The 121,896-nt window shown below is 33.8% G+C and overlaps 5 protein-coding genes, 1 long non-coding RNA gene, 5 other non-coding genes and 2 pseudogenes across 12 annotated transcripts; 5 read left to right on the forward strand and 8 right to left on the reverse strand.

The window, feature by feature from the left end:
- Nucleotides 1-57,325: 57,325 nt before the first annotated feature.
- On the forward strand, nucleotides 57,326-61,591 carry LOC120118554 (cytochrome P450 CYP82D47-like). Its single transcript, XM_039138585.1, has 2 exons — nucleotides 57,326-58,407; nucleotides 60,748-61,591. Exons 1-2 carry the CDS (start codon nucleotides 57,451-57,453, stop codon nucleotides 61,369-61,371), a joined length of 1,581 nt encoding a protein of 526 aa, XP_038994516.1. The 5' UTR covers nucleotides 57,326-57,450; the 3' UTR covers nucleotides 61,372-61,591.
- A 1,364-nt stretch (nucleotides 61,592-62,955) lies between these two features.
- On the forward strand, nucleotides 62,956-66,059 carry LOC120118326 (annotated as a pseudogene).
- Nucleotides 66,060-78,209: 12,150 nt separating this feature from the next.
- Nucleotides 78,210-78,918, forward strand: LOC120118557. The gene is made up of 2 exons (XM_039138588.1): nucleotides 78,210-78,328; nucleotides 78,443-78,918. Exons 1-2 carry the CDS (start codon nucleotides 78,253-78,255, stop codon nucleotides 78,598-78,600), a joined length of 234 nt encoding a protein of 77 aa, XP_038994519.1. The 5' UTR covers nucleotides 78,210-78,252; the 3' UTR covers nucleotides 78,601-78,918.
- Nucleotides 78,919-88,083: 9,165 nt separating this feature from the next.
- LOC120118556 lies at nucleotides 88,084-88,893 on the reverse strand. Its single transcript, XM_039138587.1, has 2 exons — nucleotides 88,599-88,893; nucleotides 88,084-88,431 (listed from the first exon to the last, which is right to left on the reverse strand). Exons 1-2 carry the CDS (start codon nucleotides 88,781-88,783, stop codon nucleotides 88,128-88,130), a joined length of 489 nt encoding a protein of 162 aa, XP_038994518.1. The 5' UTR covers nucleotides 88,784-88,893; the 3' UTR covers nucleotides 88,084-88,127.
- A 1,974-nt stretch (nucleotides 88,894-90,867) lies between these two features.
- LOC120118558 lies at nucleotides 90,868-92,905 on the reverse strand. The gene is made up of 2 exons (XR_005515763.1): nucleotides 92,501-92,905; nucleotides 90,868-92,220 (listed from the first exon to the last, which is right to left on the reverse strand). It is a non-coding gene; the product is annotated as an uncharacterized LOC120118558 (long non-coding RNA).
- On the reverse strand, nucleotides 90,973-91,097 carry LOC120118876. The gene has a single exon (XR_005515786.1). It is a non-coding gene; the product is annotated as a small nucleolar RNA SNORD14 (small nucleolar RNA).
- Nucleotides 91,241-91,365, reverse strand: LOC120118886. The gene has a single exon (XR_005515795.1). It is a non-coding gene; the product is annotated as a small nucleolar RNA SNORD14 (small nucleolar RNA).
- LOC120118887 lies at nucleotides 91,509-91,633 on the reverse strand. The gene has a single exon (XR_005515796.1). It is a non-coding gene; the product is annotated as a small nucleolar RNA SNORD14 (small nucleolar RNA).
- Nucleotides 91,777-91,901, reverse strand: LOC120118888. Its single transcript, XR_005515797.1, has one exon. It is a non-coding gene; the product is annotated as a small nucleolar RNA SNORD14 (small nucleolar RNA).
- Nucleotides 92,077-92,212, reverse strand: LOC120118875 (annotated as a pseudogene).
- Nucleotides 92,691-92,817, reverse strand: LOC120118889. The gene has a single exon (XR_005515798.1). It is a non-coding gene; the product is annotated as a small nucleolar RNA SNORD14 (small nucleolar RNA).
- Nucleotides 92,906-94,260: 1,355 nt separating the features above from the next.
- LOC120118555 (protein LIKE COV 2-like) lies at nucleotides 94,261-99,321 on the forward strand. The gene is made up of 7 exons (XM_039138586.1): nucleotides 94,261-94,454; nucleotides 95,314-95,366; nucleotides 95,471-95,580; nucleotides 96,128-96,295; nucleotides 96,476-96,573; nucleotides 98,415-98,541; nucleotides 99,215-99,321. Exons 1-7 carry the CDS (start codon nucleotides 94,338-94,340, stop codon nucleotides 99,313-99,315), a joined length of 774 nt encoding a protein of 257 aa, XP_038994517.1. The 5' UTR covers nucleotides 94,261-94,337; the 3' UTR covers nucleotides 99,316-99,321.
- A 1,776-nt stretch (nucleotides 99,322-101,097) lies between these two features.
- Nucleotides 101,098-104,490, forward strand: LOC120118691 (H/ACA ribonucleoprotein complex subunit GAR1-like). 2 transcript variants are annotated; one of them, XM_039138700.1, is made up of 9 exons: nucleotides 101,098-101,406; nucleotides 101,469-101,628; nucleotides 102,326-102,406; nucleotides 102,519-102,607; nucleotides 102,707-102,781; nucleotides 103,117-103,178; nucleotides 103,259-103,324; nucleotides 103,510-103,653; nucleotides 104,124-104,490. In XM_039138700.1, exons 2-9 carry the CDS (start codon nucleotides 101,506-101,508, stop codon nucleotides 104,207-104,209), a joined length of 726 nt encoding a protein of 241 aa, XP_038994631.1. In that variant the 5' UTR covers nucleotides 101,098-101,406; nucleotides 101,469-101,505; the 3' UTR covers nucleotides 104,210-104,490. The 2 variants fall into 2 exon arrangements, with proteins under 2 accessions (XP_038994631.1, XP_038994630.1); XM_039138699.1 differs by having other exon boundaries at nucleotides 101,106-101,406; nucleotides 103,510-103,686.
- Nucleotides 104,491-121,896: the final 17,406 nt, after the last annotated feature.

The raw sequence follows: 121,896 nt of genomic DNA on the forward strand, positions 1-121,896 counted from the left end.
TTTCTATCACTTCTGTTGTTAAAGAGACATATTATAGGTTGACATCATTTTTTACAACCATGGGAATACAAGCAGTTGACTTGAAGACAGTAGCCACATAGTCCACCCAGACCTTCTCACAAAATTTTTAAACATTCATACAACATTCAAATGCAATGAATACGACATGCATCTGTCACGAACAAAATAAATTCTATGTTTCAAAATATTTGAGGCCATTAGAAGGCATACAACACAACGTATATGTGGTTAATCTATGACAAAGAACCTACGAGTGTGGAGTCTTTCAAACATTCAAATATTCATGTGCGCATGTCATTGTTGCTTCTTCTTTTGTATGGATTCACTAAATGACATTCGTTGATCCGATATATTTACTTGAATATGTATTCAAGGTTTATCAATACGAGTTTCCTCCTATTAGAAATGAATAAGATCCTGATGAAGTTGATGATGGACCTACAATACGGCCAGATTATGCACTACAACGTGAAAAATGGTTATCTACGATCAACACAGATTTACTGTTATGGGGATTTGGTTGAACATCGAGAAAGAACCGGACAACTGAAACTATGCACTATATGTAAGAATCCCAGACACATGAAGAAAAAAAGTCCTAATCGATCATGCCCTTGTATCGATTAATTATATTTTTTTCATTGTGCTACTACTTTGCTAATTCACAAAATAAATTCATTAGTTTTCAATTTCTTTTGGTTTTAAACGATTTTTAATGCGATTTTTAAATCACTTATAATGTCTAGTGTGTACCGATATTAGCCTTAACTTAAAGATAAGTTCCAATACTATGCCTCTAATCTTTTAAATTACAAAAATTTTCCTATTAACTTCCTGGAAATACCCCTTGAACATGCATATGAAGCTATTTTACATTGTTCTTTATGCACAAAACAAAGCTTTGGAATCATTTTCAACGCAATTTTTAACCCGCTTATAATGTCTCATATATATTGATATTAACTTCAACTTAGAGATAAGTTCCAATACTACGCCTTTAATATTTTAAATTATGATAATTTTCTTATTAACTTCCTGGGAATACCCCTTGAACATGCCTATCAAGTCATTATAGCTTGTTCTTCATGCACAAAACCAAGCTCTGGAACCATTTTCAATGTGATTTTTAACATGTTTATAATACTCGTATGTACCGATATTAGCCTCAACTTAAAGATAGGTTACAATACTACGCCTTTAACCTTTCTAATTAAGAAAATTTTCCAATTAACTTCCCGAAAATACTCCTCGAACATACCTAACACTTGCAATATGTGTTAAAAATGAAGGGAACTCACGTTATGCAGGACATGAGATGCATAATATATATTATGTGATAAATTCAATTTATCTTGGTCATTTTTCCATATAACTCTTGATGGGGTCATTTTTGTAATAAATGAACAAATGTGGGTTTAGTTTAGAAAGGCCGACAAAGTCGTTCACAGATAAGAATAATATTATTTTCATATATAAAAAATATTATTATTTTATGAAATAAAAAAAGTATTGTTTTAATATATATTCTTAATTTTATTTGTTTGAATAAATTGAGTTAATTTAAGATTGTATCTTATTTCAACCATTTAACATTGAACACTTATATTTTTACATATGCAATGTTTGAACCTAAGACCTTAAAAGATAATAACAAATTTCTTAATAATTGAAGTTACTCAATTTGTGCTTAATTTTAAATTTAAATTGTAAAAAAAAGTGTAAGGTAAAAACTAGAAATTTCCGGTAACAACCCTTTTAAATTAAATGGTGAGACTGAAAACTAAAATTTGGTATTTTAATTATAAGTATAGTGTAATATTAAAAAAAAATTAAAGGATTGTAATTTGGTGTTTGGATGTTCGATTGAGATATTTTTTAAAAAATCAGGTAACTTTTCAAAATCTATGTGCTGACAATCCGCCAATTGACACCTTGTTATTGTTCTCATCTAAAAAAATAACGTTATTTTTTTTGTCCTCTTAGTTTTAAAGTTGTATTTTGATTAATTCAGATCGATTTGTATTATACATCGGATTTTGGTGGGTGAATCTTTCGAAATGGATTTTTGCATACATAAAAACTTTAACTCGCATTGTTTAATCGATATCAAACTATTTATTACTTGAATCAACTCATATTAATTTGAAAAATAACGTTTTGATCTTTGATTTTAAATCTTTAGTTTTTTTATCCATAGTTTAAATCTGAATTCATTCTTTTTTTTTAACTAATAAGACTTAAAATTTTGATTCTTTTATATTAAAAATATATTGTTATTTATAAAATTTTAATATTATTTATTTGAAAATTTATGTTTAGTCATTGTAATTTTTTAAAAAAGTTCAATTTAGTTTATGTGGTGCAAACTAAATTTGCAACTAAATTTGTCGGTAAATGTCATCCATTCGATCCCGACAACAACGACGATAAGATGAAAACGAATATACATTAGTTTAAAGACAATTTTCACTTTAAGATTATCTTAAAGTGAACTTGTTTTTTTTAGTGGAAAATCATATAAGTGTTTCCTGCTTTTTCTACTAAAAAAACAATTTCACTTTAAGTTTTAAAAAAATTATATTTGAGTCTCTTATATTTTAATTTCTTGTAATTTAATCCAAACAACAATATGCTTAATTTTCCCTAAACTCAGTTCTTCACTTGAAGTGTCAATTTATAAACAAATTGTTTTTAGATCCCATCTTTTCATTTTCTTACAATTTAATCTCAGAAATTAGAAAAAGAAAAAGGATAAAAATATTTCACAATTTTAACTGAACAAACTTGTTCCCGTTATGAGAACAAGTGACCATAACTCACTACAACAATTAAAACAAGAACAACTCAATTCAGCAAAACTCGGCCTATTTCTTTCAACAAATGAACTCAAGTCTCAGCGCCGCCAAGTTGATCTATAATAAATAAATAAACTATTAAAATTTTAATTTCTTTAATTTGAATGTCAAATTTTGATTCTTATTTCAATTACATCATTGAACTTTAAAATTTATATTATTCATACTAACAAAATTAATTTTTAATATTAAATTTTGATTCATATTTCAATTATATCACTAAATTATTAAATTGTTAATAGCAATAATATGTCATACCAAAATAACGTCATTTTAATGTAACTATTTTTTTTGAAAAATAGTTGGAATAGATTAAAATGATGAAAAACCAAGATGTATCAGCAGAAAACCCAGGCTTGTACAAAAAGAGAACCCACACACAACCCTCTTGGGGGGAAGAACTAGCTGACAAACTAACAGAATACTTGCAATGCACTAAAATGCAAAAAGAAAATAAAATTTGAGACACAAAGAAACAACCAGAAAGAACCATTCAAGCCAATAAACCACCATCTGAACCTCCAACGTCAACTAACGGAGTTTCAGACGATCCAACTCTATAGCCCTTATCATCTCTAGGGGAGCTTCTTCAATCCAGCATTGTAACTGGCGATGTTCCTTTCTCCGCTAGCAAGAATATGAGCGACGTGGTTCGCTTCTAGGCCCACAAAAGTGAAGACAATTTCTTCAAAGCACTTGGATAACTCCTTTATATCATGGATAACAGGGCTAATCCGCGATTTGTCTAACCTAGGCCGACAAAGCTTCTTTATAACGGTGAGAGAATCACCCTTCATGACTATTCTTCGAAAACCCAAATCCTTAGCAAACCTGACTACTTGAAGGCAGGAAAGAGCTTCGGCAACAAAAGCATCCGCCACATCCCTATGAGGGGAGGTAGAGGCTGCCATTATCAAGCCAGAACTATCTCGACAGAGAACTCCCGAGACTACTTCCATAGATTGAGCCACATCCCTATGAGGGGACGTATATGACTCTTCCTAGGAGCTGAGTTGATGACAGCACCAAGCTCTACATGTTGGTTGAAAAATGCTTGAATAAAAGACAATGTTGCAGGAATTGACAACACAACGTTATCATGAACAACCCTATTACGTGTGCTGCAAACAGCCTAAAGAGTTACCACCAGTAAACACTTATGCTTAGAAACTAAGGAGTTAAGAAAGCTACTCAACCACTCACCCCATTGAGCATCATAATCTGCAGAAACTAGTCGAATGCCTTGAGCATCACAAAGTCGCTTCATAAACCAACAATCCCTCATGATATGGCTGATAGTTTCAGTTGAAGAATGACAGAAAGGGTAAACGTTATGGACAATATTCCTCTACACTGAAGACTAGAAAAAGTCGGTAAGAAACTGTTAGCAATTCGCCACATAGAGATTTTAACTTTCTCCGGCAACTTTTGATTCCACATATCCTTATAAAATTGTGCTCGAACTATCGAAAAAGCCTGTCGGCTACCAAGTAACAATCAATAGCCACTCTTCATAGAATAAGCACCAGAGCTATCCGACTTCCACACAATCGCATCCTGCAGACCTGATTAAGAAAGAGGGATTGAGCAAATTAAATCCACTTGATCTGCATCAAATAACCTCGTCAGCACATCTCTTTTCCATGTACTGGTGTGGTGGTCAATGAGATCAGACACAGTGGTATAATTTGTGTAAATCGTTCTTCTCCTGTTTCGTCGATCACCAAGCCCCGACAACCATGGATCATTCCAAATATTCATCCGTTCGCCATTACCAATACGCCATCTGAACCATTGCTCGATCAAGCCATGAGCACTCCATAAACTATGCCAAATATAGGACGGATTAGAACCTAATCGAGAATTGAGGAAACCTCCACCTGAATAATATCGCGCCTGAAGCACCTGAGTTATAAAACAGTTTGGTAGAACAATGAGAAGCAATGAATAGAATAAACAGGGATCGCCTTTAATACGCTTTGAATTGAAACCTCTTTACCCCCATGGACAATAATCGAACCCCCTAGTTTCTGATTTTCTTATTGATTTGATCAATATAATAAGTAAAGGTTTCTTTTTTACGTCTTCCTACCATCATCGGAAAACCCAAGTAAAGCTCAAGACACACAACCACCTGCACGCCCAAAACCGAACCAATCTACTCCTTTAAAGCAATCGACACATTTCCTCTAAAGAAAATGAAGGACTAATAATAGTTAACCCGTTGCCCAAAAGCAGCACCATAAATATTAAGAACACGCAGAACATTTGTAGCGCTGTGACATCCAAAGTGAAAGATTTTAAAACTTCGTGTCTAATTTTAGAAAAATTGAAAAGTATAGGGAGTTAATTTGAAATCATTGGAGTAGGTTGATTTGCAAAGTTTGAAAGAGGAAGGGGCATAATAGTTATTTAGCAAGGAAATGAATTTAAAATTCATTTGTGGTATATTATATATACACGTGGGAATAAGGACAAAAAGAGTAAAAGAAGATCCAAAAAATTCTTCATCTCTCTCCTTCCTTTCTACCGTGACTCCATAGCTAAGGTAAGATGATCTTAAGTTAATGTTTCCTTTCATTTTTAAGTTGGTTTTGATTATTGAGATGATAGGAACGCTTAAGAAAGTTTAAAGAGAAGTAAAAACTCAGAGATTTACAAGTTATGAGAGATTGAAAATAAGTGATTTTTAAGTAAATTGTTGAGAGAGAGTTTGTAAATGGATTTAGAAGTCATATTTGACTTGTCATTAGTTAGAATAAGAGGTTAAAGAGGTTAAAGAGGACTAATAACAAAGTTGAATATTTGATAAGATTTTTAGTTTCAAGTGTTCTAATGAAATATTGGATGTTTAGATGTGTTAAAGTGATATAAGTTGATTTGGATAAGTGTAGTTGAGTTTAAAGGTTTGAAAAGAGAGTAAAATGAGGAATTTAGCAAAGTTTTGGAAAATTTTCAGGTAAAATGAGTAAATTCTGGGCAAGGGGTATTGGTACTGGAAAAACAATACCAATACTTCAAGGCAAAAATAGGTGATGTCTTGCTCTGGGTATCGATAATGGATGAACAGTATCGATACCATAAGGGAAAAGGGGATGAAATCTTTAAGGAGTATCAATACCGAAGGAGTAGTATCGATACTAGGGGTATCGATACCAATGTTTAAGTATCAATACCATTTTAAATCAGAATTCTAGAATATTAAGAGGATATCGATACATAGGTGTAGTATCGATACCACAATAAGGAAGTATCGGTACTGTACCTTGGGTACCGATACTACTCATATAAAAGTTGTGAATTAAGTACTTTGTATAGCTTATGTTATATACAATTGATTAGAGCGACTCGAATTAAGATATTCATATCGATTATAAGTATTGTGTAGATATCGAACGAAAGAAAGTATAGGACGAGTCAACGGGATAAGATTGATCAAGAGAGAGATAAGTGTATTGCTTTGACTAGTGAGACTAAAGTGAGTGCATAATGTATTATAGATGGTGTTTTATGGAAATAAGACTTGTGATAAGTCTATTTTCCATGTTGATTGTACAATTGCATAAATACATTTATGTGATTGATATGATTATTATGATTGCATGAATACATGCATAAATTATATGTGTTGATATGTGATTAGATATGTTACATCCTATATGTGAACATAAGATATCAAGATATAAGTTATATGGTAATGATCTAAATGACTATATGGTAAGAGATCGAAAGATTGGCATGCCAAGAGTCGAGGGTTCTACGCGGTCCTTTGGGACATATATGTGGTCCTTTAGGACAATTCTACGTGGTCATTCGGGACATATATGTGGTCCTTTAGGACATCTATGTGGTCCTCCGGGACATCCAATATGGCACTCAGTGCAAATTATACGAGTTGTGGTGATAGCATTTGTGCACAATCTCAATGCACTCACATATCTTTAGTTCTCAGAAGTGTACCATGGGCTATTAAAAGAGATAACATAAATAAACTGAATGTGGTGTTATGTGATTTTCTTTCTGAAATGTATCATATGATGATTACTTATGTTAAGTACTAGATTATATGAGAAAAAAGAATTAATGATAATAATATTGATAATGATAAGAATGGTAATGATAATATATATATACATATGTATGCATTTTATTATATATTATTGTTGGTAAATTGCATGATCGTATATGTTCTGATCGATTAAATATATGATGATTCTGTATGTTATGAAAGTAGGTAATTACATGTTTCAATATATCATTTATGAATTTTTATGCCTTACTAAGTCCTTAACATAGCATGTGAGTGTTTCACGCGTAGGCTCGAGAAGCCAGAGGAGCAAAGTTAGACAAGTAAGGTCAGCTTCTCCTTCCCAAAGATCAGATCAGAAACAAATTGAATCGTATTTATTTCGTTACACTGAATGTAGTTGGCATGTAATTAGAGGTTGAATCGTATATGCTCTGATCAGTTTTATGAACAACTTTATTCTATTTATATAAATTATTGAGTTTATTATTTTAAATTGAGTTTGAACTTTCTTTATTTACTTTTGATTAAGGGTTTCACCAGTTTTATACAGATAAAAGTTTACATATTCAATTATTTTAAAAAGTAAGTGGTTTGAAAAGTCAATGTGACACCTCGGATTCGTATTTGGGTTGGGGTGTTACATTTAATGGTATCAGAGCTAAGGTTTAGTAGATTCTAGGAGTGTGTTGTCTTGTTAATAGAGTTGAATTGTTATGTTATACTATATGTCTGACCATGAGAGTTTTCTAAGTGAAGCGGAAGGCGATAGACCTGAAGGTAGTAGCAATTTACATGTCTTGGCCAGTGGGGTGAAGAGCGAACACCTTAGGGAGTGCCTGTATTAGATTATGGGGTGTTTTTCAGGACGTTGAATGTTGTTCTGACGCATTTTCAACATCCTGCTCCCTCAACTCCTAGAATAAATGTAGTGAAAGAGTTAAAAGTTTTTGGAACATCCTAGTTCAAGAGTGAAGCTGAGAAAGGTCTTGTTGTTACGAACCTTTGGTTAAATGATATGACAATAATGTTAGAAGGTTTTCACTGCTTTGAAGTGGAAAAGTTAGATGGAGTAGTATAGTTACTACGTAGGCAAGCTAGAGTATGGTGGACAAATGTCACCATGAGAATGTTAAAAGATCAAGAGAAGTGGTCAATTTTTTTAGAGCAGTTCAAGAATAAGTAACATGGGTAATCAGTTTATAAGACAAATGAAACTAGAATTTTTGACCGTGTATGAGTTTGAGTGTGAGTATTATTAAGTTAAATAGATTTGCTGCTAAGCTATTTCCGACTGAAAAAGGATATATGCGATTAGTTGTGGAAGGCTTGCGCCCTAGAAAAAAATTGTTAGCTTTGAATCTATCCTCATTTCAAGAAGTGGTTAATCATGCTAAAGCTCTAGAGAGAGCTCAGAATTAGAGGTATAGAGAACAAAAATCTTACATGATTAAGAGAACTAGTGTTTCATCGAGTTAAGCATCATCAAAGAGAGGCAGAGATTCTGGTTTTCAACCTTAGACTAGGTCTGAATCAACTGCATCCTCTGCTAGAGAATCAAATCCAATGAGAGCCAGAAAGACTCAAGTAGTAGGGTATGATGCTAGAAGATCATATAAGGAGCTAAGAATGATTAATTGATAAGAAGTTAAGTTTAAATATAAACATTGTGAATTGGATTATAATCTCTGTTAGAAATTATGTAAATTAAATTAGAAGAAGTATTTTAAATGGATGAGGTGAGTATTTAAATTTGGTACTTGATGAATCAAGTGTAGAAAATACAAGTATAAGAAATGATAAAGAATAAGGTTCTATTTAAGTAGTGTTGATTATCAAGATTATGAAGATGTGATAAAGATTGGTAATTAGAGATGAGTATAAGTGATATGAAAAGAATATATAAGCATAAAGAAAAAATAAATAAATATGATTATGTTGCAAGGATATTTTGATTTGAGGAGGAATAAATAGATAAGGAAATTAAATAATGGTTTTTAAAGGATCATGTATGACAAGAGTTATATTGAGGTGTAGGTTATAAGTTGATATAGAAGTAAGGAAATTTTCAATTCTCAGTGGTAACGAGAAAGAGTTGTTATGAATTTTGTATCAGAATTTCTATGGAGACTAAATTTGGACGTTTATGAAGAATAGATTAAGTTAGCACCCTTTATTTTAATGAGGTGAATATTCCTTGGAAAAGTACGTAAGTTTATATGAAAAGATTGTTTGATTTTGTAAAGTATATGTTTTGACTATATGTGATGAAGGTTTAAAGTTATCTTAAAGTTGTGGAAATCTTTGAATAAGGTCTCAAGAATTCGAATTCACTTTAACATTTATATCCATGCATAGACAGATAGTTAGTTTAAGTAGATTATTAAGGTTTTATAAAGGTTATGTAAAAGTGAGTTTAATAGAGTTTAAAAGACCGGAAGAAAAATGTCAGAATAAGCTAACCAAGTGTGATATAGATTTGTTTAAGGTTATGTTTCTTGGCCATGTAAATGTAATCGAAGAAATAAGGATTATATTTCTCTATAATCAAGTTGTTAAAGATAAACATGTTATTTTTGAGATGATAAAAAGAATATATGTATTGTAATGCAGATCAAGATGGTACAAGAATAAAGGTTTGGTTGATGTTGCAAAGCAGTTAGAGAATGATGAAATAAAGCAATTAACTCATGATTTGGAGTTGGCAATGATTGGGGTTTTTGTATGGATAGAATATTATTATCTATATTATGAGTGACATTATACTGATGCGGATGTAACATCCCAAACTATTGGTTAGTGACTTAATTGTAAAGTTTCAGAATTTGGTGATTAAAGTAGAAGAATGAATTAGTTCAATGATTTATCTAGAAATAAATCCTAAAAGTTGTTAGTAATAATTAAATGAATTAAAGGGCAAAATGGTCATTTTATCTAAAAGATAATTATCTTATCTCTTTATTAGGAGATAAGCATGTAGGGAGATATTTCTCCAGAACTTCTTCTCCTTCTTCTTCATCTCCTCCCGTATCTCCAAGCTCAAAGGTGAGTCTTCTACTTAGTTAATTATTTGTTAAGTTTAAGATTGGGTTTTGATCATTAGATGATAACTAAGCTTAAAGAAAACTTAAGTTATCTTAAGATCAAAAGATAAAGGAGATAGAGAAGATTAAAGATTAGAGGTTCTTGAATGAAATATTGGAATAGAGTTCATAACAAGAATTGAAAGTTGGATTTGACTTGTTATCAATCTACGTAAGAGATATGAAGTAATAGAATTGGATTTGAAACATGTTGCAAAATTGATGTAATTATTAAATTACATATGGAAGATAAGATTTTGAGGTTTAAGATGAAATAAATGAATATAGATTGGTTTAAGTATGTGTACTAGAGTTAAGAATGAAAAAGGGGATGAAACATGAAGGATTTAATCCAAAATGAATGATTTTCGGGTTCAAAAAGAGGATTCTGGGCAGAGTGCATCAATGCATATTCATTGTGCATCGATGCATCAAGATTAAAACCCAGAAATTGTTTGAATGTGCACTGATGCATTGGTAATGCATCGATGCACTCTTTTAAAATAAAGACATCGAATGCAATTCATGCATCGATGCATAAGTAGTGCATCGATGCATCCCATTAATAGTGAAACATCGAATGCAATCGGTGCATCGATGCATAAGGAGTGCATCGATGCATCTCAGCAATAATACAACATCGAATACATTTTATGCACCGATGCATCAGTAGTGCATCGATGCATACCTTCATTAAAAGATGAAGTTGACTTTTCTCTTGGTCTAAAGAGTGAACCATTAGAGTATATTAGTTATGATACTGATATAGATCTATGTATGATTATGTAGATATAGAATGTGATCTCGTTCTGAATCAACTGAAGGATTAGAATCGAATCAAAGCAAAACTAATGTGAGTGCAAATTAATTTGTACTTATATTATTGAGTAAACATTTGGCTTGCGATGAGCCAGTGATGGAGTTACTATGGTAAGAAGCAACTCCTAAAATGTTATTTGATTGGTGATCAATGTTATGATTTGTGTGATTATGAGATATATAAGTTATATGGAAAGTATATATGAAATAAGATATGAGCTTATATTAATATGTGATATGAATAAAGCTATAAGAAATGATTTATGTGAATACATGCATTTGTGATGCGTGTTATATGATATTAGATATATGTTTACACATACATATGGTATGTGACTGAAGAGAATGAACATGTGATTATAAGATCAATGATTACACATACATTTGGTACGTGACTGAAAAAAAAGATATATGTTCATAACAGAAAGGATATGAATAAGTAAATTGAACTGTTATGAATGTTAATGCCCATGTTATGTAATAAGAGAGCTAGTGGTATAGTTGGCATGCCAAGGGTCGAGGGTTTACCTATGTTCTTCGGGACATATGGACTGTTTACCTATGTTCTTCGGGACATATGGACTGTTTACCTATGTTCTTCGGGACATATGGACTGTTTACCTAGGTTCTTCGGAATCTATGGACTGGTCCTTCGAGACGAATACTGAACTAAGGTTCGGTGCCCCATGAGGGAATTGATACGAGCTGTGGTGACAACATTGGTGCACAACCTCAATGTACTAACATACCTTAAGTTCTCAATAGTGTACATGGGCTAATAAAGAGATCAAACAAACATATTGAATGTGATATGTATACGATGGGTTTATAAATGGTTATCAAAGGTAAGTAGTTTGAAAGGTGTTACATGAACCATATGATGTTATGTGTGTTTCTTAATGATAATGATGATATATGTTTATGTATGATTTATGTTATATGAAATATTATATGTTTTATATGCCTCACTAAGTCTATGACTTAGCGTGTAAGTGATTTACACATAGGTACCAAGAAACGAGAAGAGCAAGAATAGAAGTGGTAAAGATAGTATCATTACTAGAAGATCAGATCAGAAGTAATTGACAAAGTATGTACTTGGTTATGTATAGAATGTTGGCATGTAATAAGTATTAATTATGAATACTCTGATCGATTTTGTATTTTATGGTCTTATGTAAATTAATGTATTTCGTTTTAATAAAAGTTTAAAAAAAATTCCTGGGATTTTCTATAAGTGTCAAAGTTTGAAAAGTCAATGTGACACCTCAGACTTGTATTCGGGTTGGATATGAGTTAAGGGTGTTACATTTAATGGTATCAGAGCTACGGTTTAGTCGATTCTCGGCATAAACCGAAGACTAGAGTGTCTTATAAGGTATACATGCCAACAAAATAGTGGAAACTTCTGATATAATGGAATAGTAAGTATACTGTTTTGCTAATAGAACTATATGGTTATATTTTTATAGATGTCTGGACAAGGTAGTTTTAGAAATGAAGCGGGAGATGATCGACCCACTGAAAGTAGTAATTCACCTGCCCTGGCCAGGCAAGGTGAAGAACAGTCACCTACTGGAGTGCCTGTACAAGATCAAGAGGTTTTCTTCAGGACGTTGGACACTATTCTGACGCGTTTTCAACCTCCTACTTCCTCTACTCAGAGGATGAATGTAGAAAAGGAATTAAAGAGATTAGGAGCTCCTGAATTCAAAAGTGAAGTTGAGGAAGGTCCTGTTGTTGCGGATCTTTGGCTCAATGATGTGAAAATAATGTTAGATGGACTCCATTGTTCTGATTGGAAAAGTTAGATGGAGTGGTCTCCTTGCTTCGTGGGCAAGAAAGAATCTGGTGGACAAATGTCACTCTGAGAATGACAAATGACCAAGTGATATGGTCCTTGTTCTTAGAAGAATTTAAGCACAAGTATACAAGAGACCAATTTATCAGAAAAATGAAGCAAGAATTCTTAAATCTGAAGCAGTTAGATTTCACTGTATATGAATATGAGTGTGAATTTAACAAGTTGAGTCGTTTTGCGGCCGAGTTAATTCCAACAGAGAAGGATGCGTGTGAATGGTTTGTAGAGGGCTTGCGCCCGAGATTGAAAGAAATGTTAATAATGTTGAACTTGTCCTCATTTCAAGAAATCGTAAATCGTGCTAAAACTCTAGAGAGAGCTCAGAATGAAAGGTTTAAGGATCAAAGAACCCAACCATCTAAAAGAATTAGAGCTTTATCGAGTTCTGCACCACTCAATAGAGGTAGAGATTTTGGTTTTCAGTATCAGGCAAGATCTGGATCGGTAGTATCCTCCGTTAGAGAATCAAATCAAATGAAAGTGAGACAGACTCAGTCAGTAGGATCTGATGAGGACAGAACACAACAGAGACGTTGTCAGACTTGTGGAAAATACCATGGTGGAATATGTAAAATGGTTTCTGGAGCTTGTTTTGATGTGGTGAAACGGAACATTTCGTAAGAGATTGTCCATTAGGAACAAAAGAGTCAGTACAATCGGAGTGATATGCTTCGATGTCTCAGAGAGGAAGAGGTAAAGGCAGAAGCCAACTTGAATCCTCTACTCAACAGGAAATAAGCTCCACTGATCGAGTGTATAATATTAATACTAATGAAGATTTTAATGATCCAGAGATAATAGCAGGTACTTTTCTACGAAATAATAGATACATTATACTATTGTTTTAAATGGGTTTGCATATTCATCGATTAGAAGTAATTTTGTGAAAGATTTATTGAAGAAGTAATAGGTGAAAATGAATAGTAGAAGTATAGAAAGTATTTTAGCTCCTTGTGCAATGAAAATTCGAGGACGAATTTTCTTATAAGGAGGGGAGAGTTGTAACATCCCAAACTATGGGTTAGTGACTTAATTGTAAAGTTTTAGAATTTGGTGATTAAAGTAGAAGAATGAATTAGTTCAATGATTTATCTAGAAATAAATCCTAAAAGTTGTTAGTAATAATTAAAGGAATTAAAGGGAAAAATGGTCTTTTTATCTAAAAGATAATTATCTTATCTCTTTATTAAGAGATAAGCATGTAGGGAGATATTTCTCCAGAACTTCTTCTCATTCTTCTTCCTCTCCTCCCGTATCTCCAAGCTCAAAGGTGAGTCTTCTACTTAGTTAATTATTTGTTAAGTTTAAGATTGGGTTTTGATCATTAGATGATAACTAAGCTTAAAGAAAGCTTAAGTTATCTTAAGATCAAAAGATAAAGGAGATAGAGAAGATTAAAGATTAGAGGTTCTTAAATAAAATATTAGAATAGAGTTCATAACAAGAATTGAAAGTTGGATTTGACTTGTTATCAATCTACGTCAGAGATATGAAGTAATAGAATTGGATTTGAAACATGTTGCAAAATTGATGTAATTATTAAATTATATATGGAAGATAAGATTTTGAGGTTTAAGATGAAATAAATGAATATAGATTGGTTTAAGTATGTGTACTAGAGTTAAGAATGAAAAAGGGGATGAAACATGAAGGATTTAATCCAAAATGAATGATTTTCGGGTTCAAAAAGAGGATTCTGGGCAGAGTGCATCAATGCATATTCATTGTGCATCGATGCATCAAGGTTAAAACCCAGAAATTGTTTGAATGTGCACTGATGCATTGGTAATACATCGATGCACTCTTTTAAAATAAAGACATCGAATGCAATTCATGCATCGATGCATAAGTAGTGCATCGATGCATCCCATTAATAGTGAAACATCGAATGCAATCGGTGCATCGATGCATAAGGAGTGCATCGATACATCTCAGCAATAATACAACATCGAATACATTTTATGCACCGATGCATCAGTAGTGGATTGATGCATACCTTCATTAAAAGATGAAGTTGACTTTTCTCTTGGTCTAAAGAGTGAACCATTAGAGTATATTAGTTATGATACTGATATAGATCTATGTATGATTATGTAGATATAGAATGTGATCCCGTTCTGAATCAACTGAAGGATTAGAATCGAATCAAAGCAAAACTAAGGTGAGTGCAATTTAATTTGTACTTATATTATTGAATAAACATTTGGCTTGCGATGAGCCAGTGATAGAGTTACTATGGTAAGAAGCAACTCCTAAAATGTTATTTGATTGGTGATCAATGTTATGATTTGTGTGATTATGAGATATATAAGTTATATGGAAAGTATATGTGAAATAAGATATGAGCTTATATGAATATGTGATATGAATAAAGCTATAAGAAATGATTTATGTGAATACATGCATTTGTGATGTGTGTTATATGATATTAGATATATGTTTACACATACATATGGTATGTGACTGAAGAGAATGAACATGTGATTATAAGATCAATGATTACACGTACATTTGGTACGTGACTGAAAAGAAAATATATATGTTCATAAGAGAAAGGATATGAATAAGTAAATTGAACTGTTATGAATGTTAATGCCCATGTTATGTAATAAGAGATCTAGTGGTATAGTTGGCATGCCAAGGGTCGAGGGTTTACCTATGTTCTTCGGGACATATTGACTGTTTACCTATATTCTTCGAGACATATGGACTGTTTACCTATGTTCTTCGGTACATATGGACTGTTTACCTAGGTTCTTCAGAATCTATGGACTGGTCCTTCGAGACGAATACTGAACTAAGGTTCGGTGCCCCTTGAGGGAATTGATATGAGCTGTGGTGATAGCATTGGTGCACAACCTCAATGTACTCACATACCTTAAGTTCTCAATAGTGTACATGGGCTAATAAAGAGATCAAACAAACATATTGAATGTGATATGTATACGATGGGTTTATAAATGGTTATCAAAGGTAAGTGGTTTGAAAGGTGTTACATGAACCATATGATGTTATGTGTGTTTCTTAATGATAATGATGGTATATGTTTATGTATGATTTATGTTATATGAAATATTATATGTTTTATATGCCTCACTAAGTCTATGACTTAGCGTGTAAGTGATTTACACGTAGGTACCAAGAAACGAGAAGAGCAAGAATAGAAGTGGTAAAGATAGTATCATTACTAGAAGATCAGATCAGAAGTAATTGACAAAGTATGTAATTGGTTATGTATAGAATGTTGGCATGTAATAAGTGTTAATTACGAATACTCTGATCGATTTTGTATTTTATGGTCTTATGTAAATTAATGTATTTCGTTTTAATGAAAGTTTAAAAAAAATTCCCGGGATTTTCTATAAGAGTCAAAGTTTGAAAAGTCAATGTGACACCTCAGACTTGTATTCGAGTTGGATATGAGTTAAGGGTGTTACAGCGGATTTCTAAAGGTTAAAAGTAGGTATAGAATTGAAAGAGTGAAAAGATAGGAAATGGATGGAATTCCTTGGAAATTGAAGACAAGTTATTAATTGCAACCACCAGAGGTTAAAGTAATCACTGATGTTCCAAAAGTGAAGATGAAAAGTTCTTATGGGGAGAGTTAAGAACTTAAAGTTTGATAAATGTTAATATGCCACTGAAAGAGTATCATTGAGTTTATTCTATTGAGTGGTATGTCAACAAGTTAGGGAAGGTATCAAGATAATTTTTAAGTGAAGTTTGGGTAAAAGTAATGTGGGACACCATTAGGTTGATTCAAATTGAAAGAATAAAGATTAATTAAGTTAGTTGTTGATTAATAATAAGTTATACACTGATTGAAGATAAAGTGTATTTTAAAGTTTCTTTTCGAAAGAAGATTTTCTGTTTTGTATGTAAAGTATAGCTTAGTCATAGATTCTTTAGACCTTTTGAGAACTTAATGAGAGATTAATTAGTAATTTATTAGGAAATGTTGATGTCAGAATGGAAAAGATGAGCAATACGTTTTTCGATACTTAAGAGATATTGAATAAATCCTTTTTCACATCATAGTATCGAAAAAAATAGAAATTTGATATGACTTGTAACACCCCAACACGTACCCGACCCGAATATGAGTCCGAGGTGTCACATTGACCATTCAAAACTTTTTCTTTGACAAAATCTAATGAAATTCAGTTAGACATTTCCAATAAAATCCAAATAATTTCTATTATATAAAACATATGATTTTACAAATTGGTCAGAGCGTATCCAGTACAAATCTTTTATCTTACATGCCAACTACATTTCATATGACAAAATACATATAATTTAACATATTTCTGATCTGAATTGTGGAAAGGAGAATCTGACCTGTCTTGCTCCTCTAAACTTCTCTTCTTGCTTTCCGGAACCTACGTGTGAAACACTCACACGCTAAGTCTATGACTTAGTGAGACAATAAACATATAATGTAACTTTAACTAGTAATCATACATAAACAATTACTACCATCATTTCACACAACTCAAATACTTTTACATGTAACAAGCACATACATACATATATATCATTATCATTCATATCTCTTATATCATGTTCCTATGATCTTTTATATCCATATCATGTATCTTATAGATTTGTTATTATATCATTATGTCAATCAATTATACTCATTCACATATACCTTAACATGTACTCACGTATACCATATAACACATATATATCATGTAATGTAAAACATATATCCTATCGTAAATCACATACACATAAGCAACTATATCATCATCTTCATTCTTATCACTATCATTGATTCCTTTTATCATATAATCTTATAATTACCATTTGTACCATCATATATCACACATAAATTTCACAAGGAACAAACATATCATCATATCCAGTTTATTAATGTTATCTCTTTAGTAGCCCATGGTACACATGTGAGAATTGTAGATACGTGAGTCTATTAAGGTTGTGCACCACTATGTTGTCACCACAACTCGTATAAATATCCCGAAGGACCTATCCAGAGGTCACAAAGACCCCGACAACTATCCAGAGGTCATAAAGAACCTCGACAACTGTCCATAGGTCCCGAAGAACCTAGGTAAATTGTCCATATGTCTCGAAAGACATAGGTACCCTCGACTCTTGGCATGCCAACTATACCCCTAGCTCTTATATCATATAACATGGGCATTATCATTTATAACATTTCATATCACTTGTTATTTCTCTTCTTTCACATACCACATGTATGTGTAACCATATATCTCATATCATATCACATGAATCACAAGTGTATGTATTCACGTAGATTGTTTCATATGACTTATATCATTTCTTATTTGTTCATGTAACTCGCATGTCATATCATGTAACATATAACACATAATCATATAAGCTCACGGTTTTATCACCTATCATGTTATTTCACATATACACTTTTATATCACATAAACTCATATCTTCTTATCACATAGCTTCTTATTATATCATTCACCTCATATAACTTATTGTCACATAATCTCATATCTATCATGTCACATATAATAACATATGACACATATACCCATAACTTCATATCACATAACTTATATCAATTCCTATATATTCTCATCTTATAACTTATATTACCTATGCATATAACCTTATGACTTATTATCAAGTACTCAATTAATGTTCCTATATGGTTCCATCTTTATCATATAACCTATGAGTTATTCTTATATTAGCCTATATCAACCATACTTTGTTTATCTCACTTTTCATATCATTCATTTATCACATATAACATGGCTTAATATATGTTTGTATTCTTTTTCACCTAATCACATCTACCTCTTCTCATATATCTCATACATAATCTCTATCATATATACATTCCTTCACTTATCTTATAGTTATGTATCATATTACATAATTTAACTTATATCATGTTATCATGTGTATATATACCATGGACATTGAACATGTATCATATAAACATGTATTCACACATATTATTAACACATGCAACCATCAATAACACACGTGTAACATATCAAACATATGCCCGTATTAGTGAATTCATGCATTTTACTATAGGAAATAGACCTGTCACAAGTCTTATTTCCATTAAATATAATACACTATCTAATATGCACTCACCTTGGCCTCACTAAGTTCCAATCCCATTTTATAATTCCTTTCTTTTCATCGAATCTTAATTTGATGATTGTTCCGGAACTTGTTCGAGTTCGGTATCTACATAATCATAAATTGATACATATTAGTATCCAATTGATATATTCTAATCTATCATTTCTTAGACCAAAAGAAATGTTTATTTCAATTTCCCCATGAAGTGCATCGATGCATTCTACAGTGCATCGATGCATTCTTTAACATATGCATCGATGCACTACTCATGCATCGATACATAATTTACCTTTGATGTTTTTATTTTAAGGGGATGCATCGATGCACTCCTTATGCATCGATGCACCAATTGCAATCGATGTTCATTTATTTGAGAGTGCATCGATGCACATTGAATATGCATCGATGCACACAACCTAGAAATTCCATTTGAGCCCGAAAATTCTTACTTTAACCTCAAATTTTACTTATTAACCCCTCCTTATGCCTTAAAACTCATCTATACATATATAAACCTTCTTATAACACTATAACACTTAATTATCCCTCATAATTCACCACAATTCTTAAATCAAAGAATTTCATCAAATTTTCCATGTGTTCTTAATTCAATTCTATCACCTCTAACTTCTTCATTAACCCTTTGACAAGTCAAATTTAAGTTCAAATTCTGTTAACTCCTTCTATTTCAATAATTCACTTAAAAACTCATTTTTCTAAATCTCTTATAACTTGTTCATTTTGGAGTTTTAGGTCGCCATAACTCTTCCCTTACTCTTTCTTATCACTCAAGAATCAAAAGAAACCATAAGATTGAAGAAACAAGCAAATTAAATCCAACTCACCTTATACTTGAAGACACGGGAAGAAGAAACTGAACCCATCTCTCTAGAATTTTCTTTCCCATTTACACGTGGTTATCTCTTTTATAAAGAGATAATAAAAATATTTCTTTGCAAAGACCAATTTGCCCTTACTTCCTTACATATTTACCAAATAATCTTTAAAATATTCCTAATTAAGTCTCTAAACTTTCAGATCTTTCGAAATTAGACTTCAAATTTTCAAAACTTCTATTTTAGTCACTTGTTCTAGTTTTCGGATGTTACATGACTTGACCTACAAGGAAGAACATGTGAAAATTTTGGTATAGGAAGTTAAACAGCTCAGGAATATGACAATTCCATTGGTCAAAGTTTTGTGGAGAAATCATAAACTACTGGAAGCAACATGGGAATGTGAATAAGATAGGTGTATACAATTTACCCATCTCCATGTGCAGTGAAAATTCGAGGATGAATTTTCTTAAGGGCGAGATTTGTGACATCCCAAAAACCGGGCTACTGACCAAAGTGAAAGATTTTAAAACTTTGTGTCTAATTTTGGAAAAAATGAAAAGCATAGGGAGTTAATTTGAAATCATTGGGGTAAGTTAATTTTAAAGTTTGAAAGAGGAAGGGGCATAATAGTTATTTAGCAAGGAAATGAATTTAAAATTCATTTGTTGTATATTACATATACATGTGGGAATAAAGAAAGAAAGAGTAAAAGAATATCCATAAAATTCTTCATCTCTCTCATTCATCTCTACCGTGACTCCATAGCTAAGGTAAGATGATATTAAGTTAATGTTTTCTTTCATTTTCAATTTGGTTTTGATTCTTGAGATGATAGGAAAGCTTAAGGAAGTTTAAAGAGAAGTAAAAACTTAGAGATTTATATGTTATGGGGATTGAAAATAAAGGATTTTTAAGTAAATTATTGAGAGAGAGTTTGTAAATGGATTTAGAAGTCATATTTGACTTGTCATCAGTTAGAATAAGAGATTAAAGATGTTAAAGATGATTAATAACAATGTTGAATATTTGATCATATTTTTAGTTTCAAGAGTTCTAATGAAATATTAGATGTGTTAAAGTGATATAAGTTTATTTGGATAAGTGTAGTTGAGTTTAAAGCTTTGAAAAGAGAGTAAAATGAGGAATTTAGCAAAGTTTTGGAAAATTTTCAGGTAAAATGAGTAAATTATGGGCAAGGGGTATCGGTACTAGAAGAACAGTACAAATACTTCAAGGCAAAAATATGTGATGTCTTTATCTGGGTATCGATACTAGATGAACAATATCAATACCATAAGGAAAAAGGGGATGAAATCTTTAAGGAGTATCGATACCGAAGGAATAGTATCTATAATAGGGGTATCGATACCAATGTTTAAGTATCGATACCATTTTAAATCAGAATTCTAGAATGTTAAGAGGGTATCGATACTGAGGTGTAGTATAGATACCATAGTAAGGAAGTATCGGTACTGTACCTTGGGTATCGATACTACTCATATGAAAATTGTGAATTAAGTACTTTGTATAACTTATGTTTTATACGATTGATTATAGTGATTCGAATTAAGATATTTATATCGATTATATGTATTGTATAGATATCAAACGAAAGCAAGTATAGGACGAGTCAACGTGATAAGATTGATCAAGAGAGAGATAAGTGTATTGCTTTGACTAGTGAGGCTAAGGTGAGTGCATAATGTATTATAGATGGTGTTTTAATGAAATAAGACTTGTGATAAGTCTATTTTCCATGTTGATTGTACAATTGCATAAATATATTCATGTGATGGATATGATTATTATGATTACATGAGTACATGCATAAATTATATGTGTTGATATGTGATTAGATATGTTACATGCTATATGTGAACATAAGAGATCAAGATATAAGTTATAGGGTAATGATATAAGTGACTATATGAAAGATTGACATGAAATATGTGATAATAAGCTACGTGATTATATGTTTAAGTGATATAAGTTATGTGAATTGTTATAAATGATAAAGTAGAGTTAAGGGTATAATTGGCATGCCAAGAGTCGAGGGTTTTACGCGGTTCTTCGGGACATATACGTGGTCCTTTGGGATAATTCTACGTGGTCTTTTGGGACATATATGTGGTCCTTTAGGACATCCTATATTGCACTCAGTGTAAATTATACGAGCTGTGGTGATAGCATTTGTACACAACCTCAATGCACTCATATATCTTTAGTTCTCAGAAGTGTACCATAGCTTATTTAAAGTGATAACATAAATAAATTGAATGTGATGTTATGTGATTTTATATATGAAATGTATCATATGTTGATTACTTATGTTAAGTACTAGATTATATGAGAAAAAGGATTAATGATAATAATATTGGCAATAATAAGAATGTTGATAATGATAATGATAGTATATATACATATGTATGCATTTTGTTATATATTATTGTTGGTAAATTGCATGATCGTATATGTTATGATCGATTAAATATATGATGATTCTGTAAGTTATGAAAGTAGGTAATTACATGTTTCAATATGTCATTTATGAATTTTTATGTCTTACTAAGTCATCGACTTAGCGTATGAGTGTTTCACACGTAGGTTCCGAGAAGCTAGAGGAGCAAAGTTAGACAAGTAAGGTCAGATTCTCCTTCCCGAAGATGATATCAGAAACAAATTGAATCATATTTATTTCGTTACACTGAATGTAGTTGGCATGTAATTAAAGGTTGAATCGTATATGCTCTGATCAATTTTGTGAACAATTTTATTGTATTTATATAAATTATTGAGTTTATTATTTTAAATTGAGTTTGAACTTCCTCTATTTACTTTTGATTAAGGGTATCACCAGTTTAATACAAATAAAAGTTGTTCAACTATTTTAAAAAGTAAGTGGTTTGAAAAGTTTATGTGACACCTCAGATTCGTATCTGAGTCGGATACGGGTTTGAGGTGTTACAGGCGCCCTCAATGGAAGCCTCGCCAAATAAAATATTATCATCTGCAAAAAGTAAATGACCAACTACCATCTGTTCCCGACCATTGAAACAACTTTTATCATCATTGCCCCTCTAACCATTCCAGTCTGATTAACAACTTTAAGAATAGAAGACAAACCTTTGGCACAAACTAAGAAAAGATACAGACTTAACGGATCTTCTTATCGTAGGCTACGATAAAGGTGAAACTGAAAACCTATTATACCATTGAAACCGACCGAGTAAGACACAATGGGCACAAAGGTCATAATGATAGCAACCCAACACTCAGAAAAACCTAAACTCAGCAACATATTCTCTAAAAACGCCCTCTCAACTCTATCATAAGCTTTACTCATATATGCTTTAAGAGCAAAAGTACCACGGCTACCAATTCACCTTCTTTGTATAGTATTCAAGACTTCATAAGCAATAATGATATTGTCTTGTATCTGTCGATTAGGAATAAAAGCACCCTATGCCCTATCAATACAAGCATCAAGAATAGAAGAAAGACGACGAGCCAAAACTATAGCAACAATCTTATACAACATATTACATAAACTAATCGGTCGAAATTGTGACATGTTCTCTAGTTGAGGGACCTTAGGAATAAGAACAATATTGGTTGTGTTGATAACCTCTACTTAAGCTTTAATACAGACAGATAGAAGGAGGTGATATCATCGCCTATCACCTGCCAATATTTTTGGTAAAACAAAGCCAAGAACCCATTCATACCAGACACCTTAAAATGAGGCATACTCTTAATGGCTTGCCATATTTTCTCAACCCGGAACGGAGCAGTCAACATGATAGAAAACTCAATTAACATAGAAAACTGATCATTATTATTGATGATGATGTACAAGAACATTGTATATCTTTATATACAAGCAATGATACATGTATAACAACTATAACAGAAAGGCTGTTATACTTCAACTAACTAACTAACTGAGCAAGATAATACACGATGCATGCTTGAGCATGCTTATGATGTACACCATCCAATATGCTCCCTGCTCCTTCCATCTTCAACTTCTTTTAACGATACAACACCCAACCTTTGTCTAAACACATGGAAGTAATCTTTTGACAATGCCTTAGTGAAGCCATCTGCTACCTGATGTGAAGATGGTAAATAGTTCACCTTCAATCTGTTTGTTGTCACCTTCTCTCTCACGAAATGCACATCCAACTCCACATGCTTAGTTTTAGCATGGTAAATTAGATTAGCACTCATAGATATGGCACTTGAATTATCACACCAGATAACAGGTGTGCCTTGTAGCTCAATCTCATACTATCAAGCAATGCAGCTACTCATGTAGCATCAGAAGATACATCAGCCAAACTCCTATACTCAGCTTCAGTTATGGACATGGATACAATCTTTTGCTTTTTGGAATTCCACATAGAGCTGGGTATATGGGTTAAGGCCCGCGGGCTACCCGTTTAACCCGCGACCCGTGCGGGCTTCGGGCCTCAAAAATTGAAGATCGTTTAAAGTGCGGGCTTTTTAGCCTGGACCGTTAAACCCGCGGGTTTAATGGGTATAACCACGGGCTACCCGTTAAACCCGCTAAAGCCCGCTTAATTTAAAATTTATAAAAGTTTAGAGAAAATAAACTTAAAGAATTTTATAGAAAAAGAAAATAAATTACCTATAAATATGATGTTACTTATAACTATTGTAGTTCTTAAATTTATTATGGCGTTTGTCATAATTTTACCGTTGCTTGATATTTTTTTCATTTAAATATACATCATTATCATTTTGGTATTTAAAGATTTTTTATTTAATTTTGATCTTTATTTTTTTCGTAAAGTATGTTATCCATTTTGTTCTTTAATTATAAAAAGTCACGTGATATTCTAATAATATATCACATGACACGTAATATTTGGATTAAAAATAAGAAAGAAAAGTAAAAGAAAAAATTAAAAACATACTTTTTAACTTTTAAAGACTTTTACAAAATAAATATATTTTAACAAATTAATTACTTATATTTTATCAATTTTAGTATAATTGTATCTTTCAAATTTACTCTTATACTGTAAGTATTTTATTTTATATTTTCATATTACGTTTTAGTATTTCTCTAAAGTATCCATAAAATGCAATTATTAGGAACACTTGACAACTTTCTTGTTAGATTTGTATAATGTTTGACTTTGTTGAATTTTTATGTTTAAATTTTTGCTTTCAGACACTTCTGTGTCTTCATATTATAGCCTTGAATAATCATGTTTTATAAAAGTATAATGTGGTTATTATTTTATTTGTTTTTCAATTTGGTGATATAAGTGAATATTGTTTTTTAATTTAAGTTTAAGTAATTATATCATTATATATATATATATATTAATGATTAAAATATTAAAAAAATATTATTTTATAATCATTTCCGGGTTCAACACGATTAGATTGCCAGCAAGATACAAGATATTACCTGAGATTGACCTCCTGTCATCCATGCTTCATGCCCAATCAGCATCTGCAAATGCAGTAAGTTGAAATGGTGATTCATTTCGAGACAAAACAAGTCCATGATCCAAGGTGCCATTCAAGTATCTGAGAACTCGTTTCACAGCAGACAAGTGTTGCTCACACGATGCATGCATGAACTGAGCCAACTTGTTGACACTATGTGCTATGTCTGGCCTTGTGTGACACGCATACAATAATGAGCCTACAAGACTTCTGTACTCCTTTGGATCAACAAGAGGACTACCAGCTTCTTTGGTCAACTTGAGAGATGAGACCATTGGTGTGGGCATCAATGTGGATTTTCTCATCTGCACTTTATCTTGCAATTCCATGATGTACTTATTTTGGCTCAGAAAAATGCTATCACCCACATATTTGACCTCGATTCCAAGAAAGAAGTTGAGTTATCGCAAGTCCATGAGAGAATATTTCTCACCAAGAAAGCTGACCACTTCTTCAACTTTACACACCAAATTTCCAGTAACAATTATGTCATCCACATATACCAAGACATAAACTACAAATTTTTCTCTTCTCATTACAAATAATGAGCAATCTGCAAGTGATACTTCAAAACCAATATGTACCAAGTGTTCTTTCTGCTTAACATACCAATTTCGAGGAGCTTGCCTCAATCCATACAAGGCACGATTTAGCTTACACACTAAGGGAGTTCCATCTGATTCAACTTCCTCAAACCCTTGGGGCTATTGCATATAAACTTCTTCCTACAAATCCCCATTTAAAAACGCATTATTTATGTCTATCTGCCTCAAGCACCACTTCTTTTGAACAACTACAACAAGTATCACATTGATTGTGGATGACTTTGCTACTGGACTAAAGGTATTTTGAAAATATTGTCCAGGAATTTGGGAAAAACCCCTAGCCACCAATCTGGCTTTGTATCTGTGCAACGTGCCATCAGCATTTCATTTTATCCTAAACAGCCATTTACATCCAACTGGAATTCTGCCTTCAGGTAATCTCACCAGTATCCATGTGTTATTCCTGACCAAGGCATCATACTCTTCTTGAACAATTGCCTTCCACTTATCAGATTGAAATGTAGCTTGAACCGAATATGGCTCTTCTTCCTCACCATCCTGCATGCTCAGGTACATTTTAGGTTTGAAAATACCTCTCTTGCTTCTAGTTATCATGTGATGACTAGGTGTAGTCTTAGAGCTCATAACATCTTCTAAGTCTGGTTGTGTCAACCCTTGTTGCTCATCTACTGCATCATTTTCATCATGTACATGTTGCTTAATTCCAGCTCCTTCAATATCATTGTCAGCTGTATCACGACAAGCGGAGTCCACATCTCCATCTTCAGTAGACTGGTCAATTAAACTCGAGTCAGAATCTTGAACAAATTGCCTCCAGGTGACGAAACATCAAGCTGACTTTCACCTATGTTCATGTAATCATCAGCTCGAGCACACACTCTATGAGCACCGTTGATAATTGTCAGCTTTCGAGGGGGTATTTGACCTGTCTTAGTTGTTTTGTCATTGCTTCCTGCAAAAGGAAAACAAGATTCATCAAAGACTACATGCCTCGAGATGTAAATTTTCCCACTCGGTGCCAGACATTGATAGCCCTTATGATGGGCGCTATAACCAAGGAACGTGCATGGTTGAGACCTAAAGTCCAGCTTATGTTGCTGAAACATTCGAAGATGTGGGAAACACTTGTACCCAAAAACACGCACACCATTGTAATCTGGTAGCTTGTTGTAAAGAGCTTCAAACGATGACTTACATCATATGACCAGAACCTTAAAGGAAAAAAAGCTTGTGCCATCAAGACCAGTGCTGATTCAATAACATGTCGGTGCTTTCATTTAACAACACTGTTTTGTTATGAGGTGTGAGGACAGGTTAATCGATGGTGAACTCCCATATTTGCCAATATTGATGTTAATGGCCTGTATTATCCACCCCAGTCAATTTGTAGTTCCTTTATTTTTGTCTCAAACTGAGTCTTAACAAGTGCATGAAATAATTGGAAAGCATGCATTGTTTGATTCTTGTTCTTAAGTAGATATACCCAACATTGCCTTGTACATACATCTACAAAGGACACATAATAGTTGAAACCATTTGAAGTTATGTACGAGGGTCTTCATAAGTCAGAGAACACTAACTGAAAAGGTTTGTCATACACTGTTTTAGACTCATGAAACGGTATTTTATGGCTCTTCCCCATTCTACAAGCTACACAAGCATTGGTACTCTCTTTATTAATCGAGGGAGCAACATTGACCCCAATTTGTTTACAAATTTGCATCAATGATGCATGAGCAGGATGCCCAAGCCTTTAATGCCACAAGTCACACAAGTTTATGCTAGTAGCTACATTTACTATCATTGAATTTGATTTCTTATCACAATGCACATTATCAGAAGCAAAATGATACAAACCAACAGTCTCTCATCCTTGCAACAACACCACTCTAGTCTTCTCATCTTTCATCAAGCAATGATTTGCATGAAACTCAAAAAATACCCCGTTCTCTCTAGCAAACTTAGAGACATATAAAAGATTTTTAGTGACATCAGGCACATGCAGTAGATTATTAATGTAAAGAGCTCGAGATCAAGTTTGAATGATAGATGATTCAGTCTTGTATATATCAAGATTTTGTCCATTCCCCATAGCTAACTTACCTAGTCCTGAATAGTCAGATGCATTGTTAAGTTTGGAACTATCTGGAGTTACATGGTGAGTAGCTCCTGAGTCTATAACCCATTTGTTCGAGTTGGAAGATGTTGAAGAAAAGGTCTGTATTGAAGCACATCCATTGTTTGTACAGGTATAACCTTCATTATCAAAACAAGTTACCTATGTATTGAATGACTCATGCTTATTAGCAAGAATTCTAGAAAACGACTGATCAAACCGATGCCAGCATCGATCCACAGTGTGCCCCATCTTTCCACACAATTGACATTGCACCCTTGCTCTTCCTCGACCTCGATTACCCATTCGACCACGCGAGTACTGTTATGTCATTCGTTCATTTCCAGTGTTCTGCTGATCAGTAGATTGACCATAATATATTCTTTGATTGCTATTCTGAACGTGTGCAACATTGGCACTGAGAAGTGGTTGAGATTGAACTTGAAAACTTTTAAGTTAGGCTCCTGCATCAATTAACGTAGAATGAACTGCATCTATTGTAAAGGCATCTTTACTCGCTGTAATAACAGCAACAAAGGGTTGATATTCAAATGAGAGTCCATTCAGAATTGTGGCAATCTGATCAATGTTAGAAATGGCACTGCCACACACAACTAATGCATCACACACCTCTTTGATCGAAGTGAGGTATAATCGCATGCTTTTATCTCCTTTCTTGATGGACCTCAACTTACAATGCAAACTCATTATGCTGGTAGTCGATCGATTAGAGAAGAACTTAAGAACTGTAGCCCATACCTCAAAGGCAGTTTCATCACCAACAAATTGTGGTAGAAGATGATCACTGATGGTGGACAAAAGCCAAGAAGCCAGGGCACTATCTTGTGCAACGAACACATCATACTCCTCATTGATGACAAGATTGCCATCTGCATCAAGTATTCTTTCAGGTGGGGATCTAAGATCTCCGGTGAGCAGCCTCTCAAGCCGATGACTTTGAACCGTTAAGAGAACATGTTGTTTCCATTGAAGGAAATTCATCTCATCAAGCATGATGTTGATGTGTTTGTTTGTGAACATCTTGTCAGGTCTCAATGATTCTGAACTACCAAGAATGTTTCCAGAACCACCGAATGCCATGACTCTAGCTTCTGCAGGATGGATTCGAAAATCTTGCCAAGAATTACCATGCAGCAGTAGAAATGTAGCTTATCCCAGAACCAGCTGAGCGATTGATACCATGATAGAAAACTCAATTAACATGGAAAATTGATCATTATTATTGATGATGACGTACAAGAACACTGCATATATTTATATACAAGCAACGATACATGTATAACAACTATACCAGCTATAATAGAAAGGTTGTTATACTTCAACTAACTAACTAACTGAGCAAGACAATACACGTTGCATACTTGAGCATGCTTATGATGTACACCATCCAATACAACAAATCATTCGTAGCCTCAGTTACGTGAGGTCGGATCTCAACAAAAATAGGGGATGCTACATCAGGAGAAGATGACTAAAACAACTCTTCAAAGTAAGAGGTATCGAAACTCAATAAACCTGGATTGTTAGATATCCAAGTCCATGCGAGTTGTATAGCCCCGTAACACTATTTTTCCTCTTCCTATAGTTTGCATAGTTGTGAAAGAACAGGGTAGTTTTGTCCTTATGTTGCAGCCAATTAATTTGTGCCTATTGCTCCCAATATAGCTATTCTCTATCGGCCTCCATGTTAAGACCCAATTTAACTTCTAAAAGCTCCTACAGAATGTCTTTCTTAGGATCATCATTTGTTAATTCATGGAGTATAACTTGAAAAAGGTTTTCTGATGCCTCACACAACGCTTCTGACTAATATTCCACTCATCCAAAGAATGACCTAAACGATTAAGACGGTCAGGAATCGCATCCAAAGAGCTCTCCCAAAAAGACCTTATAATATGTTCAACTTTGTCTTCAATAATCCAGTTCGCATCAACCTGAAATTAACAAGTTGGAGACGAACATTGGAGGAGTGATACTGCTCCGTCTCAATTAGAAGAAGACAATGGTCGGAGATTGTATGTCCAAGATGGTTAATCGCATACCTGGGGAATAAAGACCACCGGCTATAGTTCACCATCGCCCTATCAAGATGCTATAGGATATTGTTCTCTGGCAATATCCCTCTCTCCAACGTATACCAAGTTCCTTTAAAACCCAAGTCAACAAGATCACAATCAGCCAAGGCATCACAAAAACTGGTCATTTTTTGCTCTGATCGCAAACGACCACCTTGCTTATCAAAAGAGTAAATAATTTCATTAAAATCCCCAACCACTAACCACGATAAAGATGATCAATACCTCTTTATCTTAACAAATCCGATGATTTTTATCACTAACTTTCAACCGGATTCCCATAGAAGCCTGTAAATCGACAAACAACATCGTCATTCTCCTTAATGACAACGTCAATATGCGACTGAAAAAAACTCCTAAGCACGGTATCCCAGTCTGGTTTTCATCCTATCGATAAACCACCTCCAGACCCTATCCCAACAACATCTATACCGATCAAATAACCATACTTCCTCCGCACTCTCTCCATTTGATACGCATTTTGTTTTGTTTCCATGAGAAAAAAAGTTGCAGATGATTGTCTCGAAGAGTATTTCGGAGATGGTTCATCGTCCGTGAAACCCCTAAGCCACAGAGGTTCCAACATTTGAGCTTCATGGCTTTCGACTATCCTGGACCACAGGGCCAGCCAATATCGCATTTGAAATATGAGGCACATCAGAATCATATATGTGAGAAATCGATTGTACCTCTATAAGAATTCGATGTTGTTTTTTCCCATCATCTACATGAATCGGGTTATCTTCAACATCAGACCCTAATTCCATCTGGGCAGTTGGTAATAAACCACTCATAAAATAAGTGGGCCCCACTGTAATACCCATAACCCATATAATTATACCTATATAGATTATAGATGTCACCTGAATTTCTAAAAGCATTTTCTAATTCAAAAGTGATTGAAAATTTATTTTCCTAAAATAATACTGATAATATAAAAATATCATATCACATAAAACTTTCACATAATATTTAAAACATATATTAAAATGGATTTATGCTATCCATATTAAAACATAATAAAGAAATTTAGTTTAGTTTAGTTTAGTTGAGTTATTACAAACCATTTCCAAAATAGTTCAACAGAACAATTAGAACATTGTAAGTACATGCCACTAACAAATTCAAAATTTTCATCATATGATGTCTTACTGATACTGTAGTATATTCCTTGACGTCTGGAGTGCTTTGTACTCTTTACTCTACTCTTGACTTTTTACCTACGCGTAAAAATCATCATACGCTAAGTATATACTTAGTGAGGCAAATAAAAATAATAAACAATGCGATACAACTCATGCATGAAATTTAATGTCATAAACAAATGCCATAAGATCATGTTACCTACATATCCAATATTTTACCATGATCAAAATAATATAACTGAATATAAAATTCCTTACCAATATACTTGCCATTTATCCCATAAGCTCCTAAGCTTATTTGTATGTTTATCATTCATTAACCAATAAACCATAGCCCAAAGTATAACTGTATGAGAACCCCGATATAGGAGTCAAATATTGCACAAAAGTGTTGAGGTCGAGCATTGCTTACCTAATAATGCACCGTAGTGCTGAGGTCGGGTTTTACCCACCTTGTACACCGTAGTGTTTTGTTTCGTGTTTTCGCTAGACACTTTGAGGCCTGCACTATGTGTCTTTTCTAGACACTCTAGTGTTACCTAATATGCAGCTGCTAGACTCTATGGCATGCCATTAATACCACCGATCCTCAATAACATACTTGGGCATATAGTCTATTTTATTTGATCAATCCATGGCAAAGTATATTATCATAATTTAACAATGGGGCAGTTCATACCCAAAATAGCATTCATGGTAAAATAACATATTATCCATGATCAATGCACTATAATTTCACACTGTGACATATCAATGTCATATCGAAGTTATAAAAATGTCATAATATCATGCTGATATAAACAAGGTCGACTTATCGCAAGTCTTCCTGATGATGTATAAAACATCTATGTACAATGTCATGCATCTATTGCACTCACCTTGACACTTTCTATATTACAAAATATGTGCCTCGCTATGATCCACAATAAACCCTTTTATATTTGACTTGCTTCGATCACAAATCAATCACGATCTGTATAAATCAAAAATTCATAACGATACATATGTTAGTATTGTACTAACATAAACACATCGCATAATAACTCCGTAATATACTTGAAACTCATTTTCTACCAAAAAACTTAACACTTAATAACCATTTTTAACATTGGCACTAACTTTTTCAATTTACTAAAAATGGTCCTTCACCATTTTATCACTTATATTCTTAATACCAAAATTCCAGCATTGAAATTATTACCATTCAAATGCTTTTACAAAGGCATAATTACATTTAAGTACTACAACTATGCGAATGTTGTAATTAAATCACAAATCTTTTCAAACTTCCAAAATAGTCATATTTCACATCTAAACACTCATTTCAATTCCAAAACAGTAATTTTCAGCATAGTACATCAACTATTAAATAATTATACAACAATTCACAACTTTTCCAAAATTGTTAAATTGGTCCCTAACTTTTCAAAATTTACAAAATGGTCCCCAAATTTTCTAAGCCTTGTAAAATACTTCCTATATCATTTCTAGACCTTATATAATTTTTCCATAATTTTTCTCACTCAAATACATCATGGACGAATTATTTATCCTTTAAAACTATGTTTTCATGATTTTGCTCGATTTTGATTCGATTGAAGCATGAAATCAACTTTCAATCAACCTTATAACATCTCTACAATCAAATCCCTAATCACTCTCATCGGAACACAAATTTTCTCCAACTTATAATTTGGCTGAATTTTAAAGAATAATTTCTAGGAATATTGAACATGTTTAAACCATAAATCAAGCTTGAAAATGAATCTACAACCTCAAAAACATCAAGATTCATCATTAATTTCATGAACCCTATCATGAACATAAACCCTTAGATTTGGGATCTTTGAATTCCAACAAGATTAGCAAGCAATATTGGTACCAAATGATAATGTTTTTCGCATAGATCAATTTTCTATTTTACGACTTAACCCGAAATCCAAAGAAAATTACTCAAAAATGGAAAAGAAATTTTTTTTCTTAACTTTGAGATAGCTCACGGTATATGCTGATGAAGATGAAGAATTGCCTTTGACAATTCTTCATATGTCTTTATAAAATAATGAATTAAAAATTCATTAAATGTTAAATTACCAATTTACCCTTAAAATTAAAATATCTTTCCTAATTTACCCTTAATGAACTTGATATTTACCTCAATACCAAGCCACATAAACCTTACCATCTTCCACAGTCAAAGATGAACAAAATATTTTCCCACTTTATCGTTTTTCCCTTGTAATTTCTAAAAATTACAATTCAGTCACTTTAATCAAACGGTTCAAATTAAACATGAAATTAAATCCTAAAATCCAAAGATTTATATTATTTTCCAACATTTAAAAATATGAAAATAATATATATTTTTCTTTAGGTCTAATTTATCATCCTTCAGATTTTCCTGAATTTTTTATTCGATCTGATTTACCGAATTTTTCCTCAACTTCATTGCTTTATAACTTTTAATACAAAACATATATTAAAATTTTGATTCCCATAGAACATTATTCTTGAGATAAACTATTTATTTAAAGGGCCAATTGTAACTTTCTAAAATTACCATTTTGGTCTCTAAACTTTTTCAAAGTTTATACTTTGGTCACTTAACTTTTCCAAAGTTTATACTTTGGTCACTTAACTTTAAAAACTTGTATTTTGGTCCCTAACCAAATCCATTTATGAAATAAAATTCTTTTTGGGAAAATTACCACTTAATTCCTTAAGCTTTTTCCCAATTTTCTACTTTAACCATCAAACTTTTAAAATTTGCATTTTGATCATTATCTAAATTTTGGGGTATTACAACTCTCCCCCTCTTAAATAAAATTCGTCCTCGAATTTTAAGACTTCATACTTTTTCCAAAGTACTTTGACTAGAGGAATCGTCTTGCTAAGCAGTTCTTTAATTTCTCGAGCTAAGATCCGAACTAGTTCTTCTTCATAAGTCAAATCTAGTCAGATCTCAATTTCCTCTAATGCAATTAAATGTGAAGGATTTAATCGATGCTTTCTAAGAATCGACACATGAAAAACATTATGAACTTTGACTAACTCCGGATCTCAATTACCTCCGGAGTTAATATTAACTAATAAGCCATCAGTCCAACTCTTTTTAACATCTCATAAGGTCCAATGAATCTTAGACTTGGTTTTCCTTTGCGCCCAAAACACAAATTTTTTTCCAAAGTGATACTTTAAGAAAAACTTTATTACCTTCTTGAAATTAAATCTCTTTTCGCTTCAAGTCTAAATAAAACTTATATCTATCAGATGCTATCTTGAGATTATCTTTACTTTATCCTCAACCACTTTCAATAAATCTGGGCCAACAAGATTTCAATCTTTTAACTTGAACCAATTTAATTGTGTTCGGCATTTTCTCCCATATAAAGCTTCATACGGAGCCATCTTGATGCTCAATTGATAACTGTTATTGTAGATAAATTCTTATAGAGACAACTAATTTTCTTTTCCCATGATTTCTTGAACTCAATCACACATGCTCTCAGCATATCTTCTAATATCTGAATAGTACTTTCTGACTCACTATCCGTCTATGGATGAAAGGTTGTACTGAAATTCAATCTAGTACCCAAAGCTTTATGCAAAGAATTCCAAAATCTTAAAATGAACCTTGGATCCCTGTAGGATATAATGGATACTAGCACTCCATGTAGTCAAATTATCTCCTTAATATATAACTCTTCATATTTATCTAATGTATAGTTCATTCACACCGGAATTAAATGTGTCGATTCTGTTAACAGGTCACTATCACCCAAATGGAATCCTTTTTATTTGATGTCAAAGGTAGTCCAGTAACAAAATCTATAGTGACTCTTTACCACTTCCACTTTGGAATAGAAATCAGTCGCAACAATATCGAAAGCACTTGATGCTCAACTTTTACTGTTGACGTGTCAAAAATATAGCAACAAACTCAATAATGTTTCTTTTCATACCCGGCCAACAAAATGACTCTTTACATCCTGATACATTTTGTTCCCACCTGGATGCATAGTCAGTGAACTATAATGTGCCTCAGAATGAATATCTTTCTTTATCTCATCATCATGAGGAATACAAATTCTTCCTCGATAAAATAGACACCTATCAGACTTGACTTCAAAGTATTTAGTCTCACCTTTTTCAACAAGTGAAATATTTTTTTAAGCATCTCTCATCTTTTTTTCTCTTTTTTTCTTTTCTTTTCTTCCTTTTCTTTTCTTTTCTTTTTTTTTTCTTTTTTGTTTTTTGTTTTTTTAGCTCTTATGCCTTCTACCGAGACAACATGATCAAGAAAAACAACTTCTGAAAGCCAAAACTCACACTTTGACAGTTTTACATATAACTTTTTACCCTTAAGTATCTTGAGCACAGTACGAATATAAACATCATGCTCTATCGTGTCTTCGAGTATACCAGAATGTCGTTAATATAGACCACCTCAAATTAATCCAAGTAAAATTGAAATACTCGATTCATCAAATCCATGAATGTTGTCGAGCATTTATCAAACCAAACAGCATTACTACGAACTCGTAGTGTCTATATCATTTTCTGAAAACTATCTTTGGAATATCTTCTTCTTTAATCTATAACTGGTAATATCCCATTCAAATATCAATTTTTTTAGAGAAAATTATTGATCCCTTTAAGTTGATCTAACAAGTTATCAATCCTTAAAATAGGATTTTTTTTCTTGATAGTTACTTTGTTTAATTATCGATAATTTATGCATAATCACATAGATCCATATTTCTTTTTCACATACAACACTAGTGCGCCCCAAGGTAAAATACTCGGTCTAAAGAATCCTCGATCTAGTAGTTCTTGCAATTGATTCTTTATTCTCTTAACTCAATCGCAACCATTCGATGTGAAACCATAGAAACAAGATTAATGCCTTGATAACCATAAATATTGAATTCCACCTCTCAATCTAGAGGTAACCCAAATAATAAATCTAAAAAGACATATGGAAATTCTCGAGTTATGAAAATATCATATGAACTTACTTCAGATACTTGAGTATCTATCACCTTAGCTAGAAAAGTTATGCAGCCTTTTTACATCATCTTAATCATAACCATTGTTGATATCACGTTTGTGATGATTTCACTTTTTCATCAATCATTAAAATTTTTAATTTCTCTGCATTTTTCTAAATTAATCGCTTCTTGTGACCATTAACCCAACCTTAATGCAGAGACAACCAACTCCCTTAATGCAGAGACAACCAACTCATGATCAAAATGATCTAAAACTTGTTAATGATAATCCCATAAGATTCACCTGTAACATAAGCTCCTGAATCTTTATCGGACATATATTATTTGTCCGTCTAACACTTGTATCATGACCCATAGGTCTTCCGCTATAATATCACTCGATATCAAGTAGAATTGAATATTTCTACTTTGTAATTCCTTAATTCATTCTTAAGAAAATCTGTAAAACTTTTCCATATCCACAGAATTTATTCTCGAGCAATTGAAACATTTTCCATCTCAAATGAAAGTCTAAATGTCAACATCGTTCAATAAGAAAAGTTGATAAATTTGTAGCAATAACTTCATAGCAGTTAATGCTAAAATTATAATATCAAACAAATTTACTATTTTTCCTCTCACTATGAATTGGAAACTTTTCAAGTTCTTGAGAATCAATCTCAATCTAAACAATAATTCATTGTAGCATGGAATGGTTAGACAATCCATTTCACAAATTTACCTTCGTAAGGCATCTCTATCAAGTTTTATGGACTTGATATATATTCTCAATCCAACTCATAATCATTTGACTCACTAATAATTCAACTTTCTATAAACTTTTAACGGAAATCATATTTACCGCTTACTCAATTCCTCCTCAAATCAACAATGCTTTAAACCATTTAATGCTTAACTTAAATATTTTTCACTTATTTAAGATTACCTGGACGAATCTTAGAATCATCACTAGATTCAGAAATCTCCTTTAAATCCTCATCCGATTCAACTTCTCTTGTAAGTCGTTCAAACTTTTTAATGGATTTTTCCAATTCAGAAACTTCGTTAAATGTTGGGGCATTTCTTCCACAGAATGGAGGAAAATCCCTAACAGCACTCACCATTCTAGGGCATTTTACAGAGTCATGTTGGTTCCTTTGATTCGATCTCAAATGAAAGTCTAAATGTCCATATCGTTCAATAAGAAAACTTGATAAATTTGTAGCAATAACTTCATAGCAGTTAATGCTAAAATCACACTATCAAGCAAATTTACTATTTTTCCTCTCACTATGAATTGGAAACTTTTGAAGTTCTTGAGAATCAATCTCAATCTAAACAATAATTGATTGTAGCATGGAATGGTTAGACAATCCATTTCACAAATTTACCTTCGTAAGGCAGCTCTATCAAGTTTTATGGACTTGATATATATTCTCAATCCAACTCATAATCATTTGACTCACTAATAACTCAGCTTTCTGTAAACTTTTAGCGGAAATCATATTTACCGCTTACTCAATTCCTCTTACTCAAATCAACAATTCTTTAAACCATTTAATGCTTATCTTAAATATTTCTCACTTATTTAAGCTTACCTGGAGGAACCTCAGAATCATCACTAGATTCAGAAATCTCGTCTGGATCCTCATTCGATTCGACTTCTCTTGTAAGCCGTTCAAACTTTTTAATGGGTTCTTCCAATTCAGAAACTTCGTTAAATGTTGGGGCATTTCTTCCTAGTGGCATGTACACATTCTTGACTTAAATTAAAACTCATTTCATGTCCAGAAACGGCTAAACCTGTAGCTCTGATGCCAATAAATGTAACACCCATAACCCGTATAATTATACTTATACAGATTATAGATGTCACCTGAATTTCTAAAAATATTTTCCAATTCAAAAGTGACTGAAAATTTATTTTCTTAAAATAATACTAATAATATAAAAATATCGTATAACATAAAACTTTCACATAATATTTAAAACATATATTAATATGGATTTATGCTATCCATATTGAAACATAATAAAACAATTTAGTTTAGTTATTACAAATCATTTCCAAAATAGTTCAACAGAACAATTAGGACATTGATAAGTACATGCCGCTAACAAATTCAAAATTTTCATCATAGAATGTCGTACTGATACTGTAGTATATTCCTTGATGTCTGGAGTGCTTTGTACTCTTTACTCTCTCTTGGCTTTTCACCTACGCGTGAAAATCATCACATGCTAAGTATATACTTAGTGAGGCAATTAAAAATAATAAACAGTGCGATACAACTCATGCATGAAATTTAATGTCATAAACAAATGCCATAAGATCATGTTATCTGCATATCCAATATTTTACCATGATCAAAATAATATAATTGAATATAAAATTTATTACCAATATACTTGCCATTTATCTCATAAGCTCGTAAGCTTATTTGTATGTTTATCATTCATTAACCAATAAACCATAACCCAAAGTATAACTGTATGAGAACCCCGGTATAGGAGTTAAATATTGCACAAAAGTGCTGAGGTCGAGCATTGCTCACCTAATAATGCACCGTAGTGCTGAGGTCGGGTTTTACCCACCTTGTACACTGTAGTATTTTGTATCGTGTCTTCGCTAGACACTTTGAGGCCTGCACTATGTGCCTTCTCTAGACACTCCTATGCTACCTAATATGCATCTGCTAGACTCTATGGCATGTCATTAATACCATTGATCTCAATAACATACTTGGGCATATAGTTTATTTTATTTGATCCATCCATGGAAAAGTATATTATCATAATTTAACAATGGGAAAGTTCATACCCAAAATAACATTCACGGTAAAACATCACATTATCAATGATCAATGCACTATAATTTCACACTGTGACATATCAATGTCATATCGAAGTTATAGAAATGACATAATATCATGTTGATATAAACAAGGTCGACTTATCGCAAGTCTTCCTGATGATGTATAAAACATCTATGTACAATGTCATGCATGTATTGCACTCACCTTAACACTTTATATATTCTAAAATATGTGCTTCACTATGATCCACAATAAACTCTTTTATACTTGACTTACTTCGATCACAAATCAATCACGATCTGTATAAATCACAAATTCATAACGATACATATGTTAATATTGTACTAACATAAACACATCGCATAACAACTCCATAATATACTTGAAACTCATTTTCTACCAAAGCACTTAACATTTAATAACCCCTTTTAACATTGGCACTAACTTTTCCAATTTACTCAAAATGGTCCTTCGCCATTTTATCACTTATATTCTTAATACCAAAATTCTGGTATTGAAATTATTATCATTCAAATGCTTTTACAAAGGCATAATTACATTTAAGTACCCCAACTATGTGAATATTGTAATTAAATCACAAATCTTTTCAAACTTCCAAAATAGTCATATTTCACATCTAAACACTCATTTCAATTCCAAAACAGTAATTTCCAGCATAGTACATCAACTATTAAACAATTATACAACCATTCACAACTTTTCTAAAATTATCAAATTGGTCCCCCAACTTTTCAAAATTTATAAAATGGTCCCCAAATTTTCTAAGCCTTGTAACATACTTCCTACAGCATTTCCAGACCTTATATAATTTTTCTCACTCAAATACATCATGGACGAATTATTTATCCTTTAAAACTATGTTTCCATGATTTTGCTCGATTTTGATTCGATTCAAGCATGAAATCAACTTTCAACCAACCTCATAACATCTCTACAATCAAATCCCTAATCAACTCTAATCAAAACACAAAGTTTCTCCAACTTGTAATTTGGCTGAATTTTAAAGAATAATTTCTAGGAAGATTAAACATGTTTTAACCATAAATCAAGCTTGAAAATAAATCTACAACCTCAAAAACATCAAGATTCATCATCAATTTCATGAACCCTATCATGAATATAAACCCTTAGATTTGGGATCTTTGAATTCCAGCAATATTAGTACCAAATGATAGAGTTTTTCGCGTAGAACAATTTTCTATTTTACGGCATAACCCGAAATCCAAAGAAAATTGCTCAAAAATAAAAAAGAAATTTTTTTTCTTACATTTGAGATAGCTCACGGTAGGTGCTAATGAAGATGAAGAATTTCCTTTGACAATTCTTCATATGTCTTTATAAAATAATGAATTAAAAATTCATTAAATGTTAAATTACTAATTTACCCTTAAAATTAAAATATATTTCTTAATTTACCCTTAATGAACTTGATATTTACCTCGATATCAAGCCACATAAACCTTATCATCTTCCACAATCAAAGATGAACAAAATATTTTCCCGCTTTACCATTTTGCCCTTGCAATTTCCAAAAACTATAATTTAGTCACTTTAATCAAACGGTCCAAATTAAACATGAAATTAAATCCTAAAATCTAAAGATTTATATTATTTTCCAACATTTAAAAATGTGAAAATAATATATATTTTTATTTAGGTCTAATTTATCATCCTTCAGGTTTTCCTGAATTTTTTATTTGATCCGATTTATCGAATTTTTCCTCAACTTTATTGTTTTATAACTTTTAATACAAAACATGTATTAAAATTCTGATTCTCATAGATCATTATTCTTGAGATAAACTATTTATTTAAGGGGCCAATTGTAACTTTCTAAAATTATTATTTTAGTCCCTAAACTTTTCTAATGTTTATACTTTGGTCACTTAACTTTTCTATTGTTTATACTTTGGTCACTTAACTTTTCCAAAGTTTATACTTTGGTCACTTAACTTATAAAGATTTGTATTTTGGTCTCTAACCAAATCCATTTATGAAATAAAATTCTTTTTGGGAAAATTACCACTTAATTCCTTAAACTTTTCCCAATTTTCTACTTTGACCATCAAACTTTTAAAATTTGCATTTTGGTCATTATCTAAATTTTGGGGTATTACACCCACTACTAGGGTTAAGCCTCAACGTGGGCTGCATAAAGCAAGAATGATGCCCAACATTCGTCACGACCTTTAGAGGACCATGCATGGTAACTACCCCCACGTTGCAACCAATTATTTCCTGGCCAGGAATTTCCTCTCGTAGCCACTTGCTCTGTGTCGGCGACCTTCTTCTACCTGGAGGACGAAAAGACAAATCCCATACGAAAGCCACCTCCCTCGGATCCATTGACAGTCGAAGAAGGCAATAGCTATCTCCATGCCCAAGCTTTCCACAAATGAAGCAAAAAAAAGAAAGTTTCTCATAAAGAAAACAAACATAAACGTACCTGCTAGGCCCCAACGCTATCTTATTCTTCCTCTTCAAGGGATAATTAACATTCAACACCCTTATATGCATAAATTACTTTTGCCCATAAACAGCAAGCTTCGAATCATACTCCATGAACTATCCGACAAAATTACCAAACTGGCGCTCCATCGCCCCAGACATTAAACCTTGTGGCAAGTCATGAACTTACACCAAAACATAGAAAAATCCAACGGAGCAGTCAGGGGGTCCTCCCCCTTCTCCAACCTATGTAACAGGAGAAATGGTTATTAAAAAACCAGGGAGATCCATTAATCACTCGAGCAAGTCCACTTCTTGGTAGAACCGAAAGCAGAATCTGTTCTCCGTATGATTTTGATCGAAATACCCTCTAACGGATGCCATACATCCGCTAACGTATTTCTCTTTGATTGAAAGTACACAACACTAGAAGTTAAAATCGACCCACAAGACAGAGGTCAAAACCGCCAGTAGCCTCCTCAGCCTCTAGAGGAAAGACCAAAGCCTACTCTCCACCATCAACAATTGACAAGTTAGCTAAATAAGAATCCATTATGAGGACAACCGAAATCGCCACACATGAGCCAGGAAACCCAGAGAAAAGAAAGTAGACAACAAGCGTGCAAAACTCCAGACAAAAGTATGCAAAACTGCAGAATCTATTTTTCTATAAAACTTCCTAAACTTTTTTTTTTTTTTTGAAGTGAAAAACTTCCTAAACTTAAATGAAGGAAAAAATACCTTCTTCTCGAAATACAAAAAGGACTCAAACTATTTTAATACTCACATCAACATCTATTAATCACATCACTATATCATTAATAATTTGATGATATAATTGAAATAAAAATAAAATTCTAACACTATCATTAAATAAATCAATAATTTAATAATAATAAATTGACCATTTTTTTTAAAATAAAAAATTGATATATTTATTAGTAATCTTGTAATTAAAAACAATAAATGATTTGTAAAACAAATTATATAATTATATTTTTAATATCATGTCATTAATGTAATGAAAATTTCAATAAATAATTATTTTATTATAATACAAAACTTTTTAAATTTAAGTAATGGACAAAAAACTTGATGTGAATCGATTCAGCATCATATTTATCCTTGCAACTCCAGCCTTTCATAAGATTCAAGGGGGAACTTTCTCTAACTTATTATTTTCCAACACTACGATATATACATCTATAGCTATGATGATGATAATTCACTTATTATTATGTGATGCATAAGTTATCATTATAACCTATAGTCCACATCTTTATAATATGCACATCATTATTACTTTATAATAATTCATATACTTAATTTCTATGTTTTTTAAAATAGGTACATTCAGCCACCCCTAAGGGAGCTGATTTGAGCTAAATGGTGAAAGCTACAGCAAGGAAACTCATACAAGGACACTCAGGAGAGCATTGTAACACCCCCAACATGTACCCGACCCGGATACGAGTCTGAGGTGTCACATTGACTTTTCAAACTTTGACTCTTGACAAAATTCAAAGAAAATTTAAAACTTTCATTAAAGTAAAAGCGGTTTAGTTACATAAATTGACCAGAATAACCAAAATCAATCAGAGCATATTTAACTCAACCAATTAGTACAAGCCAACTATATTCAAAAACCAAAGTCATTTAAATCATCTATTTTCTGATCTGAAATTTTTGTAAGGGAGATGTTGACCTGTCTTGCTCCTCTTAACCTTTCTTCTAGCTTTCCGGAACCTACGTGTGAAACATTCACACGCTAAGTCAATGACTTAGAGAGGCATAAATAAACTGATTATAGTATATCATAACTAATTCCTATTATACACATTTCATGTAATCATGATAAACTATAAAATGCTTCCAACATAAACGCATATATATATATATATATATATACATATTGTTTCACAAGAAACACACACATATCATCATGTAATTCTAATAATATATTTCCTAACTCAAAGCATATAAAGCGTATGTAATACATTTATCATTATCTCTTTAATAGTCTTATTTTTGTTCTTTATCTTTTAGTCAGATGTTCTTGTACCTATTCTTCTTAACCAAGCTATATACACATCAAAATCATATCACATATATCATTTCTCATCATAAAAATTACAAACAAAGCACATAATATCATACAAGGTTCTTTTATATCATCTTCTTTATTAGCCCATGTACACATGTGAGAACTATAGATATGTGAGTCTATAGAGGTTATGCACTAATGCTGTCACCACAGCTCGTATAAATGCACTGAAGTGCCACGTATAATTGCACCTAAGTGTCGCGTAGAAATGCACCGAAGTGCATATAAGATGTCCCTAAGGACCACGTAGAAAATTCCTTAAGAATCATATACATATACAAAGGATCAAGTATGTGTCTCAAAAGACATCACACCTGTTCCAAGGAATAAATATATGTCCCGAAGGACCGCGTAGACCCTCGACTCTTGGCATGCCAACTATACCCCTAGCTCTCATGACACATATCATGGGCATTATCTTTTATATCCTTTTTCATATTCATGTAAACATATCACATATTCTTATAAACTCGTAGCTTCATTCACATATACATTTAATCACGTAGTTCATATAAATTCTCATATCATTTCGTATTCATGTATCACATGGCATATAACACTTCTCCTGTGTTCCTATAAACATGTCATATCCTATGACTTATATATTTTCATATAATTTATGCTTTAATCTCTTATATCCACCTGATTCAATATCATTTAACTTGTTTCACTTTCTCTTTTCATATATCTAATGTCCGATATCATATCTTATAATCGTGTAAACATGTCTCTTTAATGTAATTTACATAGTAATGCCCTATATTTATATCATATAATGATTTAACCTAAGTCCTCCTTTATAAAGTTTATAATACATGTTCAAATAGTTTCATTCTATCCTATAAATAATTTCAACTTATTTAATCTCATTTCCCTTTCACTTACATAATTCATCTATATATACTAATTTAATCTATTTAATTAGTTTAATTTCCCCTTACTTCATGCATATACTCTTTCATAAAGCTTTGTAGCTCTTTACTTTATAATTCATAAACCATAGTTTCCTTTAACTATATAAATCTTCCCTATATAACTTATGTATCCTTATTTATGCATATACCATCGAATTTATACTATCCTCATTGAGTCTTCTAACCTTTCTTGTGTAATCACCTATACCATATAATATGACTTATACTCGATTATCTTATGCTCACTCGTTCATTTCATTCCTTATATCTCTATCATATAATTTATTTCATGTTCTTCCATTATTACATTTTAGTTTTTACACAATCCTAGCATATACAAAGCATATCAATATCTTTAGTTATGCATACATACAATTAATGTAAAATATATAATCACATATAACACATATAATAATAATAACCACATAATCTCATTCATGACTTCATGCATATTATTATAGGAAATAGACTCATCGCAAGTCCTATTTCCATTAAACAATACATGTCACTATTATGCACTCACCTTGGCCTCACTAAGTTTCGATCCCCTTTTATGATTTCCTCTCTTTCGATCGAATCTTAACTTGATACTCGTCCCAGAACTTGTTCATGTTCGACATCTACATAATCATACATTAATAGATATCATTATCTCATTGATATACTCTAATCTATAATTTCTTAGACCAAAAGAAATGTCTATTTCAATTTCCCCTTGAAGTGCATCGATGCATTCTTTAACATGTGCATCGATGCACTACCCATGCATCGATACACAAATCACCTTCGATGTTTTATTTTAAGGGGGTGCATCGATGCACTCCTTATGCATCAATGCACTAACTACATTCGATGTTCCCATTTTTAATGGGTTCATAGATGCACTGACTGTGCATCGATACACTCTGAACAATTTTTGAAAATTTACCCTTGATGCATCGGTGCACATTGAATGTGCATCGATGCACATAGCCCATAATTCATTTTTAAGCCCGAAAATCATCAACTCTACACTCAATTCTTCTATTTTAAACCCCCTATCATGTCATTAAACTCAACTACCACTTTATAAACCAACTTATATCCATATAAGCTATCTTTAACTTCAAAATTGTACTCCTCATATGTAACTCAAGAATTAAACCAACTTTGCAATATGTTTGGATTCCGATTCTATGGCTTCTAACTTCTTAATTAGACCCTTGACAAGTCAAATTTAACTTCCAACTCTAGTTATGAACTCTATTTCAATATTTCACTCAAGAACTCCAAATCTTTAATCTTCCCTAACTCCTTTATCTTTTGATTTTAAGATAACTTAAGCTTTCCTTAAGCTTATTTATCGTCTTATAATCAAAACACAACCTTAAAATCAACAATTAATCCATAAACAAAGAAACTCACCTTTGAGCTTGGAGATACGGGAGGAGGAAGAAGAAGAAAGAAAACTCTGGATAATTATCTCTTTTCCCACGTGGTTCCTTATCTTATAGAAGGAATATAAAAATCTTACTTGTCAATTGACCATTGTACCCTTTAATTCATTCAATAATTACTAAATAACCTTCATCATATTTCCAATAAATCATTGAACTATTCAATTATCCTACTTTAATCACCAATTTCTGAAACTTTACAATTTGGTCACTGGCACGTTATTGAGGATGTTATAAATCTCCCCTCCTTTAAAGAAAATTCGTCCTCGAATTTTCACTGAACATATTAATAAGAACATATCTTCTAATGTTCTCATATTACCTCCTTTACTTAATCTTTCCTTCTTTTATTTCTTCAACTACCTTTTTCCTTTATATATTCATTTACTATCACTTATCATTTAAATAAAAACCAGTAACTTCAATCCATTTCTGTCTTTTCTCTCCTTCTATTATGCATTTTCCTTTGATCATTTCTAAAATTTCATATAATGTCACTAATCACGTAGACAGTAACATCAATTTTCATCACTTAACCTCATAAATACATCTCTAATTACCTTATAACAATAACCAACCTAGTTCCCATCATCATTTGAATAATAACACAACCTTAAATCTTCTTGAAATATGATTAAATATACACTTTAAAGAATCTTTTCACATCACCTTGCACATTTTTCTCACTTCTATATCAAAATTCTCATCTACACTTCCATATAACCTTTATCGTATCTGATCCTTTAACTTAATCCCTTTCATTTCTTTATTTCATTATTTCTTTATTCATTCCCAATTGAAATCTCTGTATACATAAATCATATCTTTCCTTTCATATTCATATACTCTTGTCCTATCACCTATATTCATCTCTGTGTACCAATCTTCATTGCATCCTCATAACTTTGAAAATCTAATTTACTTATATAGGACTTCATTCTTTACCATTTCTTATACTTGTATTTTCTTTCCTTAAAGCTCCATACAATTACTTTTCTCCTTATCTACATCATAATTATCCGATCAGAATACACAACTATATTCAGATTCACATCATAATTGATTAACTCAACTTATCATTTCCTCCAATCTCATAACTCTATCACTTTTACTCTGATAGTTAGTCAATAACACATGTTCAATCTAGGGCACAAGCCCTATTCTACCAATCATATACATCATTTCCAATCGAAATTATCTCCAAATTAGTTTATTTAACTTATCAATTTCACCTCTATTCTCATACATCCTGTAAATTCCGGTGTTCAAACTCAACATTATGACTTCCTTTGTTTTATAAACTGATCATCGATATATACATTCTCAAACTCTTCTTATCAATCCTCAGCTTTACTCAAATATATAAATCCTTATTTCCTTTACTATGCCACATTACCATGATTCAAATATACAACTGTATCCAGATCCATTTCATATTTGGTTATCATATCCTGACAATATCTTATAATCTTATACTTCCAGTATATTCTCATCACATAATCTAGTTAGTCAACGCTAACTCTTTCCATCTAAAATGCAACCCTTATTCTATCCACATTCTTGTTTATATATGGTACTATTCCTTTATTTCTAACTCATAAACTCTGGATGTATATATCTTATATACTTGTCACTGATGCACTTATTCTCGAACTCTCTACAAATTCTAACCATATCCTTAGATCTTTTAACTTTCTTATGGTGACACTTGTTCACCATATTCTATCTTATCCATGAAATAATAAGAATACTTCATATCACTTTTCCGATTCAAACCTGTGAAAACTTTCTATCACTATTCTAATATGATTTCAACTTTCTGAAATCAGTCTTTGATCTTATGAGGCACTTCCTGAGGTGTCCGCTCTTCCTCCTGCCTGGCCAAGGCAGGTGAATTGCTACTACCATTAGGTTCACCCCTTGTTTTCCTTGAAATTCTCATCATCAGATTTGTACTATATTAAACTAATCTTATTCTATTAGCAAGACAACATACTCCTTACACTATCAGATCAAAAAAAATTTCACTCTGTGTTGGCATGTACACATTTTATGACACTTGGACTTCGGTTTACGCCGAGAATCGGCTAAACCTTAGCTATGATACCATTAAATGTAACACCCCAACCCGTACCCGACACGGATAATAGTCTGAGGTGTCACATTGACTTTTCAAACTTTGACTCTTGACAAAATTCAAAGAAAATTTAAAACTTTCATTAAAGTAAAAGCGGTTTAGTTACATAAATTGACTACAATAACCAAAATCAATCAGAGCATATTTAACTCAACTAATTAGTACATGCCAACTATATTCAAAAACCAAAGTCATTTAAATCCTCTATTTTCTGATCTGAAATTTTTGTAAGGGAGATGCTGACCTGTCTTGCTCCTCTTAACCTTTCTTCTAGCTTTCCGGAACCTACGTGTGAAACATTCACACGCTAAGTCGATGACTTAGAGAGGCATAAATAAACTGATTATAGTATATCATAAATAATTCCTATTATAAACATTTCATGTAATCATGATAAACTATAAAATGCTTCCAACATAAACGCATATATATATACATATTATTTCACAAGAAACACACACATATCATCATGTAATTCTAATAATATATGTCCTAATACAAAGCATATAAAGTGTATGTAATACATTTATCATTATCTCTTTAATAGTCTTATTTTCGTTCTTTATCTTTTAGTCAGATGTTCTTGTACCTATTCTTCTTAACCAAGCTATATACACATCAACATCATATCACATAAATCATTTCTCATCATAAAAATTACAAACAAAGCACATAATATCATACAAGGTTCTTTTATATCATCTTCTTTATTAGCCCATGTACACATGTGAGAACTATAGATATGTGAGTCTATAGAGGTTGTGCACTAATGCTGTCACCACAGCTCGTATAAATGCACCGAAGTGCCACGTAGAATTGCACCTAAGTGCTGCGTAGAAATGCACCGAAGTGCCATATAAGATGTCCCTAAGGACCACGTAGAAAATTCCTTAAGAATCATATACATATACAAAGGATCAAGTATGTGTCTCAAAAGACATCACACATGTTCCAAGGAATACATATATGTCCCGAAGGACCGCGTAGACCCTCGACTCTTTGCATGCCAACTATACCCCTAGCTCTCATGACACATATCATGGGCATTATCTTTTATATCCTTTTTCATATTCATGTAAACATATCACATATTCTTATAAACTCATAGCTTCATTCACATATACATTTAATCACGTAGTTCATGTAAATTCTCATATCATTTCGTATTCATGTATCACATGGCATATAATACTTCTCCTGTGTTCCTATAAACATGTCATATCCTATGACTTATATCTTTTCATATAATTTATGCTTTAATCTCTTATATCCACCTGATTCAATATCATTTAACTTGTTTCACTTTCTCTTTCATATATCTAATGTCCGGTATCATATCTTGTAATCGTGTAAACATGTCTCTTTAATGTAATTTACATAGTAATGCCTATATTTATATCATATAATGATTTAACCTAAGTCCTCCTTTATAAAGTTTATAATACATGTTCAATTAGTCTCATTCTATCCTATAAATAATTTCAACTTATTTAATCTCATTTCCCTTTCACTTACATAATTCATCTATATATACTAATTTAATCTATTTAATTAGTTCAATTTCCCCTTACTTCATGCATATACTCTTTTATAAAGCTTTGTAGCTCTTCACTTTATAATTCACAAACCATAGTTTCCTCTAACTATATAAATCTTCCCTATATAACTTATGTATCCTTATTTATGCATATACCCTCGAATTTATACTATCCTCATTGAGTCTTCTAACCTTTCTCGTGTAATCACATATACCATATAATATGACTTATACTCGATTATCTTATGCTCACTCGTTCATTTCATTCCTTATGTCTCTATCATATAATTTATTTCATGTTCTTCCATTATTAAATTTTAGTGTTTTACACAAATCCTATAGCATATACAAAGCATATCAATATCTTTAGTTATGCATACATACAATTAATGTAAAATATATAATCACATATAACACATATAATAATAACAAGCACATAATCTCATTCATGACTTCATGCATATTATTATAGGAAATAGACTCATCGCAAGTCCTATTTCCATTAAACAATACATGTCACTATTATGCACTCACCTTGGCCTCACTAAGTTTCGATCCACTTTTATGATTTTCTCTCTTTCGATCCAATCTTAACTTGATACTCGTTCTGGAACTTGTTCATGTTCGATATCTACACAATCATACCTTAATACATATCAGTATCCCATTGATATACTCTAATCTATCATTTTTTAGACCAAAAGAAATGTTTATTTCAATTTCCCCTTGAAGTGCATCGATGCATTCTTTAACATATAAATCGATGCACTACCCATGCATTGATACACAAATCACCTTCGATGTTTCATTTTAAGGGGGTGCATCGATGCACTCTTTATGCATCGATGCACTAACTGCATTCGATGTTCCCATTTTTAATAGGTGCATCGATGCATTTCTTGTGCATCGATACACTCTGAACAATTTCTGGAAATTTACCCTTGATGCATCGGTGCACATTGAATGTGCATCGATGCACATAGCCCATAATTCATTTTTAAGCCCGAAAATCATCAACTCTACACTCAATTCTTCTATTTTAAACACCTATCATGTCATTAAACTCAACTACCACTTTATAAACCAACTTATATCCATATAAGCTATCTTTAACTTCAAAATTGTACTTCTCATATGTAACTCAAGAATTAAACCAACTTTGCAATATGTTTTGATTCCAATTCTATGGCTTCTAACTTCTTAATTAGACCCTTGACAAGTCAAATTTTATCTTTTGATTTTAAGATAACTTAAGCTTTCCTTAAGCTTAGTTATCATCTCATAATCAAAACTCAACCTGAAAATCAACAATTAATCCATAAACAAAGAAACTCACCTTTGAGCTTGGAGACACGGGAGGAGGAAGAAGAAGAAAGAAAACTCTGGATAATTCTCTCCTTTCCCACGTGGTTCCTTATCTTATAAAAGGAATATAAAAATCTTACTTGTCAATTGACCATTTTACCCTTTAATTCATTCAATAATTATTAAATAACTTTCATCATATTTCTAATAAATCATTGAACTATTCAATTATCCTACTTTAATCATCAATTTCTGAAACTTTACAATTTGGTCACTGACCCGGTATTGAGGATGTTACAGGCATAAAGAACATTTGGTGAAAAGTTGTCCGGGAACAAGTGAGCTCATAGCTGGGTTGATCTGAAGATTAGAGCTAGAAGATGACTTCAATTCAGTTGGGGAGCTGCACCATCATCACCACCACTCATAATATTTCAAATATGGATCAAGTCAAATTTTTAGAAATCGTACCTTTTCGCGAAGATGTGTCTTTCCAGGAGGTGACTTTTCACAAGGAGGTGCCATTACACTCACTATGTTGCAACTCATCTATGGCCAGCTCACCTCCAACTCATTCACCTTAGAACTAGCTCAAACATGAAAGGTTTCCTTCCAAAAATTATGACCTTTCATGAATGTTGTTGTCCATGAAGATGCCCTTTCATCAAGGTGCACGTTGGTGAAGAGATCTCATCAAATGGAGGGCTAAATCACAAAGAGATATGAGGAAAGCATCATGATCATTCAGTCAGCCCCCACATGCCATGCACATGAAGATTTTGGCGCCAACTTGAACCAACATGTCACCATTCAGCCAAGGGAGATGTATCTTCATTCTAGCCGAATCATCATGTCTCCTTTGAATAGTTAGCCGAGCCATCACCATGCCAAGAGACTTATTCTTTTAATTGAAGCATTATGTACAATCATGTACTTAGCCGAATCATTAGGTGCCTATTCATCCAAGCCCTCTCATTTCCTATAAATTGAGAGGCTGCAATCATTTGTACTCATCTCATTCATATTATAAAACAACTTCTTTGTGAGTTAATCTCTCTTCCAAGTTCTTTAAAAACTTTATTGATTAAGCAAGTATATTTCTATACTTGTGGTTTCATCATTTCCATCTTGATTCTTATAATTCCTAAATTTTATATCTAGTGGGATTAAGACACCATTATCATCCCTCAAGCAAGTTTGTGAAGATCGGGGTTGTGCTCTTTAGCATAGCTTCTTCTTTGGCATGTTTGAGATACAACGTCATCACCATCATCCATTCAACTTTAACACCATCATCCATCTTCCATTGAAGACCACCAACAACATCATCTTCAACATAATTCTGCAGCCAACTCTTTCTTTCATTTTCTTCATTTTATATCATTTATTTACCTATCCATTCCTTTATAACCTTACTAATCATTTTTCTTATCTTTCCTTATTGTGACCATACTTAAAATTGAAGGGCATTACTTTTTTCATTCCTAGACCGGGACAACAATAAGGTTATCTATTCACTTCCTTTGAAGGGTGTAGATTCGTCTTATATCAAGCGGTATTCAGAGTATACCTGGGTTGACACAAAAAGTACCATTGGTGTGCAGCAAACAAAAACAAAAGAAAAAGAAGTTCAAAGGAAATCAAAGCTCCTACATCAAACAAAGGAGTGCAAAAAAAAGATCAAAAGGAAGAAAGAAAAATTTCCAGCATAAAGAAAGTCAAAGCCAAGGAAAATGCATTACCATTTCAAGACAACTAAGGAGGCATATCTACACCGAGGAAGATAACCTTATTGTGTCTTGTGAAAAGGTGCAGTAAGTGTTGTTCTTGGGTTGTAAGTCACCTATTCTTTCTTTTCTTTCCTTCCTTTTCTTAAACCATTCATTTCTTTTCAGTTTCTTTTCCTTCAACCATTTCTTTATCTTTCCATTTATTCTTTTCCTTTCTATACTAACCTACATTGCAGCCGACGCATACAAGAGATAAAGTACTTGTTCTAATCTTGAGTTAGTTCTTAAGAGGACCTAACAAGAGAGATAAAGTAGAAAAGGTATTCTGAGTGAGTGAGATCAGAAGAGGAATCGTTAAAAGCCAAAATATATTCTCGAGCGTAAACACTAATGTTGAGTTGAGTGATCTCTTATCTTTTCTTTGGAGTGAAGATTGTGAGGCTTTGTGAGTGTGCTGGTAAGGTTTACTTTATTTTACTACTAAACATGTCTCAAAGTCCTTCTAGAGAAAATGCAGGTCAACCAAACATGCAAATGCAAGCATTAATTGGTGAAATGATGTGAATGTTTCATGAAGAGTTTGATGTACTTCATGAAAATATGGATCAACGTCGAGATCTACCACAAGTTCGAAACAATGATACCCCCTAGGTGAAAACAACCTCTCCAAGAATATGACATTTTAGATAACTATGATGGAGTAGAACAAGCAATGTTACAGGACCCAGGCGTAGCAATGTTGATGACAACATGAGTAACATCAAGATCAAAATTCCTCAATTCCAAGGGAAAACTGATCCCGAAGCCTATCTTGAATGTGAAAGTAATGTGGAACATGTTTTTATTTGCCAACACTATTTCGAACTAAAGAAAGTAAAATTGGCAGCCATGGAGTTCATAGATTATTCTTTGATATGGTGAGATCAGCTTACTCTTAACAGAATGAGGAATGGAGAAAGATATATTTCAACTTAGCATGAAATAAAAGATATAATGCGAAAATGTTTCATTCATGTTCATTATCACCGAGATTTGTATCAGAAACTGTAAAATATTAAACAATGCCAACGAAGTGTGGAAGATTACTATAAGGAGATGGAAGTGGCAATGATTCGGGTCAACATTGAGGAGGATCGTGAAGCAACCATGGCTAGATTTTTTACCGGACTTAATCCAGAAATTGTCAACACTTTGGAGTTATACCACTACATTGAAATAGATGAAATGGAGCAAATGATGATGAAGATAGAAAGTAAACTACAGAGAAGACCTACATCTCGTAATGTTATGCCTACACCTTCAAAATAGAGTCAAAACAACTTGAAGAAATCTACTCCTACTCCTAGCAAAGAACAGGCCAAATCTTCCAAGGCTCAGCAAGTGAACAAAGACAACTGAGGAAAGAAAACAACTGAACATTCAAGGGATATTCGGTGCTTTAAATATCTTGGTAGAGGGCATGCCTATACAAAATGTCCCAACAGTAACACAATGCTTTTACTTGGAAATGGCGATATTGAGTCCGAGCCTGAAGAAGAAGAAGAAGAAACACAAGCAGATGCCAATGAAGAAGCAGAAATTGAGGCTCCCGTTAAAGGAGAAATTCTGGTGGTTAAAATAAGTTTGAGTACACAAGTGACGGAGGACAATGCAATATGAGAAAATATCTTTTATACCCGATGACATGTGAATGACAAGGTATGTTTCATGATCATAAATGGCGGAAGTTGTACCAACATAAAAAGCACAATCATGGTGGAAAAGCTTGGATTAAAAACAATTAAGCATCTGAGTCCATATAAGCTACAATAGCTCAACGAACGAGGAGAACTCAACGTTAACAAACAAGTGATAGTTTATTTTTCAATTGAAAAATACAAGGAAGAGGTTATTTGTGATGTCATTCGTATGCATGCTAGCCATTTACTTCTTGGGAGGCCATGGCAATATGACAAAAGGACTATCCATGATTGTTTCACCAACCAATACTCGTTCAACCATGAAGGAAATAAAATTTTCCATACACCTTTGACGCCGAGACAAGTTCAGAGTGATCAACTCAAAATGAAACAAAGCGTTGAGGCCATGAGAAAAGGGAAATCGTCATCAAGAATGGAGGAAAATATTCAAAAAAAACAAGTGCTTATTCATCTAAGTGCTTGATACGAGAGTGCTTATTGTCTAGACGCAATATTGAAGATGATTATTCTAACTTTGAAAATGCAAAATATTCTTTGATTTGTAGGATGTTAAAAGAGACACAACATGTCTTCAACAGACAATGATCTTTGGCCATCCATTAAATACAAACAGGAAATACATTTTCATTTATTTATGTTTAATCATGTTTTTACTTATGAAAGTTTTCTTCTTTTTTAGGTCATGGACATTCAAAGTACTTATTCAAAGGAGATGTCTTATGAAAAGAATATTTCACAAAGGTATTTGTTGGTATGTTACTATCCAAAGAACGGCCTTTAAAGAGATATCTTTTCAAAATGAAATGTCTTGAACAAGTTACCATTGGGAAAATAACTTTTGGAAGCAAAACATCATCTATTGGATGGAAGGACACTAAGAAGAAGCAACCTTTCGATTTGAGGACAAATCGCTTAAAAGAAGGGGGATGATGTGAAGGGGATGATGTGAATCGATTCAACATCATATTTATCCTTGGATCTCCAGTATTTCATAAGATTCAAGGGCGAACTTTCTCTAACTTATTATTTTCCTACACTATGATTATGATACATGATTCATATTTCATTTGTTATAACATAGATATATTCATCTATATATATTACATCTATAGCTATGATGATAATAATTCACTCATTATTATGTGATGCATAAGTTATCATTATAACCTATAGTCCACATCTTTATAATATGCACATCATTATTACTTTATAATAATTCATATACTTAACTTAATTTCTATGTTTTTGAATATAGGTATATTCGGCCACACCTAAGGGAGCTGATTTGAGCTAAATGGTGAAAGCTATAGCAAGGAAACTCATTTAGGGAGACTCAAGAGAGCATAAAGAACATTTGGTGAAAAGTTGTCCGGGAACAAGTGAGCTCATAGCTGGGTTGAGCTGAAGATTCGAGCTAGAAGATTACTTCAATTCAGTTAGGGAGTTGTACCATCATCACCACCACTCAGAATACTTCAAATATGGGTTAAGTCAAATTTTTAGAAATTGTACATTTTCTCGAAGAGGTGTATTTCTAAGAGGTGTATTTCCAAGAGGTGACTTTTCACAAGGAGCTGCCATTACACTCACCATGTTGCAACTCATCTATGGCCAGCTCACCTCCACCTTAGAACTAGCTTAAACATGAAAGGTTGACTTCCAACAGTTATGACCTTTCATGAATGTTGTTGTCCATGAAGATGCCATTTCATCAAGGTGCACGTTGGTGAAGAGATTTCATCAAATGGTGTCCTAAATCATGAAGAGATATGAGGCAAGCATCGTGATCATTCGGCCAGCCCCCACATGCCATGCACATGAAGATTTTGGTGCCAACTTGAACCAACATGTCACCATTCAGCCAAGGGAGATGTATCTTCATTCTAGCCGAATCATCATGTCTCCTTTGAATAGTTAGCTGAGCCATCACCATGCCAAGGGACTTATTCTTTTAATTGAAGCATTATGTACAATCATGTACTTAGCCGAATCATTAGGTGCCTATTCAGCCAAGCCATCTCATTTTCTATAAATTGAGAGGTTGCAATCATTTGTACTCATCTCATTCATATTATAAAACAACTTCTTTGTGAGTTAATCTCTCTTCCAAGTTCTTTAAAAACTTTATTGATTAAGCAAGTATATTTCTATACTTGTGGTGTCATCCTTTCCATCTTGATTCTTATAATTCCTAAATTTCATATCTAGTGGGATTAAGACACCATTACCATCCCTCAAGCAAGTTTGTGAAGATCGGGGTTGTGCTCTTTAGCATAGCTTCTTCTTTGGCATGTTTGAGATACAACTTCATCACCATTCGGCCAAGAGAGATGTATCTTCATTCTAGCTGAATCATCGTGTCTCATTTGAAGAGTTAGTCGAACCATCTTCATGCCAAGGGACTTATTCTTTTAATTGAAGCATTATGTACATGATTGTACTTAGCCGAATCATTAGGTGCCTATTCGGCCAAGCCCTCTCATTTCCTATAAATTGAGAGGCTGCCATCATTTATACTCATCTCATTCATATTATAAAACAACTTCTTTGTGAGTTAATCTCTCTTTCAATTTCTTTAAGAACTTTATCGATTAAGCAAGTATATTTATATACTTGTGGCGTCATCATTTCCATCTTGATTCTTATAAACATATATTTCATATCTAGTGGGTTTAAGACACCATTACAATCCTTCAAGCAAGTTTGTGAAGACCGGGGTTGTGCTCTTTAACATAGCTTCTTCTTTGGCGTATTTGAGATACAACTTCATCACCATCATCCATTAAACTTCAACACCATCATCCATCTTCCATTGAAGACCACCAACAACATCATCTTCAACATAATTCCGCAACTAACTCTTTCTTTCTTTTTATTCATTTTATATCATTTATTTACCTATCCATTCCATTATAACCTTACTAATCATTTTTCTTATCTTTCTTTGTTGTAGCCATACTTACAATTCAAGGACATTACTTTTGTCATTCCTAGATCGAAACAACAATAAGGATATATATTCACTTCGTTTGAAGGATGTAATTCCTCTTATATCAAAACTTATTAAGGAATTAGTTTAGTCTAAAATAAAAATTGGAGAACCATTTATATAAGAACACGTGTTAGAATGTACACCTAGGGGCGGTGAATACGGGTGGATCAGGATGGATGATGTTTTGCACAAAGCAATTCACTATTTGTCTTGAAAGAAACACAAAGCTATTCACTAGTTCGTCAATAATCGCTCCAAAGATCTCAAAGTCAACATAAAAGCTAGAACCATCAGCAATGGAGATTTTCTTTCCAAACTCTGTAATTGGAATGGCGGGGATCTTCGCCTTTTTGCTCTTTAGCTACACGTTATTTAGAGCAGTTGTTAATCCAAAAAGCTCGAACACGAAGATGAAACCACCGGAAATCGCCGGTGGAAGGCCGTTTCTCGGCCACCTCCACCTGTTAGGAGGGTCAAAGCCAGCGCACATCACGTTTGGTAACTTCGCCGACGAATACGGACCCGTCTTCACCGTCAGGCTAGGCGTGCACCCAACGCTAATTGTAAGCAGTTCGGAAGTCGCTAAAGAGTGCTTCACCACCAACGATAAGGCCTTCGCTAGTCGTCCGAGAACTTTAGCGGCGGAGCTTTTGGGGTTCAACTTCGCCATGTTTGGGTTCAGCCCTTACGGCCCTTACTGGCGTCACATTCGCAAGATAGCGACGCTCGAGATACTGTCGAACAGCCGATTGGAGAAGCTCAAACACGTAAGAGAATCGGAAGCCAAGGAATCAATCAAACGGCTCTACGAGTTAGTAACCAGCGGCGGTTCGAAACAGGTGGTCGTGAATATGATGAGATGGTTCTGGACTGTCAACATAAACACGGTTTTTAAGATAGTTATCGGGAAGAGATACTCGGAGGTTGAAAATTCACACGAGGAAGAGGAGAACGAACAGCGGAGGAAAGCGGTGAGGGATTTCTTCGCATTGACGGGGACGTTCACGGTGGCGGACTCGCTGCCGTTCTTGCGGTGGTTGGATCTGGGCGGACACGAGAAGGCCATGAAGAAGACGGTGAAGAAACTGGACCAAATTCTGGAGGAATGTTTGGTGGAACATAAACGGAAGAGAAATTCAGGCAAACCGGCCGGCGAACACGATGAATTCATGGGCATAATGCTGTCGCTTCTTGAAGATGCCGGAAAACTCCCTTCTTACGATGCTGATACAATCAACAAAGCTACCTGTCTGGTTAGTTCCACCTTTACCCTACATCCAGTCTGAAATTTAATTTTTTTTAAATATATTAAATAAAAAAAATCATAATCTCATTCAAACGAAGAAAGTTAGCTATTGAATTAGTTGAGTAAATCAAACTTTAAAATGTCTTACTAAACAGATTTTCCAATTAGTGATGAGTTTGTTAATTTAAGGGGAAAAAATTTAGATAATTATTGATGGACTAAGGGAGGTGAGAGGTTGACTGTTTATTAAAATTTTATAAAATTTATTTATAAAAAACTTATAATATGAATTATTAAATATAAAATTCATTTTTTAATATATAATTTTACACTTGTCTTTACATACAGACATACTAGTAATATATGAATATGACTGAATTGGTTTTATTCAATCATACAATGATACGTAGAAATTAACATTGCAACTGTCGGGTAATTCTGGTTTACGTTAATCTAATATAAGATTAAGTAAATATGTTATTAAAAATGTTAATATTTTTTAATATTTTTGGTAGAGTATTACGTAAAATGTTTTTTTTATCGAAAATGTTAATTTCACTACTTAAAATGAATATTTTTTATATTAATATTTTCGGTAGAAAAATAATATTTTCGGTAAAAAATAATATTTTAGAAACATTCGATATTAATATTTTTCGATAGAAAAAATAATATTTTAAGTAATATTCTATCAAAAATATTAAAAAATATATTTATATTTTAGTAATATTGATAGGGCTGCGTACATTACGCAAAGATATGACGTTTGACTTTTAAGAGGTGTTTGGATCAAAGAATGTGAGATTTTTATAGGAATGGAATTTATATTTTTATGTTTGGTTGGCCAGAAATCTCATTCTCGGTAATGTTTTATTATCAAATATCAATAGTAGATTTTTTGGGTATATTACCGATAATGTCATTACCTCTATTTCCTTATGTATTGTTGGATTACCGGCGTTTTGGATTAAAATGCCCTTAATTTTTTTTAAAAAAAATATCATTCTTCTGTCATTGAATAATAAAAATTTTACGAATATTAAATTATAAATTTATCCTTAAAATATTTTAGATTTACAAAAAATATCTATAATTAAAATTTTATATGAAGTTCAGGGGTTAAAATAAAATTTTACATTTTCATTAAATCTTTTTATATTTTTAATTTTGTAAAAAATATATATATAAATTTTATGAATTTAAATTTTTTTAAAAAAATAAATAAATATTTTCTAACTTGTTAAAAAAATAAATATATAATAAGGACAATTTGGTCAAATATACATTTTAATAATATCTTATTCTTTTAACCAAATATGGTAATATTACATTCATACTAAATCAATCAAACACAAAATATATTATTCTCAGTAATTCAATTCTTTGGTAATTTAATATTCTATCTGATAATCTTATATTCCGTAAACTAAACGCTAACGGTTTTACTACACGCACCACGAAAATTCATTTGTCTTACTAAATCTAGTGGTTCCTAATGCTCTAATAATGAACTAAAAATAATAATGGTGCCTCATGCACTGAAGATAGAATTATTATTATTATTTTCCAAAAAGGAAGATTGAGTGTGACATATAAATGTATTAAATAATTTTAATAATTAATTTGAGTATTAATTTTTTAGAGATTTATAATTAAAATATTTATATTTATAGGATATGTATATTATTATGATTAAAAAGATTAAATATATATTATTTTATAATTATTTTAGATTATTAAAAAATTAAGTTTGATATTTTTTGTATAAGGATGATCTAGTTCGGTTCAATTCAACTTTTCAATAAAAGATGAATCAAACAATACTTCCCGGTTTTTTATTCGGTTCGATTTGTGAGTTTTTAATTATTCATTATTTTTTAAATTCAGCAACTAAATAAAGAAAACTTAAATTGAGTGCAAATATATAAGTTTAGATTCATAAAAATATTATTATTTTTAAAATTTTATTTATTTAAGTCTATCTTACGATAAATTTAAAATAAATTTATTTTGAAATAATTATTTTTTCTTTTTTAAATTTAATATGATTTGAAATAAATGATTTTATGTATGGTTTGACAGAAGTCGAATAATATTAGGGTCCATTTATTTCAATAAAAATAGATTTAAATTTTTTTTATAAAATAAATTATATTTGTTAAAAAATATCTTATAGTGTTAAAATAATATTGTATAAATTATTTTCTTATCAACTTACTTATCAACTAATTTCTTTCAAATATTTATTTTACATTATTTATTTATTTTTATTATGCATGCGATAAAATATAATATTTATAAGGTGTATGCGAGTTTTACTATTTTGGGCCATCGATACTTTTTACAGGCAATAATTTTGGGTGGAACGGACACGACAACAGTGACGATAACGTGGGCCCTATCGTTACTGCTAAACCATCGGGATATCTTGAGAAAAGCCCAACAAGAGTTGGATACTTTCGTTGGTAAAGACAGGCTAGTGCAAGAATCCGACATGAAGAATCTACAGTATCTCCAAGCCATTGTCAAAGAAACAACCCGATTATACCCCGCCGCCCCCCTCTCCGTTCCGCATGAATCCGTTGAAGACTGCACCACCGCCGGGTACTTTATCCCGGCAGGCACACGACTTCTTGTAAACATTTCGAAGCTTCAACGAGATCCTAACCTATGGCCCGATCCCGATGAGTTTCGACCCGAAAGGTTTCTTACGACACACAAGCACGTGGATGTGAGGGGACAGAACTTTGAGTTTATTCCGTTCGGTAGCGGTCGGAGAGTTTGCCCCGGAATCTCATTTGCGCTTCAAGTTTTGAATATCAACCTTGCTGCTTTGCTGCAGTCGTTTGACATTACGACGCCACATGATGAGGCGGTTGACATGCGTGAGGGTGCCGGTTTGACTAATCTCAAAGCTACGCCACTTAACGTCGTTTTCACACCTCGTCTTCCTCCTCATCTCTATGAATAAACTACGATGCCGGTTGACATGCATGACGGTGTCGGTTTGATTGATCTTAAAGCTACGCCACTTTATGTCGTTTTCACACCTCGTCTTCCTCCTCATCTGTATGAAATACATATATATAGTTGTTTGTGGTATCGTTTTTACTAGTTTGAACACGGACAATCTGTATGCACTCTATTTATGTTTATTTAAGTTAAAAATTATATTTATTACAGTGATATTATTTTTAAGGTTGTGAGATTATTGTTGCATCGAAGAAACAATTCTTGCTTATTTTGGCTCCACTTTTACACTATTTCACCAAAAATTATTTTTTAAAGATCTTTTTAACTTGATGCTTTAAAATAAATATTATGATCTATTTATGAACATAATTTTTAATATATATATATACACACGATATGCAATTTCTAAAGTGCATATATGCTGCAAAAATAAAAAGAAAGGATAAGATATTAATTTTAGAAAGCAAGACAATATGATCATAAATAACAAATTAAACAATATGAACTGAATTCAACTCGATTTCATTTCAAGTTTGTCATGAATATTGTTTGCTTCCCATTTCCATGGTGTTAATGAGCTTCATATACACAACCAAAAGCAAATTTACAAGATAGCAATTTATAAAGCTGACAAGTTGAGAATGTTTATGCAGTGAAATAAAGGCTTTACCTTTGCCCCTTTTCACTCCATAGAGTCTGTTACTCTATTCTGTTTATCCATATCTTCCACAGGAACCTACTACTTGACAGTGCCGTTGGTGCTAATATGGTTTGCATTTATAACTTTAAGGGAAGAAGACGAGCCAAGGTCAAAGGGTCCCAACGACTCCGTCTGCATCACATTCCATTAAAAATTATAGTAAATATAAATAATAAGATGCTTTAAAAATGGCATCATTAAAAATTATCGGCATGGTGAGAAAAATAATTCAATATGTAAAGTTCAGTAAGCAAAATAGAAAAATTGAAAGCACGGTAAGTAAAATAGGAGAGCGAGTATAGTTTAGTCAAGAACGGTGTAATTTACCCTTATTTATAAAAGGAAAATATGAAATAATTAGTTCTACCCGCCAAAGTTGGTTGATTCATTGAACAACAAACTTATGAGAAGAAAAAGAAAATCTACATTCCTTGTTAACACAGCCCGGTCGCATTGAAAATGGAGTAGAGCAAATTGAATTCTGTTAATAAATTCCAAACCAAGGTCGGCTAGTTAAGCCACTTCCCTTTTATGTTTTTTTTCACATTCCAATATACTTTCTTGAGTGTTACTATGTCACTTAGCAATCACCGGATCATGCATCGATTCACCGCGATCGTCGTCTGAGAGAGGACATTATTACAGCAGTAGTTATGGGATGTGTTCAAGGCAAGTATATTTCAACGTACTCTCCGTCTAGGTGACTCAAAGAGGACAAACAAGAACATGGTTACATTAAGAGAAGGAGCGAAGTGCAGAAGTTTTCATCGGGAGCGAAGGATGAAGGCGATGATAAGAGCCTCGGTCTGGCCCCTAGGATGGTCGGAAATGGACTGAACGTGGTTGATAGGGAAGGGGAGACGTTGAGGAGTAATGATGATAATGAGAATGTTCCGCAACGGAATGAGTCGAGGAAAATGGCTTGTTGATAATGTTCCTTTTGAGGTTGTCTGGTTTGGTTCCAAAGAGTGTTGATTCCTATGATAAGCTTGCCAAGGTAAGTATGTCTTCCATGGCTTTGATGATTAGAGATATTTGGTTTCCAATTAAATGTGGTATCAAACCGCTCGTATTCGAATCTCCGAGAAAATGAGTATTAAATCGACAATTATTCGATCCGGTTATGCAGGTAGGCCAAGGAACATACAACAATGTGTACAAAGCTCGAGACAAGGATACCGGAAAGATCGTTGCGTTAAAGAAGGTTCGTTTCAACACTGCAGAGCCTGAGAGTGTTAAATTCATGGCAAGAGAGATTATGATACTTCAGAAGCTGAACCATCCGAATATTATCAGGCTTGAAGGATTAGCTACTTCAAGGATGCAGTACAGTCTTTATCTGGTCTTTGATTTCATTCAGTAAGACTTAACCAAAGTTATCTCCCGGCCTGGCGAGCGGCTCACCGAACCTCATGTTTGAACTTCGAATCTATGTTGCTCCGACATCATTTTTTCCCGAAGTACTATGATCTAATATTTGTGTCTAATACATGAGTACCATATATTATGATGCAGATCAAGTGTTACATGCAAAAACTGCTATCAGGACTGGCGTACTATCATGAAAGAGGGATATTGCACCGAGACATCAAAGGTTCAAACCTGTTGATAGATAGGAATGGGGTGCTGAAAATTGCGGATTTCGGGCTTGCCAATACTTTCAACTCGAAATCGAAGCGACCTCTTACGAGCCAAATCGTAACACTTTGGTATAGAGCTCCGGAGTTGCTATTAGGATCCACAGATTATGGTGCTGGGATTGATCTCTGCAGGTTGCCTTTTAGCTGAGATGTTTGCTGGAAGACCTACTATGCCTGGAAGGGCTGAGGTACACCCATCATTTCTACTTAAGTCCGTTTGATAATACTTTTTAAAAGTACTTTTAACTAAAAATCTCGTTTTGATCATAAAATCAATATTAAATGAGTCAAAAATGAATTTTTTTTAGGTAAAAATAGTGATTTCAAACTAATCGCAAAAGTTAAGATATCTATTTTTTTCAATTTCAATTATAATTTTACTTTTATTAATGCATGGGCTCCACTTAGTTATGTATTTATATTTTATTTTAATAATTTAATACTAACATCCTTAAAAAATAATTTATTACTTTTAATAATTTAAAAATAAATAAATTTCATGATTTATATATTAAAATATTAATAGTGAATTATATTAAAAAATATATTTTTTATTATAATTATATTTTTTTTTTAGTTTTTATATTTTTATTATAGTTTAAATTTATATATAATAATATTTTTCTTGAATTTATTAATGTTTAAGTTGATATGATTCATATATAATAATATTTTTTCAATTTATTAATGTTTAAGTTGATATGATTCATATATAACAATATATTTTTGAATTTATGATAGTTTAAGTTGATATATATGATTCATATAAAGTGTAAATATAATTTAAATGTTATATTTTTAATTTACAACATAATGTCTATAATGGACTCTTTATCTTTTTAAATTCACTTTTTAACAATAATTCTAAACAATTAAATTTCAAGCTATAATTTTATACAATAATTTTGAAAGTTCGTTTCTAGGACACTTTTAAAATTCTTTTTTTTTTTGAAAGTTTACCAAACTCGCCCTAATATTAAGAAAATATGACTTTATTATGACCTTTGAAATATATATATATATATATGACACTTGAGTACGAGTAACATAAGTTTAAATACCAATTACTGAATAGATTATTAGATTATTGTCATGAATGCATTTGAACATCCTCTAAAAGAATAAAAAAAACAAACAAAGCATAATGCTAATTAACCTCACGCCATTTTTTTCACTTTTAACTCCCAACATTTCATTTTTTATCAAAATGAACTTTGTTGGATAGAAATTATTAGTTGATTATTGGTAATTAACACATATTATTGACGCGATATTTTCATATGTAATAAATTGATGACATGTCATATGTTCATCATCTAAGGTGATGATATGTCATATACTATGTCACATAAGGTGATTACATATCATGTATCACGTCACCCTAGATGATGACATGCTATGTGCTATATTAATAATTAAGTACATGTGGAAGTGTCATGTCTGTAACATGCGTCGATCAACTAACGATTTTCATCCAGTATAAACTATTTGAGCAAGAATTGAAATATTAAGACTAAAATGCTTAAAAATAATAGGGGTTAAAGTGACCTTTCCATTGGAAGCTAATTGACATTATACCATGGGGGGGGGCAATTTTCATTCATCTATATGTGCTTTTGCAGCAATGCAGTATCTCAACTGCATACTAAAATTGTATGTTACTCGGATTTGGATGTATGATAGTGTTACCGCTGACAAGTTAAGCTTGTGATTAGGTTGAGCAGCTTCATCGAATTTTCAAGCTCTGTGGTTCACCCTCAGAGGATTACTGGAAGAAGATGAAGCTACCAGCAAGCTTTCGCCCACCGCAGCATTACAAGCCTGGATATCAAGAAGCATTTGGAGACTTCCCAGGTTCTTCATTTGAGCTCCTCGTAATGCTTCTTAATCTGGACCCATCTTATCGTGGCATTGCGGCCTCTGCTCTTCAAACTGAAGTAAGCTAAAAATCGGCACCACTCTCTACACAAGAAAACCCTAATCATGACCAGATGCTTCGTTTCATCTTTTGTGTTTGCAGTTCTTTTCTTCAATTCCATTGGCATGTAGCCTTTCAGATCTACCAGTGATATACAAAGAGGAAGATGAGCCACATAAAACCAAAGATCGAAAGAAGTATGTTAGCTTTTTAAGTATTGAGAATTAGCTTTCCCAGCAAACTAACAAGTTCTTTAATGGTGATATTGAAGGCACAGAACATCAAAAACAAAGCAAACTTCCGGGAAGAAACATGGAAATCATGAGACAAAGGACTTAACAACAACAGATCAAAACAAAGATGATCCCGATACTTCCATGGAGATAAATGTTAGTTGGTCTTTTATGTTTGATAAAAGAACTAAATAGTTAATTTGTAACCTCCAACACCCGGCCAGGACGTTATTCTCATGTCTAGGTGATTACTTATAATATTCAGAAATTCTTTTTATATTTAAAACAATGTTGAAATCCATGTCTCAGTAATATGTGAAATTTTTCCATAATAAGGATTCATACGATAAACATATATTAATACATATTTTAGAAAACCATATAAAACACATATATATCAAAATATCACAGAAAACCTTATAAGACATTTACGGAACAAAATATCAGTAATACGAATATATCCAATACTATAGCAAAACACATGCCACCAAATACAACTGAAAATATATAGAGATGTACGTTTGTACGAAGTAAAAGTTGTTGATCTCCCTTGATGTCAAATCTGCTAGATTGCGGTTTGTTGTTATCTGAAAATGTTAAAATTTAAAGAATGAGCTAAAAAGCCCAGTGTGTTTCATACAGTGTAAAAAACATACTGATAAAATATTTCGGTAAAATTGGTTTATGCAACATGTTTTAAAAACATGAACACTACCCCATCATTTCGCAATCTGTTTGTGTAGGTTCCCCATAACCATACACCCCGCACAACCAGTAAGGCCCTGAACACAAAGCCGAGGAGCCTGCAGATAATCTTCCTCCAACAATACCCCCAATGAAAGTAATGAACATGAATGTATTCGAGTGAAAACAATGAATAATCCTTTAAAAACATAAGAATGTTTCATGCTTGGAAACCATAAGCAGAAATACATAAATCAGAAATCAAATCAGTAATATACGGTAATTCAGATATAGGATAATCAGTATTTAGTATTTAGAAATCAGTATAAAATATCGTAAACATAAATCATATCAGAAATATGCGGTAAATCAGATATCAAATACACAGTGTTCAGATATATAAATTTTAAAACAGTAATGTAAGACTGTCACGAAACACGCCTGTAATAGTATGAGAAATCATATATGGCTTCTGAGTCTGTTGATCACGCTCTGCTGTAGCGCTATATCCTACGAATCGAAAAAATCCATATTGGAATCCTAATATGAATAATTTTAACCTTTATTTAAATAATTTATAGAAACCTACGGGTAATTCTCGTAGTACGCGGTTCGGGCGGATCTGACGAACGGACAACCTCGGACCAAATTGATCCTCGATCAGGTGAAACACGAGTATCTTCATAAAATATCTTAATGGACCAATTCCATAACCATATCTCAAATAAATAATAAAAAATACTAAAAATACTAATCATTTTTGGGTTAACGAGCTCGATTTGGGGATTTCAGGCCAGAATTTGGCAAAACGGACTTCGGAATCACTCAGGACGTCGAAAAACATAAAATATGACTTTTCGAAAATTTTGACTTTTTGGTCAAAGTCAACGGGTTTGACAATCAATTTCAAGGCTTTCGGTTTCGAATTTGGAAAAACGGATTTCAGATTCGGACTTAGGACTTAGGACGTCGTAAAACATAAAATAATACTTTTTGAAAAATTTGACTTTTTGGTCAAAGTCAACGGTCAACGATCAATGATCAACGGGTCGGGTCGGACCAAGTCGGGTCGGGTCGGGTCAAACCGGTTCAAGAAACTGCCCATACACGCCAGACAAAGCCACGAGTAGTGACAGCGGGTGTGGGCGTGTGCGGTGGCCTATGGCTGCCTAAAAATCACGAAAAAATTTCCTAAAATTATTTTAAGGGATTTTGAGACACTTACCAAGCTCGGTTCAAAGTTTTGAACGGGGGAGAGCTCGATTTCAACACGTCGAAAACTTTAACTGCTTTACCTCCCTCACGCGCCAGCGACGATGGAGACAAAGAGGACACCGACGGACTCAAAACGACACAAGGAACATGATGGTGTGGGAGGTGTCGAAAACGGAGTAACGATCGACGATGAATTTAAGATTTTCCCAGCGGTGGTGCTAAAAAAAGTTGAAACTTTGAATCGAAATTCACGACGTTTGACAACGTTTCACTTCAATTGGTTTACGGGTTTTGTTCATTGGTCGAAGATGAATACGATGGTGGTTTCAAATCGACGATCGGTGGTCAGACGGCGTCGGGATCGGGTTTTAAAGTAGGGTGATGGATGAGTAATTAGAGCAATTGGTTTCTATTTTACAGAACCAATTGCACGCATATATAACCAATATTCTGCCGACACTCCAAAGGTAAATTCAGGGCTTGGTCCCTAAATTTCCTTCACTTCTAAAATGGCCTACAAGTTTTGAAAACTTTTAATTTATTCCCCAAATTTCACTAAATTACTTAATCATAAATATATATTATTTTTTCCGAGTTGTTACAATTCTCTCTCTACAAGAAATTTCGTCCTCGAAATTTACCTTATGAAAATAGATGAGGAAACTGAGCCTTTATTGACTCCAATGTCAAAAAAGTAGCTTCTAAGGGGCCACGGTTACTCCACTGAACTTTGACCATTGGAATACGCCTATTCCGAAGAACTCACGCATCTCTTTCTAAAATCTGAACGGGCTCTTCTTCGTATGACAAATCAGGTCTCAGCTCTAACTCATCAACCTGAATGATGTGATCTGGATCTGGACGATATCGCCTTAACATAGATACATGAAAAACATCATGAATACGACTGAGCTGGGGAGGCAACTCAAGCTAATAAGCAACATGTCCGACTTTCTTCAGAATATGATATGGCCCAATAAATCTCGGACTCAACTTATCTTTACGTCCAAATCTTAATACTTTCTTCCATGGAGATACCTTGAGAAAAACTTGATTCCCAACCTCAAACTCGATATCTTTCCGTCGCTTATCTGCGTATGACTTCTGCCTATCAAATGCCTCTTTTAAGCGATCACGGATCAATCTGACAGTATCTTCAGTCTCTCGAACCAAGTCTGGACCCAAAGTTTTTCTATCATGTAACTCTGTCCAACATATAGGAATACGACATCTACGTCCATACAGAGCCTCGTACGGTGCCATACGAATACTTGTCTGGTAACTATTATTGTAAGTAAACTCAGCTAATGGCAAAAAATCTTCGCAACTACCACGGAAATCAATCACACAACCCCGTAACATATCCTCTAACACTTGAATAACTCGTTCAGACTGACCATCAGTCTGTGGATGAAAAGTTGTACTGAAATTCAAACGAGTACCAGAGCCTCGTGCAAAGCCTTCCAGAACCTGGAAGTGAACCTCGGATCTCGGTTAGATATGATAGACAACGGAACACCATGAAGTCTAATGATCTCATAAATGTACAATCTAGCCAGTTTGTCCAAAGAATAATTAACCCGAACAGGAATAAAGTGAGCTAACTTGGTGAGTCGATCGATAATCACCCAAACATAATCCTTTTTGGAATGAGTGAGAGGAAGACCTGTAACAAAGTCCATCGTAATGTGCTCCCATTTCTACACATGAATCTTAATTGACTGTAACAATCCAGATAGATGCTGGTGCTCTGCTTTAACCTTCTGACAAGTCAAACACCTTGTCACAAAATCTGAAAAATTCTTCTTCATGCCAGTCCAAAAGTATCGCTCTTTGAGATTATTGTACATATTCCCCCTCCAGGATGCATAGCATAAGGACTACTATGAGCCTCCTGAAGAATAACCCGTCTCAACTCATTATCTTTAGGGACGCAGTAACGACTGTGAAAGCACAAAATACCATCCTGATCCAAATTATATTCTGAACTCGATCACTGCTTAACTTGTTCAATAATGAGAAGAAATGAGCTATCAAGGAGCTGTTTAGCCTTAATATCCTCGGAAAAATTGGGTTTAACCTGCAACTCTGCTAACAGACTATTATCATCAAATAAACTCAAGTTGGCGAATAAGGCTCTGAGATCTTATATCGCCTTACGGCTCAAGGCGTCAGCCACTACATTAGTCTTCCCTGGAAGATACTCTATCTCAAATTCATAGTCCTTTAGAAGCTCCAACTAGAGACGCTGTCTTAAATTCAATTTCTTCTGAGTAAGCATATACTTTAAAATCTTATGATCGGTATAGATATAACACTTTTCCCCGTAGAGGTAGTGTCTCCAGATCTTTAAAGCAAAAACCACGGTAGCTAACTCTAGATCATGAGTAGGATAGTTACGATCATGCGGCTTTAACTGACGTGACGCATAAGCGACAACCTTCTCATCTTACATCAAAACACATCCTAATCTAGAGTGAAAAACATCACTGTAGATAGAAAAATATTTCCCAGATTCAGGCTGAATCAGCACTGGGGCTTGAGTTAGAACAATCTTCAGTTTCTTAAAGCTAGCTTGTTGGTTCTCAAACCAGACAAATGGAACATTTTTCCTCAATAGTTTCGTCAGAAGAGCTGCAATAAGGGAGAACCCCTTAATGAAACTACAGTAATAAGCAACTAAGCCTAAGAAACTACGGATCTCAGAGACGTTCTTGGGTTGCTTCCAATTCAGAATAGCCTCTACTTTGCTTGGATCCACCCGAATACCATCAGAAGAAATGATATGTCCAAGAAAATTCACTTTGCTGAGCTAGAACTCACACTTGCTCAACTTAGCGTATAACTTATTTTCCCTTAGAGTCTGTAGAACAATCCTTAAATGCTCCTCATGTTCTACTTTAGTTCGAGAATACACTAGTATGTCATCGATGAACACAACTACAAACTGGTCTAAATAAGGTCGAAATACCCGATGCATCAGATCCATAAAAGTAGCAGGGGTATTAGTTAACCCGAATGACATCACTAAAAACTCATAATGCCCATACCGAGTACGTAAAGCAGTGTTTAGAATATCAAAATCTTTCACTTTATGTTGGTAATAACCAGACCTCAAGTCTATTTTTGAAAAGATAGAAACCCCTTGAAATTGGTCAAATAGATCATCGATCCTGGGAAGATGATATTTGTTTTTAATCGTGATCTTGTTCAGTTTCCTATAATCAATACAGAGTCTCAGTGTCCCATATTTCTTATTGACAAAGAGAACTGGGGCTCTCCACGGTGATATACTGGGTCGAATAACTCCCCTATCCAACAACTCCTGGAGTTGGGATTTCAATTCCTTAAGCACCTTTGGGGCCATACGATAAGGATCCATTGAAACCGGGGTGGAACCAGAATAGACTTCAATCTCAAATTCAACTTCTCTATCCGGCGATAATCCATGCAACTATTCAGGAAAAACATCGGGAAATTCCTTGACAATTCAGATACCTTCAATATCATATTAAGAACTCCTAGTGTCCAAAATATAAGCAAGAATGCCTCGGAACCTTTCCTGATCATCTTCTCAACTACCAAAGCAGACACAACATTCGTTAAAAATCTACGACGTTCCCCGATCATTACAATCTTTTATGTTATCTGGGGTTTTCAGAACAGCTCTCTTTGTCTCATAATCAAAATTAACTCGATGTTTGTCCAACCAATATATGCCGAGAATCAAATCAAACTCTTCCAAATGTAACTCCATCAAGTCGGCCAAAAAAATCTCCCCATTGATCTCTATAGGACACTCTCTAAAAATACGATCCAACAATATAGACTTGCCTAAGGGACTTTTAACTGTCACCGAATTCTCAGTATTCTCAACAGGAATATTCAGACCCTCAGAAATAAAATACGATACATAGAAATTTGTAGAACCACTATCAAACAATGCAAAGTAGGGAACTGAATGAATAGTAACAGTATCTGCAATCACATTAGGCCCATCGCGATCCTGTCAAAGTCTAGCAGTGTAAACCAATGCAAGCTGTCTGACCTCATATTTGACTGGACCCCTACTCTGAGATGCTCGGCATCTACTAGCCGATCCTGGTGCTCTGCCCTGACTACGACTCCCTGTCGGAGTGTGAATAGTACCCTGAGTACGAGCGGGAGTACTAACTAGTGTATGAACTGAATGAGTTAACTCTGGACAATCCTTTACAATATGGCCACCTGAACCACATCTAAAATAGGTACCTAATTTTCTCATGTATTCCCCAAAATGAGGTCTACCATAATAATCACATGGTTGTAAAGGCTGCGACCCATAAGAACCACCATGTTTAGAAGGCTAAACAACAGAAGAACCAGATGCAACAGGTCTGACACTCGCACCGCCTCTCTGAAAAGACTCACCCCTGCCTCTCTTGTTGGGGTGTGCAGAAGAATCAACAGAACCAGAAGGCCTCCTGAATAGGACTTGAGCTCGATCTCTATCTCTCTTGCGCTACATACCCAATCGATCTATTTCCTCTGTAGTCTTGGCTATCTCAACCAAGACATCAAAATTCTTCTCCCGATGGGTAGCAACTCGACTCTTGATCTCATACTTGGGTCTATTCTCGAACCTCAAGCATTGATTTGTCTCACTGTCAATAAGTCCATAAGCATATCAGCTCAATCGGATGAACTCAACCTCATAGTCCATAATAAAAATATTACTCTGCTCCAGATTTTGAAACTCATGGCGTCGCTCCTGCAGATATCTCTCTCCGATGTAGCGACTCCATAAACGCGTCTTAAAAAGATCTCATGTTAAATGGTTCCTCGGAATACTACAAGAAATCGATTTCCACCATCTGAAACTCTCTTTCTTCAGCATAGTCAGGGCTCTCTTTAACTTCTGCTCAGGCCTCAGATCAATCTCATCCATAATTCTCTTAATATCCTCCAGCCAATACTCAGCGTCTGTCGGAGGTCCACCAGTAATAACCTCAAATGGAACTACTCCAACAGCCACCAAGGAATTCGAAATCTCTACTGCAGTCATATTACTAGGGACTCTAGCAGCTCTCTGAAACATGCGAAAGACAACTCTATTAATGGCATCTTCATTCATGTCAGTATCTTCATCTTCAGTGACATGAGGGTCTCTCACAGGAGTAATCAGATCATCATGAGAAATGGTTGGATCTACATGCAAAACAGGAAGATCACGTGGTGACATCGGATCATCTATCGTAACAGGAGGTCGGGCAACTCACCCTCGACCACTACCACGGCATGTCTTACGACCTCTAGCAACACTCATCGTTCGATCTATAAGGTTCTACAAAAAGAATTTGAAACATAATTTAAACTAGCATCAGGGATATCGAATAAAAATAATTCATAAAATAAGGTGACACGTTTTTGAAAATATCAAAATTCTTAAAAATCCAGAGTTTAGGACTCATCCACAATCCGAGTGTTTAAAAATGAAAGCTCTGATACTACCAAATGTAATCTCCTACACCCGGACTGGACGTTATGCCCATGTCTAGGTGATTACTTATCATATTCAAAAATTCTTTTTATATTTAAAACAACGTTGAAATCCATGTCTCAGTAATATGTGAAATTTTTTCATGATAAGGATTCATACGATTAATAGATATTAATACATATTTTAGAAAACCATATAAAACACATACATATCAAAATATCACAGAAACATTATAAAACATTTACAGAATAAAATATCAGTGATACGAATATATTCAATACTATAGCAAAATACATGTCACCAAATATAACTGAAAATATATGGAGATATATGTTCGTACAAAGTAAAAGTAGTTGATCTCCCTTGATGCCAAATCTGCTAGATTACGGTCTGTTGTTATTTGAAAAGGTTAAAATTTACATAATGAGCTAAAAAGCCCAGTGTGTTCCATACAGTCTAAAAAACATACTAATAAAATATTTCGGTAAAATTGGTTTATGCAACATGTTTTAAAAACATGAACACTACCACCATCCTTTCACAATCTGTTTATGTAGGTTCCCCATAACCATACACCCCGCACAACCAGTAAAGCCCTGAATACAAAGCCGAGGAGCATGCAGATAATCTTCCTCCAACATTACCCCTCCCAATGACAGTAATGAACATAAATGTATTCGAGTGAAAACAATGAATAATCCTTTAAAAATATAAGAATGTTTCATGCTTGGAAACCATAAGCAAAAATACAGAAATCAGAAATCAGAAATCAAATCAGTAATATACGGTAATTCAGATGTTGGATAATCAGTATTCAGAAATCGATATAAAATACCGTAACCAGAAATCATATCAGAAATATGCGATAAATAAGATATCAAATACACAGTGTTCAGATATATATATATTTTAAAACAGTAATGTAACACTGTCAGAAAACACACCTGTAACAGTCTGAGAAATCAGATATGGAAGCCTACTACTGAGTCTGTCGATCACGCTCTGCTGCAGCCCTAGATCCTACGAATCGAAAAAATCCATATTGGAATCCTAATATGAATAATCTTAAATTTTATTTAAATAATTTACGGAAATATATGGGTAATTCTCGTAGTATGTGGTTCGGGTGAATCTGACGAACGGACAACCCCAGACCTAACTGATCCTCGATCAGGTGAAACACGAGTACCTTTATAAAATATCTTACTAGATCAATTCCATAACCATATCTTAAATAAATAATAAAAAATACTACGGGTTAGAATTTAGCAAAACATACTTCGGAATCAGACTCAGGACGTCGAAAAACATAAAATATGACTTTTAAAAAAATTTGACTTTTTGGTCAAAGTCAATGGGTTTGACTGTCAATTTCAAGGCTTTTGGGTTCGAATTTGGAAAAATGGACTTCGGATTCGAATTCAGGATTTCGAAAAATTTAAAATGTAAATTTTCGAAAAATTTAACTTTTTGGTCAACGGGTCGGGTCAAACCGGTTCAAGAAACTACCCACACGCGCCAGAAGCGTGCAGTAGCCTACAGAGACACTTACCAGGCTCGGTTCAAAATTTTGAACGGCGGAGAGCTCGATTTCAACACGTCGAAAACTTCGACTGCTTCACCACCCTCACGCACCGGCGACGACGGAGACAAGGAGGACACCGGCGGACTCGAAACGACACAAGGAACACGATGGTGCGGGAGGTGTCAAAAACGGAGCAACGATCTGCGATGAATTTAAGATTTTCCTGGCGGTGGTGCTAAAAAAAGGTCGAAACTTTGAATCAGAATTTACGACGTTTGACCGTGTTTCACTTCAATTGGTTTACGGGTTTTGTTCATCGGTCGAAGACGAACACGATGGTGGTTTCAAATCGACAATCGGTGGCCGGACGACGTCGGGATCGGGTTTGGAAGTAGGGTGCTGAAGGAGTAATTAGAGCAATTGGTTTCTGTTTTACATAACCAATTGCAAGCATATATAACCAATATTATGCCGACACTTCAAGGGTAACCAATATATAACCAATTGCAAGCATATATAACCAATATAACCTACAAGTTTTGAAAACTTTTAATTTAATCTTCAAATTTCACTAAATTGCTTAATCAAATATATATATATATATATATATTCCGGGTTGTCACATAATTGATTACTGATCAATTTTTTTTATCTTACTTGGAGAAGCAGAAAGGAAATGGAAGACGAGCAGCTCTTATCTAGTGAAGCAGATCAATCATAAAGAAGACGTATTTCCGGTATCGGTTTCTCCGCTTCTACGTTCGAACCCGAAAGCAGCTGCGTGAACATAGGCTCATCCGAATGCTACTCAAAACATTCAGAATTTCACTCTGTTACAGGCTTCTATAAAGGATATCAAGAACAACCTGGGCAATCCTCAGTACCGCAGGTCTATGTCTACATTGGATTTCCGAACACTTGATCCGGAGAAGATATCTAAACTCTTCGGTGTTGAATAAAAAGAGATGGTGATGGGGACTTTGGTCTCTCTGTTGAGGTGAAATTATATGACTGTGTGAGTTACTAATTTATTCCTTCCGTCATTTTGGTTATAAATAAATAAAACATCGTTGGTCTTATTGTTTTAGTCATATAAAGAAAGGAAAGTTATCGTGACAAGTCAGTCATTTATAACATTGATGTAAAAAAACATTTGGCGTTGGTTTTATTCTTTTTGAGTTGCCTGGTTTCTGATATTATAATCCTTAATAGGGTTCCAGTTCATGGTTTAAACAAGCTTAAAGCAAACGAGCTGAAGAATTTAATTCATGGAATTCGGATCTATGTACATGAAAGATTACCAGTAGAATTATTGTCTATTGCAGGGTAAATCCATGAAATAATTGTACCGTGATTGCCATCAAGTTTTGGCACCACATGGCTGGTTCCCACGGCATCGGCTCATGCCAGACTGCAACATAAATGGAACAATCAGCTGTTGTAAAGGCAATGATCCTTTCAAGTGATTTTTGTCAATCAATTCCTGCCTGCTTTGGCATGCTGTCAGTCTCTCATCCCCGATGAGGTTCCATTTTTTCATACGCATCAAACTACGAGCGGTGCTGATGGCCCTTGGTTCGAGATTTGAAAGAATTTGATCAAATACAGAGACCTAATAATATTATGATGTATATAATTGGTCACTAAATTATGTGAAGATCATCATTTCAGTCTCAAAATTTTCGAAAGTCACAAAATAATTATTAAATTTTATCAAACCGGTATAAAGTGGTCATTATACAAAATGATCCTTAAATTTATTGAAATTTATCAATATTTTATAACACGTAGTGACCACTTTATAATAATTTTGATAATTTAATGCTAATTTTGTAGTTTTTAAAATTTAGTGTCTATAAAAGATCATCCCGCACAATTTAGTGACAATTTATGTATTTTACCCACCTGTTGAAAATAGCAAACATAAATTTAGAGTTATTGAGACAAGAAGTCCTCAAACTATAACACTCATTTTAGATTTGTCTCTAAACTTTAAAACATGTTATAGTAGTCATCAAACTATCAATATCATCTCATTTTGATCATTTAATTAATATGTCGTTAACTTTATTGATTGTTTGAAAGTCTTGAAAATTGAACCTATGACCTAATTTAAAAAAAAATATTTTTTAAGGTCCTATGAAATTTTTAGAAGGTCACAGGTTCAATTTCCATGTCCTTCAAAAATATATTACTTTTTTAACTAATAAAGTAAAAGATATATTAACGGGACGACTGAAATAGAATGATATTGATAATTTAAAGATCAACATAGAATATTACAAATTTTAGGGACTAATTTAAAAATAGATCATAATTTTTGAACTAATATAAAACATGTTAAAGTTTAAAGACCAATACAAAATGAGGATAATAATTTGTGGACATCATGGGTAATTATTTTATTTATTTATATAATACAAACTACTATCATATCAAAATTGACATAAATATAAAATATTATAAAGGTGATTAAAACATAATAAAATATATAGATACATAACTCAAGTCATCGGATGCTACACTAGGGCAGACATGGTCACAATCCTTCCATCTACTAACAACAAGAGATTGTCATATGGTTTGGAGCACAAGGTAGCCCCATTCACATTTCTCTTGTCTCCTCTTTTTTCTTTCAAGTCAACTACATATGTGAAAACCTATTTAACAGTTTATCATGATTTCATGAAGTGATTATAAGGTAATATCTAATTCAGAATTTTGTTATAATTGATGACACATACTCGACAGACATAACTGCTTGAATCTAAAATTTCTATGAAGAACGCTATTTACTTTTACCACTTAAACTGCTTAATAAAGTCACCTTTTACAATTTAGTCATTCTTATTTTTTTATTTTTTCATTTGTTTTACTCGTTACTTTCTTCGCATGTTCATCTACCGTCTATGTCCATTTAACGGACACTGACCGTCTTTTTCATTTTTACAGATCTATCTTACTGTCCAGTTTATTCCTATAATCGACCATAATAGAAAAGAATCAACATAATCTCAGCTTCATTAACAGAAGCCTGAATGATATACCTAAAGTTCATGTGCTGTTGTTCCCGGAAGCATATACTTGAGAGAGGTCACATCACAGTCCTGGTGATTTTCATTTTTTGTTGCGTTTCGGGTGATAAACTGCCTTATGAACATCTCCTCTTCAAGGCCTGAATTAGCCGTATAAATCATGTTTTGCGTATGTTTTTCATTTCGAGGACAAGGAGGACCCCTCCAGCTGATGAATCGAGCTCAATTCACGTGGCTTTTCCCTTCATGAAATGGTCCATCACCCCACCCTGTGTCCGTTTTATACACCCAACAGAGGTCGAATCAGACAAACTTTTAGTTTTCGATTCAATATGTTGGATTTGATAAAGTTTTGCTTCTATATAAGAGCAACCCAACTTTAATATGCTTCTCACAGCAAAGATAAATAATCCAGGGGAAAAAAAGAAGAGAAAAAACGAAGTGATATACATGGCTAGGGTTTCCTGCAAGCATATTCTTCTTGTTGCTTTCTTCATCTTCATCTTCATCTCTAAAACAGCTACGGGTAAAGTTTTGAATCTTATAGCTTTATGTAGTTTAATATCTATTAGTTTGATAGGTACATGGAGAAGGAGATCCAATCTGTCAATCTGAACTCTTATTGTTTATTGTTTTTCAGCGAGAAATATGCCGGTGGATAAGAAACCTCAGAAAGTATTCCATGATGATCAAGTGCATACCGCTACAGAAATTCATGGAGAAGATCATGTTAAGGTTGATGAATTAGTATCTATGGACTACACTCCAGCAACAAGGAAGCCTCCGATCCACAATTAATCACCAAAGTTATGGACTACAGTCCAACAACAATGACATGAGTTCGAACAGTTGCCGGATGTGTGCGTTATTCATATATTAAAAAAATAATCTGAATAGATACCATATAATCATTCCATATTATTAAAAAAATATTCAATTTGTTCAGTTATTTTGTTCTCACTTTATATATACATTTCTACATAGTAGAAAGGATAAAACGAGAAATGGTTCGTAAATGTGAGAATCAAGCATTGTCACCATAGAATCAGGTATATTCACATATTCTCTAGGGTTTATGCTTTTTTTTTTGTAAGTAAAAAAACATGCGTGGAAAAACCTTGGATTTTTTTATAAGAAACCTTGGATTGTATTAGTATTTTAGTTTATTGGGTACATGCAAGTAAATACAAGGACAGATAGTGAAATTTATGTTAGAAGGTGAGAACTTAAGAAACTATATTAAAAATTTTAGGGTGCGAAGTTATAAAATTTTAGTGGGTAAGAAATTAGATGATCAATGAAAAATATAAAAAAAACTAAAAAATAAGGGAATTTAAAATGTCTATAGGGTGAGACCACACCCCAACCCCATCGGTCCATCCCTACATGTTTCAGTCATTAAACCGAATATGAAACTACAAGGCTTTGCTTTCTCACCTGAGATATAAGGCGCTTTTCTCGAAAAATCACCGGTGACCGGTATATTTACCGATCTAACACCGGTCAGATTATATTTCCCGATCTAACACCCTTAGCAGTAAAGTGCGCTCCCTGTCACGCGCTATATGCTGATTTGGTGCCACGTGGGGTATAGCGAACCCCATGTACCGCGCTATACGCTGACATGGCTTACACGTGGGTATAGCGCGCCCCCTGATCCGCGCTATAGTTGTTTATCTGACACGTGGGGTATAACGCGATACAGGGGGCGCGCTATACCTTTAATTACCCCCCCACTCATCCCTATAAATACCCCCTCCTCTATTACTTTAATCATACCATATTCTCTCAAATACTCTCTCTGTTTAAGGTATATTTTATAATATTTTTAATATTATGTATTTAATTTATTTAAGCATTTTACTTTATTTAATATTTTACTAATATAATTTTTTTGCAGATATATAATGGAAGGCGATCAACTTTGCTTGGATGGAAATCATATATCTCGACACTTTTCTAATACAATAACATTTTAACGTTTTAATTTAATTTAAATTATTTGTAATAATTTGTTGATTTATTTAATGCATGATTATTAGATTAAGAATTAATTTGTGTAATTATTTAATTTTAGGAGAAGGATTGTGTATTAGATCCTTTTATTAGGAATCTTAAGTTAGTGATACCTAGCCGTGTCTTGTCGTATTTAGTATAGGCTGGATTTGGTTACATAGGTAGATATCAGGGTCATTGCAAGATAGAACCAGACCTTATTTCTGCCTTAGTAGAGCGGTGGAGGCCGGAGACCCACACATTCCATCTTCCGTGCAGAGAGTACATGATTACAGTTGAGGATGTTGCTATGCACCTAGGGCTTCCGGTGGATGGAGATATGATATCAGGGATCTCGCAGGGTTCCTGGACTACTTTGTGCTGGGATAATCTAGGACGTTTCCCAAAAAGTTTTATCGGAGGTAGGATACCGTTAAATTAGTTAGATGCCAATTTTCGGGAGTTGAGCGCAGACGCCTCTGAGGATGAAGTTAAGATGTATACACGGGCATGCATACTGCAGTTGATAGGAGGATTGCTGATGCCGGACAAATCGCGCAACCTAGTTCACTGCATGTGGTTGCGACATCTTAGCGACTTTCGTCTGGCCGGATTATTCAGTTGGGGCTCGGCAGTTTTGGCTTTGCTGTACAAGGAGATTTGTGGAGCCACTGACTACAGGCGTAATGCTATCGGCGGATGTCTCCTGTTGCTGCAATCTTGGGCATGGTATCGATTGCCCTTTTTATGTCCCGTTGTGAAGAACTCATTCGTATTTCCACTACTTCTGAGGTAATTATAAAACTGATTTTGTATATTAATAAATTTATACAGCGTATAATAATTTTTTTTCCTTGAATAGGTGGTCTACTAATAGCAAAAATCATCAGGAGCTACCTGATGATTTAGAAAAAATTAGGGTGCTCATCGATCAGCAGGCTGGCATACAAGTATGAATTTTAATGTTTAAAAATCGATTTTAGATTATAGTTATATAATTAGATTATTATTTTGATAAAAAATTATATAATATTTGTTTTAGTTTGAATGGGTGCCATATTGTACTGAAGATGTGAGGGAGGTGATCTCACCTGAGTTGATAGGCCCATCAGATGTTTGGATGGCGATGGTCCCTTTGATCTGTTATGCGACTGTCGAGTGGCACTCTACTGATTGCGTGCTCAGGCAGTTTGGTTGTTTTCAACCAATTCCATAAGCACCTCGCAATATGGACGAGTTGCATAGCTTAGATAGACGCGACAAGACATATACAAATTGGCTGGTGAGGCATCATGAGTGGGTCGTATTATGGGAGGATCGATATCGGCGCCTTCCCCGTAGAGAGCCCATTTTTGATGACCTCTTGATGTATACTATGGTTATTATGAGTGGTTCAACAGTAACGGGAAACTGTTTCTGCTTCCCGAGGATGCACAAGGGCAGACCTTTCCGCGACGTTGACAGAGACGTTCACCGACATAGCACCATCGTCCCCCGACTCGTGGACGGAGAACAGGTGCTTCCGGTTCATCCTCAGCTATACCAGCATAACCTTCACAGTAGCCACTGCAGTTATTTATGATGCCACAGCCATATATGATACAGTCGCCTTTCCATTACCAGATGTCGTCGCCGCCGCCTTCACCTGGTTTTATGACCCCGCCGTGCCACCGTCATAGATGACCCCTCCTGGAGGCTATTATGGGTCTATGTTTGCATATCTGACTTGGGGTTCATATGATGGATATCTGGCGGGTTCAGCCTCATCACCCATGGCCGCAGCTCAGATACCTCATATATAGTTTTCACACTCAGCGATGTCTGGGTTTTAGGAGTTTTCCTAGTTTGCGCAGGCCGGTGGGATAGTCAGTCATACACCTCCAGGGTCCTTATTCTATGGAGGTGTTTCATCGTCATAAGCTCCTCATCAACTTAATGTACATGTTCAGGACGACGACGACGACGACGATGATGATGATAGCGAGGAGTCAGAACCAGTGATACGAAGAAATCCTCCTTGAGACCGACAACCACCGCCATGCGGAACACATTCGCGACGCAAGCATCAATAGATTTTTTTATATATTTGTATTTACTTTATTTTGTTAAATTGTAATTTTTTATTATTTCTCATTTAATACTTACCGTATTTTTAAAAATTTGTTAGACTTTTTTTAATGTATTTTAGTTAAATTTGTTTATTACCATTTAATATCAGTTATTATAATTTTGTTATCATTTACCATTTAATTATTATTTGATAAACAAATACATCATTTCCTCATCAATTGTTACTTGATGGCAACAGAAGTGGACATGTTTTTCTAGTGTGTCATGGGTTTCTACAATGCCCACATCTTCTGTCTTGTCTAGATCTTTCTCGAATATCCATATCGTAATGAATTTGATTGGATTTTGGACGACCACACTCCCTCAATAAACTCGGATTTGGTACAATCGGAAGCCAATCTTAAACCTCATCAGGGTCTTTGTCATTAACTATGGGTGGAACTCAAATTCGTATACCTTAAAAACTTCATATAGTAGGTATACGGGATCCACAAAATGGTTATAGTATTGACGTGTATGGGAGCAAGCTGCTATCACATGAGAGCATGGATACTTCAGAGCTTGAAAAAACCCGTAGTCGCACGTTCTGTCCCTTAGATTTACTCTTAACGACAACTTCAATCCCTTGAAGAGGTCGCGGTAACTCTGTGACACGAAATATTTCATGCCTTCTAGAGAAGCTTGTTACAGACATTCCATTTGATGCAGCAATTTTTTTCTGTAGATCAGCAACTAATCTAGGGTGATAGATATGACCGCCTTGCATCCATGTTTGAGCTTGTCCCCTGAGCTTCGCAAAAAGCACTCCCAAACAAAAATATGTAGTTTTTACCAAAGCTGTTGCAGGTAAGTGACGTGCACCCTTTAAGGTTGAATTGATTGTCTCAGCCAAGTTGGTCGTCATGTGTCCATATCGATATCCACCATCATATGCGTTCGTCCACATTTCTTTATCGATGAGGCTGATGTAATCATATCCTTCCTCATTCTTTGCCAACAAATCTTGAAGCATTGATTCAAATATTCGAGGAAGTAGTTCGTAACCTAATCAAAAAATGTATAACTTACTAACTTGCTTTCTTTGCAAAATTAAAACGATTGAAAGAAAACAAACTACATCAGTTTCACTTACCTATGCGCACAATTAATTGACGCTCATCATTCTTCTTGTACCTTCCATGATAGTTCGCAGTAATGTGTCAAAGACAATACCTATGTTGGACAAAGGGTGATTACCACATTGGACCCAAAGACTCCATTGCTACTTTGATCCCAGCTCCGCGATCTGAAATGACACAGATGTTTTCCCTCGTGATAACATGTGCACGTAAATTTCGGAGGAAAAAAGCACAAGAATCTGTATCTTCTCCTTCGACAAGTGAAAAAGCAACTGGAAGAATGTTGCGATTGCCATCTTGGACAACTGCCAATAATAAAACTTGCTTGTATTTTCCATACAAGAAAGTCTCGTCGATATGGACCACAGGCTTGCAGTATTTGGCAGCATTAACGCACTGTGGGGAACTCCAAAAAACCTGGTAGAATTGGCTTCGATCGCAAAGAACTCGATCATTATGGTATGTATAGGAGCTTTCGAAGTCCACAATTATCCCAGGATTCAACATCCGCACCAGCCTGAACCAACCTGGAAGTTCGTTATAAGATGCATCTCATTCGCCATGAAGTTTGACAATGGCATTTTGTTTTGCCAACCAAGCTTTTTTATAGGAGACAGCGTACCCATACTTCGATTGTATAGCTGAAATCAACACAACAACATCTATATGAGAGCTTGCTTTTACCTTGGGCATAATGGCTTGGCATATCATTTCTGAGTCCAAGTTAGGATAATCTTGGTTGGCCCCTCCAGTACAACATGTGTGAGAACCGTTGTATACTGTTAGTTCTCATATGTTGTTTTTCCTCTTCATTTTCGATACGCAAACCATCCAATTGCATCCGTTTTCGCGTCGGGCACAATAACATACATATTTTTTGGTCGTCGATCGATTGACTCTGGACTGAACATAATTACGGATATTGTAATTTTTTATAGCCATCACTTCTTCTTCTTTGCTTGAAAAATCCATGCCTAAATATAACTCACCATTATTTATTGATAAGTAATATTCATAGTCACCGAGATGAGGCATATCCACAAATTATGGCTCGTACATTGCACCATAATCAGCTTCATACATGTGTGTAGAAGGGTCAGTTTGTGCAACATTTCCTAGAACTTCATCATCATCGGAGTTGAATTGTGGTGATTCTGGGTGAATGAATAGTCCAGTCTCAGCACCATCCACACCAGGCTCACGAAGCGGTTCTTTTGGTAGAGATTATGGTTCCTCCATGCTCTCCACATTTAGGTCGAAGAACCTACTACTTGCACGCCTTCCCCTTGAACTGGAAGGCATATCGACATTGAGATCGAAAAAGCTCGCAGTCGAATGCCTTCCCCTGGAGCTTGAAGCCATCGTGTCAAATAGAAACTACACAAATGGTTGTGTCGATAGCATCTCCATATGGTCAAAGAAATTTACAGATGAATGTCTTCCCCTTGAACTGGACGCGGTGTTGCCATACGGGTTATTCGTGGACCCACTTTGGTACATATCGTAAGGAGTTACGGATGAATGTCTCCCCATTATGGCATTAAAATCATTACACATTACTGTAGTCAGCCTGTCAACTTGATCAACTTGTTTAGCCAGTCCATAGTGGGAGCTTAATGATTGACCCCGAACAGCACACACTTGAACAAAATGTGCATACATCTCAATAGCGGCTTCTGAATAATTACTTTGAGCTTCAACCATCATTTGAACATCATCATTGTTCGAAAGTTCGAACGATGATAAGTTAATGGCAACAATGATGTTGGAAATTTGTACTTCAACGACGACATTTTTCTACTACTTCCAACATGAATCTTCCTCGAAATCTTCGTTATCAGCTCCTCAAGAGTTATGTTTCTCTTGAATGATATTTTAACACACTCATTTGATACGAAAACAACGTCGATTTTATCTTCTCGAATTTCACCATCATAATAAACAATAGCTGAAAGCCATTCTTTGAGTTTAAAAGTGCGGCAATATTATATCTGCAAAAAAATAACTGAAACAAACCTGATTAAATAAATTATATATGAACGAAAATATAATACAATAAATTTTTTACATATCAACGTAAATAATTTAAATAATATAATTTTATATTATTACATGCACCGCAAAACTATTTTGACGTATGCTCTTACTTTTCAATTTTACAAACACAAAAATTAATTGAAAATAATTAGTATAATATTTTTTCAAATAATCATAATAAACAATAAGTATAATAAAAAAATTTATAACGAAAAATCGCACGAACTTCTAAATTAAATATGAGAAAATTACTAGAATTATTACTCGTTGACGAAATTGTTATATTAATTTATAAGTTGAGAGGAGAGATGTGAGAAACTTAACCGGGAGTGGAGGGTATTTATAACCATATAAGGCGCAGTACCTACACTGCGCTATATGTAATTATTCAGATAAAAGGTCGCTGAGCAGGGGCGGCGCTATACCCCTACGTGGTGTATAGCGCGGATCAGGGGGGCGCTATACCGACGTGTAAGCCATGTCAGCGTATAGCACGGTACAGGGGGTGCGCTATATCCCACGTGACGCCAAATCAACATATAGCACAGGACAGGAGTGCGCTTTACTGCTACGGGTGTTAGACTGGGAAATATAATCTGATCGGTGTTAAATCAGTAAATATATCGATCACCGATGATTTTTCGATAAAAACACTTAGATATAATGGTGCAATAGCAGATTATATAATAAAGTTAAAAATATATATAAATACTGAAAAATCAAAAACAAACCAGACCTATTTTTTTAGACACAATGAAAAAGTTGACCAATTAAAATTGATTTGAATTTTGGTATAAAATTATTATAGGTATTGTTTTTACCGATTTAAATTAAGAATAAACTATTTTGAGACAAAGTAAATTGTTGACACAGTTCACGCAACATCTTGCATCAAGTAGGAGTGTAAGTTAAGCTTGAGTATTGTTGAATTCGACTCAAACTAAATAAATTTGACTCGATTCAAAAATTCACGAATTAAATATTATTAAACTCGACTCAAACTCAAAATATAATATTAGAACTCGACTTAAACACAAAAAAACTTAAACTCAAAGTTTAATTAAAACTCAAAACCTAAACTCAATTAAACTCAATTCAAACTCAAAAAAACTCAATCTCAAAATTCAATTCAAACTCAATTTTAAACTCAACTCAAGCCCAATTGTTAGCCAAACAAGCCGAAAAAGGTAAGTTTTGAACTGCACAAGCCCGCTTATTTTATAGGTAACTTGTCCTATCATCTTATAATATCTGGACGATGTAGATATTGTTGAGACTTGAGAGCACTACTTGTTCGAGAAATTCAGAGCCTTCATCTTCATCCTCAAACTTAAACACAAAAAAACGCATGCCCATTGTTCAAATCCCGATCAAACAACCACTTATACACGTCTCACGAGATTTGAATTGAGACCCCATCGACTTGAATCTTCTCGTTGCCTCTAAATTTTCATTTCAGCAGCTTTATTTGCAATACCCTTTCCTTGTCGACGCGGAAACAAAGCTCTGCAAATCCTGAAGAAGGCAAGTTTTCAAAGTCTGTTAACTTTTTCTTTAAAGCCTTATTTCTTTCATCGTTACTTTCAACTCTATATTGATCATAATTTTTTTTGTTACATCAATTACCGCAGGCAAGTTTTGAAAATCTGTCATAAGTTTTGTGGTCAAGCTGTGGGCACGAAAGAATCATAATCTTTACCACAAATCATAAGGAAAAGTTAGACCCAGCACTGCTACGGCCAGGGCGAATGAATGTGCATATTTACATGGGATATTGTTAACCAGCAGGATTCAGGAAACTTGCATCTTCATATATTGGAATCAAAGATGACAAACTGTTTGGCTGCATTGATGATTTGATTAAAAGTATTGAAGTTACTCCTGCTGAAGTGGCACAACAACTGATGATCAGTGATGAACCCAGAGTTGCACTCCAAGGTCTCACCGAATTTCTTAACACAAAGAAGAAGGATATAGAGAAAGCTGCAGTTGAACAGAAGGAAAGGATCATTGAAGAAGAGGAAGAAACAGAAGAAAAGAAGGTTGAAAGGCAAAATTCAGAGCTTGCAGAGTCTGAATCAAGATGATATATTTGACTTAGTTTAGCTATATGTCCAGTTATGGGATAACAAATGTGTTTGTATATAATTAATTACCTATTGGTGCTTAAAAGGGATGAATTTCATGACGACGATTTGATTTTTGGCGTTAAAATAGTGGTGACTTCAAACCAACCACAAAAGGAACTTGCAAAATAAAAGACCACTCACAAGTTTAAATTTTGTTGTTGTATTTACAATGAGTCAATGACTTGACTCTATAGCATCACAAGGATATGCTGATCAAAGCTATTGCACAAAAAATAATCTCTATCGTGGCAACGATGAAAGAGGTAAACCCTGGAGAAAGTTATATGAAGGTGGAAATATATCTTTTGTCGATGATAGAGTTCGAATTAACTCATCTACTTGCCGTGCAGACATGCAAACCACATCCCCTACATTCTTTGTTATCCAATCTTCATGTACCCTGCAGAAGTGGGAAAACAATTTTAATGCATTGAAACAAAATTTAGTACTGATGAATTCTATGAATTCCGAATGAAAATAGACATACAATCTATTCACTGAACTAGAGAAGCATTTAAGGGGAAATAACATGAATGCAAAAGTTAATGTTGGAGGGCATTGACAGACTTCTTGAACACGGAAATGAAATAGACATTGAATAAAAGAGATTACAGTAATGATACAATGAATACTTCCAGGTGTCCAAACATTATATTATATAAATATATATTTCTGAATCTTGTAATAAAAGCTGACAATCCAATCCTAACATATATTTCTTTTTCATCCTTAGAGCAAGCAAGTTTTATTAGTGTCAAGTCAAGCATGTAATTCATATATCAGTAGTACCATTGACTTTGCTTTTCTTGTTTCAATTTCCCCTGATTTACAAATGTATGGACCAATGGGGGAAAATTAGAACCCAATTCTTATCAACAAAGACAGAACATAAGACCAAAAGCGTCAAAAGTTTTCAAAATATGAAACAACTAATGCAATCTGTTAAGCCATTCAGAAAACTAATGAGCTTATCGTGCTAAAAAAGGAAGGAGACAATCATGAGCTCAATTGAGATGGACCTAAACTGAGATGCTGCAGTTTCACCACAATCAGAAAAGTTGACCTTGATAACAGGGAGTAAATCTAACTTTAGACTAGGTTCTGCTGCACTAGCAGTGTCCAAGCAATAACCAGAACAGCACCAAGAATTTGGATTTAGCAGAACGATTTGCAACAAGGGAGACTTAGTTTTTAAATCTCTAACCAAAGTCCGAAATGACAATTCATCTTTTGCATTTTCCAGTAGCTGATTAGTGAACATGCTTTCCAAGCTATATTTCCTGTTCATGATGAGCAAACTTTAAGCCCACAGTAAGAAATTTATCATTAGCAATAAAGCAACTCTTCACAGGTATCTAATCACCATAATGACTCATATATAAGCAAAAATCAGAACAAAATATCTTTATGGTAATTGTGCCTAATTGCCAAACGGTTTTGTGCTCACCTGAATAAGTCCCCTGGTCCACCAGCTGATGAACAAGCTGAAATGTAGCATTTGAATAATCGAACTGCACCATCAATGGGTGCAGCACCATTATCAAAAGGACAAGCTCCCAGGAGTGATAAACAGTTAGGGCATACAAGTTCCACCCAATCAATATCCATCGAGAGATTGCAGGATTTAGCCATAAAGACATTTCCAAGAAAACCATTAAGGAACAATTTTTGATTAGCCAAGAGCTTTGATGTGTTTTGCTCCACTGGACAAGTTTCAGGGACATTGGTTTGGCTACGTTCATCTAAATATCGCACTCTACGCATGCATTATAATTTGCAGGTAAGTCCTTAGAAGGAATCATCGATACCAGGTGGCGGACTGCTCCAAGTCTAGACTGCTTGAGCACCCTTTTGTAAATCCCTAATTTAATTCTTGATTTGTATGTTGAATTTTAGATTTATTTAAATTTAGTCATTAGTTTAATATGTATATGCATATTTAATAAATTTATATTTTGGTATGTTATATTTTAATTTTTGTATTTCAATCACATTTGTTTAAATTTTCTTATTTGTTTTGAATGTTCAAGTGTCATTTATGTTATTTTCCATATTATTTTAGGTTAAACTGAATAGGATCAATTGCATATAAGACCCTATAATTTATGCACATTTTGTATTTAAGTCATTAGTTTAATTACAATTTTGTAAGTTTAATTTTACATTTACGTGAATTTAATCATCATTCTAAAATTAGTATATTTAGCTTAAATTAGTCATCACATTTAGGTTTCTATTAATTTAGTCCATGTTTAGGATTGTTTTCTTTAATTAGTTGTGTATATTTATTTTGCATGTTGATATGTTTATGTATAAGTATGCAAATGATTTATTTATGAGTCGCATAACATCATTTTGCATAATTTGTATGTTACCTTCATGTGCATAACTTAAACCTAAACCCTAAACCTAATCCCTAATACATAAACCTTAAACCTAAACCTTAAATCCTATAATATAAACCATAAACCCCCTAAATCTTAAATCATATCACATAAACTCTAGACCCTAAACTCTAAACCTTATCACATAATTAGAAGGAATGAGATGGCTTAGTGAAAGGAGAGAGAGTATACTTGTTTTGATATATTTTTTAAAATTATTAATATTTAAATTGAATCATATTTTTTATTATATTATATTTATTATCAAATAAAAAAATAGTTATGAGATAAGTAAAATATAATATATTGATATTAAATACTCAAACCCTTTATATTTATGATATTTGAACTCGAAACCTCAAAATATAACAACAATTCAAAAAATTAGTTATTACAAATATTATCATTAGAAATATATTAAATATTTGTCATTAGATAAATAATTTTTTTATTAATTTAAAATAAATATAAGAAAATTTATTCAAAAATAAATTTTAACCATTTTCAATTCAAGAATATTTATTCATCAATAATGTTTTTTAATATATTTTTAATAATGTAATTTTAAAAAACCTAAAATTATAATATAACATTTTTTTCGAGCTGCTCATGAGCTTTTCGAGTCGAGTATCGAGTAACTCATTTCGGCTCGTTAAGAACTCGAGTCAAGTTCGAGCTCGAGTCCATTCGATTCGAATATTTATCGAGCCAAAATCAAATCAATCTCGAGTAGCTCACGATCTGTATAGTACATTTACAACCCTACATCCAAGTATTATAGAAATTTTCATACAAGATAATGTATGAATGATTTTCTCTTTCTCAAACGCTGTGTAAATTGTCAAAATCAATTTAAAATTTTCTAAATACACAAAAACTAATACAGACGATACAATAGCATTAACATAATAATCATCGAATCGGAAATAACAATTTAAACATCAAACAATGTATAGAAATAATCTTCAAGTTCTAACAGTTGGAAAATCCCACCAACGAAAAATATTTGAACTGCTATGTATGAGCATTCTTCAACGAGCTTGTGGCCCTTTAATGTTAGATTATGGAAGAGAGTTGTAAAGCCTTTGACAGCCCCCTATGACCCTGTTGAAGACGATATCTGGTTTACCTTGGTGACGGACTCCTAGTGACTCGAAATTATTGCTTCAAAAGACATTATCCTTTGAGTTTTCACGTTGGTCGATCATAAAGTTGAGGAGGTTTCTGAATTCGCCAAAATGGTCAACGATTCACGGCAAATGAACATTCAGTTGCATAGGGGCCAGTTTGACTGGGAACAGTTGGCCTGGGATATACAAAACTAAAGACAGATGGCAAAACAGACAAAATACAATTCAAATACCAGAACTGGATCAGCATGGTTCGAAGTAAAGTACAAAAAGTTTACAACCAATAATTAGACAGAATTATGTTCAAAGTTTCAGACATCCAAGGGAGGAATGAAGCAGCACAAGCTCTCAATCCCGGCGAAGGCAAAAACTCTTAGGCGGCCACTGCGAATGTTTTATAGAAACAAGCCTTTGGATTTATCAGCATCAACAAAACCATCAAAACGCACAAATTTAATGATGTTAAAAGACACCCTAGTATACAGGGTAGTATCACGGCATGAAGGAAAGTGTACCAAAATTATGTTCAAAGTACGAAAAGTTTAAAACCAATAATTAGAAAGAATTATGGTTAAAGTTTCAGACATCCAAGGAAGGAATGAAGCAGCACAAACTCTCAAGCCTGGCAAAGGCGAAAGCTCTTAGGCGGCAACTGCGAATGTTTTTGAGAAACAAGCCTTTGGATTTATCATCATCAACAAAACCATCAAAACGCACAAATTTAATGATGTTAAAAGATACCCTAGTATACAGGGTAGTATCAAGGCATGAAGGAAAGTGTACCAAAATTATGTTCAAAGTACAAAAAGTTTAAAACCAATAATTAGAAAGAATTATGGTTAAAGTTTCAGACATCCAAGGAAAGAATGAAGCAGCACAAACTCTCAAGCCTGGCAAAGGCGAAAGCTCTTAGGCGGCAACTGCGAATGTTTTTGAGAAACAAGCCTTTGGATTTATCATCATCAACAAAACCATCAAAACGCACAAACTTAATGATTTTAAAAGATACCCTATTATACAGGGTAGTATCAAGGCATGAAGGAAAGTGTACCAAAATTATGTTCAAAGTACAAAAAGTTTAAAACCAATAATTAGAAAGAATTATGGTTAAAGTTTCAGACATCCAAGGAAGGGGTGAAGCAGCACAAGCTCTCAAGCCTGGCGAAGGCAAAAGCTCTTAGGCGGCAACTGCGAATGTTTTTGAGAAACAAGCCTTTGGATTTATCATCATCAACAAAACCATTAAAACGCACAAATTTAATGATGTTAAAAGATACCCTAGTATAAGAGTAGTATCACGGCATGAAAGAAAGTGTAGCAAAATTGAATTAATTAAGTAACTAAGCAAAAGAATAAATGAAATAGCAGCCCTTTCAAGCACAAGGGCATAAGCACAAATATTATAATATAAGGTCTAAGACATCCAAGGAAGGATTGAAGCAGCACAAACTCTCAAGCCTGGCGAAGGTGAAGGCGAAGGCAAAAGCTCTTAGGCGGCCACTGCAAATGTTTTGAGAAACAAGCCTTTCAAGTTATCATCATCGACCTTATTTACCTGCTCAATAAAATTTGCTAATCTCACGTGAATATTTCACTTCAGTTCACAACTTGAACTAAAAGAGCTTCAAATTTAAATTATCTTAACACTTTGGTCAACAGTGATTGTTGAAAAATCAACCTCACCCACGTCAAGTAACGGAACATGCATCATCTTCACGCAAGTAAAGTCAACAATAACCAAAGTATCGAACTAATAAAAAATTGAAATTTTTTAAAACTTTAAAGAAAGAACACCCAGAAAGTAGATCAATACAATGCTTAAAGAATCAGCTAACCTTTTTAGACAACAGGACATGATCGTATAATATTTCAGCAACAGAAAACTCAAAGTAGAAAAAAAACAACAAACAATTATAATCAGGAACGAACTGTTCAAAAACATTAAACTTTGATAAAGCTATTAGGAGAAATTACAAAAATTAAAGCGGATGGAACGAAGAAAAATGAAAACCGAGATGGAAAAAGATTCTCAGACATCCAAGGAAGGAGTGAAACAGCAAAAGCTCTCTAGCCCGGCGAAAGGCGAAAGCTCTCAGGCGGCCACTGCGAATGTTCTTTGAGAAACAAGCCTTTGGATTTTTCATCATCGATCCAAAAAAAAAAAAGAAAATGAAACGAAAGTGTGGAATTGAAGGTTTAGAGGCTGATGGGATAGAAAAGAAGAAGATAAGGGTTTATAAAGAGCGAATTTAGGGTTTTAACCATTTGAAACTAGGTTTTTTTCTCACCGTTTTACACAAGAATGGCTGCAGTTCGTTCCCCATCGCTGAAAAGCATGGGCCAGGGGCACCCAATATTTTTGGGCTTTAAACCCATTACTTTTAATTGTTATTTATATATATTTTAATTATAAAATAATAAAAATTTAACTATACTAAAATTATATTAGAAAATAAAAATATCAGAAATAATAATTAATTGATCATCTATTTATTGCCTGATGTGACGAATTTTAATTTTTTTTAATTATTATATTACCATTTAAAATGGGTAACTACACACATGATCACTAATATAATATTAAATTAATTAATTAATTAAATGCATTACTTAATTTTAAGTGTGATTTTATAACATCATAAAATAATCGGATCTCATCCCATGGGCCCATCACCCATTCCCTTAGGCATTTTTACTTGAACCCTGAAAATAAATAGTCCTAAAATCATTCAAACCATCTAATAAATTAACATATTAAATAGATTTTGTAATTTAAATTAAATACTTATTTGTAATACTTATTTTTCTTAATATAAAAAATAATATCAGAATTAATTGATTAAAAACCAACATACAATCTACACATGATATGATTAGAATTAAATTATATTATGTCATGACACCAAAATCAATTAGTTAATATTTTGGTCAAATTATTAAAATTAGCCAACGATAGTGTTAGCACAAGTGGTTTAGATTCAAGAATTTGAGTTTGTAATATCAAGTTCGAATTCTACCATCGTCACACTCTTGGTGGATAATCTGTAAATTCATATGTAAATCTCAATTTGATCTTAAGTATGCATTGACCCTGGACTGGGGAGCCACTCCTGACCAATATATATATATATATATAAATTAATTGAATTGAGATTTTAATTTATTCGAATATGATTTGAGTATTATATTTTTTTATTTATATTTAATTTAATTTATTTTGAAATATTCCTTAATCTAAAATTTGATTCAATTTTTAAAATAAAAAAATATATATTTGATATGTTTTGACCCGACACATATATATATTTATTTATTTAGATAAAATTAAATTAAAAATAGAAAAAATACTATTAAAATTATTTTTAAATACATAAGAGATAATTATATTATTTTTTTAATTAATACTTTATCTTAAACTTAAATTTTATTTAATCTAATAAAACTATCTATTATATTGAAGTATAATACCGGTCCCTAAAAATTACCGCCGAATATATGTTGGGGAACCCAAAGGCGACACTACCCCAAAAGCCCATTCCCCACACGACATTGCTTGAGATGCAAATATTGTTTCCCTATTTCTTTTATTTTTATTATCTAAATATAAAGCATGTAAATGTAAATGAATCATCAAATCTCTGATCTGACCTGCCGACTTTCCTCAAACTACAGATGGCGGAAGAGAAAGAATCAACGTCGATTCCGCTGAGCCAAGCGGAAAATGGTGGCGACGATCCCGAAGATCCGGCTAAGTCTCCTCCTAGCTCCCCCAATTCATCCACTCGCAAGGTCCTTTTCCTCCCCTTTTATTTATTTATCTCTTTTATCTTTGACTAACCCAAGTTATAGATCAATTAATCACGCCGAGTTTCTGATCTGTGTTGTAGGACTTTTCTTAAATTTATATTTGTCCAAATGTAATTGAATTTTGTACTTGGATGTAGTTTTTGACTAACCAAAACTTGAGCGCAGATAAGGGGAATCCCTGCTAAATTTGGGATGTAGGAACTGAAAATGGTCAGATACTGCTCAAGATCTGTCATAATATTTTCTTCACTATATTTAATAACTGCCAACTGGTTTAATTATACATACAAAAAAGGAAAAGGAATTGATTGAGAGGGAAATCTTGATGACCTATTAATTTTTTTAACGTCAAAACAAATTAACAGCAGTATATTAGGAGTAGAAAAATATTCAGGATAAACGTTTGTGCTTCGGGAACTAGGGTTTAGAATTTAAATTATACCTTCAAAAAACTAAAATGTGGTGAAATTGGATGACCTTTACAATGAGTGCTTCCAATATGAAGTATTGAAGTTTACTCTATACAACTCTTTGTTAAACCAATGTGGCATTTCTAACGTTGAAATACCTTATGGAAGTTTCGAGAGCTAAAAATTTCAAGAAATTTAAATATATTCAACTCATTAGTATGAACTTGTCAGGGTTTAACTACTTTTAATGGTTTTAAAGTAATGGTGTTTGCAGAAAATTAAAAGAAAAAAAAAGAACAATCATCTGCTAGTTTCAGTGTAGGTCTTAGAAAATGTAGAAGCTATTAGAGCATTTTCCTAGAATAAATAATGAAACAAATAAAGGCATTTTTATTTTCATGTCTGAACATTTTTGTTTTATGACTCTTCAGGCTTGTTGTTTTGTTCTTCAAAGTTGGGTCTCAAAGAAGTTCATGACTGGATGGTAATAAGCTTTTATATTTCCCAAAAATATTTTCTGTAGTCCATTATTTCTTTTCGATATTTCAAGCCCAACAAGTAACAACGTGTTGCCATGCGAAATTGCAGTGTGGTCCTTTTTCCTGTGGCTGTGACATTCTTCATTACTTGGTGGTTTATTCAGTTTGTTGATGGATTCTTCAGTCCGCTATATGAACGACTTGGCATTGACATTTTTGGTAAGTTTAATTGTATTATTCGTGGCTTTGATGTTTGATAAGTCAAGTATGGTTAAATTATAAGTTTCCCCCCCCAATGGAAATGATCACTATGCTTCACTTCACTTCACAGTCATCAAACCCCAAAGTTTCTTCATAATCTAAAAATGTATGTTTATCGCAAAATGATGAATTGGATGGTAATCCTACTATAGAGAAGTTCGAGGAAGAATTGAACTCAAGATTGCTATTGAGTTTTTCAACTCCACAGTGATAAACATTTCTGAAGAAGTTGTAGCCTGAGGGTTTTAAAATGTCATCTTTTCCCCTTTTTCTGAAAGTCATCAGAAGCATGTATGATCTGCATAATTTTTTAGCTTTTGAGTTTTGTGATCAATTTGGAATTTTTATTGCATGGTACATGCCACAAACTACTGGGTCATCCAAGAGACCTACTGGGTCATCCAAGAGAACTTCTCTTCCTCTTCATTCTTGCATTTTATTCAGATCTCTTTAGGATCTTTTTGCTCTGAGCAATGATTGTCTGAGCTGTGATTACTTTCTGCAGGACTGGGATTTATCACATCTCTGCTATTTGTCTTCTTTGTCGGAGTTTTTGTTTCATCATGGATGGGAGCTGCTGTATTTTCAGTGGGAGAATGGGTTATAAAGCGAATGCCTTTTGTTAGGCATTTGTATTCTGCCTCGAAACAAATTAGTGCTGCCATATCCCCAGGTTATACCTAATTAACGACTCTGATAAACTGTTTTTTCATGTAAATCTAGTTCAATAAGTGATCTGCATCCTAAAAATTGTTTCACGTGTAAAGCCAGGTTATACTGCTTGATTGGCGTGAAAGCACAATAACTACTTGATTTTTGGCAATAATACGAAGATGTTATAATTTCCTTGTAGATCAAAATACTACAGCATTTAAGGAGGTTGCTATCATTCGTCACCCACGTGTTGGTGAATATGCATTTGGCTTTATCACATCAACTGTCACCCTTCAGGTACTATTTTAGTATTTTGTCTGTTCTTTTGCTAACATATACTGTTGTTCCACGAATGCCATATCAGTTCGTCATGTTATATTGGGTTATTCAATGGCCATTTAAAACATAAATTTGCCTTTTATTCCGGTATAATTGATTTTACTGACAACAAAATATAATAGACACACATATTATATATATATATAAAATTATGGGTTTTGTATGTTGAACAAGACTTGTTATACTCTATGAGAAAAATTGGCATGTCTCTTGCATACTAACCCACTGATGTTTCATATGTTCTCTTGGGTTACACAATGCTAAATAAAGATGAGGTTTGATATTATTGTTCTCATCTGTTCATATTGAATATATAGTTTTCTCAGCAGACAAAGGCGTTCTTTTCTTGTCGTGCTTATCGTAGAACTGATCTTATGATCTTTTCTAAAGGAGATTGGTGTTGCATGTCTAACGACAATGAAAGAAATGTTTTTTTTTTAATAAAAATTGGAGGTCTCATTAAAAACCCCCTTCTTACTTGTTGATATACTAAACAGTATATCAACAAACATTGGAAGGAGGAAAAGAGTAAAATAAATGCTATTTGGTCACTTTCATGAAAGAAAAAGTGTTCTAATGGAAAACATTGTTCACTTTCATTCGGTTTTCTTATAATGTAATGGATTTCCAATATCCTATTTGGTCATAGTGGAGATGTGTTTATGAAAATGCAGTCACAGTTTGACATTTATTGCACTTGGAACTGTAAACCTTTACTGTCAGTCAATTCCTACAGTTGTAAATACAAAGGGCACTATATTTTACAATGTGTCCAATACACATTGCGATATATAACCTTTATATTATCATCGCCTTTCATGAAATGTGGTCATATCATTATTCTCTCCCCCACTCCCTCCCCTCCCCTCTGAAAACCTATGTAATAGGTAAGTGCAGAACCAACACCATGGGCCAAGAGATCATGAACCTCAAATTTTGTAGAACTAGGGCTGAAAAAGTGTAAAACTGAGCTCGACTTGACTCAACTCGAAAGCTTGCAAGCTTAAAATTATCAAGCTGGACTCGAACTCGAAATAAAAAATTGAAGCTCGACTTGAGCTCAAAAAAACTTGAACTCGAAATATTCTTAGACTTAGTTTGATTGAAGCTCAAAATCAAACTCAAACCTAATCTTAAGTACATGAAAGACTTATATTGTATTTAAAAAAACAACAACATATAAATGTTAATATTAAATTATTAATAATAATTTAATTTAAAAAATCTAAAAATTTAATATATATATTTTTTCCGAGTTGCTCGCTAGCTTTTCGAGTTTGCTCGCTTTAGCTTGTTAAGAATTCGATCTCGAATTGAGTTTATTCGATTCAAGAGTTGACCGAGTCGATATCAAGTAGCTCGCGATGTGTCTCATATTATTTACAGTTCTAGCCCCTAGGTAGAACTTAAGCAGACTGTGTGTGAGGATGGGAGGGTTTGTGAATATGGATTGGTGGGGGTCTGGGTTTTTCAATCACTTGATAAGAATTGAGTCTTACCGTGATTACACGTTAACCAGCAGTCCAGCACTATAATCTGATTATTTGCTAGGCTTAGCAAAGATGTTACATCCTGTTCGATCTTGTTGGTTGATAACACCTATTTCTTGGATGATTGTCGTAACCCTACTGGGATGATTGTAATGTGCCACTTATTCTATGAGATCCCAGATGAATGATTGCCGTTCTTGGTTGCAGTTTATAGGCGTGTAGTAGCAAAATGCTCCTTTCTACAAGGTTTTTTTGGTTTTCCCCTCTACACGTTCTCTTAGTAGCTCTGCTTGTTGATTGTGCATGTAGAGAGAAACCGAAGATGAAGAGCTATGCAGTGTATTTGTCCCAACAAACCATCTATACATCGGTGACATCTTCCTGGTGAACTCAAAAGACATCATAAGGCCCAATCTTTCAATCCGAGAAGGCATAGGTATTTTCACTGTTTTCCAAAAAAGTTCTTACCTTGTTATGCATTCTCATTCTCTATATTTACTTAAGAATGCCTGCATTTGAAAATTAAGTAAAACTTCGTATTGCTGTTTTTGGGTATGTTGATTTATGATATTTTACATGTCTGGAAGAGCTTAACCATAGAAAAGACTTTGTTTAGTTGAACCATATTGTTGAGGTTATTGAATTTATGGCAAAATATCCCGACTGGGAAAAGGTAACAAAAAAGTTGGGACTTCCGACTCCAAGTTTTAGTTAACCTTTCACTTTCTGTAGATAGGAGAAAATTTGTTGGTAAAGATCTCTAGAACCAATAAACTTCAAAATACAAGTTATAATGAACAAAGATTGTATATGTTTCTTGTTTGTCTGTAAGTATTTGATTTAGCATCAGCCATATTCAAAACCTGTCAAATTGTATGAGTCCTCCTTGCAGTAGAGCCCAATATTCTTGCTATGGGGTTGTGCTCTGCAAATTTGTTGAAGATCCTTTGTTAGATTACAGCGGATGCCGATACCTGTCCCTTGTGGATGTATACTTTCTAACCTTGTTGATTTCATGTGCAAGAATGAATCGTGGACGATGAATCCGTTAATCAGTGTTGCTCCTCAGTTTATATTTTTTTTGTTCTTACCTTTTGGTGATAATGCAGAGATCATTGTTTCTGGAGGTATGACGATGCCACAAGTGATATCTCCGCAAGAAAGGTTTGCAAGGCAGAAGGAAAGAATCCCTTTGAACAGAATGATGTAACAAAAAATACACAGAGAGAAGAGGAATGCCAAATAAGCTCCATAATTTACTTCCATTCCCTTGTGTGTGTGTGATAATATTCTTTGGTTATAAAATCCTAGGATAAGGATACCTGCGCTTTCTGGCAATTGCATGACAAAAGTAGTAGTAGCCTTCAATCTCACCGTTGTTTGTTAGTGTATTTCGTTATTGCGTCAATGTTCTATACAATCATCTTTGTCAAAAGACACGACTCAGTGCACATAATGTATATTTTAAATATATTATAAGTATGCTGAATTTTATTCAAGGTTTTATAATATATTCTGAATATGAATGTTGAATATTATAGGAAAAATAATCTGTCCAACATAATAAGCATTTAAAATTATATATATGAATTCGTTTCAATTGAACATCAATAAAGCTTATGCATTATAGGATGCTGGATCTTTTGGGTTTTACTGTGTGTTTTCCAAGTAGACTCGATTTCTTTTGTTTTTTTTGTTGAGTAAACTAAAGGTTATTTTCAATCATTTGACAAATAATGTTCAATCGCATTGCTACAATCGTTGGTGTTCGAACCCGTGACTTATAGAAACAATAACGGTTCCTTTAATCACTGAAGTAAATTGATTCGTGTAATAGAGTCGATATCTAAAATAAAGATTAGAGATTGAATCTTGATTGAAAATATTAGGGACATCAAAATAAAATATAAAACCATGAAAATACTTTGCAATTTGAGACGGTTTTTAAAGTTTAAGTAAAAGATGGTAATGAAAAAAAAAACTACGGAGATATTTAATTAATATAACATTAATATTAGATAATATGATCATGGAGAAAAAACATTATATAAAGATTTTCAGTTGTCATTGTGTTACTATTTTCATGAGAGTGTATGGGGCTTAAGTTGTCTCTTGCATGTGATTGGCTGAAGCATGTATCATTTGGAGTTTAAAATTTACTTTCCAAGTTGGTCTAGCATGTAATTGGAGTAAAATTTTTTTACTGTTCACTATAGCATTAAGATGATTATGAAAAAATGAATACAAATTTGCACATCGATCAACATATTATTAATTTTATAATTTAAAATTTTAAGTTAGGCTAGAAAAATGAATGTTTACTCGTTACTAGGCAAAATAATAATTTTTACATAAAATTACAGTTTACACATTAGTCTCGATACATACAATTTAAACTTATCATTATCTTTGGGTAAACTACGTATGTAGTACCTAAACTATCAGTTTTAGTACGTTTTGATGCCTAAATTTTTAATTTTTTTAAATCATATTTAACATTTAGTTATCGTTTAATACCCGTTGCTAAAATTTCATGAATTAGTGACTAAACTATCAGTTTTGACCCGTTTTAGTACCTAAAATTTTAATTTTTTAAAAATTTAATATTAAATTTTTAACGGGTACTAAAACGAAACAAAAACTAAAGTTTTTAACGATAGAGTACTAAAATAAAATAAAATTAAACTTTATGTATGATTTTAAAAAAAATTAAAAATTTAAGTATTAAAACGAATCAAAACTAACAATTTAAAAACTAAACATATAATTTATCTTTATTTTTCTTGACTTAATTTAATCTAGAAAAAAGATAATTTTCTCTTATATTAAACTCATAATTTATGTGAACAAATATTAACGCAGAAATTTTAATCCTTGATCTAAACTCATCATTAATACAAAATATTTTGACCGAAAAGCGGAGGGAGGTAGGCTGGGCGGCGAGAGAGGGTTAGGCGGATGAGTGTGTGTGTGAGACAGAGAGGGCGGTCCAATCGGCGGAAAGACCGAGACTACAGTGAATGAAAGCCCTACTCTCTCTCTCTCTGGAACCGAACTAGAACTGAATTTCGTTAAATATCTTTACATCCAAGTCCTCGTATTTCATACAAACAAACAAAACCCCCATTAAAAAAAACAATTAAAAACTCTTTCAATGTACCCGATCTTATCGCCTGAGCTTCAAAATTTTGAATTTCATTATTCCCATTCTAACTTCAGATCCAGAGACCAAAATGCAAAAGAAAGGGTGCTTGGTTTCAGCCTCAGTTCCACTCTCTTAGCTTCTTTGCAGATATTTAAGGTAAATCCAACAAAAAACTCTTTTTGTTTGGTTTTAGAGTTTTTGATTGTTTTTTTATTTAGCTTTGATAGTAGGAAAGAAGGCTTTTGTGACAGAGAGATGGATCGGTATCAGAGGGTGGAGAAGCCGAAAGCAGAGATTCCCATAAACGAAAATGAAATTAGGATAACAACACAAGGCAGAATGAGGAATTATATTACCTATGCCACCACTCTCCTCCAAGTAACTTCGTTTTTCTTCCTTCTCTCTTTTAATATTTGAATTTTTTTTTTCATTTCATTTCATTTCACTTCATGTTTTGCTTTATTTCAGCTATTGATGTGTCATTTGCGTGATACAATTGTTTGGATGAGTAGCTATGTTACTTTGACACGATTATGTTTTTTAAGTTTTCCATTCCAGAGATTCATTCCCATTAAGCATGTCGAAACATGCATGCTTCAGACATAGGTACTTTAAGAAGTAGAATAGATCTATGGAGGTATAATTCTATGCTTTATAGTGTCAATATTGTGATTATTGGGGTTTAGTAGGTGTATTATAACTCAAGTATATTTTTATGTTGGTATTAGGTTTATAGAGAACAATGGTAGAGTGGCAATGCTGTCATAAAAATGCACTCTTCATTGACATCGATAAGCTTCGTTTGTAGCGTATTTATTTCATTTATAGTTACATATAAAGTCGTAATTGGGCCACCGTTCTATTGAACGTGTTTTAGTCTTAACAGTTAACAGATCTTTCGTGTGGCTAGCAATCAGTTACGGAGATTATATGACCGACTGAATAATTAAAGGGATTATTGCAATTTGAATATTTGAAATTTTCCAGGAGGGGATCAAAGCCTTAATATTAAAATTACTTCATATAAAATTAAATTGTTTTTTATTTGACTTTTTTCCCTCTACATTTTATGTAGGAGAAAAGTTCCAGTGAGATTGTTCTTAAAGCAATGGGCAGGGCAATTAATAAGACTGTCTTGATTGCAGAGCTAATCAAGGTAACTTGAAGATGTCTCCATCTTCCCGACTTTCTTCACAATTACATGTTTATTAGTGCATATATACATACATGTCATTTTTTTTCATTTATATCAAGGTTTCTGTTTTCAGAGGAGAATTGCTGATCTTCATCAGAATACTTCAATTGGATCAACTGATATAATCGATATGTGGGAACCCCTAGAAGAAGGCCTCCTTCCGTATGAAACAGCGAGTCTTTTATGCTTATTAAGTTCTTTTCATTTTCCATGTGTTTAGACCATATATATTATGTTGATCGGTGTTCTGTTTTATTACAGTCTGAAGACTACCCGTCACGTGTCAATGATCACTATTACATTATCAAAGAAGGAGCTGGATGTGTCTTCTGTAGGGTAAGTAGTTGAGATCCAATTCTTCATTTACATTTAAACATTTAGTGACTGCTTAGACTTATTTTGATTGTTTCAAAGGTGGTAGTCTAATTTCATCTTTGGATTTAGACATTAAATGATGCATTTATGTGTTGTCCTTCGTTTTTGTTTATTCTGAAGAATTGTCTCTTTCTTTTTATACAACTGTATGGTTCCATCTTTTTCTCATATAATATGGATTTTTTAATACCATTTATGCTGTTTTCATTGAGAAACATTGAATACATTTGAGCTTTCCCATTCTTTGATTTTGAACTGTGCTTCTCAGGTAATATTTAATTACTCTTAAAATGCAGATATCAACCTCCTCTTTCCGCTGATCAAGTGAAACCATTAAATGAATTTGAAGACGAGGGTGGTAAGCAATCTTGTTTCGTAAACAAGTACTTATTGAAGGGAGAATGAAATTGCAATACCTAATATTTTGATGTCATCTAGCTCCGGAGGTGCCACCAGGGACGCAAGGAAGGGGGCGAGGTGGTCGAGGAAGACCTAGGGGTAGAGGTATTCTTACTATACAACGTATACAGTTTTCAGTTTGAGTATAACAACTTCTTATGACCCTTTGCTACTTGAATTAGAATAATTATATCAAAGCAATGTAGTTGCCCTGGTGCATCCAATGACTCCTTTTTTGTTGCATGGTGAACATTCTCATTGGATGCGTTCTGCCTCTTTGATGGGTTCAGGAAATTATGGTGCAGTAGGGGGATACAATGGTGATGGTTGGGATGGTGGGCGTGGCATGGGTGGCCGAGGTCGAGGGCTTGGAAGAGGTAATTCTTACCGTGGTCGAGGACGAGGCTATGGTGCTGGAGAGTACTATGACTATGGTGAGTCTGATGCACCCCCTGCCCAAGGTCGTAGTAAGTTTTTGAGGAACAGTGTTCAAAGTATGTTGTATTTGTTTGCTGCTAGCTTGTAGTTGAATAAGAGAAATGAATGTTCAGTTTCACATCTTGGAAGTGGCACACATGATTTTAAAGTTAAAATTCATCTTTTTGCGGTATAATAACAATTTTAGCTACCTACCTTCTAGGAAACATCCCTTATCAGCATTCCAAATTCATTGCAACTTGCAGTCTTGCTATTTATGCCATTTTTAGAAAATTAAAATAGTTGGACATTTCGAGGATTTTACTGTTTCTATTGGAGTGAACTATCTCCGGGCTTTGCCCCGAACCATGCTTCCAAAATTTTCATTTGTATGATGTATTTCATATTAGATTCTCTTGGTATTGGTTTGTAATACCTTCTAATTTCATCAACACTATATGATTTGCTTTTCATCATATGCATGTAGGCCGTGGCCGTGGCCGGGGAAGAAGGGGGCGCGGACTTGGTAGGTATGCCAGGCCGGACTTGCCAGTCCAAGCAAACGCGGCTTAAGAGGATGGGAAGATTGTAATTGGTGTGGTGTTTTGAATTGTGGATGGATGCCTGCTCTGGTCATGAAGTTGAAAGGTAATGTTATGTTATGTTTGGTTCGGAAGCAAGTTAAAAATGTGTAGCAGCCTGCCATTGGTGGCTTGCAGTTCTGTCATTTCTAATTGTGGTTTAGGGAATGTTCTTGCTGTGAATTCTGACACAAGGCTTTACGGTTTTACACAACCTATAAAAAGTTGTACAGTTTTTACATTTTAGGAATAATAGAGCAGTACATTCTTTTATTGTTAATTGCATTTTGCATGCTGGAGGCCCACTGTACAACTGTAAACTAAGGGGAAAATTGGGTAATCAAATCCACTTTCCTCTTGGAATCTGACCAACTTTGTAGAATTTAGAATTTAGAGAAACAAAAAACGAAAAACCGAGACTTGACATTCATGTTGTTAATGAGCAAATATGTATGCATTTTTATGCCCAATAAGAAAAGCGCTACATAACTTTGAAAGGAACATTATAACAATAATAAAGCTGTTGCAGTTACCACTAAACGGCAAATGCCTTTCCTATAACCATCCGGAAAGCAATAAAATGTCCCTTACCTGCTCTACACGGCAGAAACAGCACTAAAAGACTTCAATGGCCAGCAAGATTTCAACTACTTCAAACTTCTGAAGATAAATTACCATCCTCCCTTGTCCCCAAGAGCTGTATGATGGCCTACGCGATGATGCATGGCATCTAGATTTCCGAAGCTTTTGACTTGCTCCGACCCGAAGATGGGCCTTCATTGACGGTTTTTGGTTGAACTTGATCGCTTTGGTTACACCATCCTCCAGCAGCAGTAGTTGCATTTTTTTCCTCAGCTTTCTTAAACCTCATTGCTGCCTGTAGACTGGCTCCGGCTACACCGTTTGTTCCCAACAGATGAATTGGATGATCTTCAATCCCACCTGATTCCTTGCTTGGACCATTGCCTTTATTCCTCTTTGTTCTAGCCTCCAGATTGATTCCAATAGGAGGATTGGCCTATCCCTGATGAGGAGAAACGATAGCATACTAGCACGGAAGGAAACGACATCGTTTGGTAGAAGTGTTGGGATTCCAGCTATTGTTGGGATTCCAGCTATTTGCTTCTTCTTCCACAGCCTGTATCCTTTCACTTGTTGGGATTATTTATACATATGTGGAAGGCAGGAGGAATCTTTGGAGCAAATGATTCTATTATAATAGTGATTAAGACTAATAAATATTAAAGACCTAAATTTATGTAAAAAAAATAAATTTTAAAATAAAGATAATTTAGCAATATGTGCTTCTAAATTTAAAATATTATAAAATAAAGATAATTTAGTAATATGTGCTTCTATTTAATCAAAATGATACGACTCCTTATGTCTTTGACAAAAAGCTGTTGATACTTTATTTGTACTGGAACCCAAAATTGGTCGGCATTTAGCCACTGCCATTGTTATGTCTTTGACTCAAGCGGGTTCCGGTACTGTCGTGGAAATTGATAAACAACTAAGATAACAAACGTAGCCGGCCACCAAAACCTACGTGGACCACCCCGTCCGGCAGCAAAGAAATTGCCGACCTCCAAATAGCAACAAACAAAAATGGAAAACTAAGGAGACAAAATGATGACAAGGGGTTGCTGTCATAAATTCAAATAGCGTTCCGCTATAGAACCTGGCGTTTGTTAACCAAAAACGCTGCTAACAGTTGCAGTGCTTGTTTCAGCAGCGTTTCTTACTGTGTTTTTCTGGGCACCGGGAGAGTTTTTAACGGCATTTTAAAACGACGTTATAAGGCTAAAAAAGGGCGCTACATACCTATTTTACTGTAGTGGTTATTGAAATGACAACAGCTATATAATGATAAAAGTATCATTCGAATGCTGCCACTACATTAACATGACGTTATATGTTTCGAGAACATTAGAAATCTACATATATACATTGAATTCTTCATCTATATCTTCATTAGATAACCCCAATGGAATGATGGATGAATTAGAATGAATACATAATGACAAGAAAAAGAATAGCAGGTGAATGCGCATGCAACGGAAGTTGAAAGGAAAAGCAGCCATTGATACCAAACTCAATCATCTAAAACCTACCATTCTCTCTGCTCTCAAATATACGCATTTTTTTCCAGCCTCACTCGTCAAAATCTCTTAATTTCTAAGCAAAAACACATAGCGACAACATAAATTCTTGCCATCTCTAACCTTCAAGGGCTTCGTCTCCTTGTAAATACTCTCAAGTAACCGATACCTCCTCTTCTTAATCGGTATGGAAATCTCTTCTTCTTTCCCAAAAATCTCTTCCATCATTGCACGAGTTCTCTCATCTTGACTTTGTTCAAAACATCTCTTCCCTTTGATCTTTGTTTTAACGTTGTCGTTGATGTCTTCATTGTTGTTTTTGTTATCTTCATCGCTGAGTTGGATAAGCTGTTGAGCAGCAGCTGCCATGTCCGAGTCCGACATCAGTAATAGCCTTTGCAAAAACCAGCAAAACCAGTGCTCGATTGATTTGGCAAGTTTTTTTTTAATGGGGCTTTCGTAAAGCGCGTTTTGTAGGGTTCGTGCTGTGTGACGTCTAAAAGGAAGAAAATGAAACTGCCGCGTCATTGCTATGAAGTTTGCAAGGAAGATCTTATGAGCAAGAAAGAGTAAGTAAAATATTATTTTGTATTTTGATATATTCATCCTCATTTTTTTAATTTTTTTATTGGATAAATATAATTTCTTTTTCAAAGGAAACATCATTGATTCAGCTTCTTCCTCAACTTTATTTTATTTTTGACAATGTAAAAATATTTTTAATGATTTTAATCCAAAAAGTATATATTTTATAAAATTAAAAACACATTAATTTTGAAATAATCTCAAAATTTTGAAAACCTTCATTTCAATCCCTAAACCCACGCAGACCGCCGCCGTCGCTCGTCTGTTTCTGTCACCGCCTAGCCTAATCGAAGCGCCTTGCCGCCATGATCAAAGCCCCCAAAACAATTCACGGATACCCGTCGTCGTTCGCCGGAATCGAACCCTTGAAGTTTTATCGAAAACCCACCCCGATGCCTCGAATTTTGGACGATTCCGACCGCCTCGGACCTCCGTTCGCCTCACCGCCACTATATTTAGCTTCCTCATCGCCGTCCGCTCAAAACCCATTTGGTGGATCACGTCGTAGTCATCGTCCGACGCCGTGGGTAAGCTTCGGTGTTAGGATTTAGGTTTTTTTTTGTAATTTAAAAGAAATAAGGGGTTTCTTTTATAAATATAATAATATTTTCAATATTTATTTTTAAAAAGAAAATTTTAAAATTATCAGATTGGGACATGTGTCACTTAATGGATAAAACTAACGGTTCGTCATGGCGTGACCCATTCTGAGTTAGAGAATGAAACGTAAGGCACCAAATTGGAACGAAAAAAACCTTAAGCACTGAACTGAAAAAACAGACATACATTAGACACCTTTTGTATATTAAAACCTAAATTTTTTTATGTACTAGTTTGTAAATAATATTTTAATAAAATTATTAATTTACTTTTTAAATATATTTTTTAAAATTTCATTTTGTGGAACTCGTCACCTCAAGGAGACGAGTTACATGTTGATCGTTGTCTACTGACCATTGTTATTGCCCGTTGACCTACGGCTATAAACGACTACTTTTTTTTGAATTCGAATGAACGCATCACCTCGAGGTGACGAGTCCCATTAATTACAATAAATTAATGGCTCATGCGGGGCCCACTCATCCGGATCAATTAAAAAAATGTATTTTTGGGAACTTGTCACCTCGGGATAATGCTACATTGTAGCAATTGTCGTATTCTCCAAAATAAAAAACCAGATGCCCTAATGGACTAAATAAAAAAAACCCGATTGCTGTAATAGCGGACAAAACCAACTTTAGTTAGAGTTGTTTGGGTTAGAAACAGGCTCAGACCAATAAAAACTTGGTCACAGTATCTCTTATATTGGAATAACTATAAACAATATTCTCGTAATTGGAAAAACTAAAGAAAGCTTTATAATCCCTGAAAGCTTAAATGAGTGTTTCATTTTCAGGAAATCACATATATTAACGATAGATTTATTATTATAATTTAATTTTAAAGTGTTTCAAGGATTTTATATTGGATTTATGAATTACATGATTTTTTTCTTCATGAAATGGACATTAAACTCACATTTATGAGAGGCCCAAAACGAGTGAAATAAAAATTGTGAAAAACATACCCAGACTCCTAGTTCTTACCTTGGCTTAGTGCTTAAGCATGTTTATCTCTTATAAGAGATCCCATTAATCAATTCCCCTCATTTACATACGAGGGTTCTCATGTTTTCAGCTTTTTCACATTAATAAGATGATGAAACAAGTTATCATCTTATTAGTGGAAATTAATTCATTAAAAAGATTATGTTATATGTTCACATTATATTACCGTTGGTCACCCGACAGTTTCATTTAACGGTTGAGTAACCATTTTATTAGTTTATATAATATTAATGTGTGTGTTTATTATTTTAAAATATTAGTGAAGAAAATAGAAACTTACTAATAATTTAATCACCATTTATATAGTTTATCCTATAAATAAAACAAGTATAGTATATGACAAAAATCAACATACCCTGCATCTTCCCAAAAAACCATGCTAAGGAGTGCATAAAGACAATTTGTATCATTAAATTTCTCAGATTTTTTGAATTTTGGTGGCATTATCAGACCTGGACGAGGCGGGTGAAGGCGGTCGCTCCTCCTAAAAATATGAAGTTATCATATATTTTAGATTTTTTCTATTACTCTCCATTAAAATTCTATTTTGGTCCCCTAAACATACCTAGAACTGCTCGTTTCTGCACCGGTCATTGATACCAACACCACCCTGCTTCATCTCGAGAATGCCAGTTGCAGCGATCGATATAAAGAGCACCATGAATATAAAACTGGCATAGTTGCTGATCTGCAAGTGCTGGAATTCAATGTTTAGACAAGGCCCTAGTTGATAAGCAGAAGTTAAAAATAAACAACATATACAGGCGGAGATTTACTTACGATAAAGAAACAAAACTTGATCAATGAAATTAGCAGTTATCACTGCTTTAATATCAACTCGAAAAGAGTCAAAAACACAGAATTTAATCAAGTATGGCGCATAAAACAAGATAAACCTGGTTCTTACCTCTGGAACAATAAACTTCCCAGTAAGAAGACAAATAGCTGGAAGGGTACAGTACACAAGCAATGGAATAGAGGTCCATGGATATACAACCGAATTTATGTAGGAAAATTGCTCCAACCATTTCAACCCGCTTCCATTTCCATACCATATGGGACAGTGTCTGCTCAAGAAAATTTCGACAGATCCAAGGGCCCATCGCAGTACTTGGTGTAGAAGATCTGAGAGATTAATAGGAGCTGAACCCTTAAAAGCAAGTCGTTTAGGTATGCAGTACACGGATCTCCAACCATGACAGTGCATCTTGAATCCAGTCAAGATATCATCAGTCACAGAGTCATATATCCAGCCAAACTGGTTTGCAAGTTCAAAATTTTGATGATTATGAGATATTAGTACATTGCAAACTTGCCTCAATTTATATCATAAAATTTCCCAAAGTCGGATTTTTTGAATTTTGGTGGCATTATCATTTTTTTTAAAAGGGTGATTTATGTGAATTTATGGCTCAAAACATACAAAGACAACGATAGTGTTCGGCACGGATTTAAATAGCTTTTTCGGCCGCGTCGCGTTTATCGCGGTTGTGGACATAATGGATGCCATCACGATCACTGCGGGTGTCGCGGTCGTGAATTTTTTAAAAGTTCTTACAACTTATCCTCAAATATAATAATCATAGTTATAATTTTAAAGAGTCATTATTATTTAAATAAATAAGACTATCAACATAGAAAAAACTCTAAAAAAATTAAAATGGAAAAAAATAAATTACCCATTATGATTCACTTGCGAAAATCAACGTATTATAACTTACTAAAAAGAACATGTGTAAAATAAAATATTCAAATTAAAAGATCAATTAAGTCTCGAAAAGTGACTAAATTGCAACACGCATAAAAATTGGAGATCAAATTAAAATACATAAAAGTCTCAATCAGGGGACTAAACTAAAATTGAAACAAAATTATAAACTTGAATCGAAAAAATGAAATTTTCATTTGATGACTAAAAGGAAAATTTACAAATGGAAAGAGTCTCATCGAGCGATTTACCCATGTGTCGAATTCATGAAACCCCCACCTCTAAAAAGGGGTGTTGCACGATATGGTTGTTTATAACCCAAAAGCTGGGTTTTGAAACCCACATTTCATTTCTTCATTTTGCTCAAAAATTCACATGCTCTAAAAGAGTCCCTTCGGTCGTGTAGTAAATCGGTCATGGACACCGGCGACGACCAATCACAATGGCCAGGGATGGTCTAAGAGTCTCAGAAGACTCGTCTCGTTCCCCCAAACTCGAATCTAAAACCCCTTTTTCCTAAAACCAAACAACAAGCCTTAGATATAAGAAATTACCTTTCGGTGATTTAGATTCCGGTGACCCTCAAGCTTTCTGGTTACCCGCGATGAAGGTGAGTTCTCCTATCTTTCTTTTTTCATTTTTTTTGTTTCGAATCACCCCTATTTTGTTGTATTCGACGGATTTGGTGTAATGGAAAATAACGGGAATAGAGGGTCGTTATCGCCGCGATCGATCGTTACCCCTTAAGTTGCGGCCGCTATTGGTGTGATTCCGTATTCACACCGCTATTTTGGGCAATATCAATTTTGGACGACAACACTACCGCGAAATAGCGGTCGCTATAGCGTTTTCGTTCCATTATTTGAAACCCTAGTGATCGAAACCTCGTTAAAAAACCTCCTTAAGCCTAATTGGAGGAAAAAGAGTGTCCCTAACCACTACCTAATAAAATCTGACAAGATCGACCAATAAAGGCCATTACTCAAACACAATTCAAGAGCATTTCCATCCCAACTAAGGGCAGTAACTAAATCACAACCCCAAATACAATGAATAACCCACACAACTCGGGAACAATCTTGATGCAAAACCTGAAAGAAATAAGTTAGGCAACAAAAACAACAATTCTTTATAGCACACCACTTAACAGAACACTAGTGTAAAGACAACACAAAGCCACTCCAATGCCACTGACACAAGCTACCCAAAAAAAACACATCAGACTTAACAACAAATTCAGCATATATCCCCTGGTATTGATGAAGAAGCACAGTGGAAGCTACTTATATCTTGACAGACAAAACTCAACCGGTCAGAACCCCTCATTTAGATTTAAGCACAAACACCCTCCCACACTATTTAACCTGAATGAAAGCATGTAAACATCTGGAGAAATCAAAAAAGGATGGACAGATTCTTGGCCAATTACACTTGCACCAAAACACGATTATAGCTATGGCGGACTCAAAGATTTGATTAGCACAAACTCTTTTCTTATTGAACAACACCTCGTTTCTACTCCGCCATATTGACCACGAAAACAAAATAAAAAGCTACGTTCTAAAATTTCTTACCTCCCTTAGTAATCGAGACATCATCCCACGAGAGAAAACATATTTTCGTCCCACTCACTTAATTAGATTGGTTTATTATATTATATAGTATTAATAAACATGTTATATATACATAAATATATTATACTATATATTATAAGACTGCACATATATTACATATAAGTATTAACTTGTTTTTTTTCGTTTACAGGGCCCAATACACAACAGTGAACCATTACAAGACCAACGGTGTACCCAAAGCTACCCAAAGAAAACCCGAACTGGGTCACTAAAACCAAGACCCAAGCTGTGAATAGTTAGGGTTTACAAACCCTAACTTTCTCATCCTCAAGCAACAGCAGCCTCAACCGTTCCAGCCCTCCAACAACGTCGCACGTCCCATTTCCGGAGAGCACCCTTCACGCAGTCAACACCAGATTTCTCGGCAACCAACGCCGGCCGTTTCACTCAAGAAAACAAATAACAAATGTGTTAGGAGTTTCATTCGGTATTAAACTCCCAAAAATAGGTTTTTGTACACACTATAAATAAATCAACATATTTGAAACACGACACAATTACACGCACACAAAGCCACAAGAAAATCACACGAAACACTTAGAGAGATACACGAAAAATCACACTGAAAATACGAAAAACACAAAGGTAATACACAAAACTGAGCATTTGTAACACTTCGAAGAAAAATAAAAAGGGTAAAGGCACTACCTTTTTTTTTTTTTCAGTACTTGCATGTTGTTTGGGCTTTCGATTTTCTTTTTTTGATTAAAAAACAATGAGTTTTTCAAGCTGATGACAGAGGGGGAGGATCTTTTGAACTTTCGATCTTAGATCTACACCCTGAGGCTTGTTTTTCTAAAAAAAAACTATTTTGGTTTTCGTAACGTGGAGGAGATAAGCTCTCGAAAAGCAAATATATATATATATATATATATTCTGCCGCCGATGACCGGCTGATGCCGAGGTGGCACGACCGTGATCTAGGTTTCGTGTGCTGGTTGTTCTTCGAACAACCTAAGAACATTCCAGAGAAAAGAGGGGGGGCGTTTTGATCTGGTTTGGGGCAAATGAAAATGTGTTGGGTTGTTTGTGAGTGTTGGGCTATATACCCAACCCGATGGGTGATCCATGACCCGACCCGTCCATTACACGACCTGTGTGTTTCTGCTTTAAAGTGGGTTAATGCCCATTTATGTCCCTCTGATTTCAAGTACACGTAGATTTGCATTTTTCTCTTCGATTGGCTTTCAATTTCGACCCCTAATTCATTTTTCATTCCAATTTAGTCCCTAGTGTTTAGGTTTTAATTATTATTATTTCATTTATCTATTTTATTTTATTTATACATATATATTTCCTTTATTATTTATATTTTTTATTTTCTTTTATTCTTTATATAATATTTTTTATATTTATATATTTCTTTTATATTTTACTATTTTTAGAAGTTATACATATGTGGTATTTTTTTATTTATCTATTTATTAATATTCTAATATATATATATATATTTTTATTTATTTATTATATATATTATTATTTTGACTATTATTTTCTTTATTCCATTTATTTATTTTACTTATTTTTATTCTTATTTTCTTTAGATTTTCTTTTTATTTTATTTTCTTTTGCATTTTCTTATTTATTTTACCTTTTTTTTTACTTTATTTATCTTACCTACCAGTTTATCTTCGCTTCACTCTCCTTTTTTTTATTTTTTTATGTTCTTTATTTTAATTTTATTTAGTTATTTCCTACCCTTTTTTTATCTAACACGTTTCTTGATATCCTAAAGGGTACACTTTTAAAACTATCAGATGTGAGTAGTTAGGATCATTATTTTACCTTTTAATTTAAAGTTACAATTTTCTTAATTAAAGATAACTGGAAATTACGTAGTACTGAAAGGGCAGTTCAAGGGTGTTACCATTCCTTGATTGTAACCGACTCTCGAATTCGACACATCTTTGGAAAGACGCATATCAAGTAAGAAATAAGGTATCCGGATAACCTATTTATTTTTAAATGAATGATCGGTGGTGACTCCAATCCATTTTTTCATATGTCGAAGCCCAATTTCGGGTCCAACCGAAAGACGGTTCAGACAGATTGGTGACTCCACTGGGGACACAGGTAAGTGAGTCAGGCTAAATTAATTTCCAGTTATCTTTTTAATGAAACATGTAAGTTTAAATTTTAAGGTAGCATTTTGATCCTTATTGCTTACTTTTGATTATATTTTCGAGTGAATAGTTGTACTGACCGTTTTCTCAATGATTTTAGCCTTTAAAGATTTTTTCCACCTAAGGCTCTATATCCGAGCTCTGAACCATGTTTAAGTGAGGGTGAAAATGATGCATTCGTAAGAATTAATTCTCCGCACAGGCCTAGCAAGTAGCATTCGGGATTCATATACCTTATGTCTTCGTGTGAATTTATTCACTGCACAGACATAAGGGAATGTGTCATCTCGAGTTTAACTTAGTCCACACTAGACTGTGATGGGTTTAGGACTCAGGGTCTGGCAAGCCCAAGGGGGCACAAGGAAGGAGAACTCGAGTACCTTTGTTAGAACCTAAATTGAGAGATTACAAGGAATTAGAGCCCGCCCCAAAACCTCATTCCAAACCCTAGGCTGCTTTGATTTTATTTCCTGCTTTACTTTCTATTCAAAGCATGCGAACTAGACAAATATACGGTTAGGATTTGTTTGAAATTAGCATGCGGGATAGAAATCATGTCCGGGTAGGAATAATAAGCATGTGGGGTAGATATCATGTGGGGTAGGACTTTTATTTTCATGACTGTTTTGATTATTTTTTTCCTCACTAACTTTTTTCATTTTTGTTCTCTTTTATTTTATTTTCATCATTTGCATCATTCATAAGAAGTGTTGATCCACCAAAAACGTGTTCGTTAAACGTAAAAAGTCTACATTAATGGACAAAGGGGTTATAATACAAGAGATGAAAAGCTCAGAAGTCTATTTATGGTCAGAAAGACTCGGAATGGACCGTGTTTCCACCAATCTCGTCAAAAGTCAACTTTTCCAAAATAGAATGACAAAAGTTGCAGGGGCAGGACAAGAAAAATGTTACTGACCCAGAGAGTCCTTTCAAAGATTACGAGAACAAGATGGCGAAATCCTAGCTGAGCTGGAGGCCACTATTGACAAGTTCAAGAAGCAAGCTTCGGATAGTTCATATCGATGGAGGACTCCAATGGAGCTTTCGTTATAAACAGACTCAAAAAAGAGTAAAAGCCGGAGATGTAGTCCTTCGAGACTTCTTTGGGGCAAGCAACTCATCATTTGTACAGTTTAGCCAGAGAAGCCGGAGCAGTTCGATAAGGCATTCAACCAACAACAGAAAAAGGCTGAAGGCGAATCAATCAGTCCAAAGTTGTTCGGGATCTATACCATCAAAATGTTTTTTGTCTCTTCAGACGTAACACGTTTTCCCCAATGAGGATTATTTATAATAACAAACACATTTTTGGATCAATGCCTCGAACATTTCATGCATCATACATTTAGACATATTTTGTATTTTTGTTATTTTTCTTTACATTCGCATTAACTAATAGGAAACATGTCTCATCGAAAGGAACACATGCTGGATACACCATCTCAAGCATTAGACACACCCCATCCGCATAACACCCACCTGAAAAAGAAGAATATGAAAGCAAAAATTGCTCAACTCGAGGAAAATATGCTGAAGTTACAGAGAGAGCTAGAAGATAAGATAAACCAGAGTGATCTGAGTACTCTGGATACAATCAAGAAGAACCAAGAGTCCTTGGTCGATCAGATTGTTACCAAGCTAGCAGGCATATATCAAACAAGTGCACCTGGGGCAGGTTCATTGGAAGTGGTAACTATACCACCAACCCCGCAAGTGGTTGTCTCATCTGGAATCTTACCATAACTTCAAGGGGACTCATCCGTTGTAAAAGCAAAGACCCCATCTGCTACAAAGATACATACTGTTGTATCTAAGCCGAAGAACAACCCGAGTTATTACCATGTACCGGATTTGGACGAAGTGGACAAAGCAAAGAAGATGGAAGAAAAAAAATCAAGCGATTGGAGGACCAAATGAAGGTAGTTAAAGGATGCCATGACTATCATGGAGTCAATGCCGCAAAACTTAGTCTAGTCCCAGACTTGGTTCTTCCTCCAAAATTTAAGTCCCCAGAGTTCGAGAAGTTTGATGGAAACAGCTGCCCATCCACCCACTTTACCATGTTCTGCCAAAAGATGACAGGATATGGAGAAAACGATCAACTCCTAATCCATTGCTTCTAGGAGAGTCTGTCGGGCTCAGTCATCCGATGGTATAATTAGCTAAGCCGATCCCATATCAAGACTTGGAATGAATTGGCCAAGTCATTTCTGGAACAATACAAACACATCAATGATATGAGACCCGATGGAAAAGAAGCATAACGAGAGTTTCATACAATACATATAGAAATAGAGGGATTTAGCTATGCAAGTTCATCCACCCTTTGATGAGAAGGAAACCAGGAAGCTTTTTGTGAAGACGCTAAAGGCTCCTTATTTTGGGCACCTGGTCGCAATCACATCTGGAAATTTCGCTGACATAGTTATGGCCGGAGAAATGATAGAAATAGCCATAAAGGAAGGAAAAATTGAAGGAGGGGATGTTGCTCAGAATCCTTTGCCTAACCATCAAGAAGGCAGGATCAATACGATTGTTGAGGAAAAAACTGAGATCAACCTAAGGGATCGCACCTAACTAATATGGGAATTAGACCTCATAATGTCTTCCATATAAATACTCACATTAATCCAATCCCAATAACATATGAAGAGTTGCTCCCAACTCTAATTGAAAGAATCTTGTGACTACAGTTCAATCCAAACCTAGAGAGGCCCTATATCCTAAAGGCCATGATATTAACGCCATATGCAGCTATCGTATTAGGAGCACATGGCACACCACTGAGAACTGTGGGGCATTGAAGCGTAAGGTCCAAGATATGATCAATTTAGGGGCATTGGCATTCAATGTGTAATAGGGTATTCCGATCGGGAGTTCATTAGGGCATCTATCAGGAGCTTTGTTGTATTCTCGTGCATGTCATCTTATTTGAAATTATTTTTCTTTTGTGGTTCTTATGTTTAAAAGTCACTTAACATTCAACATTTTAAATAAAATGATTCCCTCTAAGGAAATGAGCAAATTTTAATATTGAATTCCTTGAATATCACCTAAATTAAAAGCTTTGTAATAATTGAGGTTGTAAATCTTTGACAAATGACAAGATTGAACCCTACAAAACAAGGACCCCTTGATCCTAATTTAAAAAATACACCAGACTGCATACTCTTCTCTTGTAGGGACCGAGCTAGTTTTCTCTTCTCATGAAGAGTCCATCAAGGGTTTAACATTCAGACATGTATTAGGAGCGGATAAAATGGGGCGTCTAGTACCTGAAATTGCAAATTTAATTGGTTTATACTTCTATTAATAACATTCAATGATGCTCATGATCTTCTCAGATGGAATGATCAAGTATGTGAATCTAGTTTAGGTCAGTTGCTTGAGAATTGAACTCTAACGATGAGATTTCCTGACCTTCAATAAACACCTAGACTATAACAGGTTCTCCTCAGCGAGCTTAAAGAAATAAAATCCGGTTGCCTAACAAAAATATAATATAATATATATATATATATACACAATAAAGCTGAGCTATTCCGTTAAGGCAATTGGTTATAGAGGAGACTCGAAAGCCCTGCCTTTATGAATATATTATATTTAAACCATGATATTGATCAGATACCTGGCAATTCGATGTATGCTCCATTGTGATTGTCAAGTCAAAGACTTTTTGACAACATGAATCCTTCAGCTAGCCTGATAAAGGTGGTTATAATGTATATAAAATAAAGCTTGAATTGTCCCTCTACAGCAATTGGTTAAAAGCTCCGGCTTTATGGATAAGATTCAGCTAGCCAGACAATGACAAATTAAATCAAATTTACTAAATAAGGAGTTTCAGTGAATATGGATTAAGGGAGTTGAGGAACACCTATTATAGTATATTTCACACGAGCACTCAAAAATCTCATTTTTAGACCGATATTTCTGCACTACCTTGACTAGGTGAGTCTACGAAGCTTGAACAAATGTAAGATTTCAGAGAATTGAAATAGAAGTGTTCTGAAAGGTCTAGCCATTGATTATGCTAGTTGTGTCATTTTGTTCGCTTCCGATCAAAATGCCAAATCAAGAAAGAGGGGCATGCCATGATATTCACGATGACCGAATTGATGAAATAAACCTTATAATTTAAATAGCCCACCTCTAAACCAACTTTTCAATCTTGATATTTATCAAAGATTTACATCTATCAATGATTAAAAGAGCAGTTGATTCTTTTGATAACCAATGAACTCATGTTTTATGAATTGTTTCAATTGTGTAAATCTAGAATGAGGTAATATTTTTTGAGATTCCTTTTGATATGTTTCAAAATTTTAAAAATTCAAAAGAAGGAAAACATTTTCAAAAAAGATAAGTTCACTGAAAGCATATCTTGAAAATCAACGAATATCTCTCCGAAGCTCAAGATTGAAGTTGAGGCAAGAGAAGCCAAATTTTTGGGCAAAATTTGTTGGAGCAAGGAAAACAAATTGTCTCAAGTTGAGGTTTGCAATAGTACACCCTGGTAGAAATGAAGACAAACTGAGTCAGAGATAGAATAAACCCATCTCATGCAACCATTCCCCTCACATATCAACATATACATCAACACATACATACATGACACATGAAATTTGCATCTTTGCATTCATCATCATGTGCAATAAAGACCTTGATTTTTTCTCTCTTGAGGAAAAATTCAATAAAACAGCAAATAATTTTCATCTTGGCATACATCAAATATCCATCATCAGGATAGTTGCATCCAGATACATTTACAGATCTTTTAGGAAAAGATGAGATTAAAAGACAACAAGACATCCTCATCAAAAGGGAACAATCATCTTCAGATTCAACATTTCCAATATAAATTTTGTCTCGCTTGAGACATACTCATTTAATGCAGATGATTTATCTCACTTGAGATTGTTTTTCTTAAGACAGACTTTGTCTCACTTGAGACTGTTTTACTCAAAAGAAGATTTATTTCACTCAAGATTGTTTTTCTTAAAACAAGATTTGTCTCGCTTGAGACCGTTTTCACTCGAAAGAAGATATTTCATTTCACTCAAGACTATTTTTAAAGAAGATTTTATCTCGCTTGAGATAGTTTCCCTTCAAATAGAAAATTTTGTCTCCCTTGATACAGTTTCTTTTGAAACATAAACATTGAAAACATTTTTCTTGAAATGAATTTTGTCTCTCTTGAGATAGTTTCCCTTGAAACAAATTTGTGTTAAAAACATTTTGATGTTTTGATATAACAAATTAAGTTAAATGAATTTTAATATTTTACAACAGATTTTCTAAGTATATTTGATATAATTATTTGAATATCAAAATATTACTCCAAGTCTTTCAAAGTTCATTTTAATCCTTACTAAAGTGTAAAATTGTGTTTTATCCTTAAACTATTTTTGAAACAATTTTCATAAAGTATTTCGAACCAAAATAAACCAAAAATTACATATTGTCCAGAGGGAACCGATTCCCCCAAAGAGGGAACTGATTCCCCCCGAATGGTTTTGGCTCCAAGAAATAACAGAGTACTCGGAGGGAACCGATTCCCCCTATGTAACGGTTGAAATATTTGAATTTTACACTACATAAACCGATTCCCTATGAGGGGTACCGATTCCCCCCCAGCTCCAAGCTATTTTATTAATTGTTTTCACACAATAATGGCTCTATTGACTCCACCAACGATCTCCAACGTTTAGAATTGATCCAATGAGTATTTAAACAATCTTAGAAGCCATTGATCAACAACAAGAAACAAGAATTGAGAGAGAATCAAAGAGAAAGCATCAAACTCATTGTTTGAGCACTTCAAGCCTATTTTTCATTCAATATTCATTTTTCTTTCAAGAACACCACTTTTACTCAATTCTATTCATTCTTAAGTGTTCTTTCTTTTTTCTAGAATTGTGCAAACAATCTACCTTGTGAGGTTTTCCTTGTAAGTTTGCAAATTTGTGTATTTCTCTTTGAAAAAGAGTGTGCTCAAGAATTTGGGGTATAATTATTGATGGAGTTGTAAGGTTACTCTTTGTCCTCAAAAGAAAGAACAAATTAGTGAATTTGTTGGAAAATCCTTAGTGTGGATAGCTAAGGTAGTGGACGTAGACTTTGGTTGAGAAAGTCGAACCACTCTAAATCGCTGTGCAAATATTTTCAATTTTCTGCAAAATCTTCCACCAAAATTTTAATTACCAATTCACCCCCCTTCTTGGCTATTTCGTCGATCGATTAACTCAACAATTGGTATCAGAGCCTCACTCATTTGAAGGTTTAACAACCTCTTGAGTCGATTCGGGAAGAGTTAAATCAATAAAGATGGCGTCCACTTCTGGTTCATTCTCCATGGAAGAATCCAGACCAATTGACGTGCCTCCACACTTCAACGGAACAAATTATCGTCGTTAGAAGAGGTTTATGATGATATTTATCCAAGCATTTGATATGAAAGCTTGGATGATAATCGAGAAAAGATATTCCTCTCCTACGAAGAAGTCAAAGAAGTGGAGTGATCAAGAACGAAAGAAAGCTCAACAAAACACAAAGGTTATGCACATGTTATGTTGTGCAATTGATCCTAATATATATGAAGGAGTTTCTTCTTGTTCAAGTACCAAGGAAATATGGGATAAGCTTGAGGAGATCTATGGAGACAAGGAAGAAGAAGAACCAATAAAGGTTATGTCTCTATTAGCTCTCACAGAGCCAAAGATATCTTCTAACTCAAATAAATAAAATTCAAAATCTTTTAATGAGTTACAGATACTTATGATGAATTATTTTTGGAGTTTGAGACCATGAACTCCAAATATAGAATTTGATTTCTAAATTTATAGCTAAAATGATCTTCTTTTGAAAGCTAAAACAGACTTGGAAAAACAAAATGAAATGTTGAAAAAGGAGTTAGAGCTTTCAAAACTAAAATCTGAAAACTTTGAAAAAAAAATTCAAATTAAACAAACTTCTTCTAGAAATGAAAATGGATTTTGAAAATTAAAATGAATTCTTGAAGAAGGATTTAAATCTTTCAAAAATGAAATTTGAAAGTATTGAAAAAGAAAATTTTGATTTGAAAGTTAAGCTTGAATGCTTAACAAAAGAAAAAGAGATCATTTTAAATAATTCATCTAGTTCAATAATGACAATATGTTCACATTATCATTATCAGTATCAAGGTCATAAGGAACATACTTGTCCTTTAAAGAAAGGAAAAATATTTAAAATTAGACAAGTATGGGTTCCAAAAGGAACAAGGGGCATTGAAACTAACATTCACGGATCCAAAGCAATTTGGATACCAAAATCTACTTAAATGTCTCTTGTAGGTGCATGGGAGCAATGGTGATGAAGATGATGATATTCAAGATGCTCTAGCCGCACATAAAAAAAAGAATGGGTAACCTTTAAACTTAATGTAATTATTTTATTTGGTTGCTCATTTAGTTTATGCATGCATGAGGTTTTAAATGTTCTAAATGATTATGTTTTATCTCATGTATGTTGAAAGATATTGTATGATGAACATAGTAATTTTTGGTAATGTTTTATAAACTCTAGTTCATCATATTAATTTTTGGTCAAAATTGTTTTTAAATGTAATTGATATCTATTTAACAATTGATATCGATTTTTCAAGAACTTTGGTTTTACAAATTTTTGACCTTAAACTTTTTAATGTTTATGCATAGATTTCAAATTTTCAATGATATCAACTTTTAATGCATAACATCTTTAAAACTTTATACATATGCACTTAATCTCTATAATCATCATTGCATAATGTTTTATATGTGAATGAGTTAAAAGCATAATCTTTTGAAAAATGAATTTGATAAATATACAATGTCTTATTTTAAATGATTGCAAAATTGATTGACATTGCATCTATTTTGATTATGCTTGTTGGTC

Source organism: Hibiscus syriacus, unplaced genomic scaffold (assembly GCF_006381635.1).
Source record: "Hibiscus syriacus cultivar Baekdansim isolate YM2019G1 unplaced genomic scaffold, ASM638163v2 tig00110328_pilon, whole genome shotgun sequence".
Taxonomy (NCBI): Eukaryota; Viridiplantae; Streptophyta; class Magnoliopsida; order Malvales; family Malvaceae; genus Hibiscus; species Hibiscus syriacus.

What these genes read in the sequence shown, in the direction of transcription:
- LOC120118554 (XM_039138585.1), top strand. Translation starts at nt 57,451, where the DNA reads ATGGAGATTTTCTTTCCAAACTCTGTAATTGGAATGGCGGGGATCTTC. An exon ending in TCAACAAAGCTACCTGTCTG is followed by an intron (nt 58,408 to 60,747) that starts GTTAGTTCCACC and finishes TACTTTTTACAG; the next exon opens with GCAATAATTTTGGGTGGAAC.
- LOC120118557 (XM_039138588.1), top strand. Translation starts at nt 78,253, where the DNA reads ATGGCTAGGGTTTCCTGCAAGCATATTCTTCTTGTTGCTTTCTTCATC. An exon ending in CATCTCTAAAACAGCTACGG is followed by an intron (nt 78,329 to 78,442) that starts GTAAAGTTTTGA and finishes ATTGTTTTTCAG; the next exon opens with CGAGAAATATGCCGGTGGAT.
- LOC120118556 (XM_039138587.1), bottom strand. Translation starts at nt 88,783, where the DNA reads ATGGCTAAATCCTGCAATCTCTCGATGGATATTGATTGGGTGGAACTT. An exon ending in GGACCAGGGGACTTATTCAG is followed by an intron (nt 88,432 to 88,598) that starts GTGAGCACAAAA and finishes CATCATGAACAG; the next exon opens with GAAATATAGCTTGGAAAGCA.
- LOC120118555 (XM_039138586.1), top strand. Translation starts at nt 94,338, where the DNA reads ATGGCGGAAGAGAAAGAATCAACGTCGATTCCGCTGAGCCAAGCGGAA. An exon ending in CCAATTCATCCACTCGCAAG is followed by an intron (nt 94,455 to 95,313) that starts GTCCTTTTCCTC and finishes ATGACTCTTCAG; the next exon opens with GCTTGTTGTTTTGTTCTTCA. An exon ending in ACTTGGCATTGACATTTTTG is followed by an intron (nt 95,581 to 96,127) that starts GTAAGTTTAATT and finishes TACTTTCTGCAG; the next exon opens with GACTGGGATTTATCACATCT.
- LOC120118691 (XM_039138699.1), top strand. Translation starts at nt 101,506, where the DNA reads ATGGATCGGTATCAGAGGGTGGAGAAGCCGAAAGCAGAGATTCCCATA. An exon ending in TGAATTTGAAGACGAGGGTG is followed by an intron (nt 103,179 to 103,258) that starts GTAAGCAATCTT and finishes GATGTCATCTAG; the next exon opens with CTCCGGAGGTGCCACCAGGG. An exon ending in ACCCCCTGCCCAAGGTCGTA is followed by an intron (nt 103,687 to 104,123) that starts GTAAGTTTTTGA and finishes ATATGCATGTAG; the next exon opens with GCCGTGGCCGTGGCCGGGGA.